The sequence below is a fragment of the Hippocampus guttulatus genome, chromosome 8, assembly GCF_054856545.1.
Source record: "Hippocampus guttulatus isolate MCC_2025c chromosome 8, RoL_Hgut_1.0, whole genome shotgun sequence".
Lineage (NCBI taxonomy): Eukaryota > Metazoa > Chordata > Actinopteri > Syngnathiformes > Syngnathidae > Hippocampus > Hippocampus guttulatus.
The window spans coordinates 12,450,203-12,558,500 of NC_141268.1; the positions used below are offsets into that span (position 1 = coordinate 12,450,203).

Below are 108,298 nucleotides of genomic sequence, written 5' to 3' on the forward strand. Positions count from 1 at the left end.
GAGAGATTAAACTGTTTTCCTTAATGGGTTCGTCAGTCAAGCATTTCCGAGTCCCAGTTGGAACAACAAACATGATGCATGTATATGATCAATATATAAGGATATGTATATATTTCCTTTATTTTCTCTAGTGTTTCTGGGATTAAATATTAAAAATGTAACTGATAGCGACAAATGAAATGATTATGGCTTCTGACTACAATATGAGCAGTCGAATGAATGAATATCAATGACGTGTATGTTCTCACTTTAGCAAGCGGAAGCGAGCTAAATAGCTAAATGCAGATTGTCCCGTCAGGAGGTTGCCAAAGGAAGTCACTCGCAATGATTTGTTTGGCACCGTTTCATGCTGAATGCCTTTCCCGCAAAAAACCCACCCGTTTTTCATCCAGTTTGGATCGACAATGATGAGGCAATGGTTAGGAATCAAACCTGCGCTGTGTCCGGGAAAGGTAAATAACCAAATGGCATTGCCCAAAACATTCTTTCAAACGACTAGCCTGAGAATGAGCAGACAACATTTGTCACAATCCACATGATCCAACCATTTCTTCAACAGGATTCTGACAAAGCCTCCATAAAGTTAATTTGTGTTCTTATGACAGGCATGGGAATTTTTTAGTTTGGAAATAAGAACAATCTGGAGGTCAACAAGGCAAGATGCAAAGACATTTGTCTTTCACTGAGAATTCACAGCCCAAGATGGTTAGAAATCAATTGGAAAGAAAGAAATGAAAGCCTCTGCCGTTCCATGCAAGTGGCTTGGCTTATGCTTGGCCTTTTGGGAAATGGTTTAAAGTGCAGCTTTGTGGTGTGTGATTTGTTTTTCACTCTGAAGGAGGCGTGCAGTGATCTCTGACACCAGAGCGCAGAGTAAGGACTAAATAAATAGGAAAAAGGTTGATAATAGATGGAGGAGATCATGTGAGATGCATAAAAATAAACGTTCCCCTGGCAATACTACGCCTTCTATTCTAATAATGACAACAATGCTCTTCAAATAAAAAGCAAAGTAGTTGAACATATTTAAATTGGCTGATTATAGCAGGTCCAATTATGCAAATGCCGTCACGACATGCAAAGTTTCATTAATGGAAAGTAAAATCTGGGTTTTTGTCAATTTACATTGTGCGAGAAACCCAAATTGCCTTTGCTAATTGATGTGTTTTGATAGATGCAAATGAACAGATTATTTTGAAAATAATGAATTATTAATCACAATCAAGTGCGCTAACAAGCGTGATTTATTAACTGATTTCTCCATACCACATTTGTCAGTGCTCGTTGCATGCCAAGCTGTATTTTAATGATTCTGTCTGTCCCAATCAGTGTCAAAGCATTCCTGTAGAGGGGAAGGAAAAAAAAAGTCACTAATGAACCTTTCATTGTGCTCTGCTCTGTCTTACACAATCTGCATTCCAGTGCGATCATAAATCAGTGATACAGTGGGCAATCTTCATTATCGGGGGCAGTGCAAGAAAGGTTGGTAGAAAGTTAAAATTGTAATCTCAAAAGTTATGGATGAAGCCCAATTCTGCACTAGCCTTAACATTTCCGGCTCACTGAACTACGGCCACAGCACTCTCACAATCGAGTACACAGTACATTGTGTTTGCATGCTGGGAAATGCCCCCCCCCCATGTAATTACAGTTAACAAGCATAAAGTTTTAACTACATGCAGACTCACTGGGCCCCCGGTGCCTGGTTATCTACAGACATCTGAAATAAGTCAAACCACAACGTGACATTAGTGAACCGTCTAATTAAACAAGATACAAACTCGCCCCTGCACAGGGAACAAGGAACTATGCAAGTTAAGGTACGATGACCCTGGCCAGCCATAAATATTACTGTTGATCAAATACCATTTAGAGGGTTTATGTGTTGACATATAGCACCTGAAAAATTGAAATTGATTGATTGATTTACCGATTTATTCGAGGTCGGCACCTCTTGAATATGATCAAAAATACGATTCGATATGTATGTCAATAAATGAGGTGCGATACGATTCAAGAGCATACATTTTTACACCCCTAAATTGACGGACAGAACAGCATTTAGCATCGCAGTATGTCTCATCAAAACACTAATTTAATAGCAAAACTGAGAATCATAGATCCCCCCCCCCCCCAAACAGTTAAGCCGCCAAGATGGTCCCAAAAAGATTAGTGGTCTGGACGCACGTCACCTACGTGTCGAGGTGGAGTCAAGCTTGGTGTGTCTTGCCTCGCACCAGCAAGCCAGAAATTAGCTTCAGATGGCTGGTAGAGACTAGTGCGGCTGAACATGTTGCCTAGTCGCTCCCAAGTGAGTAATCATTGTCTCCAAGGCGGAATATAAGCCACGCTTCTGACAAGTATCGTCACGAAGGGATAATGAGGAAATGGTGATGTGGTGCCAATTGTAAAGCTAACCTAGGAGTCACATGTAATCATGAAACAGCAGAATAGCAAGCAATTTAGTAAGTATCTTATGGCCTATAAGTGAAGAAGTATTCATTTCATGGATGCATAGATATCACAGCACACTGTGAGTGAATGGCTTGTCAAACTAAACATCAAACAAAGAGGTACCTATTATGCCTATTAAACCAACCACGTCTATTTCCCTTTAGGTGCACTAGCTTTCAGCTGACAATCAAACATCATAGACAGGCTAATTAATGGCACCTATGTGGCTTGCTTTCAGGAATGGATATGTGAAGCCAAACGGTGCAGCAGCACACGTAGACACTCATAACAATACTCACAGGCATATATGATTTATCCTCTGCTTAAAACGACTAATATAAATGCAGGTAAGATTAGTGAGTCATTTAAAAATGTGAAATGTTGTGTTTTTATTCGTGAGTTGACTACTTTCTGCTCGTTTGTACCTCAAACAATGACAAAAAATAACATTCAGATTTTCCAATTTTCAGCTTTCTACGTTCCCGGAAATCAATTGTGTGTTTTTTGTGTAACAAACAGCTATCAAAACAATACCTCTAGCCTTCACACTTTCACAATTGGCAGAGGTAAAAAGCAATAAAAGGCGATGGCGATAAGGTTGATAGATGTGAAAAGAAGTTCAGGCTCATTTGAGCAAAATGAAAAATACAAGTGAGTGGCAGTGACCTACATAGACGGGGTACAGACAGTACATTTAGTCCATCCATTACTGAGCGCCTTTTCTAGTGTGAGAATGGCAGACATGTCAATGTCAGGAAGTAGTAAAAGCCTTTCAGTCTTCATGCGAGATGCTGAAAATCAATAAACAAAGTAAAATGTGTATACTTGGGGGGGAATGGAGCAGACACTTAGCTGTACCTCTACGCACGGATTGTCAATGTGTCCGTTTGAATCAAAACTAAACTTTGCTTAATCATCGCCAAACAGTATATTGTAAACTCTACTTATATGCACTTGAACCTCTGAAAATAACAGAAGGGTTACAAGGATCTTGGCGGGTGGGCACTGGTCTGCTGATGCCCATTGATCGGTTTGTGCTAACTAGCACATGGACAAATAAACAAACATAAAGGCATTGTGTTGTGCAATGCACTGAACTGAAACAAAGATAGTGTTACAGTTTTTTCTTCTGTTTTTTTTAATAGTTTCCTCCCATCTTAGAATCAGAAAAGGAAAGGGTTTTTTTTGTTTGTTTTTTACATAAACAAATAATTGGCCTGGTAAAGTATGCAAAGACAACAATTTATATTTTTTCTTGAATTAAATATTCTATTCTTGCCATTTAAGTCACACAACAGAATTTTTTTGTCTTCCTGCACGAGAATATAAACTGCTATTTGTTTTCTTTTTTGGAGTAAGCCAGATCGACCCCCATATACTATACAGCAGTGGTCCTCAACTAGAAATGCTGTAGGTCCACTTTTTTTTTATTTTTTTTTTAAATAAGACCAAGGTCCGGTCCCATGCACGGCGGTCATGGGGAGCAGGGCTATATGCCCATTTAGTATGGTCAAGCCAAGCTTATACAAATCAACACTCCTCACAACCAACCAATAATGGGGTGCATGAAAATGACAATTATTCACTTTACCAGTACACAGCAAATAATGAGAGGTATTGTGTTGAGGCACAGGAACTCTTTTATTTTGTTAAGTTGTGCCTGCTTAATAATAGAAATAGCCCTTTTAGGGAAATAAGACATTTTTACTTTAGCTTTGTTAAACAGTAGTTGTCTTTTTTTCCCTTAATTTAACAAAAGCAAAACAAAATACTAATTTTACCAAAATAAATACTAAACATGAAAACAAAAATATCCTTTTCATTTGTACAATTCCCCTTTTCACATCCCCTCTGAAATCACTGAAAAATATATCAGAAGAGGAGTTAAGAACCATTTTAAATACTGACACAAGGGAGCACAGGAATGTGCAGTGCTGTTCTTCCACTAAAGGTGAATGCAATGTCTGAGGCATGCAAATATTATTTGAGGACGCCATTGGGATGTTCATTTACCATGTTGCGGTGTTCTGCTGTTAAACCGCTGCAAAGATCCCCGGGTAGACGGGAGCAAAACTGCACACAATCGAAACCTCCCGCGATTCGTCTTGTCTAGTTGTCTGTGTGCGGCTCTCCTGGGCTGAAGCTGTGAGCACACTGTGGCGTCGCGCATGCGTCTGTTTCCTGACACAATCATCCATTTTGAATGCGTGTGTATTGGGATAGACGCGTGCTGACGCTTATGTATGGGCACACCTTAAGTTCAGAGGAGCCAATCAGCGCATCGTTATCGCCGACATGCCCTGCTCAGCCAGGGTCTCCAGTTAGTCAAACATTATACACACAGTCGCGCTGCTGCGGTCCTCTGCAATACAATTCGTGCACGCAAAGAATACAACGGATAATTTTAACAAGCGATCGCGGTAATGTGCAGATTATAGTCCAAAAATATCAAATGTATAACGTAAAAAATCACATTATAATTTATTATTTTATACATTTTGCCGAGGGTCCAGACAGAGGAGGTCGGCGGTCCGGTCGTGGATCGCGGTCCGCCAGTTGAGGAAGGCTGCTATACAGTATGTCAGCATACATGAAACAAAAAGTAGCCCGCAAACTCCACTCAAGGTTTTATGCTGACGATTCCGATCATCCATGAGTGAGCTCCGCCGCTACCAATTCTGATACTGATCATAGATTTTTCATTATTAAGAATTTTTTTTAAAAAGTGTGATTCTGAAGTCTCAAGGCCCTCACCATGAACGAGAAAGTAGGTTAATTTTTAAAAAAATGGTAGAAAAAAATGTCTCTCTCCACAAATTTGACATATATATTCCCTTTTTGCTATTTGAATGAAAATGGAACGATTCTCTGTACCTCAGAATGAAAACTTGTTTGTTCCTTTAGTCTTATGTCCTCCTCCACAAACCAGAAGTGACAAATTGATCTTCGGCAGGACAAACTCCAATTGCTTTCGTTAAAGGATCACCCTGAGTGTCACTCTAGTTATTTTTGTCCTTGCAGTACAAAGGTGTACAATTAATGTTTAATTTTAACCACACGCATGTCTCTGCATTTGAGAAGCTTTTTATTTTTATTTTTTGATGTTAGCTCCAACGAGTGACATCAAACATGTAGCAACGCAAAGAACAACAAAAGTCACTTTAATTGCAAGCATAACAGGACAGTGCTTGTGGTTTCTTTTGTTTTGATCGCAATAAATAATTAAGACCATGCCGCGTTTGAAGTCAGATGGATGCAAACATGCGAATGATTGTTATGCCATGCGGCCGTCCTCAGGCTAATTAAACCCCATGCAAGACAACTTCTTGATCCCGTAATAGCTCGCTTCTTTGAGTAAACAAAACATCCACGATGACACCTTGTATTTCGAAAAAAAGATGCAACTTCAATAGGTTTCTATTTAAAACAAAACATCTGTGGGTAAGATAGCTACTTGGACACTTCTCGGGATGATTAAAAATATTCACCACCACTTATCATTGTGGTGACTTTTAACACAAATTAACATACTCATTTGCTTCCAGGATTAAGGATGACTTCAATTTTCCTCATCCTTATTGATATGCAAATATCCTTTAGAATGACCACTACATACTCTGCAAATTGTTAAATTCACAAACCCGATAACTTTAAACAGGTTAACCAAGTAATTCATATTCAAAACTCCAGGTTGTCCTGCAGTATGCTTTAACAACTCAAAAGTTATTCATTTTCTTTGGGCCTTCCCCCTGGCTAGTTGCACTTCACTTTTATGGATTGGAATCTTAAAGCTCTTTATTAGATTATTTCTTTAAAACATCTAGTCATAAATCGAAAGCACCTTTCAGTGTAATGCACCCCGGCATACAACACCAGCGTACTGGCGCTCAATAATGAACATAAAGTATTGATATTACCTTCCTGACTGACTCGACAAAAAACAGAATGTATTGGCTTTGGAAAAGTAAGGATCTCATTCAATTACTCCGTTTTCCATGCAGATGTTGTCCAGCCTGGATGAAGAACAGTTTTCAATTGATGGCTGGCTGTGTGCTTTTTTTTCAATGCACACTAATCAGACTCAATACTAAACAGGTATTTATGTGTCTCATTTTGAGTTTCCTGCAGCAACATTTTGTAAAGACACCCATCTACCCATCCTTTATCATTCGTCCTTATTTAGGTAACTGGCAAATTCATGGCACAGACAAACAAACCACAATTCCCAACAATTGTCAATTTGGAGTCTTCCATTTTTGAACGTGGGATATCCACACAGGTAGGAGAGATTCGAAGCGAATCTTTTAACCGCGATGCAGACGTGCTAACCACTTGTGCACCATGCAGACAAGACAAGTGGATAAAACCACGTAAAGTGAGTTTAGGAAGGATTGTAAATTTGGGAATACAATTTATCTGTCATACTTTGTTGCACATGAAAGTGAACGTGCTCATGATGGGCAAACAAAAACGGTACTCTGACGTACACGGAAGACCTACGTAAGTTGACGTCATTCTCCCCAAACAAACTGATGTCATGCTCACACGTTCTTCACCCTTTACCTGTTGCCAGATGACAAATTAAACAATATTAGTTATTCTGCCGTTGAACAGATGGTACTCAAATGCGCATGAATAAACTTACAAGAGTGTCGTTCGCTCGCTTCAAAACCATAGCGCTTGCAGTCATCGTACACGGTCACTGATTGGTGTATTCTCACCTGTGACAACATCTCTGATTGGCGGTGAGCAACGCTCGTTCATTGGTTGAGGTGGTTTGTTTTGTGTTGGGGTTTTTTTTTGCGAGCGGCGCTTTGGGGTAACCATGGCAACGAATACCACGGATGTTTATTTGCTTGCTCTTTTCGGCTACACGCCCTAAAAGTCACCTAATGTGAAGTTGCTAGATATAAAGTTAATTGACCAGCTATTTTTTTGTCCGCTCAGGTGCCAGGGGGAGAAAATGTTTAAGCACAATTATCAGGTAAACGTGTTGTATTTAAAATATGTTCTCGTAGCGGAGTTCTGCAGATCAAACACACCCAATAGCTAAATGGTGGATACAATTTGCCTGTTTTGCAGGGTGGCGCCGGGGTGGAGGTGTTCAGTGCACAAGGGAAAGACCCAGTGGCCAAGTGGAAACTTTGTGGAGGCCAGTCGGCTATACGTAAAGTGAGAAAAGATCTTTTCTTTAACGGGTGCAATTGGTTTGGTATATTTGAGCTAACTGGAAAACATCGACTAAAGGTGTCCTTGAATTCATTATTGAAGACACATACCACAAAGTAACAACCAGTTATGAAATATTGACTGCAGAGGACCAAGAACATAAACATGCTGAAAGGATGTCAGTGACTCAAAAAAAAATTCCATAATCATACATCTTTTTCCAGGAGTACGACAAAGAAGTCAAAGGATTTGTTTACTGTCTGGAGGGTAGCGGAAAAATTGTGAAGATGCAAATGCCAGAGAATGGGAAAATGTCACGTAAGTTAACAATAACATGCACCTGAAAAGTAGGAAGTAGTACTTGGGGTAAAATTGTTTTCTGTTGGAACGTGCCTCAAGAACCAGACAAAATGGGGCGTGCGAACAGACACGATGCAAATATAATCCAAAATCAACCCAGTGAATTGTTGCCCTTTTTAGCAGTTTCGTGTGTGTGTCTGTGTGTGTGTGTGTGTGTGTGTGTGAGAGAGAGAGAGAGAGAAATGCCATACTAAGGATACCAGCAAAGAAGTGTCATGAACCAATCAGAAGTGGATTTAGTGCGACATCAGACAAGGTCTGGCTGCTCAGCAAACTATGAGCACTACAATTGATTAAATATCAACTTCATGCACGGTTGCATTAAATCTTGCACGTGATACAACACATTATATGCAACAAAAAACACCAGGTGACAATTTACTCAACTCTCTTGGGTAAGGTATTTGATTTTATGAGTAGTGGTCCTGGCACCACAGTGTCGACCTTACAATTCTGGTGGTTCACGGTTTGAATCTTAGCTGCATTTTCTCCCTGCGCTTGTGTGGTTTCTCACCATATTCCCTAAATGCATGTGTTACATTAATTGAAGAACTGATGTTATATGTGCTGTTGTGAAATGTTCTGCAAGCGCTTTGTTACAGCTGCAGCTGTTGTGAAGACGCTATACGACCAAAGATGTATTGCATTGTCTTATATTGGTGTGGATGTCAATGGTTGTGTGTGCTCTGAGATTGGCTGGCAACCAGTACAGTATGTACCTGCTTCTCACCTAAACTAAAATGGGATAACTCAAGAAAAGGATACAACAAACAAAAAAAAATGTATAGGTGGAATAAAGCTCTTTGGATATGAGTGTACATAAAATGTTAATTATTGTTGTTGTTTTTTTTTTTTTTAATGAGAACAATTTGGAAATCTGCAATCCCCATGAAATGGATTGTATTCGTCTTGGGAGGTTCCACGCAATATATTTTTCATGATTTTTAAGGCCTTGCTGCTAACATAATACGTTGTTTTTGATTTCAATTATTTAGTGGGACTTCTCCAAAGATTCTTGGCCATCCAGGTCTATATTCCTCAAGGCAAGGACTTTTCTATGGACCTGGTGTAAGTTTGTCAATGTTTCTATGGCAATGATTTCCGCAACGTTCTTGACAATGATTATTCAAATACATAAACCAGACTTCAACTTGAGCAGATTGTAGTTGTCATATTTCTTTTAATTATACATTACTGAATAAAATGAAAATCTGTGATTGATGCTGTTATCATGTCAAAAACAGTTCATTCTAATGAAGCTCAGGTTATTCCAAAGTGTCATTATCTTTTTGTAGCACACAACTACCAGTCAAACTTTGTTTCAACAAACTGTTTACTGCAGGTGAACATGAGACCTTATAACCAATAATAGAATATTGGGTTTGCTATTTTTTTTCTGGAAAAACAAACTAGCAACAGATGAAAATAGTTTGTGAATACAACTTGCTTATTTTGATATTCCTCATGCATCATATTTTTAGACTCAAGTGAAATGTTCTCATTCTTTTTTTCTTTTTTTTTTTAGTGTGCATGTGTGTGCTTGCATGCCTGCGCATATGCACGTTTGTATGTGTTCGGCACTGATTTCACAGCACTCACAAACTGCCTCTGTGGTCACGGCATCGTATATTCACAACATTCCCTGTTTTACCTCTGCCACAGAATAACAGATGTCGGCCACCTAAAGCGACGACTCTGCTTATCGACCGTGCATAAAGAGTTGTCCGCCACACTCTGGCATGCAAAACTACCTCTGGCAGGAGTGAAACGCAATATTGTGAGTATCTGACTCATCCCAGAAATGCTGTCATTATTTTTAGGTGAGCTCTGCGTCCCTTACCATATGAAATCCTTTCGCTCTTGTCTCAGTGGGCCATGTTGTTTGTTGACCTTGTGTCCTTTACCGGAGAGTTGTTCAAGGCTGCCGAATTTTTGTCCCTGGATGGCATCACCCTGTTTGCCAGCTGTAAAGTGCGAAGAATCTTTACCATGAAAACGGAGCCAACTGTACTGACAAATGATGGTAAAGACTAATAATCATACATTCACGATTAATGTCAAAATGGATTATGTTACACGCTGTTCCTCCGAACTTGCTACCGGTTACTGTCACGCTGTACATTCCGAAGTCTAACACACTGTTCCTTGGAGCTTGTTGACTTCGAAGTTGTTACAATTTCGAGACAAAAAAAATAATATAAAGTGAAATGATTTGTTCTCGTCACAAACTGTCAACATAAAATCTTGATGAAATGTACATATGATCTTTTGATCAACATGAAATGTTCCTAAATGCATAAAGAGAACATAAAACACTTTAAAATAAAACTAAATTAGCCGTTTATACGCAAACGTAAATGTGTTGTAAACTTGACACACCACACAGAAGAGTTTCAACAACCCTGCCAAATTTGAATGATTAAAAAAAAAAAATCGCCACGTATATGAAATGAGGCTTCAATCACGTAAAACAAAAAAAAGTAATACATCAAGCCTTTGTCTCCCCTCTCAAATGCTTTGGGATTGTCTGCTTAAAGTGATGAAAACACACCCTGCTCGATTAACCCTAATTAGCGATTCAATACCACAGCTGAAGATAGCAGTGTTACATGCACTATGAAAACGACGCTAGCTTGCTTAATGTAAAACTACATTATTAGCTTCCCCAACAAAATTGAGAAGGTACTCTGGAATGCACTTATATTTTTATACACATAAAAACACAAGGCGATTTACACTCATTTAGTGGGGACATAATGTGACTGCCGACTGGTCACCCACCTACGTCACTGGGCAGTTCAAGTTATTATATGGAAAAACATTTTAACACGAAATTAGTGACTGCATGGCTTCTATCTTTGCACCTGTCTTCAGTCGTTAGCTTCAAATGCGTAAAATGTATTTAGAAACCAATCCATGGATACTCTCTATAGTGACTTGAAAATTAAATAAGACACCTGGCACTTGACAGAACAAGAAGGTGTTTGCAGAACAATATTGTCACCTGCTTTAAGACTGTATCCACACCGTATGTAACACGGCTTCAGGCATGATGATGGTGTGGACTCAGGTTTTATTGGACCTTGAGAGATATTATCTCAGAAATTGTAAATCAACCTATAAAGGTGTTTGTGTTATTTTTATGTGTTGGCGGTGTCATACACGCTGATTTATTTTGGCATCGTCTCCTCCAGATATGTTTCTCGGTGGGCCCAGTGTTATGGATCAAATCCCTCGCAGCTGCCAGTTCCCACCAAACATTTGCCATGAGTGTCAGCTTCTGAACATGGCCATCTTGCAGAAGGCCAATTTGAGGACAACTCAGGCAAACGTCGACTCTGGTGAGCGCTAATGGTCGAATGAATCGGTAAAGAAAATGTCGGGCTACTGTCTTCTGCAAATTGGCAGATTGGAAGATGAGATGCCAAAACACATAATTAGCCATTTCAAATCAACTTCCAAGTCGACTGATGCCGTTCAACCCCAAACGAAATCAATACAAATTCAAACAATGGGATAAATCAAGGGAATAAGATGAAAACTCAATCTAGATGTGAGCCTTGTAAAACATGTGCGCTAAAATGCCAAACGGTCAGCTATGTTGGCATGGGAATGTCTGATAACCTATGGAGTAGAGGGGGAAGGAAGAAGCGGCACTTAACCCTCAAACAAGCATCAATTAGGACGGAAGTGTTTTAAAAAAGGACCTGGCCGGTTGTTACGGCAACCCTAGGAGGATACTGCACCTCAGATCCATTTAGTTAACAATCCGGTGTTCTTTCCTCAAAGTGGTTTGCAGTGGGGTTTTTTTTTAAGTAAAGAAAAGTGACTTCAGGCAGTAATAAGGGAAAATGGTTTATCGTATTCGCTCATTGTGGCTGCATGCCTTTATTTTCTAACGGATTTACGGTTGCCCTGGCAATGGCTGAACTATTGTTCGCCAGTCCAGCTCTTATTTGAAAAAAAAAAAAAAGAAAATGATTTTCATCTTGATTAAAAAAAATAATAATTATATTTGATTGCAGGACACTCAAATATGATTTTATGTTCTCACAAACTGTTGAAGTGCATAACTGCAGCACTTATACCTAGAAGGCAAATGGCAAAGGGTTTCCAGTTTGAGTGCACTTTGTTTTCCTACAGTTAAATGGGCGCATCATTTGTACTTCTATTTGCACCGAGTCTGTTGTACTTTATTTCCTCCTCATATACAAAGACATGCACCAGTAATCCAGTCCTGCAGCCTCTGTGGCCGCTTTTATCGGCATATATTTATTTGTTCTGACAGCCGTTTCGGTCGTGTTGACTCGAGTGGCGGTGCCCGCAAAAGACAGAAGCGACCACCTACAAGAATCAGCTTATCGTCGCTTCGCATCATTAGCATATACCGTTCCCTCATCACAATTAAAAAGGATTGCTATTAAAGAAGATGTTCCGGTTAAAAGGCGACAGCTCCGCCTGCTTGCCCCAGTGCCTTGTCAAGAACTGTTACGTACAAAGTCGCAATAAACAACCCAAACATCTCATTCCTACGCAAAACGCATTTGATTCCAGGTCGCAGATTGTTTTTATTTACAGCTCCAGGATTTAGGCATCTGTCACTGCAAGTTTATTTTGCCCACATTCTTTCACGAGTTCTCGCGGACTGCTGCTTTCCCTGCGCGTCTCTTTGTATCGCTGCGCCTTCTTCGAAAAACATCACACAAGTTTTTACCTTTTGATAGGAGACTGAAACACGCCGCCAAAGTAAATGGCCGTGTAGATGCCAATGCTCCCGTGTCGTCAATTGAACTGTTCTTTATTCCGAGAATCAAATAGGCCTGTCCAAATGCGACATGATACAAAGCTGGAAATGTGCCACCACCTGCTCTCCCCAGACCATCGAGAGAACATGTCCACGCCTTTCACAGCTTTACCAAATTGATTGTGCAACTGCAATTGATATCATCATTGATCATCATCATTTTCGGCATTAGATAAAGTGCTTATTATTTGCAGCCCCACTTCAAGCAGGAGCGCACTTGCTATTGTTGAAGATCAATAACTGTTTCGATCCGTGAAGGACCTGACCAGCATCCTGCCGCCAGATCAGCCACTTCTCACAGAAGCAAGCCCCAGGCAGCTCCACACACGGCCTCGGGCTCAAGAGCCGCTGCACCGGCAACACAAGCTGGAAGAAAAGGCGGCCAGGCCACGATTGGGATGGAAAAAGGGGAACCCTGTAATGAAAAAACAGTAAGAACACAAACGACATCACAAGACATCCCTGTTTATGATTCGGGCATTCATGTCATGGTATTACTCATCATTCTTTTTTTTGTCTTTGCAATATGTCCCACAGGCACCCTTAAATCCGACACGCCAGCAATTTAATGCACACGGTGGAGATGCAGAATCATCACACCTTCATCAAGCGGGTAATGATTCGTTTTGATATCTGGTTTGGCACTTATACGGTATATACATCACGCTGTATTATGTCACCTTGATGCGCAGCAGTTCAAATGAAAAGTGGATTGTACATCCAGCCGCATCTATGATTAGGTATCCAAGACAAGGGCGGTATAAACAATTTCAGCCGTTACAAATTTAATAATGCAATTTTAACCCTTTCATGCACTAATAATAACAACCTGTCACCGGATAACATGATAAACTGTCCATTGTAGTAACCACTGTTTTTTTTTCACGTTATAAAACCGTTCCCAAGTGTCTTGACATGTTTGTGGCATGCTTTAAATGAATAAAACCATCGGGATCAAAAATTATAGACATATTTTACGGTATATTTCTTGCCATGGTGAAATCAACTCGCTAAAGGGGGCAGGCCCATCGAATGCAGTGAGGCAGCCCTCATCCTACCCGACGTACTGCTGGGCCAATGGCAAGCCGGGCTTCCCTTCGAATGACGATGAGTGGGATGAAACTCGCTGGCATGTTCCTGTGGGCTATTGGCTCTCTCCTCGGCGACAACTGTTCATTAATTTCACACTTGACGGGTTGAGCGGGGTGGCCCGGTGTACCAATGGTTAGCGTGTCGACCTCACGGTGCAGAGGTCGTGGGTTCGATCCCGGCTCCGGCCTTCCTGTGTGGAGTTTGCATGTTCTCCCCGGGTTTTCTCCGGTTTCCTCCCACTTTCCAAAAACATGCATGGCTGGCTGATTGAACACTCCAAATTGTCCCTTGGTGTGAGTCTCAGCGCAGATGGTTGTTTGTCTGTGTGTGCCCTGCGATTGGCTGGCAACCGGTTCAGGGTGTCCCCCGCCTACTGCCCAAAGTTAGCTGGGACACCACCTCCCCCGCGACCCTTGTGAGGATAAAGCGGATCAGAAAATGGAATGGGTGGATGGATGGGTTGAGAGGCACTCTAGAATCCCAACTTTTTGTCGATAAACATAAAAAAATTGCATTTTCCATCATCCTGTATGATCTATCCTGTATCCTTTCAAAAATAAATGTTTATTATTCTGATTGTAACTTGCAGTGCCGTAGAACTGCATTGCAGCATACTAAGATGGGATTCTAATATTTAGTATCTCTGATACAGCTTTCCAAGAAGTTTTCTCGATGGAAACAGCGCTAAATATTATATTTCAGTGCCACACTGAATTTTGGTGCTCCTTCCTTCCGCTTGCATGTGGTTTCCCCAGTTACTCTAGTTTCCTCCCACGTAAAAACAAAACAAACAAACAAACAAACAAACAAAACATAGATTAGTTTTCCGTAGGTGTGAAGGTGAGTGTGAACGGTTGTTTACCAAATGTGGTGGTCCGTTGATACCCCATTCATATGACAAGTGGACCCCCATTGATTGCCATTGTAGCAGAAAGCTCACTTGAGATCAAAATAAGTCGAATGAGTAAAACTCCTAATAAAGCTTTTGCTGTGAATTAAAACAAGACCCCGCGTTGTTGCTGCGCTGCGCGACTGGTTTAATTCACAGTCGACTGGCATTTATTGTACATAGGAGCACCCTCCAGCTTGCAGGCGCATCCTCCAAGAGGCAAAGTGCTCAACAAGCAAGCATCTGAGAGGCGAAAGTTACGAGTCCAAAGCGCAGTGTCGGAAAGGCTCCAAGCACTGCTGGGTACACCGCAAACGCTCGAATGCATTTACACCGCAAACGCTCGAATGCATGTATGAAAGGACAAAACCACTTCTGCTTTTAAATGGTGCTTTTTTTTTCTGCCACTGAAGAGCCTGCTCATGTTGGCCACAGCAGGAGAAATGAGACCCGAGAGAAATCCAGTCCTCCATCAAGTGGACTGGAGAGCAGACAAGAACCTTTGACCTCAAAAGAAACGACAGAGGTCCTAAAAGCAGGTGAGGCTCACATCTATTGGGAATGTTGAAGCAGCACGATGGCACTTTCAGGCAGAATAATGGCTACTTTTCCTCTAATTATTCAAAAGACACGTCGAGTGAGCTGGCACCAGAGTAGCATTGAATCCAGGCTGCTGTAATTCATTTCAAATTTCAGTTTGCTTGAAAATGTTGCCGGAATTTTAATGAGCCTGATTCTAGGTTGCATACATCACCGCTTTTGTTCCACCTTTTTCAATTTCGCATCACCCACGCCGTGGTCCTCGACTGCGGATTTTTTGAGCCGAGCTATTCCTAGTCTTTCGTCACACGCACAACAAAAACAAGTGCATTTGGAAGGTCGTCGTGCGAACGCTGGGAGAGGCACGCATGCTTACTGATGTTATTCTTTAAAGCCAAAATGCTTAACACATATCTTTGGATTCATACACAGTTGCACAACAGAATGCGGCACACATCAGGAAATGGTAATCGTACGTACTTTTTCTCGGTTCACTCATAAAAGACTGAGCGTTGCACACGCTGAGGATGTCCATTTGTGAATACATTGAGATCGGTATTTCAGAATTTTTTGGTCAGATTATTATTTCTGGGGGGTTTATTAGCGTGCCTTGAGATTTTTCCAAAGTAAAATGAGTGAGTTGGCTCAGGAGAAGTTGGAATCACTGAATTTTAGTGGTTAGCACAGACGTTTGGGATTCAAATATGAGCTGTGCCGCCCGGTGATCTAAGTGGTTACCACGTCGACCTCACATTGCAGAGTTACCCGGCTTGATTCCAGCTCCAGGCTTCCTGTGTGGAGTTTGCATATTCTACCCCGTGCCTGCGTGGGTTTTCTCCGGGTACTCCGCTTTCCTCCCACATTCCAAAAACATGCATGGCACACTCTAAATCATAGGTGTCAAACTCAGGTCCTGGAGGGCCACTGTCCTGCATGTTTTCCAAGTCTCCCTGTTGCAACACACCTGATTCAAATGAACAGGTTCAATGTCAGGCTTGCGCAGAGCTCGCTGATGATCTGATCATTTGAATCAGGTGTGTTGCAACAGGGAGACTTGGAAAAAAATGCAGGGCAGCGGCCCTCCAGGACCTGAGTTTGACACCTATGCTCTAAATTGTCCCTAGGTGTGAAGGTAAGCGCGAATGGTTGTTTGTCTCTGTGTGTACCCTGCGATTGTCTGGTAACCGGTTCAGGGTGTCCCCCGCATACTGCCCGAAGACAGCTGGGATAGAATCCAGTACCCCCCGCGACCCTTGTGAGGATAAAGCGGATAGGAAAATGGATGCATGAATGGATGGATGTGAGCTGTGGCTATACAACAGGGGTAGGAAGCTCAGTTTCCTCGAGAGCCAAATCCTGACTGCTTTAGATGTCTCCCTCTCTACTTCAACACACCTGATTCTGATATTCAGCTCATCAGCAAGCGCTGTAGAGACCTAAGACGATCATGAGCAATTGAATCAGGTGTGTTGGAGTAGGGAGGGAACTAAACCAGGCAGGATATTTTTCTAAATAGTGGTCAGGGCAGCTCATTCGCTCAGTGTTTATCACGGCTGCCTCACAGTTACGGCGTGTGGGGTTGAAATCCGGGCGCCAGCCTTGCCGTGTGGAGTTTGCTTGTTCGCCGTATGTCTTTGTGTGGGATTTCTCTTCACAGTAAATTTCGTAGAGTGTACATTTTACTCAACAGACGATACTGTACTTGAACGCAGTCTCGTGTAAAGTTTACTCTTGGAAGAGAGTCAACAATTCAGAGTAAATGTTACTCAATATGTACTCTGTAGGTGGAAGATCAGCGTTTAATGATCATTTTGAGGAGTCGATGAAACTTGAAAGTCCCGTTAAAGTGAACGTAAATGACTTGTAAATTTGATACAGCACAGAAAAGCGTTTTGCTGACATTCTTGCTGACATTCTTGCCAAATTTCAATAAATGAAAAAAAAATAAAATAAAACAATTACACAGTACAATTGCTTCATTAAGTTTACAGAGCGACTATTTTTTTCCCTCTGAGTTGAATTTAAAATTTTGGAGTACACTCGAGCGGCATTAAATCTTCAGAATGGCTCAAAATCTCTTCGCTCAAAATACATGAGGCTCTCATCGCTGTAAGATGTTGACTAACTTATGTTCCCATAAAATAAAAGTTAGTTTCAATCATTTGGAGTACAATTAATCCACAACTTTGAGAGAGGAAAAAAATGACGCCGAAGATCTTACTTTCTTCCTAGTGCAAATCTTACTCTGTACTGGGAACAAATTGAATAATTTTCAGAGTAAAATTTGCTGTGTGCATACTCCCACATTGCCAAAACATGCATGTTCAATAGATTCATTGTTGAAGACTCTTCATCACAGGTGTAAAACTCAAGGCGCGGGGGCTAGCTCCGTCCCGCCACCTCATTTTATGTGGCCCACAAAACCAAATCAAACATGTCAACTTCCATAACGCTAGCTAAAATCAGTAGCAACATTTAAAATTCTCTTCTGTGATAAATAAGGACAATATTGTAAGCAGTTTCTTGTTACCAAACCCGTCATGACAGTAACTTAGACAAAAGTGGAGTAAACCGTTATTCTTGACTTCTTTACATGGTTTCAGTCACGGTAACTAAAATATGGTCCATGACAAAAATGAGTTTGACACCCCTGCTCTAAATTATCCATACATGTGAATCTAAATAAATGGTTGTTTGTGAATATGCAACTAGTCTGGGGGGGTACCCCACCCCTCAACCCACCTGACCCGAATGAGCACAAGTGCTATAGAAAATGCATAGATGGAGTTAATTTGAAATTTTAAAAATGCCAAGAAGGGATTATTCACTTTACAGTATTCACTTCCATCAGTAGTTTTTGATAGGATGTGATAATATTGCAGTCCTCATTGAATTTATTTCTTCGGCAGCAGCATCTTTCATTAGCCGCACACGCTATTTTGAAGCGAAGCACAATTTCCAGTCTATAGCCGTTCCTCCGGAGCTGCGAGTTCCTTTGGCCAATCGTGCTCACAGTAGTTAGTTCATTAATGGTAATGTGGCACGTTAAATAAAAGTCAGAGTGACATCTCCCGGGTCCAGGGATTGCCACACAGTGGGCAATTAGAGGAAGCGATTATACTGACGAGAGGTTGAAACGTGCTTGCTCATTCATATCGAGAGGTGCCCCCATGTTTGAGCTCAGGCCCGCTGTGGAGTTTGAGCGCCGAGCGTCTCTCATGTGCACACATGAATGCTTGCAGCTTTTTCTTAAGGTTGGACTTAATTAAATAATACGCTCCCATTTCTCTCAGTCGAGTTAGCGGAAGTGAAGACTATGCGTTCCAATAGATTGAATCCTCTATTCTAGACCCTGTGATTCTTATAACATTTATATACCTCCTTCATTTTTTCATTGATTTAGTTATTTTAGATTTCAATATTTCAATCTTTTCTCTTGTCTTCTCTTCTCTTCTAGACGAAAGCAGTTTGAATTCACCGGGCACAAGTTCCATATCGCCTCCGCCCACACCGGCAGAGCCTCTCCCCGACTCGACCCAGCCCGCTTCCTCTCCTGACCCGCAGGTCCGGAGCTGCTGGGAGAGTAATGACGATGAGCCCGAGCTGCAGCTCACTCTGCGGGAGGAGGTGTTCACTTTCGCATCCCCGCCCCACTCACCCAAAGGAGGCCAAGGCCGAGGTGAGCGGAAGACGGAGATGAGAGGCGATCAGGTTCAAAGCCCAAATGGGACACGCGGTGAAGCCCAGCCCGAAGATGATTTCATTGGCAGTGAAAGTGATGAGGTACGCTCACTCTGGGGAGGAGGGGAGAGTAGGGGGACACACAAAGGCACCCTCTTCAGTTAGATACATTGCTCACTATCGCTTTGACATAAATGACCAGCTGCCTTGAGCCGCACGATTTGTAGCGTGGCGTTTTTATTTTAGTGGCGTAACAATGTGCAGTGGAACGTCCAAAGTCAAACACAAATCCCTTCCACGATGCTGGTTGACTCCCTAATTCTCATTTCGAAATGTGCACATTTCTCGGACCATAAAGCGCACCGGATTGTTAGGCGCAATATCAATGAGCGACTCTATTTTCATACATTTTCATACATCGGGCGCACCGGATTACAGGCCGCACTGTCGATTTTTTATCATATTGCAAGATGGCCAAGAATTTGGTGCCTGTTTACTTTTCAGGCAGAGATTCTGTGTCGACTTGTTTTGGAGGTGACTTATCCCAGTTGCCCTAAGAGGGCAACTAACAACCAGGATATCGGGGGAGTGTAATATTTACGAATACTTCCAAAAAATTGTGGGCATAGTATTCATGGGTGTGTGCTACTCTCAAGGAATTGCTGTCGTTTAATTGGCAGCGGTGCCGTTGTTTCAGCCTTTTTATTTTTTTATTTTTTTTTATTTTATTAACAAATGCATAATAGTGCCAGTGAACTTATCTCATCTCTCATCACAACAATGGGCTTTTTATTTAAAAATAACAACAAAAAATACATTTCAAACATTTTAAAGAGGGTTCAGTGTATTAATGGTGTTTCAATTAGGGTTTAATAATTCACCTAATTCAATCTGGCATCGTATTGTACAGTCAGAATGTAATTCACGGGAAAAACCAAAACTGCTTCCTCTTTCATGCTATGCTTCAATGTGAAGTGGCAGCTCCCACAGCTCGCATAGTCTGGTGTTGTCACAATGCATATTAACTTTAAGTGCGCTTTCTCACACTGCACATTTCCCAGTCTGAACTATACTTAAAGTTAAAATGTCAACCAGGTTATTGCAATCAGATAATGTATGAATGGTTCCGAAATTTATGGAGTCATTTTCTTTATGCTGAGCAAGGAAGTTGAGTTTAAAGCCTGCTGTCTTCAAAGAAATGCTAATTGCTTTTACTTATTCAAAACGCTCTAATAAGTCTTGTAATTCCAATTTAATGGCAACTGATTTCCAACTGGCTTCCACTCATTACGTTGTGGAGTGTGAAAGCAAACGAACAATGTTTAACTTCCTTCCATGTTGCTCTGCACGCATGGCGCCATGTTCATTTGCGCCTCTCAAACTAAATATTACAGCATAATGACAAAAGCGATCACGTGTTGGGGTGAAGAAGAATGGCTTGTTTGGCACTTAACAGCATTAACCCAACTGCTTTGTGGAGGGGGATCTCTTTTGTAAATATTGCATGGCGTTTTAGTTCTTATTCTTAATTTGGAACAAACCAAAACTTCTTTAATCTTGAAGGAAAATAATATTTATGAAGGTGTCCAATTAGTTTGGTGGGACTAAACCAGCCTTGGCCGCACTTACCGGGAGCCACGCTTGTGGGGGTTTTTTGTGTTTTCTAATCAAGTTAAGCCAAATAGTACGTCTATCAAATCAGTAACTGTGCCATGCTCAAGGATTTCCTTTGATAGAGACAATACCCCAAAACATCAAAACCTTGGCATCTAATATCAGCTTTTTAAAACGAAAGCTACTTGTATATTCATGCGCAGGGCCACAACATCTCAATAATTTGATAAAAATCCACTACACGAGTTGAAGGGGAATGTGTGCACTCTTATAAACTCATATAAATTGCTGAGAAACTTGTTGTTCATTGTGACATCAACGCTTTTCAATTCATTAATACACAGTTTTATATATATCCGGTGCAACATCCATCCATTTTCCGAACCGCCTGATCCTCACGAGGGTCGCGGGGGGTGCTGGAGCCTATCCCAGCCGTCTTCGGGCAGTAGGCGGGGGACACCCTGAATCAGTCGCCAGCCAATCGCAGGGCACACAGAGACGAACAACCATCCACGCCCACACTCACACCTAGGGACAATTTAGAGCGTCCAATCAGCCTGCCATGCATGTTTTTGGAATGTGGGAGGAAACCGGAGCACCCGGAGAAAACCCACGCAGGCCCGGGGAGAACATGCAAACTCCACACAGGGAGGCCGGAGCTGGAATCGAACCCGGTACCTCTGCACTGTGAAGCCGACGTGCTAACCACTGGACTACCGGGCCGCCCTCCGGTGCAACACTTTTTAACAATTAATAACATACTGCCACACTTTAGATAATAGCACAACGTGGCAAAAGGACATATTCCGATAAAGTAATATTTAATAAAAATGTATACATTCATAAGGTGCAAACAGTAGAGGTGATTGATCGCTTATTGGCTAGCAATAGATCACCCTTGCTTTGTCCTACCAATTGACAGCAAGTGCCATGCGGTACACGAAAGAATACCTCAGTACAGTTCAGTTATATTCACCGTGACTTTTCAACACATTTGCATTGAATCATTCAGAACTTTTTGTTCATAAAATGTTCATTTATTTGCTAAACGTTTGATTTAAATCATTATTAGAGCTCTGTTGTTTTTAACCATATGTAGAATAACATTGGTGGTTGTAAAACCAGTTTGCAACACATGACTTAATCATTGCAATCCAAAGAGCTTTCCTTGATATTGAGCCGCCAACATGGTGGAGAAAAGCACACACGATTTATCTTACACACCGGCTTGATTTAGATTTTCACTCATTTCTGACAGCTTGCTCATTTCTTCACTCATCTTTCAAGGTGTTGCGTCAGGTTCGTGGAATTCTTTTGAGCCATTTTGTTTTTAAACACAGAGAAATATTAAAAGCACTGATCGTTTTTTGCTTGTGATCTCGGGAGCTATACCGCGGTTGTACATAAAACGCCAAATGCAATTGTGGAAAAGAAGAAAAAAAAAAGCGCACATTAATACGCCTTCAACATCGTAACAGACTGCAAAGCAATCTGGCCACAATAATACTCATTAATAGTTGTTTACTCGCTTGCAGTTGAAGTCGAATGATGAAGGATCGAAAGGAGGAGAAAGCAATGAACATATGGCGCTGATAAGCTTAAGCCTCAAAGGGCTTATCATAACCTTTCACCTCAGAATAAAGCTCGCCGCAAATGGAGCCAGCCGAGAGAAGAAATGGAGACAAGGCAGACTCTTCGTGCTCAGGGAGCTTTGTGTTTGTTTCCGGAGAAGTAACGACCGCATTTCCCGACTTTATGTCTCCAGATTCGCTTCTTGCGATTCTCACTCTTTTTTTTTTTCCCCTCTCCCACTCAAAACTGGCACACACAAGTCTGGGGGGATGCTGCTTATTACAATGTCTTCTTAAGATTTCAGTCGAATGGCCCGTCTGTCAACAGCACGGCACCATTATGCTTCATCTATTAGTCAGTGTGAGAAACTGTACGTGCTCAAGTGCTGATCTCGGCACTTTTGCAGAATAATCACTTGTGCCGTCTTCACTTAAAAGTCTGTGCTTTTATACCCACACGAAGACCAACCTGGCACATAATTATGATCACTTAGACCAGGGGTGTCAAACTAATTTTAGTCGCGGGCCAATTTGGAGTTACATCTTCCCTCTGAGGGCCGTTATGACAGTGAAACCACAAAATTATTACTTCTAGACAACAAATTAATAGATTACTAGTTTGAAATCAGTCAAGTCAATTATAATAGTTTGTTACATTTTTGTTCAAGTGAGTGTAAACTGGGTAACAAAATTCTTGCGAAATCTCAACGTTATTTATTCCACATGACAATTTCACATTTCGGTACCGATTTTAGAAAGTTGACACACATGATTTGCTTTCGCGGGCCACATAAAATGACCCAGCGGGCCGGATCTGGCACCCGGGCCTTGAGTTTGACACCGGTGACTTAGGCAATCCAATGAGCTCCATAACGAGATCTGTATCAACAATCATGCTTTCGCCAAATGGTAATGCTCAATTTTGATTGACACATTCAAAGGGGTCATAACGAGGCGATATATTTATCACAGAAGTTTAATTTGGAAGAGGTGCGGGATCGCACTGCTTCATACTGAGAGCTGTTTCCATTATTTTGGTGACCTCACTTAGCTACATGACGAGAGTCAAAAAGTAAGACGGAGTGTCAATCAAAACATCCATTTTCCAATCCGCTTTATCCTCACAAGGGTCGCGGGGGTGCTGGAGCCTATCCCAGCCATCTTCGGGCAGTAGGCGAGGGATACCCTGAACCGGTTACCAGCCAATCGCAGGGCACACAGAGAAGAATAACCATCCGCCCTCATATTCTCACGCAGGGACAATTTAGAGTGTTCAATCAGCCTGCCATGCATGTTTTTGGAAGGTGGGAGGAAACCGGAGTACCCGGAGAAAACCCACGCAGACACGGGGAGAACATGCAAACTCCACACAGGAAAGCCATAGCCGGGATCGAACCCGCAACCTCTGCACTGTGAGGTCGACGCGCTAACCAGTCGACCACCGGGCCGCCCTCAATCAAAACAGCAGCATTGTTTGCCTTGAAAAGGCAGATTTTTTGGGGTCCTCATAACTACTTTTTTTTTTGTTACAATGTTGTGATTGGTTATTTTCTGCAATTGTCTACAGTTTAACCAGCTGCACTTTGCTCTATGTTGCTGGGAGGTTCTAATCACAGTAAACAAAGTCAGTTTATGCGTCAGTGGGGTCTCTGCGGTATCTCATTTCTATGCATATGACTCAGACATCAAGTATTGGTTTTTCATGTACAGCACAACCCTAAAAAAAAAAAAGAAAAAAAAGAGAATACTCCAGCATAGAAATGTACCCGTGATGATTAAAAGAAAACATGCTATGATCACATCTTTTTTTTCAGTGTAAGAAATAAGCACAATGCTGCTCACTAAGTCAACATTGGCAATCAAAGGTTGAATTCTACACTGTGAATCTAGTTGTGCTTTGTCTTACTGACAAGCGACTCACCTCAGGCGCAAGTTGTAGTCCGCAACGTCCTGTAATGGATTGTGTTTGGCATCAGTGTCGTATGATGGCAGCTATATTCATGTTTGAAGAACCGTGAACATTCCCCCCCTCCCCCCGGCTCAGCCTACAGCTTTGTCTATTTACTTATACGCCACTGTGTTAAATAAAAACCAACCGCAGTCGATGTGCATTCGTTACGCGAAAAAGAAATGTTCTTCCAATCTGAATCCGTCAATGTATTCTATGCTTCACGCTCACAAAATCCAGTCTTGTGTTGTGTCCAAAGTCAGCTCTAGTAGACTCCAGCTCACCAGTGACCTTGAACACGATAAACGGCAGAACATGGATGGATGGTTTAACTTGAGCAGCAATTTTTTATGAACCTAATTCCTGTTCTTCTTAAAGGAAAAGAGCTGCTCTGCATTCCCACATCGAACATTACCGGCCGACTCTACTCCTGACATTTCCCAATGTCTTGATCCAAATTTGGAACTGGAAGTTCAGCCTGAGGATCAAAACACTGAGCAAACAGCATCAGTGGAAGATCTTCGTCCAGCTGCCAGTGAAATGCGCCTGCCGTCCGCAAACGATTGGATGGCTTCCGGACACTGTCATTCAACGTTTGGTACCAGACAAGATGAGAGGTGTGGCTCAGGTGAAGCAGAGGGAAGAAACCGGGCTGCGGATTGGAGCAACAGCGCATCACTGTCAAGGAGTCGTCTTCAAGAAGTCTCACTGGATGACCCGTTCAAGGTAAGGTCTGCCTGAAGCGTCAGCGCTCATCCAAACAGTTTAAATGCGGTTGACAAAAGACTCACCTTGACACAAAGATGGCAACGGAGATGTGACACAAATTTACAAGGGGGGGGGGGGGGGGTTGTTTTTTTTCACTCCCGCCTAACTTTGATTTGGAGCCCTGGAAATTGTGTTCCATTGAGAAGCATAAATTTAACTCACCGTGCGGATAAAATCAACGGCCTGATAGTCAAATAACGGTGTAAGTATTTCAACATTTTACATTCCATTCCAAACAGGATGTTCGCAGGGTTAGCTGGTAATACGCTATAAAGCATGAAACGCAATATCCCCCCCCCCCTCTTTTTCCCCCCCGTTGCAAGTTTAGCCTGATCCTCTGAATTCATATTGGCACATTATTTGGGCTTATAGTGAGGAGAGTGGTTATGGAAAGACAAAAGAAGCGAAAGCTTGCAAAGCAACGAGAGTAGGGATCATGTGTTGATTTTATTTTAAGGATTGTCATGTCATGAAGAAAAGGGATCAGACTATATGGTGTGATCACGAGCTGGAGGCAGGAATCCAAGATATCAGCATAGTCAGCTCGAGTGACGGCGAGGCCCTGAAGGGAGATGTGTTTCACGGCTGTTTTCTTCCCGGAGTTTACACAACGGCGTCGCGACACGTCTTCGCATCCCTCGTCATGGCTGGAGCGCCTGACTGCTGATTTGTGGCAGCTCCTGACAGGCAGCATGCAGTGACGCCTTTGACTGAAAGGCTGTCATCCAAATATGACGTGTTTGAATTTCGTTCTCCCCGGGCCTCGGTTCATTATTTATGAGAATTAATTCACCGACTCACCACTCACACCGGGGCAAAGCCGGGCTCATTTTTGCACTGCTCTCTCAAATGAGTAGATGGCCTTATGAAAAGAAAACATTTAGCCTTTGATATTTGAGTATTTGTCGTCTGCTGTTGCGAGAGATCCACACAACATTGGAGGCTTTGCGGAATTAGGTTGGCAGAATGCAAAGCCGTTTCATTTTGGACGGAGTCAGTCTGCATAAGTGATTTGTTTTTGGGGAAATTATTTCAAAGGAAGAAGACGACACAATCCAGCCTGGTGACTGCGGTGATTGGCACTCAAACCCAGCCAACAGTCTGCAATTGCACGGGGGGGATGATGCGGAGCTCCAGATGCTTGCCAGTCTGAAAAGGGAGCAGGAGGAAGAAGACGAGCACAAAGCCTCGGGCCTCGGTGCGTCTCAGATCCACCAGTGTAACGTCAGCGTGAGCCTGAGCAGTGAGGACACGTCTACCTGGACGCACACCTCCGTGGTTTGTACAAGATTCGACTTCGGCTACTTTCATCCGAGTCAGCATTGTGCACATGTGCGCTTACCGTCGGTAATGACGACTACACTGACCCTCTAGTTCCCATCTGGAATAATTTCACTGACTGCGGCTGACCCGCACGCTTGCTCATTTCCATTTCAAGCTCCTCATCCGCGGCTACGGCAAAGTACGAACGCACCTCTTTTCCTGGTGTGTTTCCTGCATTACAAAAGATTATGGAGATGGGAACGCATTAATTGGGCTCTTACCGCTTTAAAAGATACACTGGCTGAATAGTAGGCATTTCCCCACACGGCTCGAAATTATTTAGGTCATTTGAAATGATCCCCGATGGTCTTTTTAGAATTCAAAGATGGTATAGAGGCCCTTGAAGGTCATTTGGATCTATTGTCGATTAGCATAAGCACATTGCACTTAGGAAGGAAGAGTGCAGCCCCGTCGAGTCCCAAATGGCTCGTCTGTATGATCCCCAGTGAATGTGGTCATTACAAATGCTAATTTTATGAGCCCGTTACCATTTCGAGACATACCGCAGGTATCTTGATCGTGATTTAGATCCAGGTAGAGCATATCGCATAGTTGCATTAGCACTGGGATTGACCCTGTTTCGAGATTCAACCATTAAATGTGTCGGGGGCGGGGGGGGGGGGGGCTGTTTTCCATGCGTACCAGATATGACTTTGACTGCCATGTTGTTGGAATCACCATCTTCCAGACAACAGTGAAGCGTGCCGTTCCATAACTTGGTAAAGACAATATACAGGTGTCACTCCTTAAGTAAATATGTTCGGCAATAGTAATGTCCTCATTTGCAAAACCTGGAAGTGCACCCGGTACGACAGGCATACACGCGAGGGCAAATGCTCAAGGTCCAATTTTAGATGCAGGCTTGACTTATATCCACAAGGCTGAGCTCGCTCATGGCACTTGCTAACACAAGGGCAGGAAGCGATATGCTCCTCCACGTTGTGGAAATCACTGATAGAATGAATAAGATGTAGAAGCAGATGGCAATTTAAAAAAAAATGACGGGACCGACATGGAGCTGCACGTTTGGCTTCAATTGAAGACGGCAAAAAATATGATTGATTTCTTCTCATGGTACAGCATAAACACAAAATATCAAATGTCGGCATTGCTGTATGTCAGTCCGAGTAACGCATGCAGAAAACATTGCACATTAAAAAAATCGATTACATTTCTGGTAATAAATGACAATAACGGTCTTCTTGTAATACATATCAATTGTCACACCGTTGCATCGTCAATCCATCTATTTTCTAATCCGCTTTATCCTCACAAGGGTCGCGGGCATCCTGGAGCCCATCTCAGCCGTCTTTGGGCAGTAGGCGGGGTACACCCTGAGCCGGTTGCCAGCCAATCGTAGGGCACACATAGACGGACAACCATCCGCCCTCATACTCTCACGTGGTGACAATTGCGAGTCTTCCATTAGCCCGCCATGCATGTTTTTGGAATGTGGGAGGAAATCGGAGTACCCGAAGAAAACCCACGCAGGCACGGGGCGATATGCAAACTCCACACAGGAAGGCCATAGATGGAATCGAACCCTGCACCTCCGCACTGTAAAGCGGACGTGCTAACCATTTTTTTTTTGGAAGCATCTGCCCTTTTCCAAAAAAAGACCTTCTCAAGGTAGCTCTTCGAAACAAACCATCTGGCGTGTCAGATTACCCATATCCTCCCTAAAAGAATTCTCTCCATGCATCCCCTTTACATGGCACTCGTCTTCATCAGTACCTAATTCCGGCAGAATTCCACAGGGTACGGTTTTAGAAGAGTACACACAGTTAAATCAGGCACCAATGCACCCCGACAACTTAAATGGACTAAAGCGCTGTGTTACATCACAGTTGAGCAATATAAGCGCCTTTACACAGCCACGCAGCCTAAATAGCCTACTGGGGTAATGATATTCTCCTTTGCTTGGCCAAGATGCACAAGGTAATGTGTTATTGTTTCTTGTAGGGGATGAGTGTACCTGATACTGGAATACAACTTTTTTTTTTTACTATCCACATCAAAATTTCCCACCCTTGTTGAGTGTCTCCATTTGTCTCATCTGCAGTACAGGATGGAATCTCGCGCACGAAGATTGTGTTGCATCCATTTGCAAGCTGACTATAAATATACTAGTATGAGAATATTTTGGGTGTTTGGTGTTGGAGCGTTTTTGGTTGTTGTCGTAATATTCGCTTCTTCTTGTCACCCCACCTCGACCCCCCACCCCACCACCATCAATAACTTTCATTTTAAGTATGATTTTTGGGGGGGGGGGGGGATTTTAAAAACCTTGCTTTCTTTGTGATCCAGCCAGAGAATCAGGGTCACCACTACCAGAAGGAAATGAACGCACTCCGGTGCTCAAACCCCAGGTAAGCAAGCTCCAAACATGTAATGAGGTACTACATACATGACTGTAAAGATGTATTCTAGTGTAACGTGTGTACTCATGGCATAATTGTCTCTTGATGTTCATATTTTTGTTTGTTAAAAGACACACCTTAGAATTTGACACTTTCATGACATCTATCAATGATGTGCCAATTCCTACTTCTGTAACAAATGAACTTGTTAAAAATCATAATAAGTCAAGTTTGGTTTCCGAATGCATAAAACCCGTATCTACTTGAGAAACAATATTGCAGAGAAAATTACAATTCATGCAGATAAATCGATTTCCCTGCCTTGATGGGGTCTGCCTTTGTGTTTCATTGCATCCACATGAAACAATGAAATGAAACACATGATAACCGACTGCAGAATTAAGGCTAAATGTCAGCTGTCAGATGCAGACGGGGGCCTCATCTCCCTCGCAGATGAGTGCAAATAAATGCCTTTTGTGTTTGTTTTCTTCTCCCTTAACTGCTGTTTGTCTTTTTTTTCCCTACAAGTACACATTATTTTCCTTCCATTTTCTTTTGTGCCTGTCAGACCACATCGCTGGCAGCTATAATGCTATTTAAATAATGATGGAAATCAAATTGTGCTTGGCAGAGTTCGACAAAATCCAAAAAGTTTGGGTTGCACTCGCTATATAAGGCTAGAACTTGATTTGCAGGGATATGGACACATTTCACCTCGATTAGGTTTGCGCAGCTTCAACCCTAACCCAAACAAAATTTACTGACTGCAGGACAAAAGTGTATCTGATGTACACTTACGGCAACCCCAATGAAATTAAAGAATGAAATTCAATTATTTTGTGATAGAACTGAAAAAGCAGGAGTGGAGTGGGTATTTTACAAAGTTATTTTTTTTATATGCATTTAGGATGAAAAACACAACAAAAATCATATTTTCCACAGATATGTCAATTTTGATGTTCAAAAACCACGGGATCTGGCTTTTCATGGAGGTCTGTCTCTACAAAACGGACGTTACCCAAGTTTGTATTTGAACACAGCATAGTGGCTAACAGAATACTTCAACTCATACTTAAAGTAAATATTTTTATGCAGAACACTCTTAAACCACAAATGCAAATATGAACTACAATACCTTCAAACCTGTGGTTCTCTTGCATAATGGAAGGGCCGCAAATTTCTTCAAGTATGGTCTCACGGCGAATGAAGTGTTAGCAGGGCTCCAGCCAAGGCAACGATTGTTGCATTGGTTACGATGCAACACACCGTGAGGGTCAACTTCAAAATAAAAGCAAAGCAAGTAACCCCGGAGTGTACAATGCCCTACATATCTATTTTTTTTTCCAGTTGGCCTTAGGAAGCAATCATTGTGACGGCTGGCGTAATTGTGAATTGAGGCTGGACTGACCAGTTCTTAATGCATAACAGCTTGATGACAGACTTGAGCTGGAGCTGAGTTTCCAATTTCCACTGCTGATGCGCACCGGTGCACTGCTTATGCGCACCCCTGGTGATAACGTTTTCAGCAACATGAACACAAGACAGTAACACGTGTAAGACTGACATTACTCACGAGCATATATTCTTTGTCCTCTGCATAAAATGACTAATATTGCAGCAGCTTTCTGAGTCACTTAAAGTTGCTGTGAAACTCTTTGGTCATATGTTCATGAATCATGATGCACAAACTGTTTAATATTTTTCCCTTTGAATATAGTTATATTACATTTTTCTTATGGCATTTGCAATCATTTCAATAGAGAAGGATGATTTCAGATTTGAGTGATTTTTCACACGAGCATGTTCACGCAACAAATCAAACTCCTATCCCAAAGCAACAATGTAATATATTCAAGCAATCAAGGGATAGGCAAAGCTCTCCGTTTGTTCTGAGCTTCTGTTTCCACGCCAGTGCCCCACGAACAGGATAATTATGCCCAGAAGATGTAGCGGAGCCTTTAAGGCCTGCCGAGTTGTGGCTCATCTACTCATAGCCGGGATCATGTTCTTCCTCAGGCCACAAATTACACTCGTTGAAATGGAATCACACGCTGGTTACATTCCGTCCTTCCTTGACTACTAAAAGATCTTCATGAATCAACAACCAGATCCACTAACCAATAAATAATCAGCCAATAGGTCTATTCTTAATTGCGAAGGCAAAGCGGATTCAATGGTGTTAACTGTAACCTTCATTAAAATTCAAGTGTGTTTGAGACATCTTCCTGAAAGAATAATTAACGTCCTTAGACTGAAGTACCTCTCGGAGAAGAGGAGAATAAATATTGATTTCAGACAAAGTCTTGTCCAGCAAGGCGCTCCAAGCTACCATTAATTCCGGGCGTTACGGGTTAACAACGGCAGCAGATTAGGAGTCGAGCAAGAATGGATGGAGAGCTTGCTTTGTGCTTTTGTCCCTCATCCTATCTGGCCCGCATCACGAGCGTGTAGCATGTTACAAAAGAACACAAAGGGGTTGCATCATGGACAAATTCACCCTCCTCCACGGGAATACTTTTGATTTATTGATGAAAAGCAGTGCAATGATGTATGGGCTTACAGTTTTAGATGGTTTCCTCAGTATGTTTCCTTGCTTATTTGTCCCTGGGTTGTTTTGAATACCCAGTGGGGCTGGGGATTCTCCTCGCCGGATTGAATATTTGCTATTGACAAGTACCTCAAACACCTTCCAGTCTCTGCGTTGTTGTTTCTCTTTTACTTTGAAGCAGGCCTTGATTTACATATTGATGAAAAGCTTTCGTGGCTGGTTTTCCATTCCCTCTTCTTTTAGGTGTTGAATGCTGACACTGTGCTACTGTTGGGATCCGTCATGCGGGGTTTTTGGAGCGTCCTGCAAGGCATCCTCTCTGAGGAGAACAGTTTTTCAGACAGTTGAAATGCTTATGTTGCCGTGTTTAGTGTTGCCAGAGCTTTTTTTTTTTTAATACGTTCCTAAAATGCCTCTTCACATTCTCTTCTTCCGTCTGATTTTTTTTTTAAAGTAATTGCCAGGGTGATAAAGAGAGTGGCCTTGATGTTGTTTCAGTTGGAAAGATTTGGAAGAGCTGAATGTCAATAATCACTGCCAAGTCCCACTGGACAATTTCAAGTCCAATTTTCAGTTTTGCTCGCAGAATCGGTCGATGACAGCGCTGAGTTCGACGCGGACGTATTCAGAGCATAATTACACATATGGAGGGATGTATTCTCATTAGGTACCCAAATACAGTCAATTAGAGGGTTTGCCAAACCTTCAACTCAAGACCTAGGAACAATTGCTTCCTCCCCCGAGGATAAAGAACATACATAACACGTTCATTTAATTGTTAAATGACTGTTGCCTGTGTTTCAGTCAATAGAATAGCTTCTATTTCAGTTAATCAGTACTGTTCAGGATTGCCTACAACACATAGCTCTTCCACTTCCTATGTTTTTATGATTTTATGTCCTGTTTTTATATAATATCTCGCTTACAAATTTTTACATTGTATTTTCTTATTGTCTGTACAGTGTCCTTGGGTGGCATGAAAGGCGCTTTTAAATAAAATGCATTATTATTATTATTATTATTAAAATCCGTTCTTGATCTTTTTTTTTTAACTTCACACTCCCCCTTTAAAAATGCAAATAATTCATTACTATGGCACAGCATAGGCTAAAAATCTCCATGAATTACTATTTTGTGTGATACAGTTGTTTGTTTGTTTTGTTTTTTTTTTTTAACTACGGCTCCATCTGTTGGATCTGTTGGGGGTCAATGTCATGCTAGGCCCCGATGCAAGCAGACTGTGATAGGGGAAACTGATTAGCCTAAATATTTCCAACATACAAACACAAGAATGGCATTCATACCATCCAATCTCAAATCAGCCGTTGATCGAGGTAATAATTTGATTGGCAACAATAGCGTTATTATCGGAGCCGGAGTTCTCGGTAGCATATGACAAAGCATCGCGAGCGATGTTATTTTCTTTGTGCATTCTCAGAGCATTGAATTGATCGCAACAGGAATGTTCTGACCTTGTGAATGAAATGATCTGGATGAATGAGAATAATTTCAGGCACTTTTTTTTTCCAAGGCATTTGTCATACGGTAAAGACATGTACAGTAATTTCAATCCAAGCATCATTATCTACAGCTATGGCTCTTGTATTAGATCTCATTAGATTGGTAAACAGAGACTGGCAAGTTAAGATCTGGTGTCAATAAGTTTTTGTACTTGTCCCCCCCCACCATCCTATTTTAAGTTTATGCGAACAAGCCTTAGATCAAAATGAGTGGCACCACCCATCCTCGCTGTTGTTGCTGATGTGATGGATGTTTGATTTGCCCGCAGCCAGATGAATATTAAAACATACAGAGGTTATCGTTTCCTCATTAAAGATGCTATGATGTGCTTTTATGAGATGCTTTGTCCAGAGGCAAAAGATGTAAATGGGTGATTATGCAACTGATGTGAATTATGTTTCAAAAGATTAATCTCTGCCGCGCTGCCAAGTCACATTTCCTCCGGAGACGTGTCGTGTTGAAACACTGCGCAGTGACTTATGTATAATTGAAACCTGGGAGAGTTCGCTCGCGTGGAGAAAGAACTCGCAGAAGACGGGCAAGGTTGAGAGGAGCTATCTGGGTCAGAATGTTGTCAGCTTAAAGTCGCAGTGCCAGCCAGGACGGAACAAATGATAGTTGGGCGAACGCGGCGGCTGGCGAGGCCAAGCGTTGAGGGGGCTCCCAAGGACAGTGGACCACTGGTTAGGCCTGGGACGGTGCACGATGATGGGGATTTCATTGTTAGCTTGTCAAAGAGGCAATTCGGATCTGCCGGGCGCTGCGGTGGGAATGACGAGCGTAATGGCACTTGTTGTCATGGCTGTGATCCTTTATGGTCTTTTCCCAGGGACTGGATGGATGTACTCAGCCCCCACATTCTGCCTCCGAGCAACAAGAGAAGGTCAGAGAACACAAGTAACCATCGTCAGGCTCTAATCAGAGGTACAGTAAACCTGAAAGTTGGTCGTTCCGCACTCGTCACTTCTTTATGTCTGTCGAGGTCAAGGGAGACGACGCATCCTACATGCCCCCGTCACGTTCGCACGCGCGCGCGGCGTACTGATGGAAACACTCAAGACACTAAACAGTGCAGCAAAGCATGATGGGAATGCGCACACAACTGTAATTAGGAGTAAAAACCCCACGAGAGTGAAGCTCTCTGTCCTGTGTAGGTCAAAATAAACGGGGCTCATTACAGGTCTTTACCCGCCCCCCCAGACACACCGACAAGGTTAATTGATGAAACCTTTCCAGTTTACAACATCGTTTTTTTAAACCCCTTACACAATGTGTCTCATAATTAGTTTTCATTATCGTCGCCCAACTTCTGATAAGATAAAATGTTCCACCCGGAGCCTTCCATAACCTTTTTAGCATTTAACTGCCTGTCAATTTAACAGCCAAATTGGTGTGCTTTAAAGTCGTGAGGATTACAGGAAGGGGGGGCTCTTTACGGCTTCGTAAGGTCCTCGTCACTCATCGCGTCTCAACTCTTGATTGATGAGGGGTGAGAAAATGGCAGAAAACTTTTAAATCCACCTGAGTCTGAAGGTCACCCCACATGACTCTCCTTTTATTCCACTTGGGAGAGTCTACTCGCCTTCTTATCACCTAAACGTGCCTGGAAAATATAGCGTACATTTATACACTTCGCCGCAGAGGCTTTGAGTAGAACTGCTCTTGTGTGTTCCCACCGCTCTATCGCGGTTGAATGTTGGCGCTTCGCTGTATTCTTTTGTTTTTGTTTTTTTCGTAGGCAAATCCATTTTTTTCAAATGTGTTTTGACAGTACACTTACCGTCATGCCCTTACACACAGAAAAGTCACACTGATGTACTTTTAAGCTCTTTATTGAGCGCTGATAGAAACAGTAGAGAGCAACAGATTATGGTCCCCGCACGTCATGTTTGCTAATTCTGTTGGTGTCATTGTTGGCATGTTTTGCTACAGCTTTACAGATGCCGCAGCGATCACAATTCATCGTGGTATCCGTTGTAGTACACCGCCTGCCCTTGTTCCCCCCCCCCCCCCCCCCCCAGCAAGAACCAGATGGGAGTGTCTATTTGACATGCTGTTTTATTCATTCGAATTGGCGACGCATACTTACGTTATTTGGCTACGTGAGAGAGACTAAATAATAGAGTGGAAACATCTCGGTATGATCCCGTGCAGTTCTCCACCGCTGCCACCTCAATAATAAATGCGTTGTTAATTATAGGCGTCTGTATTTTGGATATTATTGTTGTGCGGGCTAATGTTGCAGACAATGAGCATCTTGACGATATTGTTAGGCGTGCTTGTTTTTGTTCATTACTCTGTGAATTGACTAAAAAAAAATAATAATAACCATGCCGAGTGATGAACTTGCTTCACCGCAGGAGGGGACGAATCTGAAAAGGAAGAGGAGGTGGAAGACGAGTATTTAAATCTGCTCTATGATCCATGCCTCAACTGCTATTTTGATCCAGAGACGGGGAAGTACTACGAACTAGCTTGACTAAAAGCTTGCAAAAGCCAAAGTTGATAAATCAGAGGACATTGACAGCGGGTGAATGGCAGAAGAGTTTTGTTATTGATCAGCAATGAATACCCACCCTGCTGGCAAGGAGCTTTTCATCTAGCCGCATTTTGTTTTTGTGCTGCTAACTGACGACGACACCAATGGTCTTGTTAGCATGTAAAGGGAGTGAAACACGAGCTTTTTTTTTTTCGGCAGCTGCTCATTTTATTAGCACATCTGCTGGTAAAATCCCTTTTTGGGAAACCTTGGCAAGTAGATAAATGGTAAGCATTTTGAAAGAACATCCTGCAGCCTCATTTTTTATTTTTTTTATATATTCAAATTCTGATTTGGATTCATATTTGATTGTGCTCGTTTTGTATATGTGTATTGTTTCATTATTGGTAAAAAAAAAAAAAAAGTCAAAGCTGTACGTGTATATTAGCTGAATTGATTTCCATTGGTGAAATGTGACGCACGTGGCTTTGCTGAATATAAAAAAAAACACATCAGTAAAATAATTAAGAAATGTTGAATTCCAAATAATATGTTAAAGATTACAAGATGATCCTCTGTGCTAATTGCATCTACTGAATATACAGATTTGTTTTGTTTTGTTTTCTTTCAGCCGAGTAATAAACATTCAACAATGAATTTTCATGGGAGCTGTTGTCATTATTACTCAAACGTTACAGAAATGTGAATAGCAGATCTGTCTCACAGTTCTGTGGTTGCGCGTTCAAATCTCCTCTGCCCAATGGGGGACATACACAGGCACAGGGGGGAGAACATGCAAACTCCACACAAGGTTGGTGCCCGAGATTTGAACCCAGAACCTTGGAGCTGTGAGGCAGACATACTATACACTCTTCACTGCATTGCCCAGGAACTTCACACCTAAACCTGGGGCTGGATTTCTCAAGATTCTTCATGCAAAGCGTTGAACCTATAATGGCTAAATTCTAAGAAAATTCTGAGAAACATGATGGGGTTTTTTTTGTTTTTTTTAGAATTTCTCTTGAAATTGAAGAGCCGATCCTTTCAAAGATAAGAGCTATTCCTGAAGTATCTTAAGAGAGCGAAGGTGAGATTCACTAAGAGCAGGCAAGAGGACTTTTAAGCGCCTCAGGAATTCCTTCAGTGGGCAAAATGGCCCAGCGAAGAGGCAGCAGAGATTCTCCAAACAATGGATGACTGTGAATTTATAAAATGAGTGATTTTACCTTAGTTATTGCCAAAATTGAGTATAAATGTTGAAAGTGCAAAAACTACCAGCATGACAATTAATATATCCACCAGTTTTCAGCACCGCTTACCCTGAACAGGAGGGTTGCTGGAGCCAATCTCAGCTGACATCGGGACAATTAATAGAAGCAAATGTAAAATATATATACATAGCACTATTTGAATACTGTGCAAGTGGGCCTAAAGGTCGTTTCTCACTGAGTGGGAAAGTTGCAAAGGTTCGCCAATGTAGCAAATGTTTTTTTTTCTTGTCGCCAACATCTTCAAAATTCATAACAGATTTGATCATGTTCAAAATTTCTTAGCAACTAGAAAAACTTTGCGAGCATTAAAACTTTTAGCGAATGTCTGCCGAACGTCTTTGCGACCCTTCGCAACCTTTAACGAGCCCTCAAGAAAGGATAAATTTACATTATAGCTTACAATTCATTTCACTATTTTCTTTTTACGTGAAATAATATTTAGAATGACACATTGAAGATTAGAGTTTTTTTCTCACTAATAGGATGAAAAATCTGTGTTTGAAATAATGGCTCTTATCGTACAATGGGGTCAACCACACCTCACAAAGAGAGGAGTTTCTTTCCATTTCTTACTCGGAGTTCTCTTATGAATTTTTTGAATGGCAACTCCCATCATCACGTGAAATTTTAATATATTGCCCATTATTTTAGGCTAGTTCACGCTGATTTACTTGTTGCTCAATTACACTTTATTTTTAGTTGCATTTATGTTTGATGTTGCACCACTGGACTGAAATTCCTTGCTGTGAATGCACCTTTCACTGACAATGGCAGGAAAATCGATTCTAATTCTAATTCCAACTTCTGAATATACTCATATAAACAATTTGCTCTTAAGCGTTTAATGTGTAAAAAGAATAAAAGCTCAAGTAAAAATGGTTATCGAGTGATGGGATTAAAAAGAAAGTGAATCATCTTTCTGAAATACAACAGCAACAGATTAAAAAGAAAGTGAATCATCTTTCTGAAATACAACAGCAACAGAAAGGCTGAAACCGAGGGTTGAACCCAAAAATGAAGCAAACTTGCCTGCTCCGCCGTGGTGCCACGTTTTAAATGGGGGTATTGCGATGAAAATAAATCTCACTGCAATTTATCTCTTGTGTTTCATCCCATTAAAACTTTTTGTTGAGGTCACTCAGAAGGCAGCATAAACTGCGCTACTGTTTTCTGGGTTAAGATGATTTTTTGTCTCATTTATAATCACAGATAGATGTGAGGTTCATAATCTGTTGGGGGGGGGGGGGGGGGGGGCTTCGTGTGGATCCAAAAAGGTTGTTTTCCGCGGCGTGTTTACCAGCTTTGTGTGTGTCATCACGAGCAGTTTGTCTGAGCGGTAAGCGACATAATGAGAGCAGCCGGGGCCAAGCAAAATATGTTTGTGTGAGAGACGTCTTTCTGACGGGGATGAACTTCACGCTGCCTCCGGTGAAGTCTTCATTGGAGACAAAAAGCGTCGACGTGGGTGCGGCTACGCAAGCAGACAGGTGAGCGTGAACCGGAAGTGGCCACGCGTCACGAAACAAAGAAACACGTCATCCGATTAAAGGCACCACTTAAAGTCATACAATATTTACTTTATTCGGTCGAAAATTGATTTTCCAGCTTGAGGATGGAGCACGATAGCCTCTTGGATCTTGCTCCGCATTTTTTCTGCTTGAGTGCGTCATCACACAGGTACGTGAACGCATTGCATCACGCATTGACTGCGCTTTCGCACAAAGTATTGAACCTTTGTGCTTGAACTTCGTCATAAAGAAGAATTTCACGAAAGATGGAATGTTGTAAGAAAAAAAATAAACAGGATAAAAGCAACTCAATGCAATTCTGTGGTCATTTAACACTTCTGGTTGTCCTACAATGTGCGTAAGTAGTATCAAACCCGCAAATTCAAAGACATTCGTTGTTACTTTATTAATGGCTTAAAATTGGAAACGATGGCGTGCTGTGGTGGAGACTGTCAAAAACGCTTAACATTGGTTAATGTTAGAAAACTATGAAATTCACATGCATCTATGCCTATACCCACGTCAATCTCTATTGATATCAACACAATTAATACTTTGTATTTTATGGATATTAACGTCACGCTCTCCAGAGGTGTTCACTACATTTTAATGAAGAAAACGCTTGATGTCCATACAATCCCAAATATTGAAGTGATCCTTTTCATATTTTCGGAGATTGATGTGGGCATAGATAGTGATATGCATGTGATGCAACACTATATATATATATAAAATTGGTTTTTTTTTTTTTTTACATGTGTATTAAGTGTTTTAGACTGTCCCCTGTGGTGACACCTAATGGGGCATGCTAAAAGGAAAAGAGTTTGAGGCTGATGGGAAATTAAGTACCAGTACAGTAGAAACGCAGTGGTGGCTTTGGATATGAGTAATTCATTGTATCATGTCTTTCTGTTATTTCCCTGCTCCCACAAACAAAACTCAGTCTTGAATCGTTGTGTTTACTATCCACGCATTGAGAATCAATATCACTAACCCTGTGTGGGTTCATGGTCATCAGGTGACATTGGGTGAAAGTGGAACAGCCTGGGAAGCAATTCACACGCACGCACACACACACACACATATATATATATATATATATATTTTTTTTTTTTATTAGGATTCAAGTCTTCACATCACCACATCTGTCAGGCTTTGATATGACACGGGCTATCGTAGCTCACTTCAGGATGTCAGATGTCTTCCTTGGGGAGCTAAACAGCTGCAAAAAATGGCTTCAAGGATACCCTGGAAACCTCCTTGAGGAATTCTGACATTTGGGCTGAAGGGCTGTGAAAGCCTGTTTGAGGTGCAAACTGCCTGGAGAAGAAAGTGCAGCTCTCTGTTGGCCTTTTTACGTTTCACATGTGTGTGTGAATCACTAACATCGTTGTCATAAGATAAGATAAGATATCCTTTATTTGTCCCGCAATGGGGAAATTACAAATATACTGTACAAGTATAATATATATACTGTATATATTTTTTTAATCTGAGCCATAAACCATGAAGCGATTAGTTGACTTTACAGGCTGTTAAAATAGCCCGCGGATAAAACTGATTGGATTCATTTGTCTTTAGGTTGGGATGAGCCTTCCCCTTGTAATCTTCGTATTGGTGGCCTTTGTCTCACTGATAGCATTGGCAGCTTTTGCCTTGGTTATCCGGACATACTGCTACCCACTCAGGTAAGCGTGTTGAACTTGTGTTTATTCAGCGTTATATCTCTTCACTATTTTCACCCTAGTGCATTATGTCTAGTTTTTCCAGTGAGACCAACCATCAATACTTCTCCCTCAGAAATCTGAATGAGGAAGTTCCAGTTGGCAACACGGCGAGGGCAGCGTTTCAACACAATTCAGATGAGGTGTGTTCTTTTTGTGGACTAAAGGGAGCTCAAAATGTATTAAACAATTCTTTACAGTAAATAAATCCTGTTTGTTTTTTCCAACTAACATAGGCTACTTCCCACTTCCTAATATACATCAAATTACATTTTAATATTAACTGACATTATTTGTTCTATGTCGGCTTGGCTAGTCAACGTTTTTCATGTTTTTAATAGTGTCAAAATGGTATTCCATTTTACCCCTTTTTATATTTAGTTGGTCATTGTTTTGCAGTACAAATTGTCTTAAGCCTGTTCATCGTTTTGAATTTTACCCACATGATTATTAGTATTACTGATATGATATAATTTAAGATTCTTACACGCCAGATTAACCTCATCTGCTAATCAGGGTTTCTCCAATGACAGTAAAATTAGAGTGTACGGTAATTCTGCTTGGAATAATATATTGTATACTATGCATGAACATTAGAAAACATGTATCTATTAAGTTTAAATGATAGATAAATAAAAACAAACAATCAGATGTAAACTAGGTGACTGATCATTTATGAATTAAAGACAATGATAAAGGCAATATTTTCTTTGAAAACCTATGCGGGTAATCCGGTTTCCTCCCACATTCCAAAAACATGCACGACAGGTTAATGGAACACTCTAAATTGTCCCAAACTCTGATTATGAGCGTGAATGTGTGCCCCTTTGATTGGCTGGCAACCAGTTCAGGGTATCCCCCGCCTACTGCCCGAAGACAGCTGGGATAGGCTCCAGCACCCCCGCCCCCCCACCCCCACCCGCGCGCCCCCGACTGACCCTTGTGAGGATAAGCGGATTAGAAAATGGCCGATGGAATGGGGTGCCATTGAAAATGTCACCTCGGGTGCTACATTGGCTAGGGCTGGTCGGTTCTGTCCACATCTAACACTAAATATTCCTCACTCAACACTATTGGACACACTCATTTTCAGGGTTTCCTCGGGGGCTGGTGCAAGGCATGAAGATGCGACAGGCTGTCCGGGCTTCAGCACAATTGGGCTGTTTGCTGGCCCTGCTGTTTCGCTCTTCCACTCTCTAGTTTTAATATGACACACTCATCTCCTATCTCCCATTGTTTGTAATGCACCACATACATGCACGCCTTGTGGTGCTGTGTGGGGCAGGCTGCAGGTCAGCCGTGCCCGGTAGACTTCTCGCTTTATTCCCACCAGCCTTTCCAGATTTAAATGCGCTACACCACACTGAGGTCCACACGGACACGGTGCAAGGACAACGATTGAAAGTCAGGGACTTGCTGATCATAGAGGTTGAGAGGTGGGTAGTCAGTACGCAACTCAACCTAACTCAACTCAATTTAACTGCATCCAAAGCACAGTATATTGAGGAAATGGAGTAAAAATCAAATATACAAAGACGGTTAAATCAATAAATTACTCATATAAAAACAGGATGCATCATAAAACACCAAAACAATACATATTCTCATGCTGGGTCAGTAGCCATCGAATAAAAATGTGTTTTCAGACGGGTTTTAAAAATGGACAGAGAGGGTGTTGACCTGCCCCTAGGCTCTCTCTTTTCTCTGTCTGACTGCTCTTATAACTCATGTCCCATTCCGTTTTCGATGAAATAAATGTCTGTCGCAAGATCAATAACCACGGAGGGAGTATATCAAATATGCCCGTCGCACAGAAAAACTGCTATGGCGTAACAAGCGACATAGATTCTTTGTCGGTCATGACCAGGACAAGTTGAAGAGAAAGAAAAAAATAAATCATACATTTTCAGAAATAGGTAGCTATATGATTGACTTGCTTGTTTAATTTTATCCTTAATTGTTGTGTAGGCACTCCCAACTAGTTGTGTACAATACAGTAAAAAGCTAAACTCTTGTATAGCCAATAGTGCCTGGCCGCCATCGTCCTTGTGCCAGTAAACACCACAGAAACCAAGTGCTGTATGAAAAGGGCTTAAATAATTGGCTTTGACTTTCCAATTACGTGCGCGAGTTTGAATTGAAAAACAACACTTCAAAAATCATACAGTTTAGCCCCACCCCAAGACACTGATTAGTCTGGTCATTTCTTTTTTGGACTACCACTATGATGGGATCATTTCAAAGCTTAACGAGACGGACTGGTTAGATTACATGTCTGTATTCTCATGAGTCCGTTTGACATAATGCAAGATAATGCAGCCACCGTTCCCACGTCAAATGTAATGGGCGTTTTTATTTTTTTCTTGACAGGATCTGCTGGAATAAATCAATGGCTACAATGCAGCCCGATGACTGCTGGAAGTGACCATTCCATGACTGCTCGAGCACTCTTAAAACACACTGACAGTTTCACCAAATTCCCTTCTACAAGTGTAAAACCTCAAGTCTTTGCAAGGCAGTTTCATATTCCTGTCTGTAAGTTCCAAAGATCTTGACAAAATAACCCAGTTCTTTCAAAAAAAAAAAAATATATATATATATACAGTATATATTCTTTGTGTTTTGGGTAGGCGATAACAACACTGACAGCCCATGTTAGAAAATTCTTCCTGACAGGTGCCTTAAAACACGCACACGCAAAAAAAAAAAAAAAAAAAAGATGATGTGGGGGGGAGGGCTTCTATCTGATGCAATAACCCCTCACTGGTCAATTCTGAATTCTTAGTGGCACTTAAATGCGCACAAAATGCAATGAACCTCAAGCGACAAATACAATAAAAAAAAAATATTTCACTTGCAACGCATTTCTCGCAGTGGCCTGAAAATGGTCTCTTGTCAGTGTGTGTGTCAGTGAATATATAACATTATCCTGTTATGAAATAAGTGGCGTCACGTGGCGATGTGACATTTTGGATGTCTCAAGCACCGTAATTGACTTTTAAAAATAGTCCGTCTCTGTCTGCGAGCGGCCGGCCGGCTTCCCTGTTCAAGCCTTATTTATTTTTTTGTTCTTTTTGTGCGAACATGAGACAACTTGAAGAAAACTTGCCGCTCTTTGCTGCACGTCATACGAGGACAAAGAAAAACTATGACTATGATTGTGTGACTGCAAAATTTTCCCAAGCGGAAGCTAGAATCTGCTCATTATTTAGCATGTGTTGCAAAATTTAAGCCGTATTCTGTGTCTAGTTCCTGGTGACGCTTGAGCTTCTATGTAGAGTATCCACCTATATCACTTGTCCTCATGAGAGAACAGCAGACATTCTCTCAATAATACCTAATAAATTATACAATAAATAATAATTGTAATGTGCCTGATATTGTATACAAATGCCTTCTACTTCCACGTACACTACAAAAACCTGATAATACAAATTCCATCGAGGCCAGATAACCATTCACACTCATAATTCACATTTAGGAACAAAATTAGTCTTCAATGACCTAACACGCATGTTTTGGGAACGTGTGTGGGAAAGCTGGAGAAAACGGTGAGAGAATTCAAAAGAGCCTGAGCTGAGGGTCGAACCCAGAACACAGGGGTCGAACCCACCCCCCAAAAAAACTCCGTAGTATTCACGTACCTTAGTGTTTATATTATCAAATATTGGGAGGAATCTGCTTCTTAGCCACTTGATGTTAAAAATGCCAAGATTCATTTGAATGTGTGACTGGCAGTGCAAAGACGCCCCATGCTGGCCGTGTGAAGCATTACATCACCTGACCTTGTTCATAAGGAACACAGTAAACCTCTCCACTCACAGTTTAAGGCAGTTCTGCATTATGCCACCTTGTGCTTTCTTGTTTTAATGGCCCTTTTCTCATGCGGTAAGTCGTGTTTGTGTCCGTGTGATTTACAAGTTTGTATGTGACCAATAAAAATGTCGTGTAAGGGTAGGTCATATTAAATATTTTGCGAGTTTTTGTGTGTGTGTGTGTGTGTGTGTGTTTTAACCTCTTTTGTCTTTAGTGACTGTAAAATATTAGCAAATTTGTATGGGGATAAAAGCAGTCCTTGTCATTATAATACATTAGCTGCAGCCTTTTCTAGTTGCACAGATAGATAAATCACACACATTCAAAACACTGAGCATTTTTTTTCATGAAATTATAATTCAATCAACCTAACTTGTAAGCATGTCAGAGTGCATGTCAGTTCCACACAGAAAGCCAAGTTTCGAACCCCAAACGATAAGGCAGGTGGGTTAACTATTATCCCACCATGCTGCCCTGCTATCAAATCAGGAGGAGTAACTTAGATTTACACTATATGAGCCTTTTGAAGTGACTCAGTGACCTTTGGCAATATTTAATGAAGTAATTAAAAGCTGTACTGTAACATTTGTAAGGGGTAATGGTGTATTTTTTTCATCAACGCGTCTACCTCATAGTTTGGTGGTTCTGGGTTCGAATCTCTCAATCCCACATTCTAAAAATATGCATGTTCCGTTCATTGACGACTAAAATTGTCCATAGCTTGTGAATGATTGTGTTTCTACTCGTCTTTATTTATTATTTGAACCTTTTTATATTATATGATATTTTGGACCGTAAATCAATTCCTTACAATTGCTCATGTGGTTGTTCACAAAGTGGTGGACCTCATCACTGAGCCTTTTAGGAATGCTGCTTTTAGATCCAATCATGACACTCGTGTGTTTAAAAGGAACTTGTGGAATCTTTCAAAACAAAAAAACATAACAAACCGTAAGGTTCTTCAATTTGACCATTGAAGAGCTTGTCTTTGTTGTGAATTCACTTGACACAAGGTTGAGAAGGATTTTCAAATTATTGGATTTCGTCTTTGTTTTACGCAATGTCCCAACTTCAATTGGAATTGAGGTTTGTATTACTGTCAGAAGGTCTGCTTGGTGAGCACACAAATGTTTCATATTTTCAGTCCGTAACGCATGACAAAATATGTAACGATTAAGATACAAACTTGAATCCATGATATTTCTTACCCCCGTCTTCTCTAACCATCACAGATGAATGTCTCCCTTAGAGATACTGTAATCCCATTCTCCGTCTTTCAGCCATATTCATTTTCTACAAGGTTGTATGAGGGCCACACTGAAAGAGAAACAACCTTTGTTAGATTCCGAACTAGAAAAAGTTTTTTATTTTTTTCTTGTGAAACGACATGCCGCGCAAGGTATGACAAGAAGGACACCTTTCACATCCAGTTTCTTTAACAGGCTGTTGTGGAGCATGCCGATGTCTGGTCTGTATTGCAAAATTTAAAAAAATAAATCATAAAGTGTCCCTTAACTCTTGTAAGATTGCATCTTTTCCCTTTTAGTTTTGGTCACCTCTATTCTCATAAAAATAAATAAATAACGGATGCAATTTCCTACAAGTTTATTCTAGTCAAACAACATTTTGTAAGATTTCAACAATCGTGTAAATTTCATTCATTATTTCCAACTTCAATTTATTTTTGTAGTTTATTTTTTAGCTCTTTTTTTTTTCAATAATTAGAGGTAAGCAAAGGGAGCCACTCTTTGCACAAACGTTTGCAAAGGAAGGAGAAAGTGCACAGTCTTGCCCAACTGGATGCCGTATTCGATCCTCCTCTATCAGATGTCCATGAGCAACAGCAACAAGACAATTCCCTTCAATGTTCTTCCTCCCCAACAGTCCTTGGATACATCAGATTCTTGGATGACAAATATCCAGTTGCTCCACGGAAATATTCTTCCTGGAAGATTGGTGTAACACGAACAAAATGACCATGAAAAACCATTTCAACATTTTTCTCACTGTTAATGTGACCTGTAACTGCAGCTCAGTGTATAATGGTCCAATCCGACAATCTCTTCAAGAAGGTAAAAAGTGAACATGAACAACTGAGATCATATGGTTGCATAAATGTACACACCCTTTTACAACCATGGATGTGAATGTGTTCACAATGAATCGACAACATTCAAACTCATGTTAAATAGAAGTACATGGACCTTTGGTAGCAAACAAAATGCCTTTGATTAACCCCAAATAAACTCAGATGTTTTAGTAGGCTTTTCCTGACATTTTGTAATCACTTTTTATAGCGCACAATGGGCCGTAGAAAGCTTCCACAGCATCGGAGAGATTTCATTTTCGCAAATACGTTCAAACATACTCACGGGTGTGTTCAAACTTATTTGCCAGTCAAAATTTTTGAGACCTCATTGGCAATTCCACGCCTCCGTACAACAGAACCCAAGGACAGGAACGTGCGCATTAAAAATTGTTTTCTCTCATCGTTTTGTTTTATGACGGGATAGTGACGTGTCCAAACAAGACTCAGGCTATTGTTTGCTTTAAGCTCTATCGGTGAACTGTGAATGGATGCTGTCCCATATTTGATATTGTGTGTGGGAGAAACCTGAACGTCATGTTCACTGTGGGTGTGTGCCCGTACAATGTCACATCCTGCTTACTTTCCCAACACAAGGATGAGCGCTCTTGCATATCCAAAGGTCCTTCCCATGCATATATGCGTGGCAAGGCAGCCTGAACGGATGACATGACACCAACCAGCTGTGGTGCTGACAGCAAATAATACATCAGGAGCAGAACAGACTTTTTTTTTTTCGGAGACATGAAGCATCGAGGTGAGGTTTTACTTGCCGATGTAAATTTCACGGCCCGCATGCTGTGTTTACTTAAATCATTTTGCTCTTTGTGGTTGACAGTTGCTCCCTACGCTGCTGTAATTGTAGTTCTTGTGGTCACATGGGCCATCTCGCATGACTATATACGCATACAGCTGAGAGCAAGAAAACTTTGGGGTGAGCTTCACGTTTTCAGTCAGTCAGTATCACTCTAAGGTGCCTTTAGGACTCGCACATTTCGCCCCAAAAGGTTCAGCTTTTCCATTGAAGTTCGTATGCATTATATGTAGATCAGGAGTGTCCAAACGTTTTCCTCCCAGGGGCCACATACATAAAAAAGGATGCAAGGGACACTTAGACACTCATTCGCAGAGTAGCATGTGGAGGCATGACAAAAATCACATACATCGAATGAAACTTAAAAAAAATATATATATATATAAAATGTAGGAAACACATTATTTTCAGCTTTATTTTTTCTATGTCTTCCCACCCGACTGTTATGTGTGCAAATATTTGGCCACTTGTCATAGAACCTCAAGAGTGTTGTTATTCTGATCCACCTTCAGGATTACGAAATCATTCTAAGGAGGACACCGAAGGCACTTTATCGAGATATTGACACACGTCATATCGTCATCACACCTTATTGACTTTGCTTTTTTTGTCTTTTTGTTGTAGGGATGAAAAGCGCGGAGCAATTCAAACCAAAAGTCCAACCAAGTGAGCAGTATGAAGTTTCTTGACTGTTTCTTGTAAAATGGCATTTTCTCCCAAAATGACGACTTTTTCAATTGTCAAAAAGAAAAGAATAATTTCATGTAATATTTCAGCCTGTTGTAAAAAAAATTGTAAAATTGTGACTTTATCCTTTGTTGGAAAACAGCTTCCATGATCAAATTATGAATTTACAACTGTATTAAATGTTCATCTTTATTCTATGTTCTCACTTTTTCTCGTAAAACTAAAACTTGCAATGAAATCATGACGGAATCTAGCTTTTCTTGTAATATTTAAACACTATTCTCACAATGTTGACTTTTTCCTCATATTTCAATTACTATAAATCTGATTCCGATGAGTCTTTCCTCTTAATATTGTAACTATTCTCATCACACTCCGATTTTTGTCAAAACTCTTGCAGTCACGTCTTCACCCATGTGCAACCTCTCCGGAAGTTGCCCCCCTGATCACTTTGCAATACACGTGCGCAGCGGAGCAGCTAACGTTGTCGGGCCGAAGATCTGCTTCGATGGTAAAACGTAAGTCACCTGTGCGCAAGAACCATTTCAACAAATGTTCGCTCCCCCCGTGAAACTTAATGTTCTTCATGTACTGTATGTCAACAGTATCATGAGTCACGTATTGAACAATGTGGGACCTGGGCTCAACATTGTCGTCGTAAACAGTGAGTTGATCACTTTTAAACTCATAATGTACAGTACTACGTCGGTGGTCTGTGGGTCATTTGGTATCTGAAATTTATTTTATTTTGAAAAATGACCGGATGCTCTGTTACATCGGTCTACACTACAGTATGTCGCTCTTAACGCAGGTCAAGGCGCGCTTCTCGGTCACGTGATAGGTTACTGTTCAAATGAAACCTAAACTGAAAAGCGAGCAAAATGAGTAAAACAGGAACGTCTTTGAAAAGTTTCTTTGAGGAAAGGAAAAGGCCCAGCCAGGAGACAGAAGAGGGGCCTCCGACGTTCAAAAAGAAAAAGGCTACATTTAATAGACAGTATCAGGAGTCCTACTTCAAATATGGATTTTTCTCAATGGGAGATTCTCACTTACCAAGCCCACTCTGCATAACATGCGGCGATGGTGAGTCGTATGGTTCGTGCACGATTTGCGGTTTATCTTATTTTGAAGGCACGTTTAAACATTACCAGAGGAACCAGAGAGTGTTGCGGCCAGATGGCACGTTCCCTGTGTCATGATTCGTGTTTCTTATTGTTTTGAAAATACCACAATTTTCATGCAGGTCATATCATATTATTTTGTTGTATTTACACCTTAGAAAATATTGTCTGACATTAAACCAGTCTGTGGGGCAAAAAAAGGTCAGGGACCGCTGTACTACGTCATATCACACAAGCAAGGAATAGATGAAATTTGAACTTAAATGACACCGACCAAGAGCCAAGATTCTCGAGGACGGAGGTGAAGTCATAAGTTTTGTTTTTCTGCTCGCAGAAATGGACACTTGGACCCGCAGCTTAAAAGCAGCCTTGGTTGTTGAAGACGTTTCATCCCAAAAAAGACTTCTCCAGTTCAACATTTTACATGCCAGCTTCGTCTTTTTACTCTGTTGGAATTTATGATTAAGGGCGGCAAAACATCTTTCACAAACGAAATAGACCAGTTTCATCAATCCAAAACTGTTGCGCTTTACCATGACCTGGATATCTGAAAAACTACACGATTTACAGATTTTTGAAGTCAGGGGTTCAAATTGATATGCACAGGCTCCTCGTCAGGGTTACACTGGGCTCCATTTTCAAACAGCCTTCATATTTTTTCAACATGTCAGAGAATGAGCCCTACTGACATTGAATGTTTATGTGGGTGGATGTTTTTTTTTCATGCTTTGCTAGTTTGATTCCCCATATGTAATCCTCAGTGATTTCTACGTTGTTAACCGACTTCTGTCGACATTTTTTCTTCATCAGCAACGCGGCTTTTTGTGCATAGATGTAACGACTGACAAACGGGCGATGGAAAGTGAGAACATTTTAATTGGGCCAACAGATATCTGCACTCGAGGAAGATGATATGATGATGAATGCAAGCTGCCGAAGATGATAAACATGCATGCATGTTTGTTTGTTTCATCTCAGGTGAGAACGGCACCGTGGACAGATGTGGCTATCTGAATATGAAAGACGGAGGTAAGGGACGTGTTTTATAAATCTTTTTCTTTTTTTTTCACAGAGATGATTTATTTACATTTTTTCAAATTTAAAACGACTTCCTCGGCTGCCAAAGTCCCAGAGGACATCTTGGCGTACCTGAAAGAGATTAAACCTGGAGAGATTGTCATTGTGGCCTCCTTTGACGACATGACAACAAAGTAGGTCCAATTCCCAGACGCTCATCCTCTAAAACGATTTACTGCTCCACAAAAATCACCTTTCATTCTTCCCCCCCCCCCCCCCTCCTCTTCACTTCTCGGCGGCAGGATGACAAATGAAATGAGGGAGATTTTTGTCGGAATGGGCAGCGCTTTGATCGAATCCGTAAATTACCGTGACAACTGGGTGTTTGCAGGAAGAGGTGGGAAAGCAAGCAGAAGCTCCTTTGAGAAGGTCAGTCACCCTGCCCTCATTCGTTCTATTTATGCGAGTGGAAAGACGCAGCGCTGACAACTGAACGTCTTCTCGGCTGTTCACCTGTCAGCGAGCGGCTAATGACGACACAAGCAACGTTTATGACGGATGGCCCGTTGCAGTGGAGGTGGGCGGCTGTTTCCCCAGAAGCTCTTAAAGGACATTTTCTCGTCAACAGGACGATAGGAATACATTTGATTCTGAAAGTAAGAGTCGAATGTTCTCATGTTTTGCCCTTTCCATTTAGTGTCTGAAAGCATAATACAGTAACACTTTTTTTTAATTATCTAAAACCTTTCCCATGTTTCGTAATCATCTGAATCACTATCACAACAAAGCGCCTTTAGAGTCCCAAATCAAAATTGCTAAATCATCATGCAAATGGAGCAGAATAATGAAACTCTGAGGTCTTATTAAAGTGGCCAAACATTTGCACACGTACCAGTACAATGAAAAGCCCTTTAAAATGTGTTCCCTTCATTTTAGAACTTTCATACCTGCTATCTACATTTTGCGTTTAAAAAAAAAGTACTGTACCCTCAGTTTAGTCATCTGTACCCTCAAATCACAAATCTTAACAGATTACACAACACAGGGTGCAAATTAACAAACTGAGGGAACAGATTCTCAATCAATATTCTTTTTCTCACAACTTGACACCAGGGGGCTCGGTAGAAAATTGACATGGCCATTTCCCTGATAGAAAAAAGGTTCCCCAGTATAAACTCAAAGCAGAGGTGACATTCTCTTGCTTTGAGTTTGACCCAAACATTTAGCGTCACAGCAACACTTGACTCAACAACTGACAAAAAGTAAATGGTTTCAGTTTGTCAAGTGCAAGATTGTCAACCCCCCCCTCCCCACACCGTTAAATGCCCCCCCACCCCCATTGCCCTTTTACACATATAGATGAACTATCATCTTGAAACGAAATGTAAATTCCCATTTGAACAATAGGAGAACTTCAGTGAGTGACAAATTCCCACTTGCATGCGGTGTGAAAAAAAAAGTGTCAGAGTGCAAATGAGCCAACAAGAAAGACGCACTATCTTGTGTAAATTAGCCTGCTACACGTTTAACCAGTAGAATTTGAATATAAAGTGCCCCGCGAACGGATTTATACACCTTTAATTTGACGTGTTATATGACGAACACAAATCGAAGGGAATCAACTCCCTTGACCCCAATAAAATCCAGCGCAAATCAATTGCCTTCAAACGTCACCCAAGTCCACCTGTGCGTAGTCTGTTCTTGCTATGAATGTAAGTGCACAGCAAATGACTGGCAGCTCATCAGCCGCGCCTTTTGTCTCTGGTTGTTTTTCCATTTCCAGCTGGAGGACCCTATATGTCAGCATCCAGATAGAGGCATAAAACCCAAAATGTTTTCTGCCACAATGAAAAAAATAAAACAATTAACTGCAAACAGACATATTTCTAGATGGTTTCAAGTTGTCACATGGAATTCGAATAAAACTAATTCACTTTTATGGTTATACCCGATGTGGCAAAATGTACACACAGTCTATTTCCTTGAATAAATGTATAAGCACAATATATTCACTGGCTCAACATTATTTACACCTGCACAATCTTCATTTCATTGACGCTGTTAGTGTTTTTGTGTGTGCGTGTGTGTAATTTTATTTCGTGATATTTTGTATGTATGACTGTGCACTGTTTTGAGCTACCATTTGTAAATATCACGAAGCGGTCTACCTAATACCTGTTGAGCCATTTCTATTTTCATCATTTACAATTCATCAGACTGTCAAATTAACTTCCAGGGGAACAAATGATGCTGTCATTGCACACCTGTGAGGGTTCGCACTGAGAGGCAGCAAGGTGTCGATCATTAAGCCGCCGCTGTAATCCATAAAGTATATTATTTTTATGATCATTGTCGTAATAATCATAACGAGATGGGTGACATTTTCTTCTCGTGGTGTGTTTGTGTCGTGAAGAAAACTGGAGTCCGTGTCATCAAAGTTGCAGGACTGCCAGCAGGGGCGGTTCTGGATCAATTTTACTGAGGGCTGGGGCCAGGGGTTTTGATTGCGTGTGTGTGTGCGCACGCATGCACACACACGCGCGCGCACACACACACGCAAACACGCGCGCACACACACGCAAACACGCGCACACACACACACACACACACACACACCGCGCACACACACGCAAATAGCACTCGTGTCGTGGTAATTTCCTTCTCTGCGGACTGCTTCTCATTTTCCCGCTCATTTTTAAGTGGTGCAGCGCACTAAAGGGTCCGACTAGAATGTTAAATCACGCACTTTAGTTCCACCTTTCGCGTCGGCGACTCGGCACGACTGCGTAATCTGCGCTCGGAGGGGGGGGCCACAGGGGGGGGGGGGCCAGAATCGGTGCTACAGGGGCACTGGCCCCCGTTGGCCCCCCCCCCCCCCCCGAACCGCCACTGACTGCCAGCACCAAATATATATTTCAAATCCAAATTACTAAGTTTAGTTAAGCATAATTAATAGAATTGGTGCATTTTATTAATTAAACGTAGTATAAAATGTTAGTTTCATGTACTTGTACACGACTGTGTATCGCAGTTATATCGGAAGGACATTGTTGTTCCGTAGTTGGCCAGCAGAGAGCGCTGTAGACAATTCTTCAGACAGCATGTTGTGCACTTAACATACCCAGGGTTGTACTGTATACTGTATACGAAGCTGTACATACCTTTTATCACTTTTTCTCTTTTTTACCAATATGGTAGTTGCTCTTACGTCATATCAACTGCCTTTGCCTCCTTTTCCTGCTTTTTTTTGTTTTTCCATAGTTTTCTTTGTCATAATTGATGATTTTTCACTGTTTCTTCACTTGTTTTTTTGGGGGGGGGTCATATATAGTTTTGGAAAAAAACGGAATGTATTAAATGAAACACATCTTAACCGAGGTGCACATGATTATGGAGGGCAGTGTAAGAAATAGACTGCACCACGGGGTAGTACAATCGACGTGGTTGTAAAACAGGGTCATGGTGAGAACTACTCAGACAGCTGCAGTACTATCAATCATTTTTCATCGAGGATAAAGAAAATGTGTCAGTTGAACTTTCTTGTATTTTATGTTTGAGTTTGTTTTGTGGTCCAGGATTCGTCGGTGATGTGTCATAGCTGCGCTCACTGGCTAAAATATTGATATTGTAAGCTTTAATTTAACCCTCTTGTCAACCCATTGTTAAAATATATAAATAAATATGATGAACAATATATTCATTATTTTGGATGCATTGTATCCTAATTGCCCTGCGATTGGCTGGCAACCAATTCGGGGTGTCCCCTGCCTACTGCCCGAAGACAGCTGGGATAGGCTCCAGCACCCCCCGCGACCCTCGTGAGGATAAAGCGGTTCGGTAGATGAATGAATGAATGAATGAATGTATCCTAATGTCACCACAAACTAAAGAAAGCACAATAGTACAGCCACTCCATATCATGCAGAGTAGTTCTTGTCAAATACTACTTGTACCACTTTAAACGAAGCATCATGGAGGAGAGTAGAAGTGGATCAGTTCCACATTGTCAAAACAATTCACAAGTTTGAAAAAATTAGAAGGAAAAATGGTATCTGCGGATGACTGAAATATCTATAATCTTAGCACACATCATCAAATCCTTGTACTTGTGCAAATGCAACACTGTGACAGCGCGCGCACACACACTCACACACACACACACAATGCATAGACAAGGAAGATTTATTCCATTTCCTGCTCTCAGTGGGTACAAATAACTGAATTCTTCTACATCTTGTTCAATACCCCATGATGCATTGCATCCATATGTTTGTAGCTCAAAACAGCTTTACAAAAAGGATATACAATATATACTTGTGTGTGTGTGTGTGCGTGTGTGTGTGTATTTACATGTACTGTATATGTATATGTATTTATATATACAGTGCTTCTTTTTATGCATTTTGGATGTGTTTGGATTGCTAAAACAAGCATACACAACATGTATTAATAATGTATATCAAAGTGGCCCAAAGATGGATATTTGACATTGAATGAAGCCCTTCATGCGCGGTTTGCATATTTTTCACATGTTGTAGAAACACAGAGTGATTGCTTTCCTTTTTTTAACTGCACAATATGGTGAACCTGTTTGAAGAATGGGTCAGCTTCAAAAATTATATATACACACACACACACACATAAACATCAAATAGCTTAATTTGATGATTATGTGGCTCACAGAGAGATTCATTTCACCATCCCCAAATTGTCTACTTTTCTGTCTGAGAATCGCATCCGTCCATCTTTTTCTCAGTCACATACTAAAAGATGACTGTGCACACAAGCATTTTTTACTTCATGAGTATGGCTTTGGGACCGCAGTCCAAGTGATTTTTCCCTTTTAACCTTTGAACTTTTTTGTTTCGCAGTTGAAACTTCCGTCCAACCAGGATATGTATTTTTTTTTAACCGCTACACACATCAGGGGACTTTGAGATGAATAAGACAAGGACAAAAGTATGGGGGCACACATCTTAAGAAGTATTCATACGGTTATGTAATTGTTCATCTTTTATCATCACGTTTGAGCGCTAATCTCAACCAAATGAAATTGTTAGTCAGACCCTCTCAGGTCCTACTTCACCGCCCTCCAACTTCACAATTACCCAGAATTCTTACCAAAAAAAAGAAAAAGCTTGAGGAAATATTGTAAGTCTTCCCAGAAGAATGGACACTGTTCCCCTTTTACATGAACTATAAAAAATGTTTTTTAAAATTATTATTATTTTTTTTTTTAAGTCAAGTTGTTTTAGGTTTCGTTTGACAGTAAACTCCAAGCGGGAATGGCAGTCAACAACTTAATGCCTCTTTTTTCTTTTTTGAAAAATGGTTTACTGTCTACCAAACTGCTGCTTGTTGTGACGTGAGTTGAGTTCACAAACACCAAACAGCACGGCGGTTTATATCTTCAAAAAACTTGTATCCAAAGACACTATTTTGCTGACTTCTATGTAAAAGTCTCAGGTGAGGAAAATCTTCTGTTACATTTTGCAGAATCTCTGTGTAAAAGGGGGGTTATTAATGTTGTAAAGAGGGACCAGCTCCATATTTTCCTCCATGTTCCCTTCTTGTAGATGTAATGTGTCCCAATACTTTTGTCCAAGTAGTCATTTACAAATGAATAGACGCAAAAAATAATAATAATTTGCGAGAAATGCCAAACAATACGTCTACTGTGCTGTGTTTTTGTACTTTGTTAACATTACTTTTGGTTTTACTCACTTCACATTATAGAGCTCAAAAGAATTACAGAAGTACATCATTGTCAATACCACAGAGTTGCAATAATAATAATAAAGATAATAATTAAAAAAATAATAATAATCATAGTCATCATCATGTGTATACTAAGTTATCATCATTCATGTAAACATATTGAATTAACCAGGTCATGCAAACAGTAGACCAATTTCCACTAGAGGTTGCACAGCACAGAGCAGGCCAAGCGCCCACATTGAGATCCCAGACAGTAATGATTGAGCAAGCATTTTTTTATTTTATATGATGAGAATTTGTGGGTTCAATTTTTGCATGAGGGAGGGGCGGGGGGGGGGGGGATCACTGATGATGTAACCACTCAGTCGCCTGACTTGTGTGGGTTTGAACACTTAAATTGTGATTGACTGGAAAGCAGTCCAGGGTGTCGTCTACCTTTTCGCATAGAAAATGGATGATTGATCTTTTTGGGAGGGAGGGGGGCTTTTCCACATCATGCACTTTTGAGACTGAGTGGCACGTCCTATTACAACAAATGTTGTAGGATGGGGGGTGGGGTGAGGGGATCTCAGTGTGAGACTCTAACAACAAAACAGCCATAAAACAAACCCCCCCAAAAAAAAAAAATCTTCATAAGCTTTCATGTTGTCCAACCCCCGACCCTCCCGACATGCATACACTTTCAGGTCAGAACCGCTTGTTACCAACCCAGTCTGAGCCAGAACAAAGAAAGTTCTTCACAATCGCACCACTTTGACCAGTGACTCCTAAGTATTTCTATTGAGTATATCTTGAAAGCTCATCTAGTGTGCTTCAAGAAATTATTCATTTTCACTTAATTAGTCTGAAAAGTATTATTTATTTACTACAAATTACTTGCACAACTTGCATTGCTCACCAAAGCATTGCTTGTAACCGATTAATCGGTCGGGCCCTATTACAAATATGTACCTTTGTTCATCAATCATTGCCGGTCAACTTAGAGACTAACAAAACCATTACATTCTTTTCCACTCGATTGCAGAAGGTGCAGTTAATCTGTGTAACCACATGAGGTTTCCTGCGAGTCTATCAGCTTTGTGTTCAACTGAACTTGGCCAGACTTCACACTCAGAAGTAAATTACCGGTACAATACACTATAACCCTGACAGGTAAACAATTTGAAAACTGCTCAATGTTTCGGTCCTTTCTGCACCACTTACGATTCGGTCAGGAATGCCCAAATTCACAACAGGTGATGGCTCCATGAATGATCTCCACTTCTAAATCTTTCTGTGAGTCTTCCTGTCTCTATGTTGCACCCTTCTGATGACACTCTCTGACAATCTAAGCTCAGTGGCCACTTCCCAGGAGTGGTGGGTTCCTGGTACGTGCGATATACAGTTTGTGGTAGCACAGGGCCATCTGATGCGCCTCCAAGCATGCATTTAGTCTTTAGCACCCTCTTGTGGAGACGTAAAGAATGCATGGATTTTGGCATGGGGCCGAATGAAGGCAAAACGAGCAGGGGGCCGAATGAAGGCAAAACGAGCAGATGGCCTTTAATTAACCCGTTTATGCACCTTGTATCCTGATAACACGATAAACTGTGCACTGGAGTAACCACTGTCCCTGAAAGGGTAAAACTATATAGATGTCACAACTAACGTAAGGACAGGCATGATGATGTCTGGCATTCGGGGACTGTCTCAGGATAATGGTCCACACACTGGACACCTTACGATCGCATTCCTGGCCAGACTGGGTGAGCAGCAGTTCTCTGTGCACTCCAGAGGGTCTAAATATAATCATTTTGGGAAGGAAAAAAAAAGTCAAACAAAAGACAGTGAGGTTGTGTTCAGATGCGACTGGCCGGCCTGCAGCAGTAAGTACAGCTCCTCAGGCTGTCTCTGTCCGTGCTGCCCTCTGCACTTCCACGGCGGTCATCGCTGTAATGGGACACTGGACGGGACAGATGCCAGATACACAACACACACTTATTCATTTCAGCAGTTCCTGCAAGACCCAGTAGGTGGCAGTATCGTACCTCAGGGAAGTGGTAGGCGGGAAGCAGTGACCTACATTTACAACTTCAATTCTGATATTTGTTCCAGGAACTTGTATTAAATTATTCCCAATTTGTCTGTTCTCTTTACCGCATACGTTTCCCATGGAATGCACTGCATCCAGTCTATGTATGTAGTTGTCCAATCAGATTTCAGCCCTCTGTGTGTGACCAAGTCAATCTAATCTGCCCAGGACCTTCAGAATCAGTCGAGTCACTTCGACTTTATTATTTATATTTATGAATCAGGGGTTAGGTTCCAAAACAGGTAATAGCTATAGATTACAACACAATAAAATCCGTACTGTGTTAGCTTTTATAGGTCAAATTTTAAAACAGAAAATACAAATATCTCATACACTTGATACGCCAGAAAAAAAGTGAAGACATTTTTTCAAATCACCGGCAAGAAGGTATGTACCTCTTTTGTTTTGTCATGTTACTTAATACATATTGATGCTGAATTTCACCAGGTTAAGATTTATTAAGAGGTGTCTTAAATCGGGTAAATCTCCAGTCTTAGCCTGGGTACCACACGTACTTTATTTTAGATTTATTTTCACCCTTTCATGCACCAATAATGATAACCTGTAACCTGATAACATGATAAACTGTCCACTGTAGTGATCGCTGTCCCTGCAGGGTTAAAGTGGTTTATTCATGACAGAAATGTTAAAAGTAGCATCATTGCCTGTACAGTTATTTGACAGTTTGGAATGCATTCATTTGCTGAACGTGATTTCCTGTAGGGAAAAAAAGTTTTTAAATTCGAACAATATGGAAGCTAACCAGTCTCACAGAGCAATTTGTGTTTGACTAAGAAGGTGCTGCTGTATTTAGTAATCCAGTGAGGACGACTGAGCAGGGTAAACAGAATAAAATACATCATTATCAAATAGATTACCATGTTAATGACCCTTGATCCGTCATACCCATCAGCTCTGAATTATTGAGTGACAATATTGTGAGCTGACAGCTCCGAGTTATGCGTTCATTAATTTTGTGTTTTATTGCGGTGAGTAATTGCTTTTCTGTCTCATTTAATGCAGTGTTCTGGTATTACGAAGCAGCAAGTCAGGCTTTCTTAATTTGTGACATTCGATGATGAGTTCATCTTCCGATTTAGTAAACCAAGGTGTATGTGTTGAAAAAAAAAAGATGATAAACGATTTTCAAACAGATAAAAACATGAAGTGCTTTGAAAACTCACAACTCTCGTTCTCGCCATTCCCCAACTCATCTTCCTCTTCCTCCTCTGGCAGCAGGAGTCCGTGGCAGGGGCTGGTCGGGGTGATCTGACTAGGTCCCTCCACGCTGGTCCCCAGCTGCAACCTGCGCATGTGACGCACCACTGCCGTGGCGTTGAACGCTTGCTGTGTTGTGCAGAGAAAGAGGGTCGGGTAATTCGCAAACGCGTACACAAACTTTGTGCTTCTACCATAGCACTAACCTTCCACTTGCTTTTGGCAAAGTTCTTCTTGATTTGAGCACTGACGGATTCATGGATGTTCTTGTCCAGAGCTGTGTCTCCACAGATCCTGGGTAAGTGACACATATCACATATTAAGCAGGGTAATTCATTTTTTGTCTTCATCCTTTTGTTAATCTGTTGTATTTTACATAAATGTCATGTATGTGTATTTTAAAAATACATTTATAAGACTCCTGGTTTCAAATACAATTAAATGAGCCTCAGGTGAACCAGAAGGACATTAACCGTTTCATGCATCCTCTATCTTGATAACATGATAAGCTGTCCACTGTAGTGACCGCTGTCCCTCAAAGGGTGAAAGACAAACGCAGGCATTCACTCTTTCGCTGAACCGACTGAGTGCCAGCCAGTTTAGAGCCTATTGATATTATTATTACTGAACAGTCATTTTCGTCTTTAAAATACCAAGAGCAACATTGAAAATGTGCTTTTGATGACTAAATAAAATATTTACAAATATCACAATTGTAACAGTTTAACATTTGACAAACTTAACAAACTATTTGCATGCCATTTATTAAAAATTGTATCTTGTAGTGTGTGTGTGTGTGTAGGTGTGTGTGTGTGTGTGTATGCACAGTATGTACATTTCGTCTTGTATCACTTGATACTCTGCCAGAATTGGTTCTTTCATTTTGACTTCCTGTCGCAGTTTTCCAAATAATGTACATCATGAACAGTTTATGTATCTCCACTCCCAACCACACGCACACACACACACACACACACACGCACACACACACACTTTTCCACACTTCTCTGCTGTTCCAATGAGAGGGGAATTATTTACGGTCTCAGTAACGGTTCCTACCATGGATGCTGGAGGGCCTGTTCACATGTGTATCTTTTAGAAGGATCTTTCTCCATCATGTGGCAGATGAAGTCTTTGGCTACAAAAAAAAAGTTGTGTTTATGATAATGACGTGTTTTCTGATTTTGTATGCTCCAAGTATTAACTCTAGTGATACCTGAATCGCAGATGTCGTCCCAGTACGGCGAGTCAAATTCATACTCTGCTTTCAGGATTTGTTCAAACAACTTTGCATCGTTTTCGTCGTAAAATGGAGGATAACCGCAAAGTCTAAAGGTATGTTGAAGCAAAGAACACACCACCGATTAGGTACAATAAAGTCTGATGATTATTTCTTTGCAAAGAAAATAATAAGACTGTCTGAAAGGTATGAACTTTTTGTTGTAATGCGCCAACATATTTGACAATTATTAGAGGTGTAACAAAAAAAAAATTCAAATCAGAAAATCGGTTTTGATTTGACAAACCAAATTGAATTGTTGCAATTTATAATGGTTACATCCATAAATCATTTCGCCCCCCACCCTTCCCATGTATCAAGATACTTATCGAATCGTCTTTGAGAAATGTGCACCAGATATAATGTTGCTGATGATTTATTGTTTCTTTGTATCTCATGAACTTTGATAATTAGGGCCTTGGAGAGCTGTTACATGTTCCCTCTTTTTTTCACATGGGAAAATTATGAGATTAATGGACACATTTTACACATTTCACTGTTTCGGTTATTCAGGACATTTGCTCTTTATGTACTCATCTCTTTATTTTGCCGTATGTTAGCATACCATCATGTTAGCATGGTAGCGTTTTATCAATTCTCATTTGAAATATTTTCTAGTGCCTGAATACAGGGCCAGATATATTTTAGCGCTTATAATCCTGTTGTGCTCTCGCTATATGATAGAATTTAATCAACATTTAACATCATCACAGTTTGTACACAAATTGCATTTTGTAGACATTGCTGTGTTTTGGAAGGATTTAGAACAACACTGCATCACAGTGAGTCTTGTTTGTAATCTTTGGGCCACGTTATTTTGACAAATGAGCACATTTTTACCTTTGTAAAGGCAGATTTTATTGCAACAAACAGAAAGAAATTCAAACTCACAAAATATAAGAAATGACTCCTATGGACCAGCAATCGACTGCTTTGCTGTACGGCTTCTGCGCGAGCACCTCAGGAGCTGTGCAACACACACAAATGCACAGCACGGGTGAGGGTAGGATTCAAAGTCATCTTGACCTTGGTGAGCAGCAGTGTCACGTTAAAGAGAGTAAAGAGTACTTATAGATCGCTTGTACTTGACTTCGTAGGGGATGAGAGAGCCTCTCATGAGGCAATGTGCACAAGAGGATGTCAGCTGAGCCACAGAATGCTGAGCATACACAAGCGAAGAGTGGCTCACCCAGGAAATAAATGCCTCACCCACATATCCGGGAGTCCCGCAGGCTGTAGACATAACGCTGCCCGCTCCCTCAATTTTGGACAGGCCGAAGTCACTGATCATGATCTTAGAGTCTTCGTCCATGCTGTAATACAACAAATTCTCCGGCTGCAAATAGAGGTATCATGAGAGCAAATAGACAGAATGCAATCTGCAAAAGTTTGCTCCATATTTTTCCCCTCCTACCTTCAAGTCTCTGTGCACGATCCCCATATCATGAAGATATTTAACCGCATCCAAGATCTGGTGGATGAGCTGGCTGGCATCTCTCTCTGTGTAGAAGCCCTTCTCCACGATCCTGTCAAACAACTCGCCACCTGACACACTGAACGATAAAAGTGAAGCTGATCTTAATTGTAACCGAGTGGCATGCTGCGGTTTGTATTGATGCTGAAGGCAAAAATGACAAGCTGACAAGTTGAACACAAATGCCTCCCGAATAGCCTTGAGCCTTCCACGTCACTGCAGCATGTAATTGCTAAAGCGTCTACAAACATTGGGTTTGTATTGATGTTCAAGAAAAAAAATAACCATTTGGTGCTGTTCTTGAGACACTTTTGTATAACATGATGCTCGAGAATTATGCCTTGAGGAACATGTATGTTTATTCCATCAAGCCAATTGTGCTTAGAGCCTTGACATTAATATATATATAAATATATACCGTATATTTCAAACCATTGCTCAAAGCTGTTTTCTCATTTGAGTAAAAAAAAAAAAAGCCAAGGAAGGGCCCTTTCTTTTCTTGCTCAAGGCTTTCAACACAAGTGGCTTTAGACCAGCGCCTTGAGGAACTCCTGTGTAAAGTTTGCCACACCAACAAATTACAGTTTGCATTAATGTAGAATACAAAAATTGTTGTTCCACAAGGCTGTTCTCTGAAGCCTTTGCTAAAATTAAATGAGTTGAGAACATAGCACTGAGGAACTCTGCTTCACAGTACCACATAGATAGGTTAAACATTTACAAACACCAGCTCGAGCTGGATTGACAATGACAGCAAAATGACAGACTGGGTTCCTCGAGACTCAGTTTTTGAGCCATTTATTTTAACGCAGGTTTATCCTAAAGCTGACACTATATATACATGCCACATTGTCTGTAAAAATGAGAATATCAGTGTGTCCCTTTGATATTGCACAAACACTCATTGAACCATGAGATCACTTATAATGAAATTCTGGTTGGACAGTAAATCAGGCATTTTTTTCCGAGCAATTTAGTCAGGAGTGTCCAACAACTGGAATCAGATCTCTTTCCATTAAAAATGCTGCTGCTGCTGCTTCTGCTGCTGCTGAAAGGTTTGAATATTTCATTTGGAAGAGACTACAAACAGTATGCTGCATGTACAGTATAACATAACAGCGCAGCATCATTTTAAAAGAATGGGTCCAGCTTTGTAGAATGTAATAAAATGGCACCAAGAAAGAAAAAAAACCAGACATCTGCATTTTGTCTCAAAATGACCCCTACCCTCCAAATTATAATTCCAAATTAGCAGCTTTTGAATTGAAAGCAGAACTCACAGCTGCATGACGAGGTACAGATGAGACGTGCTTTCGAAGATATCCTCCAGCGAGACGATGTTAGGGTGCTTGATTCTGAAAAAGTCATGAAAGCATAATTACTGTCTAGAACATTCCTCTTGTGCTCGCTGTAAAGCGGTCACCAGATGGCATTATTGTTGCGTTATGTCACCATTCGAACGCCTCGCAAGTGTAAGATAATGCACGGGCGCAGTAGCGTTGGTCTGATGAATGTGCTACTCGGAGCAGATTTTAAAATGACGGGAAGTGTAAAGTATGCACTGTGAAGCCTCCAGCAGGGCATCGCTTATCAACACGTGAGATTGTGAGAATATGTCACTTTAACACTGTGGCAGATGATAGAGGATATTGCAGGGTGAGCAAGTGTGCTCTTTTCCAGATTGTTTTTTTTCCCATGTAATGCTGCTCTTTTATTGGCTTAATAGTGACTTCAAATTTCAGTCCATACCACCCACCCTCTCTTCTTCTCCACCCCTTATGTCTCCTTCTCTTCAATACATTGCTTCAGGGAACTCCACACCATCTCCGCCTCTGTGTGCTGTTGCCCTGGCAACTGGGACACTAAAAATAGGTCTATCTTCTTTACTCCTGACATTTCCGGTGCACAATCCTACTGTTTCTACTGACACCGTGCATTTGGTGGCCTGTTCACTTGACCTCCTGCAGAGAATGTGCCTGGGGTTCTTCAATTGGACAACAGGAGTCACTTTTGAGGGTGGTCAACTCACCTGTGCAGTACCGCGATCTCATTCTCTATATTGTTCTCTTTGCCTTCCAGCGCTTTCTTGGGGATGCACTTGATAGCCACCAGCCTTTGTGTCCTCTTCTCCTCGGCAAGAAGCACCTCAGAGAAAGCACCCCTGGGCAAAAACAAGCCGTGGACATATGAAGTATGAACATTTATGACCAATGTTACGAACACAGCCACATTCCACTTAGAGGATGTGCACACTTGTGCAGCCACGTAATGTCAGTTCATGTATTTTTACCTCCCCTTTCGAAAAGTTTTTTTTTTCCAATTCATTCATTCATGTTACAGGCTAGATTATTGTTTTGAAAAAGTTTGCAAATGATTTAACTTTAAGTTGTACTTTCATATCCCAAAGCCTGGTAGCTGTTCATGGGTGTGTAGACTTTTTACATCAACTGTAGAGAGCCACTCAATGGGACAAACCGTAATGGAGTCATATGTCAAATGAAAAGTATTGGGGGTATGTAAAGAAAAGTTCCAAAGATGAGTCCGCCACAACACTCACACACAGATATTTACAGGAACAGCACCTGCTCTAAATAAATAAATAACAATGATAATAACAATAATAATAAGACATTTGCTTGTAATAGATATAAATATAGCATGGCTGTTTTCCAGAAGAGATTAGACTGCATTAAAGGTTATGATGAGGGGGAGAATGACATGCATTTACACAGTAGCGTGGACATTGTTAGAGACCACAACTGTGCTGTGAGACAAGAAAAAAGACCATGTGGCCATCAGTAATATGCAGGGTACAAGAACAAAAACTGAAAATCTTTTTTCTTTCTTCCTTCCAAAGAACATTTTGGGGTTCTCTATTACGTTCATCCCAGAATTAAAGCTCATGCACACAAAATCTAATATTTGTCAGTGACTCTCACAAATCGGAGTCTAGAGAGCATGTGCTCAGTCACACATTGCAACTGTTGCTGTGAGACACATGTAATTAAGCATCCACTTGCTCATTGCACCTTGGAGACTTCGCTCTCTGCGGATTTGCAGCTGAGCACTACATACTGTTATTTGGCATGGCTGACATTTACCTAAGAGCCCATTGTAAAAGCTTTTCAATGCATGGCTAACGAGAAACATAAATAACGTTGATTATTTCGATCATGCTGGCCCGCACTAAACTAACCACCACAGGGATGGTTTAGACTGCTGTAGGTATCCATGGCTGTATGTCTGCACTTCCATCCATCCATCCATCCATCTTCTACCGCTTATCCGGGGCCGGGTCGCGGGGTCAACAGCTTTAGCAGGGAAGCCCAGACTTCCCTCTCCCTAGCTACTTCTTCCAGCTCTCCCCGGGGGATCCCGAGGCGTTCCCAGGCCAGCTGGGTGACATAGTCACTCCAGCGTGTCCTGGGTCTTCCTCGGGGTCTCCTCCCAGTGGGACATGCCCGGAACACCTCACCAGGGAGGCGCTCAGGAGGCATCCGAATCAGATGCCCAAGCCACCTCATCTGGCTCCTCTCGATGTGGAGGAGAAGCGGCTCGACTCTGAGCCCCTCCCGGATGACCGAGCTTCTCACCTTATCTCTAAGGGAGAGCCCGGACACCCTGCGGAGAAAACTCATTTCGGCCGCTTGTATCCGGGATCTCGTTCTTTCGGTCACGACCCATAGCTCGTGACCATAGATGAGGGTTGGAACGTAGATCGACCGGTAAATTGAGAGCTTCGCCCTTTGGCTCAGCTCCTTCTTCACCACGACAGACCGATACAACGTCCGCATCACAGCAGACGCTGCACCGATCCGCCTGTCGATCTCTCGCTCCCTCCTGCCCTCACTCGTGAACAAGACCCCAAGATACTTAAACTCCTCCACTTGGGGCAAGATCTCTCCCCCGACCCGGAGGGGGCACTCCACCCTTTTCCGACTGAGGACCATGGTTTCAGATTTGGAGGTGCTGATTTTCATCCCAACCGCTTCACACTCGGCTGCGAAACGCTCCAGTGAGAGTTGGAGAGCCCTGTTTGAAGGAGCCAACAGCACCACATCATCTGCAAAAAGCAGGGATGCAATACTGAGGCCACCAAAACGGACCGCCTCAACGCTTCGGCTGCGCCTAGAAATTCTGTCCATAAAGGTTATGAACAGAATCGGCGACAAAGGGCAGCCTTGGCGGAGTCCTACCCTCACTGGAAACGATTCCGACTTACTGCCGGCAATGCGAACCAAACTCTGACATCTGTGGTATAGTGACCGAATAGCCCGTATCAGGGGGTTCGGTACCCAATACCCACGAAGCACCCCCCACAGAACTCCCCGAGGGACACGGTCAAACGCCTTCTCCAAGTCCACAAAACACATGTAGACTGGTTGGGCGAATTCCCACATACCCTCGAAGACCCTGCTAAGGGTGTAGAGCTGGTCCACTGTTCCACGGCCGGGACGAAAACCACACTGCTCCTCCTCAATCTGAGGCTCGACTTCCTGACGGACCCTCCTCTCCAGCACCCCGGAATAGACCTTACCAGGGAGGCTGAGGAGTGTGATCCCTCTGTAGTTGGAACACACCCTCCGGTCCCCCTTTTTAAAAAGAGGGACTACCACCCCTGTCTGCCAATCCAGAGGCACTCTCCCCGTTGACCACGCGATGTTGCAGAGGCGTGTCAACCAGGACAGCCCCACAACATCCAGAGCCTTGAGGAACTCCGGGCGGATCTCATCCACCCCTGGGGCCTTGCCACCGAGGAGCTTTTTAACCACATCGGTGACCACAGAGATAGGAGAGCCCACCTCAGGGTCCTCAGACTCTGCTTCCTCCAAGGAAGATGTGTTGGTGGAGTTGAGGAGGTCTTCGAAGTACTCTGCCCACCGGTTCACAACGTCCCGAGTCGTAGTCAGCAGCGCCCCATCCCCACTGTACACAGTGTTAGTGGTGCACTGCTTCCCCCTCCTGAGACGTCGGATGGTGGACCAGAATTTCCTCAAAGCCGTCCAGAAGTTGGCTTCCATGGCCTCACCGAACTCTTCCCACGCTTGGATTTTTGCCTCGGCGACCACCGAAGCTGCGTTCCGCTTGGCCAGTCGATACCCGTCAGCTGCCTCTGGGGTCCCACAGGCCATAAAGGCTCGATAGGACTCCTTCTTCAGCTTGACGGCATCCCTTACTGCTGGTGTCCACCAGCGAGTACGAGGGTTGCCGCCACGACAGGCACCAACCACCTTACGGCCACAACTCAGATTGGCCGCCTCAACAATAGAGGCACGGAACATGGTCCACTCGGACTCAATGTCCCCCGTCTCCCCCGGAACATGGGAAAAGCTCTGTCGGAGGTGGGAGTTGAAACTCCTTCTGACAGGGGATTCCGCCAGACGCTCCCAACAAACCCTCACAATACGTTTGGGTCTGCCAGGACGGACCGGCATCTTCCCCCACCATCGGAGCCTACTCACCACCAGGTGGTGATCAGTTGACAGCTCCGCCCCTCTCTTCACCCGAGTGTCCAAAACATGCGGCCGCAAATCCGATGATACAACCACAAGGTCGATCATCGAACTACGGCCTAGGGTGTCCGGGTGCCAAGTGCACATATGGACACCCTTATGTTTGAACAAGGTGTTTGTTATGGACAGTCCGTGACGAGCACAGAAGTCCAATAACAAAACACCACTCGAGTTCTGATCGGGGGGGCTGTTCCTCCCAATCACGCCCCTCCAGGTCTCACTGTCATTGCCCACGTGAGCATTGAAGTCCCCCAGTAGAACAAGGGAGTCCCCAGCAGGAGTACTCTCCAGCACACCCTCCAAGGACTCCAAAAAGGGTGGGTATGCTGAACTGCTGTTTGGTGCATATGCACAAACAACAGTCAGGACCCGTCCACCCACCCGAAGGCGGAGGGAGGCACCCCTCTCGTCTACCGGTGTGAACCCCAATGTACAGGCACTGAGCCGGGGGGCAATGAGCATGCCCACACCTGCTCTGCCTCTCACCATGAGCAACTCCAGAGTGGAAGAGAGTCCAACCCCTCTCGAGAGAACTAGTACCAGAACCCAGGCTGTGTGTGGAGGCAAGTCCGACTATATCCAGTCGGAACTTCTCTGCCTCACACACCAGCTCGGGCTCCTTCCCTGCCAGAGAGGTGACATTCCATGTCCCAAGAGCTAGCTTCTGCAGCCGAGGATCGGACCGCCAGGGTCCCCGCCTTTGGCTGCCGCCCAGCTCGCATTGCACCCGACCCCTTTGACCCCTCCCACGGGTGGTGAGACCATGAGAAGGGGGACCCACGTTGCCTCTTCGGGCTGAGCCTGGCCGGGCCCCATGGGTGTAGGCCCGGCCACCAGGCGCTCGCCAACGAGCCCCACCTCCAGGCCTGGCTCCAGAGGGGGGCCCCGGTGACCCGCGTCCGGGCAAGGGAAACTGAGTGCCATCGATTTTATTTATCATAAGGGGCTTTGTGAGCCGTGCTTTGTTTCGTCCCTCACCTAGGACCTGTTTGCCATGGGTGACCCTACCAGGGGCATAAAGCCCCAGACAACTTAGCTCCTAGGATCATTGGGACACACAAACCCCTCCACCACGGTAAGGTGACGGCTCACGGAGAGGATGTCTGCACTTACATGTCCTTTTTTTTTTTTTTTTAGTATTTCCTTATGGCTACTGTACATACAGTATGATTATGTTATGCGTTTATATTCTCAAGGACGTGACGGCTAAAATGTCACCAAAGCACACTATCAAATGTGTTTTGTAGACATTGAGAAATGCCGATGTATTTATTTATTTATATATTTTATGTTAAAGAAAACAGACAAGGAATTTAATACAGGGAATTTTCCTGATTTAGTCAAACTATACTTCAAGGTTAACTAACTAACTGACTGACTGGCAACAATGGCAACTGACTAACTAACTGTGCTAATAGACTACCTGCCACTGCCCAGACAAGCAGTGGCTCATTGACTATGCAAACGTTGCGAATTAACTAAGCAGCAAACCAACTAACTGACTCGTGCTCACTGAGTCCATAAACTCAGTGACTATGCTAACCGTGCTGATTGAATAGTTATCTCAGCTGACTAATTGTGCTAATGTACTTATTGCCTTGTCTAGCCTTGCTTTGCTAATTGACGATGTAATTAGCGAACTAACCAACCGATTAATTATCCTGCCTGACTGTGCTAATTACTATTCTAACTCTGCTAAGACCAGTCTAACTTTGATAACTGACTGACCATGCTAATAATGGCAATTGGCCAGCTAATTAACGGAAAAACTGGCCAACATAACAGATTGACGAGGCAAATTGTACGAATTGGCAAGCTAACAATATCTGATGACTGATTGACTGTGCTTGTTGACTGCCTAACTCACATATATGATCACTAAATGACTATCCAGTTGACGCTGATTGATAACCTAACAACCTGTCTCACTATATGACTGGCTATCCTGTTTAACTAACCAACTGTTATGCTATCAAACTGATTGACTCTTTCATCTACAGTGTAAACTAATTGTATTGAGCAGACTGTACGTCGATGGCTCAAAGGGCCCCAAGCCAAAGTGAGACATGAGCAGTGCAGCAACACATCCGATTATTCATTAGGTCATTTCACTGCAGTGTGCTTGTGTGACGAAGAACACGCGACACAAGCATCTTCCTGTGTCATCCCTTTGAATGAGGACACTTTGTCCTGACACCCGACTGAGCCTCAAACTGTGAGGATTAGACAGAATAGAACATAAAATAATTTAAATCAATTAACCTCATGCACTGAATTCCTGTATGAGCTTCTCTGTAATCGTCTCTCCGAGCCATTAAGTAGCTTTTCATCGACACATTAATGCCAGGTCCGGCAACACCGACAATTTGGCTACAAATACTGTCTATATTACATAATCTGGAATAATGTGACTGCAAATTACACACCTTTAATTTTTGTGGGACAGAAGCAGAAATGCAACATTGTGTGTCATGTACTTTGTTATTTAATTACACGTGATGTTGTGGTTTTCTTTTGTGAAGACGTTTTGCCTCTCATGTGAACTTCCTGAATGAGTTCATGCAACAGGCTAGTTAGACACGAGTAGCCAGGCTACTTGTGGGAAACCCAACTATTTATCCTCCAAGTTAGAGGTTAGGATTACTGGTATGCAGTAAAAAGAAAAATTGTATCATTGTTTTGCCAAAACAAGGGTTGTTAAAATGCCTTGTAAAAAGGATCCCACTTTGCATCCTTTGCTGTGTTAAGGATGTTCCAACTTACGTCCCCAGCACTTCTTTGAAGTCATAATGCTCTTTAATGTCAGACGTCTTCTTCTTCCACCCATTGCCGTCCTCTCCTAGAGGCATCCTGTCGCACTGATGGGATTCGCCACACTACAGCTGCAAGTAGACCAAACGAGCAGCATACACAATTCATTTGTTAGCCCTCAGCAAAAGACAGCCCATGCTGAAAAGATGACTTTTTGTCACAATCAGTGCAGAAGCATTATGGCACAAGTTGGAATAATGTGTGTGTGTGTGTGTGTGTGTGCGTGTGTGTGCGTGTGTGTGTGTGTGTGTGTGTGTGTGTGCGCGCGTGCGTGCGTGTGTGTGTGTGTGTGTGTGTGTGTGTGTAGAGGGGGGGTTAAACTTGAATAGTGCTGTGGCATACAATATCCATAATTATATTTGGACTGCAGAGAGTATGCTCGTGCACAATAGATCCATTACTTCACTTAGCCTGATGTGAGTAATGGTTAGTGCAGCTCATGTTTGACTCCACTGAATGACAATGACACAATACAATCCATCTATTTTCTATGTAGTGCTTGTCCTCATTATAGCCACAGGTAAGCTGGAGCCTATCCCAGTTGACTTTGGGCAAGAAAAGCAGCACACCTGACTCGCCTCCAGCCAATCGCTGGGCACATGTACACATTGACATTAACATCCATTGACAATTTGAGTCGTCAATTGTGGGAAAGGTTTGCGTACACAAACATGGGGAGGACATGCATACACTCCGCGGGAGGGCCGTAGCTCAGGTTTAAACTCAGAAGCTCTCAACTGTGGTAAATGTGCGACGTGCATTGCTGGTCCGCACAGGATGTGCACCAATACCCTTGCCCCTAATGGTGAATGCTGGAAATGATTATCCGACTTTGACGCCATACCCACAATAGATGCTTCGCATTGAGTGTCATTTGGGTGCTTTCCCTAGAACAGTGGCTCTGTCGAACCCCTGAGACTGATTCTCTGAACCCAGGTTAAGAACCACTGCCCTAGAAGTTTGACAAACTAAGAGCCCTGGAATTCAGCCAAAGAGGCTTCCTCCAACCAAAATAGCTGACATCATGTTTCATTCCAGACTTGGGTCCAGACTGTTCCTGGTATCCTGGTATTACAGCCCATTGAATTCCGTGTTGTGCAGTAAAACTGCTATAAGGTGCATTCTTCTGTCAGTGCCCGAGAGCCCTAAAATACTGTACATACATTCACAGCAAGATATATACACTTGCAAAAATTGGTGATTTTTTTTGGCGGGGCGGGGGGGGGTCTATTGAAGCCCCTCAGGGCTATTATTTCATTGCAAGAATACATGCAACGATTCCAAGAGGGCCCAAATAACTTATACGTTAGATTCATAAAGCACCTTTCAAGGTACTCAAGGACGCTGAACAATATTTCAAGCCTTCTGGACCGTTTAACTGTACCTTTCATGAACAAAAATGTACAGCCACATCTTTTGCTAACAGGCAGCGTTGATAGAAAGGGACTAACATAGGCGCTGTAAGTAGGACAAAGAGGGCCAGTCAAAAAAGCGTCGAGACAAAAAAGAAGAAAGAAAAAAAGAATAACATGCATGGTCAGTAGAGAGAATGATGACAGCATTTAAAGCTTTTAGACAAATATCAACCCCAATAAGTCAATTCAAAGTTTTAAATGAAACTGTCACGCATGGATAAAGATCTGAACTAAAAAATGAGTTTTAAACGGAGAGACATGTTTGCCGAAATTTTTAAATTGTGCTTGCAAGCGTGCAGAAAGCACTGTGGGTGGACTGCACCACTCAAGGATGTGACACGCAAAGGAAGACCGCATCGTTATAGGTTCATTCACACGGGTGTCAGGCATGGACACTTGATGTTTTGTATTCATAGAAACATGGACATCAATGCGAGGGCGGATAAAACGTACCTAAATGGCGATCTGTGCCCGGGGTTGTGCGCTCCTTGCCTCCGGGAGAGATGCTGATACTGCTGGCCGGGCTTGTGCGCAGCGCTGCCGCTCCGCTTGTGCTCTCCTGACGTCAAAGACACGCACGACTGTGAACGTAGTGCAGCATGAAATCACTGGATGGGGCGGAGGGGGCAGGGGGGAATATAATACGGCGTCAATCAAAAAATGAGCTATCGTTCCAAATGCTGAAACTGAGAGATTTGGTTTGTAAATAAAATCATGTAATAAAAGAATTTTGGGAAGCACGAATCATTCAATCAACTTGTTATTTTATGTTACAAAAAGTTTGTTTCTACTAAAGTCATGTTATTTTTGGCACGCGATTTTTATGTAGCTTGAACGTGGTTGTAGTACTATTCCGAATCTGTAGGTGGAGACAGTGCCCGTTCGTGGTGCTTGTTTTCACCATACAAACAACCCGAGCTCAACTTCTTCCGGGCTGGAGTTTTCAAACACTGGCTACTTATCCGCTACATCTTAGCTCAGGGAATTAAGACCGTCTTCTCCATATTTGCGGTAAGTTCGTATTGCAATAGCTGAGTTATGACATACTTTCAGTCTGCTTCATTTTACATAGATGTACAGTTTGTCGATTTGTTCTTTTGTTAGGCCAGCGGGTGTAAACATGCTAACAAGCTCCTTGCTTTGTTTCATACATCCAAGTCATGGTCGTGCTTAGCGACTAAGTTTGGACTCGTAGCACGATTCTTGTACCGTTTTTAATGTAAAGAATGGCGTATACGTTTCAGAAAATGGGCATGCTCTCTCTGATTTTGTAGCCCGTCGCTATAAGCAGCCCATCAATGTCGAGCGCGAAGAGGAGAAGAGCGACTTCACCCTCCAGTAGTGTGAGCGGAGGAGGGGATCTCGACGACGTTTCCACTCCTGGAAGTGGTCGTAAAAGAAAATGGGCTTCCAGTGTTCCCCCTGTAGACACGGTAAGTACTCGAGTTTGGTGATGAGGTATTTGGATAATCTCCAAGTGCTCACAACGCTAATTGATGTCTGACGTTTAGATTGCTGTATGCCACGAGCTGTACAACGCCGTCAGGGACTACAAGGATGATCAAGGGAGAAACCTCAGCGAACTTTTTCTAAGGGTACCAAAGAGAAGGTACTGTATTGCATTATAAATATTCGGAAAATTCGTTTTCGCTTATATCCTGCTTTTCCACCATGACACATCATCAAAAGCACAATAGTCCAAGGACACTTTGACATGGTATCCGGTGTTTGTGTCGGACCTAAACCTTTAGCATCCAAAATGACCACTCTGCCTCTCGAATCATGTTACCCTAAAATGCCATCCACCAAATAACGATTGCAAAGTTTTTTGTACACCTACACAATCCATTTATATTGCCCTATGTTTTCTGATTTCTGTAGTTCTTCGTGAAAGCCGAAAGTTACCAATATTGTTTTTCCCCCACAGTAAGATATTTGCTTTTATTTGAGATTTAAAAAAAAACACACACATTTTTGCCCATTTTCTGACTTTAGTTGCTGCCCTAATGGAGATTCCGTGTGACTGAAATGTTTGAACCATGAGACAAGTGGAGATAGTTGTATACCGTATGTTTTGCTTTTTTACACAGAACTCTTACTAATATTTAACTTTCCCTGAGCAACTTATTCTGACCAAAGAGTAACAACAGTTTTGAAGGTCGTTAATTGTGTGCTCTGCTCATTGTATTCACCAGAAACCTGCCTGATTACTACGAGGTGGTGTCCCAGCCGATAGACATGACAAAAATTGCACATAAACTGAAGGCTGAAGATTATCAAGAAGTGGAGCAGCTCACCGCAGACTTCCAGCTCATGTTCAACAATACCAAATCCTTTTACAAGGTAGTAAATGTATAAACTCTCTTTGGGTCTTTTTGTAGCCCTAATTATTTCATTTCCAGTGGCTTTCATGAGTATTATTGTGATTCCTAAAATTGTGCTCTGATTCTTGCCATCAACCAGAGGGACAGCGAGGAGTATCAAGCTGCCAGCAAGCTGTGGGTCATGTATTTGCAGACGAGGAATGACTTTTTGCAGAGCGGAGATGGCGAAGACGATGACGAGGATGGGGAGGAGATGATGGATAACCCAGGGGTGTCAACAGAAGATGAGGTCAGTCTGGTGACGCATTGTTTTCAGCCTAATGTCATGTGCATGTATTCACTGTCCAAATTTAAAGCAAACATACAGTTCTCTTGTTAATATCTATGTCATACACTGAGCTTCAGACCAACTAGTGGTAATGGCATTTTATTTTTACTTTATCATGGTCCGCCAGGCGTCCTCCAGCAGTTTAAAGGAAGTGTTAGAGCAACTCCTAGCCGCGGTGGTTTTGTACACTGACCCCTCGGGTCATGTGGTCAGTAAACTCTTTGAGAAGCTGCCTTCCAAATTGGTAAGTATTGATTGATTTCTCAAATGATTTCTTTGTTACCAAATCAATGTAACTGCAGTCTGTCATGCCATTTTCGGTTTCTTTGATAGCATTACCCGGACTACTATGCTGTGATAAAGGATCCCATTGATCTGAGAACAATCGCTCAAAGAATACAGGTAGCTTCTGTTCTAATGCTCCATTTTAATAAAGAAATACATAAATGAACTTGGCAAGAGAGCGACACAAATCAACCTTACACGCTACAAGAGGTGCTTTTTTTACCACAGAGTCTCGTTCCTATAGCAGCGACATAACCCGCGTGTCAGAACGTGCCTTTGGCCTGACGCGGTTGAACCCAAGTCAATTGTCGTGCGGTTTTCACGACTGGCCAACTGTAGTCACAGAAATAAAAAACGGCGAGTACAACGCTGACTTGCTATCTTGTGCTGCACCGTTCATAGCCTAGAAATCTTGAATGTTTTATTTTTATCTGAAATGCAAATAACTAAATGTTTTTGACTTAAAAAATGACATAATGTGTGAATATTTTTGTGGGGACAAATGTTGATATTGAATAAAATTATAAAAGGGAAATGGAATTTCTGAGGCTTCATGTTGAAAAATTAAAATATTTCCAAAATTCCAACAACATATTCAAATATAGTAGACAACGTTTCACGAATGACCTGAATGTGCACCGCCTTTGATGCAACAAGTTAAGTCTTTTTCCTGCCAAATGCGCTGAAGCATGTTTTGTGCAACATTCTCCAGCACCTCAGTGACGTTAGCCACCTAAGCTTGTAGGAAGAGGAGATGTAAACCAGTCCAATAAGGCGAAGAAAAAAGTTAAAACGGGTGTTTGGCTGAGTTTGAGCATATTCAAACACACACAATGCCTTTTCGTTGCTACCCAAAAGAAAAATAAGCACACAACCTTAAATTGAGTCAGGTTTTACACATCTTGTTAAAAATGGAATTAATTTGAGTGAGAATTGGCTACATTAATATACCACAAAATGATGAAAATTTTTTGGGGACACCCTGTCCTGCATACGACCGGTAGTAATCATGCCTTAACCTAAATATCTGCCTGGTTTTCTTTGCTGTTCGAATTTAGAAAAAAAAAAATGCATTCGTTTTTAAAACTTCATTTTTCTCACTTGCTAAGATGGGGTACTATAAAAGCGTCAACGCCATGGGCAAGGACATCGACCTCATGGCCAAAAATGCGAAAACATACAATGAACCCGGATCTCAGGTTTTTAAGGTATGCCCTTTTTGATGTGTTTAATTTTTTAATTTACTCCTGAGCCACGTAACAAACAAGTTGTTGAAACATTATGTTGTCATATTATAGGATGCAAACACCATAAAGAAAGTGTTCATCCAGAAGAAAACGGACCTGGAACACGCCGAACCCACCAAATCGAGTCTTCGCATCAGGTAATTTAGAATTTATTTCCAAACAATGGCATTAAAATAGTTCTGTCAAAAAAATTGCTGTTGGATGTTACACACAAGGCAAAAATGCCCTACATTTGCATGCAGCATCTAGAATATTACAGTATTGCCTCTTAGTGTCCAGTCAGACTGAGTCATTTTAAATCTGATTGACTTTTCCTTAAAGGTTTTTGAATCAATGTTGAGTTGTAATTCTCCGGGCCAAGTTTTTTCTTCTTCTTTTCCCTTCATAAGAAATCGAAGATCTGGTCAGGGAGAGCGACTTTCTGGCGTCAGCGTAGCTCTTCAGTATGGCTCTGAGAGTGAGGATGACCCTGTGCTCTCCGGTAAGTTTCATTGGGCAGCACCGCCAGTTTGGAGAAAAAAAAATCCTTCCATAAGAGCATCCAACCATTCCAAATGTTCCACAGGCTCTGTGTGCTATGACGAAGGCGAGTCGGAGGCTGAGAGTCAGAGTTCGAGCATGGAGATGAGCAACCCCATCTTCCAGCTTTATGAAGCCGTGCGAGGCGCGAGGAATAGCCAGGGCCAGCTGTTTTCCGAACCCTTCCAGAATCTGCCCTCCCGCAGGGAATATCCCGACTATTACCAGCAGATAAAACAGACCATTTGTCTGCAACAAATCAGGTACAGATTGTAAATGCATTTCGAAGCAAATTCAAGGTGTCTTTGGTTTACTACATATCTCACGAGACATTTTAGTGGTGGAAACAATGCAGAATAAACTGCAATGGTGCGTTGACACACTCTCGCAGACACACTCGTTACTACATTTGTCTTTTTTTTTCTTTCTTTTTTTTAATGACGCCGTCGAGCTCGAAAGTGCCTTGTAGCTCTCTGTCTCATTCCTTCTAACTGCCATGAGCACCATTTTTCATTTGTGACACACTGATGTGTTCCGACTCCAAATTCAGGTTACGCTAGTGCTCTACGAACAGAACTCTGTAGTCAACAAAGGCACCCCTGTACAGGGATAAGCGCCCTTCCTTTGGTGGCATTTCTTTCCCTTAATTGTAGGACAAAGATGAAGAATGGTGAATATGAAAATATGGAACAAATGGATGCCGACCTCACTTTGATGTTTGAGAATGCAAAGCGATACAACATGCCCAACTCGAGCATTTATAAACGGGCCCTCAGGCTTCAGCAGATTTTGCAGGTAATAATTTATTGTGTCTTCCCTTGTGCTGCGTTTCGTTTTGCACAAGATCTTAATAATTCAGTGTTGCCTTTTTTTTTCCAGGCAAAAAAGAAGGAGCTTCAGAGAAGAGAAGATGAGGATGGTGACAGTTTGCTGTCATCTGATGCAGGCAGTACCAAGAGAAAAAGGTATCAAGTCATTTTCTCCCCAGCTCTACTATTTAATCATTGGTGTGTGTTGCTGTTTTCTTATTTGATTCCATTCTGTTTTTGAAGTCACAAGAAAAATATTAAAAAGAACCGAATGAAAGCCCTGTACGCTGCGGTGACGGATGCCAGGGAAGTGGGCACCAGTCGCCGCCTTTGCGATCTTTTTATGGTCAAGCCATCTAAGAAGGACTACCCCGACTACTACAAGGTTATCCTGGAACCTATGGACCTGAAGACCATTGAGAACAACGTCCGCACCGAGCGCTATGCCACGGAGGACGCGCTGATGGATGACATGAAGTTGATGTTCCGCAATGCCCGCCATTATAATGAGGAAGGGTCTCGGGTAGGAGATGTGAACTATACGGGACGAAACTAATAATATCAATGTCATCGTTGCTCTCATCCAAAAAAAAAAAAATGGTCTCGCCATAGGTGTACAACGATGCTGACATCCTGGAGAAGATACTTAAAGACAAGCGCAAGGAGTTGGGACAGCCACTGGATGAAGAGGATGTGAGCTCTCCCAAACTAAAACTGAGTAGGTTTATTTGTATTATTTTTTTAGTTTTGTTTTTAAATCCGTATGTAAACATGTTCATTGACTCTTAATAGGAGTACAGAGGCGTGATCACTTCCAACAACGTTATCTTTTCATCAATTTGATTTGTGGTTGTTGATTTGTTTAAGATGTAAGATGATCCTTTTGTTGGTCGCACAGTTTTCAATGTAGTGTAAAAGGTTATGTAAGGAGATCAGCGGGATTGGCATTGCTGTCACATTCCAAAAATGACACACTTAATTCTTTCACTCCACACGACATACTGTACGTCTTTTTAAAATTAGGCCCCTCCTACCAAGGACGTACTTATACGTCTAAGTCTTTTTTTTTGCGTCAAAGAGAGGAGGACGGTCTGATGCAATCTGTGAATGAGAATACAGTAATCCCTTGTTTATCTCGGCTAATGGGGACCAAAACCACCCGTGATAAACGAAACTCGCGAAGTAGCGACCAATTAACATATATATATTAAAAAACAAAAAAATTGCCCCACCTGTGCCTTTGTGCTTGAGCAGAGCGCACTAACACACACACACATGCGCGCACGCGCGCACACACACGCACACACACACACAGTCCAGTGATCCCTCCTGCGTGCAGCAGATGTGTTAATGATTAGTCAATTCAGGTTGTTGAGACAATTAAGGATGGAGAGACTTGGTTTTGTTCTTATAAGTCTCTCTCTCTCTCTCTTTCTCTCTTTTTTTTGCGGACTTCAAAAAATATATATATTTTAATGAATGTTTGAAAAAATCCGCGATGCACCAAAGCCGCGATAAACGAACCGCGAAATAGCGAGGGATCACTGTAAGCCATTTGCATTGTAAATCATGTAAAAAAGCGACCGGTAGGTGGCAGTGGTGCCTCACATGCTTGAAATGCATGCTTTTATAAAAAGCCTCTTTTTCTCCGTTTTTTTTTGCCCAGGAATCGCCATTTTCATGAAACGTAGCCATTTTGTAATGCCGATTGCTGAAGAATGGAAAAAGATAGAAACACTTTTTTTTTCTGCTGAAAGAGAGTCTTTATTTTGGTAGGCTCCATGTTTATATAGTATTAGAAGCAAATATTCAGTGGGCCTTGCAAGATCAGTCAAAATCCAGGAAAACGCTGGGATTGATTAGGCTGCTCCAGTGAAAATGGCTGGGATTGAATGAGTTAATGGTTCTTACACACCATTAACAATTTAGTGTGGACAATTTTGTTCCACTAACCTGTCAGTGGCGTAAATTCAGTTAGTTAAACAGACTTGGATTTTCAGAGAGAATGTTATCACAGGATACAATGCAGTTATTGCTCATCGAACAGGCACACTGTCTCCATACATGGCTTTTTGATTTATGTCTGTTTGTACGTCTAGTTTGTACATGTCACTAGATAAATTACAGTAAGTTGAACAAAAGTCAATGTCAAAAACTGTTAGCTAACTCTGGTCAATGGGCTCCGCATTCCCTCAAGGCTGTTTTGGTTGACTGGTTTCATTGACTCTTCATGTATTTCTGTATTTTTCCAGGAAAGAGTGGCATTTCTCCAAAGAAAACCAAATACCTCACCCCGCTACAGCAGAAGTTGAACGAGCTCTACGACGCCGTGCGCAACTTCACTGACCGCCGCGGCCGCCGCCTGAGCACCATCTTCCTGCGTCTGCCGTCTCGCTCCGAGCTGCCCGACTACTATGCTACCATCAAACGACCCATCGACATGGAGCGCCTGCGCAGCCACATGGCGGCGGGACGCTACCAGGACGTTGAGTCCCTTGCGGAGGACTTCACTGTCATGTTCAACAATGCTTGCATGTACAATGAGCCCGAATCGCTAATCTACCGGGATGCTCTCGTCCTGCATCGGGTGCTTCTGGAGACACGCAAGCAGCAGGAGGGAGGGGAGGACTCTGGACCGCCTGCTGTGGGAACTCTGGTGCGTGAAATGATTCGGAACCTGCTGGTGTCAGTTCTCGGCCACCAGGATGAAGAGGGCCGATGCTACAGTGACTCGCTGGCCGAAATTCCCGCCATGGATCCAGATACCCCAGAGAAACCTCCGCTAAACTTTGACATAATCAGAGGGAATGTGGAGCGTGGCCGCTACAGGAGACTAGACGTCTTCCAGGAGCATGTGTTTGAAGTTCTGCAGAAGGCCAGGAGGCTTCACAGGTACGTTTTCCTGAGCTGTCTTTTCGACAAGTTAGCATTTGTCAAACAAAACCAAAATGTTTGCTCCCATCTCTTCAGGCCAAACAAATTATTTAACTACCAATCTAGAGATCTATATCTCATGTAGAATTTAGTACAGTGGTCCCGCCTCCACATTTTGCCCGGCCCCCCCTGAACAATATCAGACACATTATCATTTTGTTTTTCAGTCCGGCCATGTGGTCGAGACTTGTTACGTGCATAGAATGTATTGAAATCGTTTCGTGAACTGTTCTTCAGAAATCCTGCAGATGAAGCTACCTAATTGATGGGAAAAGAAAGTTTAAAAAAAAATGCTGGAATTGTGTTCTGTAAGTGACTCTCGGGTGACTGACTTATTGCCTCGTTTGCCTTTTGCAGGACCGACTCTGAGGTATTCGACGACGCAGTGGAGCTGCAGCAGTTTTTCATCAAGATCCGGGATGAGCTGTGCAAGAACGGAGAGATTCTACAGACCACCGCACTCAACTACACCTTGAAACACTTGCACAATGACGTGGAGCAGGAGAAGAGAGAGAAAATACCCAAAGAAATTGAGGAGGATAAGGACAAGGACGAGTCGGGCAAAAGTATGCGAGACACAACACGAACACATCGGCGGCATGTTGATTTGAAGATGGGCAGCCTCCTCGCTGCCCATCTTCAAATCCCTCCTCAAAACTCACTTGTATTCTTTGGCATTCGACTCAGCATGACTTAGATTTGTTCTTGGTTTCACTGTCCGGTGCTTTCTACCGTCTTTGTTACCGTTTTTGTTTTACTGTTTATTGTATATGTTAAATTGCTCCATGTACAACACTTTGTATGCAGTGATGGCTGTTCAAACGTACTCTATAAATACAATTGAATTGAATTGAAAAGTAAACTCTTTCTTCATGTTCTCTTAAAAAAAAAAGGTCTAAAGGAGAAGAACCTGCCAAGTGAAGTATGGCGGCCCGAGTCGCATACAGAGTTCACGTACCAGCAACAATGCACCTTTGAGAGCACCACCTACCAGGTGGGGGAGTATGTCTATGTGCAGCCATCAGAGGCCAACTTGAAGCCTCACATCGTCTTGGTTGAGCGTCTTTGGGAGGATGACCAAGGTTACTCCATTTTTTTAATCAATCCTTTTGGGACCACAAAATGAATGTGATCGACACACAATGGCTATGAAATGTCTACACATACCTGCTCAAATGCCCATTTTTTTCCTGATGTAAAAAATAAATAAATAAAAATCAGACAAAGATAAAGGATTTTTGAAATGATTAATTTTGGTCTTTGTTTAATATATCACCCAAAAAAACTGACATTTGAACACGTGTAGACTTTTTTTTTAAATCCACGAGCTAATTTCATTTTGTTTGTATGTATGCAGGTGAGAAGTGGCTCTATGGCTGCTGGTTTTACAGGCCGAGAGAAACCTTCCACATGGCCACTCGCAAGTTCCTGGAAAACGAGGCCTTCAAGAGTGACTACTACAACAGAGTGTCCTTTAGTAAAGTCTTGGGCAAATGTGTCGTCATGTTTGTGAAGGTAAGCCTGAAACGCAAAGAGAAGTCCCTCTTGATTTCTGCTGAAGCCACTCATGAGGCTTGTCTGACAAATGCAGGATTACTTCAAACTCCAACCGGAGGGCTTCAAAGCCGAGGACGTGTATGTTTGCGAATCCCGATACACCGCCCGGTGCAAGCTGTTCAAGAAGATCAAGATATGGGCCGTGCCTCCAAGCCCCGTCAAATATGTCCCACGAGACGTGCCCCTGCCCGTCGTCCGCTTTGCGTCCGTGTTTGCTAAGCCAGACCTGGAGAAACTTGAGAAAATCTCCTTTGTAGACAGCAGCAGTTTTGTGGACAAGGTGAGCTCTTGACTTTCCTGTTTCTGAGATCTGAGCTTTTTTTGCTGATGAGGCTGCTCCTGCTAAATCTAAAGGTAACTCATATCCCTTTTTTGCATAGCTTTCTACAAGTCTTGATATTCCCTCGACGCTGCAGTCTTTTAGCATCAGTGCCGAACATCCACCCTTTGCCTATCTGTCGGGTTATTACAGGAACAATTTAAGGGACATGACAGACATATTGTTTAAATACATTGATTTTAGCTTCTCGCGTTTGCTCCCGTTTATCTGCGAACAATATGGGTGTAAAGGAGAGCGGGGGGCGGGGACACATACATTTTTCAAGGCAAATGTTCACTAGACTTAACTCATTCACTCCAAAAGACGTTTTTAAACGTCTTTTCAGACTTGGTCCAGAATTGGCTGGTACTGAATGAATTAATGAAGTGGCTGTGTGTATTTGACAGATTGTGAGCTATTCAGCCTGAGGTATGAAAGAGAAGGGATATTAAGTCATGAGTGTGTATATTTCATATTTTAGGAGAGGGAGGATGTCCCCATGGAGGTGAGCGGTGCAGACCCGGGCTGGCAGTACTACGAACAGTTACGCTACAACAATGTGTGGTACAAAGTGGGGGACTGCGTTTACATCCAGTCACATGGCCTTTCCAAGCATCGGATTGCCAGGTAAAACTGTTTTCAATATCTTTGTTTTCATTGATCTGCTTGTGTGTTTCACTGTTGACCATTGCTCCCTTTCGATTGGGGTGTAGGTTGGAGAAGCTTTGGGTGCAGAATGGAACCACTTTCTTCTTTGGGCCCATCTTCATTCATCCAGAGGAGACTGCGCATGAGCCCACAAAAATGTTTTACAAGAGAGAAGTGTTTCTGAGTCACCTGGAGGAGACGTTGCCCATGACATGTGTTATAGGTGCTGTGCTCATTCCTGACAAAGACAGTCTATCGACCATGTGCCCATTTTCCCTTTGAATTGTTTTGCTTATCGACCTTGTGTTTGTTTTCTCAGGCAAATGCATGGTGTCCTCATTCAAAGACTACCTGTCATGCAGACCTACGGAGGTTGCAGAAGAGGACAATCTTCTTTGCGAGAGCCGCTACATAGATTCTGAGAAACAGGTGAAAAAGTTCAAGGGGCTGAAGCGCTTCCCGTACTCCTCTAAAGTGGCGGAGGACGAGATCTATTATTTCAGGCGAGTCCATTATTACAAAGCAGTAGTGATTCAAAGCACAACCGGTACAAGGCTGAATTTATGTAGTTGTCGTCTGCAGGAAATTAATAGTTCCACAGAAGGAAGCGTCTCCTTTTTTGAATAAGAAGATCGACGAGCTTGAGGTGAAACTAGCAGATGTAGAGGATGGAGATGACGACATGGATGAGATGGACGATGACGATGAGGGCATGGAAACGCCTTCAATGCCTCAGATGCAGACCTCTCTCACCAGCGATACGGACGGCATGCCTTACACACCTTCTCAGGTATGCATTCACGGACCTCAGACAACTAAATATCCCAATATTTTCTCTCATATCAAGAAGTGCACACTAAACTGCCGAAACACTGTCTTTGTAATTGAAGTCCACACCAAAGATTAAAGGCTTGTCAAAGAAGGAAGGCGCCAAAAGGAAGATCAACATGAGCGGCTACATCCTATTCAGCAGTGAGATGCGGGCAGTCATCAAAGCTCGACACCCGGACTTTTCTTTCGGTGAACTGAGTCGTCTGGTGGGAACCGAATGGAGGAATCTCGAAGCCGTCAAGAAAGCAGACTATGAAGGTGAACCCGGAGGCGATTGCGTCAACTCCTGATCCTGAATTGTGGTCAAGACGTGACCATTTGCGTTTTATCACAGAACGGGCAGCCAAAATCGTGGAGCAACAGGAACGGGATAGGCCAGCCCTGAAGCAAGCGTCCCCGAGATCAGGTACCCCCTTAGGGTCACTGATGGGGGTCGTGCCTTCGCCTAGCACTATGGGCATGATAAACCAGACCATGACACCTATGTCAGGTAACCCCTCTCAGACACAGCACGAGTGTTTGACCACACGGCAGCAAGAAAATGAGACGGGACGATTTAAAATGTCTTTAACCTTTAGAAACAATGCATCCATGCAAAAGCCTCTTGTTTGTTTTTTTTCATTGATTTACATTTGACACCTTTATTATCACTAGCTTCTTGTTTACAACTGCATGACTGTGATATTGCATGAATAACATTTTTGACTGTAAATCTTCCATTCTTGTTTTGCCTGCTAACACTCATTTACTACTCTCGTCCCTTTCACGCACAGAGCTTGTAGTTTTTCATTTGGAGGCCCTTGATGATTTTTTTTTTTTTTTAACGTGGAAATTTGACAAATGTAATGTTTTCAAAATTCTGGTGGTCACTTTTAGGCTCACAGTTTTTAATACTTGACCTTAATCCTTCAATTTGTCGTATGATCGCTGGTTATGAGGATATCCTCATTGATAAAACGCTTATCAAGGCACAAATAAATCTGTGTTAGCAAATGCAGTGATTGTGCCATACTTTGGCTTGGTGCTATTTTCCAGAATGCAAATATATACGGTATTCAGTGTCACCTTCAAACTCCCCAAACTTTGTTTGCAATTCAACCAAAGTATTGTGAAAAATATTTATTTTACCGAACAGTTTTACAGATACATTTAATGGTGATCGTTCAATAATGATTTAAAAAATATAATAATTAAAAATAAATTCATTTTAAAAGTGAGATTGCCTGCCCATACTCGATAGCAAAGAATTTGTGTTTGTGAGGCCTCTGAGTGAAAGGGGCCGAGTGTGTGTAACGGTAGTGCACGTCTTCATAGTCAGCTGCATGTCACTTATGCATGAATATGTTGTCACCCTCTCCTCGCCCTCTTCCCCCAAGGCATGATGGGAGCTTACGGGCCACCTTACATGCCCTTGCAGGGCCCGCATGAGGGTTTGTTGAGTGTGGCCCCAATGTCACCTTACCAAGCAGGGGGACCTCACCTACCTCCTCACCATCTCCAACAAGGTGGTATGCCTGGGTACCCGGGCATGCTTCATCATGGTAAGGGTTTACTGATGGCAGCCACGCCTGATCACTTGTGGGCTTCGTCTGCTCCACGTGACGGGTTGGGGCACATACAGACTGTCCATTCACAGTACTGACGCATGTGACAACACTGGTGCTACTAACATTGAGCTGAGGTCACTATATGTTAGCACATTCTTTTTTTCGGTTTCTTCTAAAAGGTACAAGTACCATTGTAGTTCTTCGCCATAAAGTAACGATTCTTCTTTAATAGGCATGATGGGCGCTGCTGTGAACGGCATGCCAGGAACTCCTGCTCCAGGGGGCTTCATGCAGCAGGTGAGCCACAAACAGTTGTCCATATAACACTGCCCCCAAGGCCTGCTGTGTGAAAATTCAAAACTGGTAGAAAACTCTTGTGGCACACCACCAAAACAACGTCCAAAAGGTGTAGCTTCTTAAATGATGATGGTTTTACACATTAATCGTACCTACTGGCATTTGCAGAAGAGCATTCACGGTGTGCGGCTGGTGTAGGTGGATGGGCAAAGATTTTGCGGCTTTATTTGCATACAAATAACTTGGAGTGGCGCAGAATTTATCATGCATCTCGTGATCTGGTGGTGGCATGTTACCTTGTTGGCGGAAACGTGTGAAGATTTTATGCGATGCGGCAGTTTTTGCAGGATTTCTGTGTAAATGGGGTTGATTATGGCCCCACAACATTCAGGCATACCTTCAAATGTTGATAGGAATACAGTAATGCTTTTCTTAATGATTTGCATTTATACAACTTTGGATGCTTTCGTGACCTGTGAGCAAAATGAAGTTGTCCCACCAGCAATTTTCACACACTCGTATTAATAGAATGACATTTCCGAAAAAAAAAACGTTTTCTTTCGATTTCAGCCAGGGATGTTCAGCCCAGGACAGCATGCTCCCCCACCCTACCCAGGACAGGGCCAGACCCCGCCCATGTTTGTAGCGCCACCGCCGAAGACTCAGAGGGTGCTGCACTCAGAGGCCTACCTGAAGTATATTGAGGGCTTGAATTCGGAATCCAGCACAGTCAGCAAGTGGGACCAGACACTGAAAGGTTCGAAAGTATGCGACTTTTGACGACTTCTTCCAAATGATTTTGACTATTTGCATGTACCTTTCAATCGACACAAATCTAATATGGCTGTGTTAACTGTTCTAATGATTTCCAAAAATCATTTAACAAGTCAGAGGAATAAAACTAGAACAATTAAAAAAAAACTTGCATGTCTAATACACATCTGATTTTCAGCCACATCTGGTAGAGGCCTGATTCCAACCTGACTATACCGAAATTCCATGCTTCTTTTTTTTTTGCCCTCTTCTCCCCCATTACACTGCATTGAACCATATCTCAATTGCATCACTTAAATTATGCATTAGAAATCCTGCCTTAATCACTCGAATCCCAAACTTGTCTCCACAACAGCTAAAAGGCGAGACGCTCACATGACCAAAGAGCAAGAGAGCAGGCTGCCGACTCACTGGTTGAAGAGCAAAGGAGCCCACTCCACAATGGCGGACGCGTTGTGGCGTCTGCGTGACCTGATGCTGAGGGACTCTCTAAATATTTGTCAAGCATACAACGTGTGACGTGTAGGGCTCGCACCACTTCTAACCACACTTTAGGCTTAAACTTGGAAAGGAACTGTAGATGCTAGAAGCAATATTTTATAGCAATCGCTAACCAATTTTATATTTATTAGTAATTATGATGAGCTAAATCGTTGTTTGTGCATTCTCATTTTTTTTACTCTGCTGATTAATTTTGCTGCAAGACAAGTGTTTTGGCTTATTGGTACTGTTAAAATGAACTTATAAATACTATTTAATGATGAGTACGACAGTTGTTGCTGTGGCGAGTGGAACGCAAATGTACAATATTTCCTCAAATGGATGCCTTACCCCACTGGAATAAATGAACATCACACCTCAAATAGACTCTTCCCCTTCTGTGAGAACAGGAAAGTTCGCTCCACCATACTACTTTTTCTTTGACATCTTCCACCCTCATGTGTCATGGTTGTCTTTTTCACAGGAGACGTGCTATTTGTAAACCTGGCAATGAAGTTTAAAATAAGAGTGTTGAAATGTTCAGGGGAGGGGGCCTCTTGTGTCATAGTTGTCATTACCACAGCACCATGACACCTGTAAAGCTGACTACAGTTTAAAGCACACGTGCTTGTGTCCGCACTGTGGAATATTGGGAAACAAAATGTGTTAAATGATCCAACATTAAACTGAAATAAAAATTGGGTTGGGGGAAAAAATCTCCCATGTGTTGTTTCATAGTAGATTTGACACCTGCAATGTAATATTAGCAGATAACATCTTAAATCTAATAAAGTCTCAATACATGATAGTTGGTTAAATAAACTACCGACGCTGTTTGGGATGTTGCGTGTCGACTCACATGGCTGCTATATTTTGGTAACATTTCCTCTTAACATTACGTCACGTCCTGAAGCCGTCTCAACATCGAACCATTCTCTTTAGTGTTTGCCCTGTCTCCCATGTCTGCTTGTCCACAGCCCACGATCTGATTTAAAAATTACATAAATGAGCCCTTGAAACTGGCCATTTAGTAACTTAGACAACACCTAACCAGTGTGTCCTATTGAGCGGCTTCAAACCTGACAGGAGAACGCAAAGGTGAGGCTTTGTATTGTACAGACTTCTTCGAGGCTAATGTAGCAAAGCTAACACTTTCATCGGATCTCTGATGGGGGAGAAAACGGAGAATACTCTCTTACCTGTGTGGGGAAAAATGTCAGCTGATTTAGCTTTTAGGATGGTTGTTCATCCTTGCGTCGAAGCAATTGACTTGCGTTATAATGTGATAAATTCCACATTAGACAAACGGGTCTGAAGTGGTTACCTGCATTAGCAAAGGACGCTAGTCATCTCGGATGTGGTCTGTATGGAGAGCACCACTCACCCGGCGGGTTTATTTCTACACAGACTCATTATATATTTACTGTCGTGTAATGCATGTTTATGCAAAGACGTTTCAAATGCAATTAATCTAAATTGCATTTGAAAGGTTTTCTGGCGAGATCGCTGTGTAGCCCTCATACTCAATTAGTTAGAATCTAGCCGAAGTCAACACATTTCTGTTCCATGAAGGCTTTGTGTGTTCGTGTATAGTTAATAGAGCTTTTCGGGAAACAAATTAGACTTGAACCCCTCCCATTTGTGTACCTGTGCTGAGAAAAAGAATTAGGTCTTTGTTTGAGGGGAAACAAGTGCGTGTGCGTTTAAACGATGGATGGCGTGACAATTTACACCCGCGTTGAATTCCAGTCGTTCTCGGTTCGTGTGTGTTCATATGGTGCAAAATCTATCAAGTGTTAAGATTCAAAAAGTCGACACAATTTAGTTGGATTTTCTGGCTGCACACACATTTTAGTTGTTACTTGTGGCCATGCCACTTCAAGTACTGCTGATTGAAAATTCAATTTTCCAGCCCACGTCGTCCGCATTCAATGACATCTCATTTCCTTAACAATTGTCTTGCGTCTCTCAGCTTCTTACAACGAAATACCCTCATATGTGCTCAGGGTTGACACAGTTGTTTTATTCCCATGATTATTAACGATGCATATTCATTCCAGAGCTGCTATTGGCTACAACTCACTCCCTGTCGCTTACTTGGGCCAATTTCCAAGCTTTGCTCATACATCTTTGCTGATTCTGACAAATGCCAGTAATCAGGCCCGCTCCGAACAGCCACACTCAATAATTTACAACAGAGGCAGAAAGAGTTGAGATTTGGGAGTGTGTGTGTGTGTGTGTGTGTGTGTGTGTGTGTGTGTGTGTGTGTGTGTGTGTGTGTGTGTGTGTGTGTGTGTGTGTGTGTGTGTGTGGAGCCCTCAGAGACAGGGGTTTGGTCAAGGGAAGGGTAGTGTAATGTCTGTAACCGTATTGGCTGTTACGGGCAGGCTTGATGATTGGTGGTTGTGACATGAGCAAAGATGAAAGAGAACCTGCTCAAATTAGTCAGTCTGGGTTTGTAGTCTGCGAGTGCCGTGGCTGTGACTTAAGTTGAAGCGGATAGCAGGTCTGAAATGAATGTGCATTCTCTTACCGCTCGTGGGAATAAAGCAACTGAAGTGCATCCTTGACCACTTCCAATGGCGTCACAAGAGCTTTGAAACATTTTTTTTCCCAGCATTAAATTGCACCGATCCATGCAGGTGATTAGTAGTGTTACAATACCAAAATTCAGACTCCCATGATATGTCTGCAAATAGTACCTCTCAATACTAGTCCTGAAACCATACCATGGCAAAAACCTAAACATCAGTAAAAGCAGTGCAATAATAGCTGAGAAAAAGCTTCACATTCTCTTTATTTTTATTAATTCAACTTAATACAGTATTAGGCTTTGCCATTTCTGTCGCCTTGCTACAGGCTGTCGGCCATACAGGCAAAATATTTCCAGATGACCCTGCTTGTGTCTGGAACTTCGCCAGCAGTGAGAACATTTATAGACCTCGCTTGTTTATTTCTCCATCTTGTACACATGCTGAGGAAAAAGTGCTGCCGACTTCAGACACATATTTGGAGAGCACTGTTGCTGCATTTGTTCATTTATTTATTTTTAAAATGAGACCCTGTGATAGGGATTCCATTCATGTTGTCTGTTTCCTAGCAGCAGTTAAAGTCACTGCTCCTGACAAACTTGAATTAGTCAATTAAAATCGATGGTTGTACAGTTTTATCATACGTTAAAAGTGTTATTAGGTTAAATGTTTTGGGAGCTTTACTCACAGTTCCAATAAGGTTTAAGGTTATATTTGTTTCAAGAATCAAATGCTCTTGTGCACCCTAGTTTTACGCGAGAGGTTTCTACTGTGATCTTGTTTCTCATTTGTACAACAGTACTAACCTATCCTCTTGTCTATCAACAGTTCCCCTATCATTGCTACACTGAAAAGTTTCCAATCAAATCTGATAAACCCAGAGCAGCAGGGATGTCCCAGCTCCAGTTCCACTGTCCGGCGAGTCCCATGCCCGATGCCCCTGCCCCACGGCAACTGGGGCAGCCTCAGCTGAGGCCATCTTTCAGCATCCCCTGCGCTACAAGCACATTGGCGTCGGAGAGCGCCGGCCAGCCCGTCAGGAGCTCAGCTCTCCCTGCGGGCTCAGCCACTCCCTACAGTACCATCACAGGTATGTTTGTTTGTTTGCTCACAAAGCTCTACTTTTGTTTGAAGTGATCCATGAAATAAACACAATATTGATTGTGTGATTTTGACATTTTAAAATTTGAAGTAATATTTTCCTTCACTTATTATTGAGGCATTTCGGAATATCCATCATGAAAAATCCAAAGGGGAAAAAACATTGTATGCCAGAAGCCTTTAATCCTCAACAATCTTAAGGGCGAAGCTTAAATTCAACAGTTTTGTGGTATACTTTAACTCCCCTAAAACTCCAATTCAAGTATGCTTCGAAGATGGACAAATTCAAGAATATTTATGACTTCAAATGTTCCACTGTGTTCGCTGCGTTACGATTAGGCCATTTTTGAATTTTTTTATAAGATGCTGAATTTTTTGGGGTCTTCCAGTATCTAACATGGCAAACCCTAAAGAGAAGACCCCCATGTGTTTGGTGAATGAGTTAGCCCGTTTCAACAAGCTCCAACCTGAATATAAGCTACTGAGCGAGCAAGGACCGGCTCACTCCAAAGTATGTTGGGAGAATCTTTCACTTCATTTCTTGATTATTATCGTATGGAGGGAGAGCTTACGATGCACCTTGTCCCCATCAGATTTTCTCAGTGCGGCTCACCCTGGGAGATCAGCACTGGGATGCCGAGGGGACCAGCATCAAGAAGGCTCAGCATTCCGCCGCTACGTCTGCCCTGGCTGAGACTGTACTTCCAAAGCCCACCATCAGGACACCACGCAACCTAGGCAAGAACTCAGGTCGGTGCCCACCAGTACTCTCATGGCAGATAAATCGTTTGCTCTAATGCTCAATCTTGCTTTTCTTGTATGTGGCAGATGGTATGATTCAAATCATGGAGTTGAACGCATTGTGCTCAAAACTTAGTAAAAAGCCCATATACAAACCCGTCGACCAATACCCAATGAGACCGCCACACATGAGTTATGGTGTCCGTGTTGCGGGGCCCTATCAGCGTTCTATGCAACAGTACGTTTGGCCCATTTTCAGTTTTATTCGTCTGTCGATTATTGAATTTGTTTTTTAAAAAAAATGCATCGTGAATTGTGCGTCCAGTTACTACTACCCATTTGCCCCCATGGGACCAATGATCTACCACATGGAACTTTCCATTGGAGGCCAGCAGTTTATCGGGAAGGGACGCACGCGGCAGCTCGCCAAGCAGGACGCCACCATCAAGGCCCTGAAAGTGCTGCAGAGGGAGCCCATATTGCAGCAAATGCCAGAGGTGAGAGGCTTGCGCTCACCATTCCTGTTGACCAATTGAATCGATATTCATTGCTTTTTCTCTATCTCAGGTGAACGAAGAGCCTGAAGAAGAGAACCTCAACAAGTCCGAAATCAGTCAAGTGTTTGAGATTGCACTGAAGCGCAACCTCCCTGTAAATTTTGAGGTATCGCCTATTTTAACTGAAGGCTCATTAGCAACATGTTGGCTGGGCATTTCCCAATTGTCTACATCACTGCGTTATCCAGGTATTAAAAGAAGAAGGTCCGCCGCACATCAAGAGCTTTGTGGTGCGCGTTGCAGTGGGAGAATTCACCGGAGAGGGCGAGGGGAAGAGTAAAAAGATCGCAAAAAGGTTGGCAGCTGCCGCTGTGCTCGGCGACTTGAAGAGGCTACCTCATATACCCACCATGGAGAAGACGCTGCCACGCATCAAGAAGAAAACCAAATCCATTATTAAGGTACTCCTGAAATGTTGCACATGTAACAGTTCAAAAAAGACATTTGGGAAACTTTTTTTTTTTTTTTAAATAAATGCCTCCATTAACCATGGCCTAAATGTGGGAGATATCCTAAAGCCACTAAATGGGAAACCTCTGCCAAGTAGTGTAGTTACTGTATACTTGCATTGCTTCAAGGCTGTGACAACATTCTTCAAGATGAAAAAAAAAGTGTTAAATGGAAATGAATCTAAGTCAGTCTCACGCGTGGTACCCACAGCTGCAGACCAGCCCGGAATACGGCCAGGGAATGAATCCCATCAGCCGTCTGGCTCAGATCCAACAGGCCAAGAAGGAGAAGGAGCCTGAATACAGCATGGTGACGGAGAGAGGCCTGCCGCGGCGTCGGGAGTTCATCATGCAAGTGAGTCCGCGGCAACCCAAGCACTTATCAGTCCTCCCCTATGAGGACTTTCCACACTGTACTTGGTCTACTTGGTGTTTTCCATGGGGCACGTTGTGGAGACGGCAGTGCCCCAGTGCAAGCTTGTCTATATTTGGAAGTGGCTTAGCGGCCGACCAGGAATTAGCCGGGAGGGTTTCCCCGCTGGGTGAGAAGTAGACCCCATTTTATTTCTCATTTGTCCTGAAGTTCCTCTTCCAACCCCTTTTGCTAATGATCGCACTGTCCGGTATCACATCAGCGTTGCTCCAGAATGAGCGTTTTTCAGTTCAAAGCCCGGCGCCACAATTGGGAAACACCCCTCATGAGCGACGTGACGTGACACGGTGCATTTTGGTTTTGCTGTTGTAGCACATAATGAATGGTTTTGTCGGCAGTGCGCTGCTGTCCGCTAAGTGCAGTGTGAAAAGGCCTTAAGCCTGTTAGCGTTTTTCAACACGTGCTGCCTGCATGCTTTTGTTATAGGTGAGAGTGTGCGGCCAGTCTGCGGAGGGCATGGGGCCGAGCAAAAAAGTGGCCAAGAAGAACGCGGCAGAGAAGATGTTGGAGTTGCTGGGATATAAAGTGCCTCAGCCTCAGCCCCCTAAACCGGCACTTAAAACTGACGAGAGGGTATTTGTTTGACCTTTTTAGAGTCATACAAATGCATGTGACCTTGTTTGAATGTTCAATCTTCCATCTCTATTGCTTGCGGAATCCTCAGACCCCTGTGAAAAAGCCTGGTGATGGACGCAAGGTGACATTCTTTGAGCCCGGCTCTGTAGAGGATGTGCCCCTGGGTGAGTGCTCATGGTTGGAATGTACAAATTGTTACTCCCTTCCTGTTTTAATCACATCCTCCGACATAATCTCGCAGGTTACAAGGAGGAGGAGTTCCGCCTGCCTTACTTGAGCCACCAGCAGCTTCCCGCGGGCATCCTTCCCATGGTGCCCGAAGTGGCTCAAGCGGTCGGCGCCTGCCAAGGACCACATACCAAGGACTATACCCGGGCAACACCAAACCCAGGCAAGGCCACCGTCACTGCCGTGATTGCCAACGAACTGCTGTACGCCGGCACGTCCCACACGGCTGAGGCCATCCTCAAGAATAAAAGTATCCAGACGCCCCACGGTCCCCTCACCAGGCCCTCTGAACAGCTGGCTTACCTTGCGTCTGTGCAGGATCTGCAGGTAGCCGTCTTCTTCACCACCTTCAACCACTCAATCAGTTCAGCATTGTGTGATTAGCAGTAAGTGCGTTCATTTTCTGCTTGCAGGTGGAATATAAAGATTTCCCCAAAAATAATAAGAATGAGTTTGTATCGCTGATTAACTGTTCCTCCCAGCCACCGCTCATCAGCCATGGAATGGGAAAAGATGTAGAATCCTGTCATGATGTGGTAGGACAGTCAATGCATGATCTCATTTCTATTTCTTACCGTACTCACACATTCACCATCATAAGGCTTTCATTAATTGTACACACAACGCTTAAGTAACCATTAGGACTCACAAGCGGAAGGAGAATTTAATTATCGTATTATAAAATTAACCTTAAGCAAAACTTGACTTGAGCTTGACAGACACATATCTCTACTACTGTACATCATTCGCAAAAATAAAAATAAATAAGTGACCATTTTTTTTAAATGTAGATTTTTATAGTATACTTTCTGTAATACCTTTACACGTGGGAAAGGAGAGCCACATTCGCCTTGCCCTCTTCAACCATTTTCAACACTTCTTCTATGTAACCTCTTACATATTAACCAAGGAAAGTGGTGCTTTTAATTCTACTTTGGCTTTACGTATTGCATTACAGTCTTCTTATGCTATTAACAACATACGTTATTTATAACAAGGTTCATTCCGGCACAGAATATTATTCAAAGGGTCGAGATGCTCGGGCCACCCTCATGCTGAACCTGCTGTCAGCCGCAGCTCACAACCCATATACTCCCACGCCGACTTCACACATTATTCCACCAGGCCCCGCCTCTTAAAGTCATAGGCACGGCAATCTTGACAATGTCTTTTAAAAACTTGATTCAATAAGTTTCAGTATGTTGAAATTGTCGGGCATGGGTAAAACCGAGCAAAAAAAAAAAAGTTATTTGTTTTGTAGACATTCAGTTATCATGGTTGGGTCTCGAACATATCCCTCATAATAAACTTATCAACTTAACGTAGTGTCATCCAAGCCTTTAAGCGTCACAATGAATTTCGTTTGTGGTTCTTTGGTTATCAGCATTTTTTTCTTCTTCCCTCATTGTTCAACAAAAGCTGTGGAAAAAAAAGACACAAATGATTCTTATTCACCCCTACAGGCTGCACTTAATATATTGAAACTGCTGTCAGAGTACGACCAACTGTTAAATGAGCGGACAGGAAACGGAACAGTCTCTGGGTAAGCCTTCATTTTTTTTTTCTCGAAGACTTTCAGATTTTCAGCATGCCCATGGAAACAACTACTGCTGTTTTCATTAACTGGGACTTATTTTCGACAGATGTGTGAAACAGGAGGTTGAGGGCCAGCTGCACCCCAAACCGGCTAACTCAAGCACACTGGCCCCGCCCCTGCACGGCAGCGTTTAGACCATCAGGTTGGCTAGACTGTAAAAGCACTCGAGAAAACTTGAAGACGCTGCGTTCCAAGTCGCTGCAGGACATTTTTGGCGGCTGCCAGTCATGTTCACCGTTGCACCGTGTTCACAGTTAAACAAGATTGAACTGAACATTTTGGTTTTGCTCTCCTTGATGTTGTTTAATTGTACATTCTTTTGTTGCTCACAAGTGGGAGTAGCTGCATCCTGACGAGTGATTTGGGGCTTCAGTTGAAAATACAAACTGTGAATTATGTCCTGCTAACCATTGTTTTTAAGTGTTATGTTTTATTACTTCCTTTAGGTTATTCATAAAAAAAACGAGAAGTCCCATTTTTTTTCACCTTTTTTTAGGGTGCAGCTTTCTGCAGTGCTTTCGCTCAAAAACCACCAATGACGTGTTACCGACATTCGCCGTGCAGGGCCAGGAAGAAAGAGTGTGTTACTTTAAATGTAGCGTGTGATGTAACGTGATGTTGTCTCCACTGTGCGTGGCAGAGCAGTCTTAACTCCCTTTCTCTCCTTTATGTCAGCCTCCCGTCTCTTTCTGCTCCTTCTGGAAATAAACCTGTGTTCATGCGCACAAAACAAATATCTGGTCAGTGGCTGTTTGACTCAAAAAAATGTTTTCCTTTTTCTTTTTTTGTCCATCAAAAAAAAAAAAAAGGCTTATATGATGTACTGATGCACGAACGTATTTTTTGGGGGGGAGTGTCCCCACACAAAGAGACTCACCATGTGTGCTTGCTTCTCATGCAGTCAGTGAGGAGTAGTCAAGATCCATCCATCCATTTTCTGGTCTGCTTTATCCTCACAAGGGTCGCGTGCTGGAGCCTGTCTAGGGGCAGTGTGCGGGGGACACCCTGAACCGGTTGCAGCCAATCGCAGGGCACACAGAGACGAAAAAACCATCCACACTCACACCTAGGGACAATTTGGAGTGTTCAATCAGCCTGCCGTGCCTGTTTTTGGAATGTGGGAGGAAACCGGAGTACCCGGAGAAAACCCACGCAGGCCCGGGGAGAACATGCAAACTCCACACTGGAAGGCAGGAGCCGGAATCGAACTCGGTATAGCTGCACTGTAAGGTTGACGTGCTAACCTCTGGTCCACCGGGCTGCTAAAGAGTCAAAATGACTACCGGTAGCTTAAAAAAGAAGAAAAAAAAGCTCATCTGATAACAACCTTGGGTATAACACAAGATAATCTTCAGATCCGTTTAATGTCACAAGCTGTTTCTGCAGCCCATGAAAATGATCAACACCATTTTTCTTTTAAGTTTAGATCCTTTTTCCCCCCCTTTTAATATCACACTTGGTGCCTAGAAGTACACTGTGGGGTTGGGGTGGCACAACTCATTTGGCATTGACACCATGAGTGTGCCTTGACAGATCAGTTGTGCCAGATTGTCAATGGTGAAAATTGACTCGGAAAACACAAATTTTGACAGTGTAGCTCACTTCTTTAATTGCATGAACACATACAACGCAGCATTTACAGAATTGCATCATTTCATGAATGTTTTTGTTAGATTCGACATAACTGCAGAGCTGATAACTACTTGACTGAGTCGTCATCTCGCCTTCTGCGTTTGTTCTACTGTCGTGACCTTCAATATGTGAGTGAATCCTGGCAGTAGCCCAGTTATCCTGTTTCATCTGACCTTTTTGTCTGAAATGTATTCTGTTCTTAACATTCAAAGCTTGAAAACTTATGCAAACGGGTGGACACCGTTTAACATTTGTTTCTTCTTGGCCTCAATGAAGGGATACATGCACTTGTCGGAGCCCATGAAACGATACGAAACCACATTGGATTCCCATGGCAGTAACCTGAAAGAAAAAAAAAAAGTATCAGCAGGTTTCGGTTGCCGTGAGTGGGACGAGACGCGGTACTGACGCTCTGAACAGGACAGGCAGGTAGGTGAGACGTGGAATGCACACTAGGGGTTGATCAATGAGGATGGCGTTCATGGCCTGCTCCACGCAATACTGAGGCTCGAGAGGGGGCAGGACGAGCTCCATTTCCTCTCTGTTGGTCGAAACAGAATTTTATAAGGTGAAATCAGGCAGAATAGGAATACAGAACATTGCAGATTTTTTTAACACATTTTTTTTGCCCCTTCCCCAATTTATTTTTCATCCAATGCATTTAAAAATAATTTGGGTATACTGTACCTCTATAGCCTGTATGGAGGTAAATACATAATAGGAATCCAATACACTGGTGCCTTGCGATGCAAGTTTAATTTGGACAGTCACCCTGTCAAAACTCAAAACCCTCTCATCTCAAATCATCTCCCCCCGTTGAAATGAATGGAAATCAACCTGCTTCAAAAGCAATGTTTTTTTTCCCCCGTTTTTGATACAGGAAAGCAAAACGGCATAGTCTACATAATTTTTTATACCAGTCCAGACCTGGTCGCGGGGCTGAACAATTAATCAAATGAAAATCAACATTGCAATGTAGTTGCATGCAATTTTCAAATGACAAGGGCTTCAATTTGGCAAATAAAAACCCTCTCATTTTGGTAGGTTGGTTGGCTTTATTTTTTTATGTATATTTATTGATGTATCTTTATTTTATCCATTTATTTATTAGTATGTAGATAGGTACAGTGCTTAAGTGATTTAAGTGCAGTACACGTGTTCCGTATCATTGTTTCATGAATAGTTGAAGTTATTTATTTGCATGATTGTACTTTTGAATTTTTATGGAATTTTCATTGTGAATGCTGAAACGACTGCAAGTCAGAGTGTTAAATAAGTTTCATCTGTGCTGTTTGTTACACATACAGTACATTTGACAATAAAGTTTATCCAATCCAATCAATCCATCCCTCATTGAAGTAGGTAATGCTTTCACCTTGATTCATGCTCCATTTGCCTTTACTTTCACGTAAGCCTAACCTAGAAGCGCAAAACATTTATGTGTCACGAATTCAACATTGTTTTATTGTAATATAGATCACTTTGTTCATTTATATTCAATCGCAATATAGGGGGAAAAAAATCGCAATTGGATTAGTTTTCAAAATCCTTCAGCCCTACTATAAGTCGAGTCACTCGGATCTCAAGGCACCACTTGTAGTGATATGGAATTAACATTGACACACCTTATCTTGCAGCCCTCAAACATGCCCGTGTCCACGATGTAAGGGCACACCAGAGTGGTCTTCACGCCCTCCACTTCGTCAGCCAGCAGCTCGTGAGCAAGCGACTCATGGAAACCCACCGCGGCAAACTTACTGGCGCAGTAGTCCTGTCTCAGATGAGTAAACACACGACGAATGGGGAAAAACAACTCGGGTTGTTCATTTGTGATACATATTGAAACTGTGTTACGGGTCATTCTCCAGCCCTGATTCACCTCGACGCAGCCTGTGCTGAAGAGACCCAGCACGCTGGCGATCGTCACGATGTGGCCGTGATCTTGGGCCTTCATCTGAGGCAGGAAGGCCTTCACTGTCTGGCAAACACGCACACACACACACAAACGCACGCAGAGTGACGTAGGCACACAAAGGCACAGTGATAGAAAGGTATGTAATGTTCCAGTGTGATTGAACTCAATGTTGCTCAACGTGAAGGACGCTTTTGTTGCATGAGCAGCTTCGCATTAAGAGGATTGTCAGCACTGCTGTGAAAAGGGGGATCGTGTTAGTGTGCTTTATTTTTAGCAACAATAACCTGCTGTGTGCCAGTAGCTGAGGATGAAAATGCATTTTGCAAAAAAGTTTTTTTTTCTTTGTTACGCCCCCCAAAAAAAAAAAAAAATTAAATACCATCAGTTGCTTGCCTGATATTTTCATGATTGGGTCATATGTGCATGGAAGCAAGAAAAAATTGATGGCTAACTCACTGTCAAGTATAACAATAGTTTTCCGTCTGCATTCCTTCCTAATTTAGTGTCGGTGGACCAGCCTGAACACAGCATCAATTATATCGGTACTGTTGAACACACATTTATTACAGTACTATTTATTTCGATGAACCGCCAAGGCCTAAAAGTAAATTACATTTGTGAACTATAGGGGGAGTCCCAAAGCTTTTAAAAGAAAGAAAGAGTTACTTTCATCATGGGAGAACAAGAAGCTGTATGAATAGTAAAACAAATATATGTATACCGGCAATATATATTAAATATTGCAGTACCTAAATACAGTACATACAATCAATGTGCAGCTACTCTCTTGTGGGTCTGGGTCTGTTAATGTCGTCTCTCTTGACTCACCGTATTTGGAAAAACAAGCCACACAAAAAAAAAAAAAAAATCAGCGGAGTGATGGTTCGAATCTCGTAAAAGTCCAAATTGGGGTCACTTGTATTTCAAGGCACCATTGTCTGTCCAACAATGTGTTTTCATTGAAAGTGAGGTTGATTTTTGGACTTAATGTCAAGATTTGTTTTCCATATAGCAAATACGAAGTATGGTTTTATTCTTGACTAAAGCAAAAGTTTGCCTCACCCAGAAGAGTGCGAGACAGTTGACCCCAATGGTCTTCTCAATGAGCTCATCTGGACAATCCAGCACTCGTTGGCCAGCCACCACTCCGGCGTTGTTCACCAGCATGGTGACATCGCGGCCCAGATCTTTCCTCACCACATCGGCGTAGCGATACACTTCCTCTCTTTTGGTGACATCCAACGTGTAGGCGTGCGCCTTGCCCCCCAAGTCGCGCACCAGCTTGGCCGTGCGCTCGTTGGCCGCGCCGTCCACGTCCCACAGCACCACCTCGGCGCCTCGCTTAGTAAACTCCTGGGCGAAGAGACGACCCAGGCCTCCTCCCGAGCCGGTGATCAGCACCAGCTCGCCATCGATGGGCTTGATGCGTGGCCGCAGCACGGCCCTCACGGTGTTGCGTAGGATGAAGTAAATCATGTCCAGCAGCATCATCTGCAGGTCCATGAGGAATATCATGGTTACTCGGCTTGACTCTCGCTGACGTTCACGAACGTGAGAACCTGCAGACGGCCAAGCTGCTGTTTGAAGCCGTCTGTGGCCCTCAGCCTGCACCCCTCTGGCTTTAAACACCCTCCACCCGGATTAGAAGAAATACTTTGAGCTCCTCAATACCGCTGCTCTAAAATGTATGCAATTGCACCAGTGCCAAGTAAAATCACTTGGAAGGGCATTGAATGTAGGTCTTTGTAAGGAGAGGTCACAGCTTTAAACATGTACACGTGCAACACAAACAGTACTTAACACTAACCAGACAGTTTATTCAGTAGCCCACATAACAGTCACAACAGAAAATCCGCCTTTAGACAGAACACAACAACGCAGCATATAATTCCGGAATTTCTACAACTAGGGGCCAGGGCAGGGGGAATTTATTCCAAATTTAATGTGACACACTGAATCCTCTCCGACTTGTGGCTTGCTATTCTCAAATTCACCTTTTCATATTTTGTTTTTGTGAAACCTAACAGGAAAAAAAAAAAAGCCGCGTTGTAACCCATATTTTGAAGTGATACATCCTTACTGGAGGACAAAGCTCTTTGTATGACGGGAGGGAGGTAACTTTTGCCAGGGTAGATAACGGAGAGTTTTTCCCACTTGTTTGTTTTTGCTGTGCTGAATGGCTATTAAAAAGGGCAAGTGTATATATGCTGTGCATTTTAAGGGTCGAGTTGTAAGGTCAGTTTGAAATGGTTTTATTCAAGTGTTTTGGGATCACAGTTTGTCATAGTCTCTTCCCATTTAACCCTTTCATGCACCCTGTAAACTGATAACATGGTAAGCTGTCCACTGTAGTAACCGCTTTCCCTGAGCGGGTTAAACGTTCAATATAGTCAATGATAAATTGCAAAGATGGGACACTAACGTGGGTTATTTTTCTTTTTATGGCAGCATAGCAGTCCAGATTAATGAGTTATATTTGGTTCCTTCACATCATCCAAATTATAATGAGCGCTAAAACAAAAAAGCTCCACATGAGAATGTTAAGTTTAACTCTAACCTCATATTGTTTTGTTTTGGGGGGGTTTTGCAATGAATTATAACATTCGAGTTTGGTGTGTGAAACGGACACGTTTTCTTGGCAGTTTCAGAGCATAAGCAGATTATGTTATTCAAGTGTAAACCTCTGTGGTATTACACCTCAAGAAGGATTGTTGTTGTTTTTTTTTTCTCCCAACACTGGCGCCCTTGTTTTATCTGCAGCGTTTGGCATGTGAGCCATTCACGTATGCATTCGTACCAATGAGTATTTATTTAGTCGTCATAAAGATCGTCACACTTTTTACCAAGTGGTGTGCTGTACTTTTTTTTTTTTCCTTTTGATATAAATGGAGGCTGTCTTCCTGAAAATGTACTCTCAGACTCTTTTGTCTTCGATTAGCTAACAGGTTAAATGAAAGAAAATGACATTGGATTGAAGATAATTGATGGAATCAAATAAAACAGTCCAAGAGTGCGTAACTTTTTGGGGTGACATCCTGTATCATAACTAATGTATATATTTTGAATATTTTTGTCATTGAAAACTTTTAACATTCGTTTATAATCATGTTGATCCAACATCTACTCTGTTACATTCAACATTCAAGCCTCAATTATTCCAATTGGAATGTGAATTTGAATGTATTGAATAACTAGCTTACATATTATTTTTAATTTGAACTACAAAGTATAAATGCAAAATTTCAATGACCGCACTCTCTTTTACAAAAAACATAATAGGAGTGCAAGCATAGGATATGAATATTCCCGAGAGATTTCTTCTAGTCTCTTATGTGCCCTTCATACACATTTCAGTTTGGCCTTCACTGTCTACACTGTTGGTATTTTTCCATGTACAAATTCAAACTACGGGAGTTTCATTAATCTGCCCTCTTCGAATATTTCAGGCTCACATATGGCGAGCAGATCAGTCGAGAGACCACCGACAATTCCCATCAGTTTCAAGCAAACACGCAGACACTTTAAGATGTGCTGTTGCCATGGAGACTGGGACCTCGTGAACCACAGGGCACTCCGATGGCAGCTTGTTGCCTTAACTTACATATATATATGTACAGTATATATTTAATTGAATATCATTGTTTGATATCTTTCTGCCATCTCTTCTCATTTCTGTGCTAAGCAGGCTGTATGCTTTTTGTATAATGCATGCACCGGACAGAATCCTCACGTCTCAAGAAAAAAAATAGCTTTCTCAAGAAACAAACAAAAGAAAAAAGGGCATGCTTCGAGTGATTAATACTGCATCGTCAAAGAAAGCAAGTCACTTTTAACACTTTTGATCAGTCAATAATTTGTTGAATAATAATGTGAACTCCACCATTTGGCTTCTGTTATATAAGCAAATAAAGCTCACCCAATTCCTACACAGGAGAAAGGCAAAGTTAAGAAAAACAACATAGGCCGCTACGCTAACGGCCATAGCTCATGTAGTCAGGTGCAATATCAAATTGACCTTTTCTCCTTTTGTCATTATTGCTAGAGAAGATTGTCCCGTAATGACGTGGTTATTTCAATGTCCATTGTGAGGCCCGGTATTGCAGGATATGTTCATAATTAATCTTATCATCATGGATTCCCTGTAGACAGTCCCATCTCTTATTACCACTGGTGGCTATGGCAACACCAGGAAGAAGTGACACATCCCCGATGGCAACAACACGATTGGGTAACGCATCCAGATGCATGCAAATGGATGACCTTTTCCAACCTTTAAAATCTTCCCGCAGAAGCCTGGCTCAAAACGCTTTTGTGTGTGAATTATTTGAGGTATTGCGTGCAGTTTGAACAAAATTCCATGACCAAGGGATGTCAGGCCGGCACAGTCGCTGGATGCGGCACCTGAGGGAGGGTCACAGGGTGTGCTTCGACTGGCGGCCGCCTGCTCTCGCCGCCAGACACGAGCACTGTGCTGGAGATGGAGGCGAGGAGCAGTGAGGATGACGGGTAAGTCAGTAAAGTGTTCCAAATGAGTATTGCAGTGCCGTGAAAAAGTATTTGCCCACTTTCGGATTTCTGTGCTCTTTGTGTATTTGTGATACACAAAGGTTTCGGTTCATCAAACCAATTTTAATATCACATAGAGAACACCCGAGGAAATGCAAAGTACAGTTTTCAAAAGTCAATTGAATATATTTAGACACACACACACAAAAAAAAAATAATCCGACGTCCCCCGAACCTACGAATGGGTTGTGCCACCCTTGGCAGCAATAACTGAAATCAGGCGTTTCCGATAATTGGTGATAAGTCATGTCGAGGAATTTTGGCCCACTCTTCTTCACAGGAACTCTTCAACTCCTTCATATTGGAGGGGTTTCGAGCATGAACTGCCTGTTTAAGGTCATTGGATTCAAATCTGGACTTTGACTTGGCCACTCCAAACCCTTTTTTTTTTTTTTTTTTTTTAAGTTTTTCTTTTAGCCATTCAGAGGTGGACTTGCTGGTGTGATTCGGATCGTTGTACTGCTGCATGATACAAGAGCGCTTGCTTTAGATGGCGCAAACCGATTGTCGGACGTTCTTCTTCAGGAATTTCTGGGAGACAGCAGAATTCATTGTCCCATCAATCACAGCTAGTTGTCCTGAGTTCGCAAAGCACCCACAGACCATCACACTGCCACAGCCATGCTTCACTGGTGGCAAAATGTGTTCTTTTTATCAAATGCTGTGCTATTTTTACCCCTGATGGAATTGGCCGCACATCTTCCCCAAATGTTTGTTTTTCACTCATCAGTCCACAGAATGTTTTTACCAAAAGTCATGAAGATCATCAAGATCTTTTTTTTGGCAAATGGGAGACGAGCCTTTTGTGGTGTTTTTGGACAGCAGTGGTTTTTGCCTGGGAAATCTCCCATGGATGCTGTTTTTGGCCCGTGTCTTTCTTCTGGTAGAGCCGTTGAACACTGACCTGAACTGAGGCCAGCGAGTTCTGGAGTTCTTTTGCAACCTCCTCGATGAGTCATTGTTGCAATGTTATGAGAAAAAAATGTATTGGCATGGTAATTAAATTTGAATACTTTTTAGAACATAATCTGAGGATAAAATCATCAGCGAATGTAAAAATTCCCACACAGGCAACAGTCTCTCTCAAGGGAGCAGCATTTGATTCATTTTTGTATTGTCATTCAGTATTTGACTCCTGGTATTTTCTGCTATATTAGGTATTAACTTCTAGCCAAGAATTCAGAACATTTCCGTTCGTGAAGTTCTTCCTCTGAGACAAATCAAGCTTTGACCTGAAACTGCTTGTGGCTCTCAACAAGACATGTCTACCACTAGATGGCCACATTGGTTAGTACACTGGATGCCAAGATGAAGCACCTCACTGCCTCTGTCCCCATTCAGGAGAAAGCTTCTCTGGTGGCAGGCTGTGGGAAACCCCCCATGGAAGGCAGTGTGGGGAGGGTGAAGACCTGTTCTTAGTCCACCTTACGTCAGCTGCCTGTTCTCATGACCTCCTCCTCCTCGGTCAATCCACATAAGTCCGCAAGTATAAATCTTTTATTTGGTTTGTGTTACTGTGTTATTGATTGGCATTCTATATATAGTGCATTCCAAAAATCACGATACCCTTTCTTTTTTTCCCTATTTCCTTACCATCATTCGGACTGATGTGAGGCCATCAGCATTTGACAGCTGGCGTGACTTTTAGGACACTTTTTTTTTATAACAAACAAAACAGTAATGAAAGTCATCCATTCTTAATCAAAATGTAAAGTGATTTGCTTTATTTCATCTGGAGTCATCCGAGGAGGTTGGGGGGACGTCACTTTTCTTAAGAAATAGAAACATCTCGGGACATAGAGACACTGTTTTTTGTTTTGGTTTTTTCCTTACAAGACAATAACATGGATGGCTCCATGTGAGTCACAAGCAGCCGCAACGCCAAAAAGTTACAACATGCACCAAACGATAGAACATTTATACAGAAACGACAGCATAGAAAGTCAACAAGTAGAAATGTTTTTGTTTGTTTGTGCATTTTGTACAAAACGGACCAAGCTGGGGACCCCATAAACAACATTGTAGAAGAGCTTTCCCGATAATCTTTTTGTCCCTGTTGTACTTTACAAAGACCGATGGCTTAGGCAAGGTTGGGGCCAATTCCACTGAGAGCTTCAAATGTAAAAAAATATATAGAGATTTTTTATTTTTTGTAATTTGTTCTAGTTGATCATTGGCCTCATACTCCTATACTGCTTTTCTTTATTGTCTTCCCCTCTATAAACATGCCCTGAATGGACCCCAACCCTGTGGTACAGCAATAGAGGGGCTTTAGAATGCAATGGCAATACAGCAAACACCTGCATCCCTTTAAGTCTTGCAGCTAAGTCAGAATCTTTTTAAAAAAAAAAAAAAAAAAAAAAAAGTACATTTACGAGATACCAGGAGGCACCTTGTTGGTACGTGCGGAGAATCTGTGCTCTTCATTTTTGCTGTAAAATGTCAAAAAAGGAAAGAAAAAAAAGTCACTTGGTTGTGTTATCTGATTTGGAGTTCACCCAAGGGGTGGCATTTTGAGGCTACAAATGGTGTGCTCAGTTACCAGCGTACTTTCTCTTTTTCCTTTATCCATTTTATTTGTATGGCCTAAAAAGTGTTTCGCATACAAAATACTTTATCCATCTATCCATTTTCCGAACCGCTTGATCCTCACTAGGGTCGCGGGGGTGCTGGAGCCTATCCCAGCCGTCTTCGGGCAGTAGGCGGGGGACACCCTGAATCAGTTGCCAGCCAATCGCAGGGCACACAGAGACGAACAACCATCCACGCCCACACTCACACCTAGGGACAATTTAGAGCGCCCAATCAACCTGCCATGCATGTTTTTGGAATGTGGGAGGAAACCGGAGCACCCGGAGAAAACCCACGCAGGCCCGGGGAGAACATGCAAACTCCACACAGGGAGGCCGGAGCTGGAATCGAACCCGGTACCTCTGCACTGTGAAGCCGACGTGCTAACCACTGGACTACCGGGCCGCCTCAAAATACTTTATGACTTTCCTAATGCTTCCATCGTACAGCGAGGACCACCCAGGTATCTTATAGTATGGCCAAATACAGAAAAATATCTATAAAAGTGTCAGAATTAAAAAAAAAAATCATATCACAGTCTAGGTATCTATTTTTTTTCCACCCGTCAATACTGTTGTCACAAATGACCAGGATAAAAACTTTAAGATTGTGTACCAAAATGCACTGTTGTAACAGGAAACCTAATAAATAAAATTCAAACAAACAAATAAACAAATAGAATAACTACAATGAATAAATTAAAACACATAGACTACATCTTTTCAGAGGTCCTTGAAATGTGCTCCAGCAAATGCATCTTATGGAACAGAAATCTGCCCAAACCCAAATACAGTGTTTCTCGAACACAAATCTGCCTCATCTGTGCAGTCTGTTGCACTCCTGTTATCGAAAAATACAGACAGTAAATAGTGCTCAACGTTTTGTTTGGTACCCTCCTAAAATCGTGTCGGGAAACATTGCCCGTCAATATTGTGTGTTGTGTTTCAAACCTCGACTATGGTGTTTCCTGTCAAGTCATGAAATATTGATTGTCATCATAGTTGAAATATTTCAGCCAAAATGCTCCCCCACAACCTTTTTTTTTTTAAATTGAAAGCCCAAATGACTGGACAGTTGATGCGTGATGACAGCTGTTTACTGACCTTAAATTGAGGAATATATATTTATTTTCCTTCCCTGTTTTATTGTTTGATATTGATGATGACGCCGCTCCTAACTGGCAATCAGCGGGTTATTAGTGACCTCATAATGTGTGACATATGTACGTCAAGGGGATTTATGCAGAGTTTGACGACGGCGATGAAATGTTCGGCATACACTGGCCTTCGATTTTCCTAATTGTGTTTCTCAAGCAAAATGCAATTAAAGGTCCATTCAGCACCGTTGAGCTGGATATTGAGAGGACAGTGTCACTGAAAGTCAATTGGAAATGTTTCACGTCCTTTTTCCTCACTTTTGTACAATTACCACTTCATCAAATGTTGTTGGAATAATTCATAAGACAAAAAGAAAAGCCAGTCTTCATAAAATAACTACACTTAAATAAGTGGGTAGAAGTCTTATTTCAAATCACTGCTTATTATTTCCGATATTCCCTATGCAAGACATGGACATATAATATTTTAGTTATGTTATTTTAGTTTTTCAAGATTTTTGTTTGTTTGTTTTTTACCATTGAGATGTATGTATCTTATTTTTGTTGTTTTTGTTTTGAAGGGATCAATCGAAAAGATGCAAGAAAGTGGCAAAAGACTGACATATCTTTAGCTGTTAATTGTAAATATTGTTAAATTTTGATTGATGAATTGATTGACAAAAATTCCAAGTCTAAAATGATTCACACACTTGATCAATACATGTCTAACCAATGTCGTAAATATTTCGCATAATGGAATGATTTCGCTCAAGGGATCCGTTTACGCGTGTGTCCGGAAAAAATGATCTTTATCGTTCTGTGAATTATTTATTTCATCAATTTGAAGACACTGATCGTGTGAATGATTTCTCACAATAATTGTTAAAAATGATTTGACAAAGTAGGAAAAATACAAAACATTACAGACATGAACCAGTTGATAACACTGCCTTATTTTCTTTTTCTTCACTTTGTTGTTCATTTTAATGAACTGGTCTCATATAATATACTGTGTATATATATATATATATATAATTTATTATTATTCTTTTTTTCCTATCCCATGACTATTTCTACAAATGTCTTCACATTTTCAAACGATCACTTGTACACGACATTCCTGGGAGATCACAAAATCTCATTGGTCATGAGCTATTTTTTACATGTTCCTTGCGGGCTACCTGGGGCTCACAGACTCTGTGTTGCTGACCATCCATTAGACTGGTGGAAAAAAAAGCCTCAATTGAACAGTATGCAAAATGTAAAAATCTATAAAAATGGCATTTCTGGGTGAGGCAAACTTTTGCTTTAGTCAAGAATAAACAACCTCTTTCACTTTCTTTGTTCCTCTGCAGCAAAAAACAAACAAACAAAAAACCTAATTGATGGCCAAAATGTCTTCAGTGTATGACGAATTTGGGGTTTAGCTGAAAATAATATTGGATTAAAAATCCGACTCCAGTATGGAGCCGGGTGATGAAGTCACTTGTCACCAGTTAAAAGGTTTCACCATAATAATGGTGATCGATGCGCCTCCCATTCCATTCATAAGCAAAATCATAAAGTGTAATCTCTCTTTAAAAATAAATGTGGTACTTTTCCGTGATATGTTTGGAGTGCGGGGGAGCTTCTTGGTGTTTCACACACAGAATGGCGGCTTCCCCTGACATGCATACATTCGTTTGGGCGATGATTTTTCATGAGGCGTCACACTCTCCCTCGCTCTGACATGCATTCGCACCCTCGTTGCGATTCTTTTCACACGCTGGCTTCTCTGACTACAATGCAAAACGCAATCTGAAATCAGGGTTTGGGACTCCAAAACAAAGGAATGAATGACAGCCACTTGTCAACGCGGTGCTGACTTATCACATACTGTACGGTAAACAAATAGGATTGACTCCACCCCCTTTTCGCTGCAGGTCGAACTCGAATCTGTTCGATCCAAATTCAGCATCGTTATGCTTTCCTTTCACGGTTTTGGTTTACTCCGCATACTTTCACGTGTTTCTCTTAAAGGGCTTTCAAAGGCAAGCATAAACAAAGACCGCTTCCCATATGAATTAGACATTAAAGTGCATGTATAGTCTTCTATTAATAAATATTTATATTCCCTTAAATGTTGCTGTGTTATGCAGTTCACAAAACAAAATTTAAAAAAATGTCACATATCCGCAATGTGCTACAAAGATAGGTCGTAAACATGTCACCGGGCGAGGTCGTGACTTCTTTGTAACGCCGCCTCCGTGAGTCATGAGCATGGGTGATGAATGGTGGCCATGCCAACGTGTGACTGCCATGCATAACTGCCATTCCCATATGCGTCTGTGCACTCTTGTATATTTTTCATGCAGTCAGACCTTGCCACCCCAATTAGAAGACTTTGCAATGGTACCTGTCACCGTGGCAACCAAGCGTTGGGATGCTGCATATATTGAAGTTAAGTGGTGTGCATCTTCCGTGGGCGTGTTAGCACAGGTCAATTCCAACTCATGTGCAGGTTTCTTTATATGCAGTATGACTTAGTTCTATCGAGATTTAAGTACCCAAGTATCAACTGTACCCCTCTCAACATCACCTCGACTGTATTTAAATCAAGCCTGTCTCTTTGGTTGCTTTTCTAGTGGGCAAAATAAGGCCAATGCATGATGAACATTTGGGAAGGGGGTGGGGGTCATCTTTAACCCTTTCATGCACTAATAATGACCTGATAACATGATAAACTGTCCTGGAGTAACCCCT

General features: G+C 42.2%; 6 protein-coding genes and 1 long non-coding RNA gene across 9 annotated transcripts; 5 read left to right on the forward strand and 2 right to left on the reverse strand.

The window, feature by feature from the left end:
* Positions 1-7,316: 7,316 nt before the first annotated feature.
* Positions 7,317-35,739, forward strand: cfap20dc (CFAP20 domain containing). Its single transcript, XM_086117948.1, has 17 exons — positions 7,317-7,438; positions 7,537-7,626; positions 7,848-7,941; positions 8,979-9,051; positions 9,646-9,760; positions 9,853-10,006; positions 11,178-11,324; positions 13,046-13,218; positions 13,325-13,405; positions 14,951-15,071; positions 15,182-15,307; positions 18,766-19,091; positions 24,501-24,848; positions 25,929-26,168; positions 28,521-28,582; positions 33,472-33,566; positions 35,003-35,739. Exons 1-17 carry the CDS (start codon positions 7,418-7,420, stop codon positions 35,119-35,121), a joined length of 2,385 nt encoding a protein of 794 aa, XP_085974074.1. The 5' UTR covers positions 7,317-7,417; the 3' UTR covers positions 35,122-35,739.
* Positions 35,740-37,777: 2,038 nt separating this feature from the next.
* LOC147201196 (uncharacterized) lies at positions 37,778-44,955 on the forward strand. 2 transcript variants are annotated; one of them, XR_015101620.1, is made up of 4 exons: positions 37,778-38,069; positions 39,482-39,588; positions 39,662-39,767; positions 41,995-44,955. It is a non-coding gene; the product is annotated as an uncharacterized LOC147201196 (long non-coding RNA). The 2 variants fall into 2 exon arrangements; XR_015101619.1 differs by lacking the exon at positions 37,778-38,069 and adding an exon at positions 38,231-38,258.
* A 1,242-nt stretch (positions 44,956-46,197) lies between these two features.
* Positions 46,198-51,147, forward strand: LOC147201197 (protein FAM3C). The gene is made up of 9 exons (XM_086117970.1): positions 46,198-46,283; positions 46,365-46,460; positions 46,965-47,006; positions 47,428-47,545; positions 47,633-47,691; positions 49,127-49,177; positions 49,275-49,359; positions 49,468-49,594; positions 49,686-51,147. Exons 1-9 carry the CDS (start codon positions 46,271-46,273, stop codon positions 49,770-49,772), a joined length of 678 nt encoding a protein of 225 aa, XP_085974096.1. The 5' UTR covers positions 46,198-46,270; the 3' UTR covers positions 49,773-51,147.
* Positions 51,148-53,329: 2,182 nt separating this feature from the next.
* Positions 53,330-71,257, reverse strand: camk1a (calcium/calmodulin-dependent protein kinase Ia). Its single transcript, XM_086118392.1, has 12 exons — positions 71,118-71,257; positions 69,202-69,320; positions 62,955-63,086; positions 62,206-62,280; positions 60,866-61,004; positions 60,661-60,787; positions 60,343-60,418; positions 59,389-59,501; positions 59,232-59,310; positions 58,379-58,466; positions 58,139-58,301; positions 53,330-56,825 (listed from the first exon to the last, which is right to left on the reverse strand). The coding sequence occupies exons 2-12, from the start codon at positions 69,285-69,287 to the stop codon at positions 56,722-56,724; spliced, it is 1,182 nt and encodes a 393-aa protein (XP_085974518.1). The 5' UTR covers positions 69,288-69,320; positions 71,118-71,257; the 3' UTR covers positions 53,330-56,721.
* Positions 71,258-71,577: 320 nt separating this feature from the next.
* Positions 71,578-85,946, forward strand: pbrm1l (polybromo 1, like). Its single transcript, XM_086117985.1, has 30 exons — positions 71,578-71,675; positions 71,939-72,097; positions 72,176-72,273; positions 72,860-73,007; positions 73,128-73,277; positions 73,444-73,560; positions 73,650-73,718; positions 74,711-74,809; positions 74,900-74,985; positions 75,238-75,329; positions 75,414-75,630; positions 76,021-76,162; positions 76,247-76,332; positions 76,420-76,699; positions 76,789-76,894; positions 78,429-79,068; positions 79,468-79,676; positions 80,004-80,192; positions 80,468-80,625; positions 80,702-80,947; positions 81,468-81,613; positions 81,700-81,857; positions 81,954-82,137; positions 82,217-82,424; positions 82,525-82,723; positions 82,800-82,955; positions 83,842-84,006; positions 84,245-84,309; positions 84,880-85,066; positions 85,439-85,946. The coding sequence occupies exons 2-30, from the start codon at positions 71,963-71,965 to the stop codon at positions 85,600-85,602; spliced, it is 4,899 nt and encodes a 1,632-aa protein (XP_085974111.1). The 5' UTR covers positions 71,578-71,675; positions 71,939-71,962; the 3' UTR covers positions 85,603-85,946.
* A 545-nt stretch (positions 85,947-86,491) lies between these two features.
* Positions 86,492-94,510, forward strand: stau1 (staufen double-stranded RNA binding protein 1). Of its 2 annotated transcripts, none has more exons than XM_086117770.1 (15): positions 86,492-86,661; positions 88,923-89,184; positions 89,585-89,706; positions 89,789-89,945; positions 90,024-90,174; positions 90,262-90,433; positions 90,504-90,599; positions 90,682-90,894; positions 91,154-91,297; positions 91,802-91,948; positions 92,040-92,115; positions 92,193-92,506; positions 92,593-92,715; positions 93,643-93,722; positions 93,823-94,510. In XM_086117770.1, exons 2-15 carry the CDS (start codon positions 88,986-88,988, stop codon positions 93,908-93,910), a joined length of 2,082 nt encoding a protein of 693 aa, XP_085973896.1. In that variant the 5' UTR covers positions 86,492-86,661; positions 88,923-88,985; the 3' UTR covers positions 93,911-94,510. The 2 variants fall into 2 exon arrangements, with proteins under 2 accessions (XP_085973896.1, XP_085973897.1); XM_086117771.1 differs by having other exon boundaries at positions 89,789-89,933.
* An 855-nt stretch (positions 94,511-95,365) lies between these two features.
* On the reverse strand, positions 95,366-99,221 carry rdh20 (retinol dehydrogenase 20). Its single transcript, XM_086117772.1, has 5 exons — positions 98,386-99,221; positions 97,288-97,386; positions 97,034-97,179; positions 95,818-95,949; positions 95,366-95,750 (listed from the first exon to the last, which is right to left on the reverse strand). The coding sequence occupies exons 1-5, from the start codon at positions 98,836-98,838 to the stop codon at positions 95,630-95,632; spliced, it is 951 nt and encodes a 316-aa protein (XP_085973898.1). The 5' UTR covers positions 98,839-99,221; the 3' UTR covers positions 95,366-95,629.
* Between the last annotated feature and the right edge of the window lie 9,077 nt (positions 99,222-108,298).

Coding starts and splice junctions, on each gene's coding strand:
- cfap20dc (XM_086117948.1), top strand. CDS start 7,418: ATGTTTAAGCACAATTATCAG. Junction 11,325..13,045: donor TCAGGCAAACGTCGACTCTG/GTGAGCGCTAAT, acceptor CGATCCGTGAAG/GACCTGACCAGCATCCTGCC. Junction 26,169..28,520: donor CCTGGACGCACACCTCCGTG/GTTTGTACAAGA, acceptor TTTGTGATCCAG/CCAGAGAATCAGGGTCACCA.
- LOC147201197 (XM_086117970.1), top strand. Junction 49,360..49,467: donor TTTGACGACATGACAACAAA/GTAGGTCCAATT, acceptor TCTCGGCGGCAG/GATGACAAATGAAATGAGGG. Junction 49,595..49,685: donor GCAGAAGCTCCTTTGAGAAG/GTCAGTCACCCT, acceptor TTCACCTGTCAG/CGAGCGGCTAATGACGACAC.
- camk1a (XM_086118392.1), bottom strand. CDS start 69,287: ATGCCTCTAGGAGAGGACGGCAATGGGTGGAAGAAGAAGACGTCTGAC. Junction 61,005..62,205: donor CTGTACCTCGTCATGCAGCT/GTGAGTTCTGCT, acceptor TTTATCGTTCAG/TGTGTCAGGTGGCGAGTTGT. Junction 58,467..59,231: donor CAGGCCCTCCAGCATCCATG/GTAGGAACCGTT, acceptor TCACTTACCCAG/GATCTGTGGAGACACAGCTC.
- pbrm1l (XM_086117985.1), top strand. CDS start 71,963: ATGTCGAGCGCGAAGAGGAGAAGAGCGACTTCACCCTCCAGTAGTGTG. Junction 73,561..73,649: donor AGAAGCTGCCTTCCAAATTG/GTAAGTATTGAT, acceptor TTTCTTTGATAG/CATTACCCGGACTACTATGC. Junction 85,067..85,438: donor GTGGGACCAGACACTGAAAG/GTTCGAAAGTAT, acceptor TCTCCACAACAG/CTAAAAGGCGAGACGCTCAC.
- stau1 (XM_086117770.1), top strand. CDS start 88,986: ATGTCCCAGCTCCAGTTCCACTGTCCGGCGAGTCCCATGCCCGATGCC. Junction 90,175..90,261: donor TATCAGCGTTCTATGCAACA/GTACGTTTGGCC, acceptor TTGTGCGTCCAG/TTACTACTACCCATTTGCCC. Junction 92,116..92,192: donor TGTAGAGGATGTGCCCCTGG/GTGAGTGCTCAT, acceptor ATAATCTCGCAG/GTTACAAGGAGGAGGAGTTC.
- rdh20 (XM_086117772.1), bottom strand. CDS start 98,838: ATGATATTCCTCATGGACCTGCAGATGATGCTGCTGGACATGATTTAC. Junction 97,180..97,287: donor TCAGCACAGGCTGCGTCGAG/GTGAATCAGGGC, acceptor CATCTGAGACAG/GACTACTGCGCCAGTAAGTT. Junction 95,950..97,033: donor TTTGAGGGCTGCAAGATAAG/GTGTGTCAATGT, acceptor TTCGACCAACAG/AGAGGAAATGGAGCTCGTCC.